This window comes from Tachypleus tridentatus, chromosome 4 (assembly GCF_004210375.1).
Source record: "Tachypleus tridentatus isolate NWPU-2018 chromosome 4, ASM421037v1, whole genome shotgun sequence".
NCBI classification, from domain to species: Eukaryota; Metazoa; Arthropoda; class Merostomata; order Xiphosura; family Limulidae; genus Tachypleus; species Tachypleus tridentatus.
This window is the reverse complement of record NC_134828.1, coordinates 52,324,190-52,460,518: the sequence shown is the minus strand read 5'-3', so window position 1 is coordinate 52,460,518 and position 136,329 is coordinate 52,324,190. Positions and strand designations below refer to the sequence as shown.

The 136,329-nt window shown below is 33.0% G+C and overlaps 1 protein-coding gene across 1 annotated transcript; it reads right to left on the bottom strand.

Annotated features, from left to right (window-relative positions):
• Positions 1-22,743: 22,743 nt before the first annotated feature.
• LOC143248126 (BDNF/NT-3 growth factors receptor-like) lies at positions 22,744-87,005 on the bottom strand. The gene is made up of 14 exons (XM_076496558.1): positions 86,698-87,005; positions 66,929-67,003; positions 59,912-59,983; positions 59,451-59,525; positions 58,357-58,529; positions 54,929-55,243; positions 54,021-54,194; positions 51,375-51,485; positions 50,474-50,574; positions 44,541-44,799; positions 42,855-43,161; positions 42,521-42,758; positions 35,686-35,844; positions 22,744-23,394 (listed from the first exon to the last, which is right to left on the bottom strand). Exons 1-14 carry the CDS (start codon positions 86,892-86,894, stop codon positions 23,209-23,211), a joined length of 2,442 nt encoding a protein of 813 aa, XP_076352673.1. The 5' UTR covers positions 86,895-87,005; the 3' UTR covers positions 22,744-23,208.
• Positions 87,006-136,329: the final 49,324 nt, after the last annotated feature.

The window sequence follows — 136,329 nt, the reverse complement described above, 5'->3', positions numbered from 1 at the left end:
CATATATATGGGTTACGTGGCCATTTGCCCATTTTTATTAAAACTTTTTTAATGGGCAGGAGATTCTGAGTTGGTGTGGGTTCGACACTTTCCTGTTCTTTTGTACAGGAACTTGGAGTCCCTCAGGGCTGTGTTTTGAGTGTCACACTTGTCAGTATAAAAATTAATGCCATCACTAAACAACTCCTCACTGTTGCAAACGGGCTCTATGTCGACAACTTTCACATCTCATGTCAGTTGTCGAATATGAGGTATTTTGAGCGGCAGCTTCAGACTGCCCTCAATCGTTTACTGAAGTGGACTACAACAAACGGCTTTATCTTCTTTCTCTAAAACCGTTTGCATTCACTTTTGCCACCAACGGGGTATTCACCCTGATCCTGAACTCCGTATCGGTGAAGTTGTGCTGCCTGTGGTCTCTGAGACTAAGTTCTTGGAGTTTATCTTTGACCATAAGCTGACCTTTATAGCACACATCAAGCAGCTACAGGTCAAATGTACAACAGCACTAAACATCCTCTTTGCCCTCTCTTCCCCCACTTGGAGAGCAGATCGACATTCTATGCTAAAGATATAAGGTGCTCTTATTTGATCGAAACTCTACTATGGATCACTGGTCTATGGCTCTGCTAGACCTTATTCATCATCAAGGACTTTGGCTGTGCATTGGAGCTTTCTGCACTTCCCCAGTTAAGAGCTTATACATAGTTACATGAACCTTCTTTGCACCTCTGCCATTTGCAACTGTCTTTACTCTATGCTTCGAAACTTCGTTCCTCACCAAAGCATCCCACCTGGGGTTGTGTTTTCCTTCCTCGATGGGCTATGTTTTTTCAGACCAGATGGGGTGCCATTGCTCTTTTTGGCCTTCGGATCCAGGCACAGTTTGATTAATTGGGTCTCTTCTTGGATAACACTGCTGTATCCACTGGTCAGTCCATCCCACCATGACTTATTGCAATCGCCAAATGTGACTTATCTTTAAGTAATCTGAGAAAAGCTGACATTCGCGATTGGAAATACTGTGTTATTTGCTGAACATCTTTTGAACCTTCCTTCCATTCCTATTTATACAGATGGTTCAAAATCAGGTGACTGTGTGGGCTCTGCCATGGTTTGTTGTTGCCCTGGAATCGCTTCACTTTGGTTCACACTCTGTTCTCGCCGATATTTAAAACCGACTGGCCCATCTCTCTTTAACATCTACTTCTATCCAGTTTTTCTGGATACTGGGCCACGTTGGTATTCACTGGAACGAGCTCCCCGACACTGCAGCTAAGTCTATCTGCTCTGGCACTATCGCTGCTTTGCCTGTCCCATACATGAACTATGGTCCTACATTCAAGGCTCGGCTGCGTGCCAGCTAGCAGTCGACTTGGAGTGAGCAACGCGAATATAAGCTTTTCCAAAGAAAACCCTCTATTGGACTTTGCCGTCTTGTTCCCGTAAGTATCAGAAAGAGGAAGTTGTTCTAACTAGACTACGCATTGGTCACAGTTTTTTAACTAATCGTTTTCTTTTTCTGGAACTGATGCACCAGTGTGTAGTTTGTGAAACACTCAGATCATAGTCAACCACATTTTACTTTCTTGTCATCGTTACGATTCACATCGACGGCACTATTTTCACCATATTCTGTCCGAAGGTATGTCCATAACGTTACGCAGTGTTATTGATGGTGACACTATTCATCTTGGTAATGTTTTTAGTTTTTTAAAGGTCATTGATCTTTATAATGCCATTTAATTTTTTTAATTTATACATTAGACCTTTTTAATGTGGCTCCCTTTTAAAAATCACAGTTCATCTAGTTCGATTTGAAATTAGAAAATGGCCGTAACATTAAATAACTCGAAATCAGGGCTGGATAGGCCAACTTCAGGTAACTGACGGTAGTTTTTGTACTTATTAGTTAGTCTTCCTGGTGAGTTATGATTATTACAGCCACGCTACATAAAGTTCTTTGTAACTTGAATTACTGTATTTTTTCTCTTGACGTTGTAGGCTAGACGTAAACATTGGTTTTATGCTGTGTATAATTTTGTAAACATTGTTTTATCTTAATAATCCTCTTATGAATTTTACTGAATTTACTTTTAACTTTTTCTCCAACGTTTGGCGCAGATAGCCTGGATGCTTTGTGCAATAAAACGCTAAATCAATCAACCAAATTTGCATGAAAATTTGTAAGCAAATATGTTGAGCAGAAGTTATAGTGTAGTAGAAAGCATAATGAACATTTAGAACAAAAAGGATAAGGAATGAATTTAAGTGTAAAATATTAAATTAAAAAAAAAGTTAAGATTATAAATGAACAAAAATAAATATATCAATGAAATGTTTTCAGTTACGATACACAAATTGTTGTGACGAAAACCAAAATAACAGTTTGAAGATTTAAACCATTTTAGAGTTATAAGATACAATATTTTATTTTTTTATGTATTTACGGTAATAAGTTACCGTAGCTAACTCGGATAGTGTAATTTATTGCTTTTTTTGCAATATGTATTTAAGGAAGCCCCTGGTGATAGGTTAAGGCATTAAATATTTTATATTTCCGTTTATTAGTAAGTGAGAGTTTGTAAACTTTTTATGGATTATAAGAATTCCGTGAAATAAACTTTTATCTTAGCACGAATTGTCTATGAATTAAATTAGTTAGATCAACTGTAAACCTCTTGAAAACTAAAATGTTTCACTAGTTTTGCGATTTATCCTTTTGGTGTTTCTTTTGTTCTTACATGTATGCTCTTTGTAAGTTAACAAAAGAACATTTGAAAAATAAAAAGTATTAATATTAATAATGTTTTTTTTTATCCTAGGCTTACTAGATACTTCTTATAAGGAGTTCCATTATAAGTGAAATATTTCTATTACCAGCAAAATTGAGTTACCTTACTTAACATAAAAGGAAACCATTGGGTAAATGATGAAGTACGTATATAAATGAGTTTGACAGAAAATTAATTACATTTGCTTTGAAATGTGCACATTCTTTTCCAAATTTTAAATGGATGAGAGTTTCTGTTGATTAATTTTTTATTCACATTACCTGTTTAAGGATTTTACACATTCTGGGGTTTCATGGAGTTGGAGTTTTTCAATTTCTAGTTCGGGCAATTTTTGGGAAAACGGCTTAAGTAACTGTAAGAAAAATTCTGTAATTTCTCAAATGATGGTTTAAAGAGTACTGATGAAATGAAAGTTTTGTTGACTTTATTCTCAGTTTAAAATGTCGTTAGCACATAATATATATATATATAAATTAAAGACGGTATTAAGGTCGTTTATTTGCAGTTACGCGTTTTATGTTTCACTGATCACACTGCATTATAAAATGGCGGGAAAATACAGAACGTTACAATGTTCGAATGTTGATGAGAACGTCATCAGAGTCACGTGATTTGTAAAGTTTTCATTCATAAAATTATTCATACCACTATTTTAGAGGAATTTCATTTAATTCCGGCTTATATTTATGGATAAAATGTTTCTCCATAGTTTTTCTGGTTTGCTCACAGTCTTTTCAACCTTATAGAATGGTATTACACTGAATTTCGGGTGTTTTTTCTTCGCACATTGGTCTAAATGTTTACTCAGTCCGATTTGTCGCAATTTTGGGTGATTTATCTGTTGTCTGTGGATAGTCATTCTGTTCTTTAATTGGTCCCCGGTCTACCAAATATAATCCAATCCACAACCTGCACATTTTATACAATATATTAGATTTTTTTTTATGTACAGTCTATCTCTGTGTTGAAATGAAAAATTTCTCCTGAACTTCTGAATTTTAAGTCTTTGCTTTCCTGAATGAGTTTAAATGTTTTGCAACGTGTATATATACATATATACTGACTAATAAATATTAATTAATATTGCGTCAATCAATCAAATCATCTTCATAATGACTAATAAATATTGATGAGAAGTTGAGCATTTTGGCATTCTGGGTTCACTTAATTAAAGTGTATGAATTTTCGTAGCAAATTTTGTTCAATAGCTCAAGAAATAACCTCTTGCTTGAATAAAGGCTTCAATTACTTAACCATTCGATCTTTACTAGGTTTATTGAGCAATGGGTCAGTTACAGTTATTGGTTTTCTATCATGTACCTGTCATGCACAAAGTCAAATGCAAGTATTGCTCCAAAAGGTGATAGTATATATATTCAAGATTTATTATAATGAAACTAAATACAATCAAATGATGTCCAGAGAAGAATCTACAGCAATATCAAAAGTATTGTTTTTATGAACTATTCTCTTTACCCTACGTAACTGATTTATCGACATTTCGTAGTAGAGGAAAGTAAATACCAAATACATTACACAATGATATTTAAAAAGCTGTAGAAGTGCATTTAGGAATTTCTAAAGTAAATGCAATACGCAAGTTGTACGTTGAACAACCTGATTTTATTCTTCACGTAAACATCGCCTTCCATTGCGACTTGTCACAGTATAAATCAGACTGGTGTCGAAATTTCACAGATGCTCCTGGAGTACAAATACAAACGTTTGTAACATATATGATTTATGTATCTAACTAAAAGCGTGCCACATTTCTTGTAGATATAGTCAGTGAATTTTGAATTATAGTCAACATTCTTTTTCCAATACGGATGGGGTCCAACGGACTAAGCCCGTACATATTCGGTTTAACCCCATCACAACGCATTACGGGTCAAAGGCCGTGTCAACGCGTTTGTTGACTTGCATTCAAAAGTTTATTGAACTACTATTTTACGAATTTATGCTAGTAAATTTGGAGTCAAATTATATATTATAATTCAAACATTAATATTATATGTAGTTAATTTCTTAATTTAAAAGTAAACATTAAAAGAACATATCTAAATATAGATTGTAGTGAGTCATGTGGTATGTTGAATGCAGCACTTTTTAAAATTAGACGTTTATGATATGAGAATACTGAGGTTATAGTTTTGTGCGAGTTAGGAACTCCACTTTCTAATATTATCAATCTATAGTATCGATTAAGAACCTCATATCTTTTTATTTTGCTGAGACATGGCTTATGTACTGAATAAAACACCTCTTTCTAATTTTGCAAACAGTCCCTTATGTACACTTACTTCAATATATGATATGTGAATAAGCACTTACCAGCTTAAAGTGTCCACAAAATGGTTTTCTCAGTCATTTTAATTTGTAAAAAGATTACTACGTTCTTTCAAACCCGGTATGGCCGGGTGGTTAAGGCACTCGCCTTCTAATCCGAGGGTCGTGGGTGCGAATCTCCGTCACACCCAGCATGCTTTTTCTTTCAGCTGTAGGGGCGAAAAAAGGTAATGGTTAATCCCACTATTCGTTGGTGAAAGAGTAGCCCAAGAGTTGGTGGTGGGCGATTATGACTAGCTGCCTTCCCTCCAAACCGTTTGTAGTTATTATTCTTAAAATTATTATACTCTAGCGAGCGTACAACAAAGAAAAATGCATCAAAACCTAAACCTTTTGTACAATACTAAATAAAGTACTGCGAAAGTCATAGAGGTATTAATATGACGATTTTTTCTATATTTTAGATAAACTAAATATCAATATAATTCTTGTGTAAACCAGTTTATCATTACCCTTTGAAGACCGTAGATCTTGACAAGAGCCTGCAGTCATTACGTTGTCATGTCCAAAGCACATTACTTTTCTCTGTAGGTTTCCATAAACCAACTGGTACACCACAATGATGGTTTTTCCAGTACACGTTTAACTATTCCAATCATATAGACATTTATAGAAGACTAGAGACTTGAATGGTATGTCTTCATGTCGACTAGGTGATTAGTTAGAGTTAATGAGTAACTACTGACGTAGTAACAGAGAAGGTAACATATGATCAGACAAACATTTACGAGTTGTTATTCTACTCTGTACAAGTTATTTTGAGCATCTGTTCGTCAAACACACATAAGGTGATGTATAAAAGGATGTGCTTGGGTATAGTCGTTTTCGAAATACATCAATGCTTTGTTCAGACAACTTTTTTGTATTCAGTGTAAAATACTGATTCATCACAGACTAGAAGTTATAGGGCGTTAAACTGCTTAACTGTTCAGAAATGATATAAAAGACATAGACATTTTCAGTACAATAAGGAATACATAATCTTGAAACATCACCCGACTACAAGAAACGTTGTTCCAGAAAAGTCTACTGGTAGTCGCCAAAAAAAACACACCTATTGCTCGAGATTACCGTGTTTTGATCAGGTTAACATGTCAAGATCGAAAGAAGTATTGCAACACTATATAATAGAAATCGTATGAACATATTCATTCCAGACTATCCAGAAAAACAGTAAACAGGAGACTGCCCAAATAAGGATATTTTGTAAGAAAGGTTATCTTTAAGCTGATATTAGTTACAATGCACCACTGTCGCCATGCCAGCTTACAGTTAGGACAGTGGCGACATGTCTTTTTTAATTTTTTTAGAGGAGTCTTGTTTCCAACTTGTTAAACGTGTTTGTCGTTTATCTGGAGAACATATGAAGGAAGACTGTCTTTAGCAGACGGAACACACAGGAGGTGGCGCAGTACGTGTATAGACATCTATTCATCATGATGGAAAATCTGCTCTGTATATCATCAATGGCGCCTCCTTCAAGCATTACATGGAAACAATATTTCTGCCACATTCTTTAATTCTGAAACATGTTCAATATCATATTACTACATGGTGTCTTACAATGTATTCTGGTTAACTCTATTCTAATTAGATTTTAAAATACAGCTCATTACCTTTCAAACACTAGTGAAGTGGGCTACGTTTTCACCCTATGACTTGGTGAGCTATTGAGACTTTGAGGTATGGTTCGTTCTTAATACTGGCACGTTTAAGATTAAATTTGCCTTTCTTATAACTTTCAACTTCGTATAATCAATATCTCATTTGGAAGATTATGGAATAAGGGCGGATCACAGTGGTAATTAGAACTCAGTAAGCAACTTTCTGTTATGAGTATATAAAAGTGTGTGGGCGGTGCTTGTTACATTGGATTTCTGAACCTTTAGAGAAATCAGAAATCAGCCTTGTGAAGTAATACTTAAGGAATTTCTGAAATTTTTGAAACGAAACTAACTTCAAAATGATCTTGAAAATGTGAAAGAAAAGTGACAACACTGGAATACTAGTAAAAAGGGAAAAAAACACTGAAAAGATAGACTTAACCTTTACAGGTTGATAATAAGTGCATTTAATTATTGCAGTGTAAAATTCCTTGCTATTTTAAATACTTTTCGAGTATGTGTCTAGGAAATGTTTGAAGTTCTGAATACGTTAGCATACTTACACTGTGCATTGCTTAGAAAGATCGTTTTATATGTACATAAGCGTTTTATAGTGCTTAAAAAGTTCAAATCTTTGTTCAAATAATTTGCGTTTTGTTTCTAAATCTGTGCAAGCCATGCAAATATTAAGTTTTTATTTTACTTAAATTACTGGTATAAAAATTACAGAATACAACAATAAAGTACAACGTCTAATATTTAGCCGTAAGAAATTCAATTAATTTGTAATATTCACTTTGATACAATTCTTGTATAAACCACAGGCCAAGCTATGATAAATGGTTTGATACGTAATTGTTTAATATTTTGTATTTTACAAGGCTAGGATTACAATTACGCATTTGTGATTTATTTTAGTGTTATTAATAAAATAATATATCTTGATTTTCTTGAAAATGTGTTGGAAAACACTAGGTTGAAAAACCACAGGACAAATAATGTTTCAGCACTGGAAAAATTGAATAGTATTTGCAAAAATAAAATGTTTTTCTTTAGTTTTCGAAGCTACTCGAGGGCTATCTGCGCTAGCCGTCCCTAATTTTGTAGCGTAAGACTAGAGGGAAGGCAGCTAGTCATCACCACCCACCGCCAACTCTTGGGCTACTCTTTTACCAACGAATAGTGGGATCAAGCGTCACATACGTCCCCACGGCTGAAAGGGCGAGCATGTTCGGTGCGACAGGGATTCGAACCTGTTCGACCCTTACATTACGAGTCGATTACCTTAACCATCTGGCCATACCGGGCCCTAGTTAGCAACAGAATGTCGTTAGATATTTGGGAATAATCAGTCCTTCAAGACTTACTTAGTGTCACTGTTGAACAGCTGAAATTACATTATGTGAATAAGAGACTTTGTATATATGTAGAAAACAGCTTTCGTATCGTTAGACACTATCTACAGTTAATGATTGTTTTTTACAAAAACGGTTCTTTCTCTTATTTTTTAATACCAAAATAAACATGGTTGTTTTGTTTAGAAGGAACTGGATTGGTGCTTAATCCGTAAGTTCCCATATTCTTTCTTAAGCACTGTGTGATTTCCATATTTATGTACTTTATAAACAAATGTGTTATTATTTTACGAAACTGAAAGGCTTTTCGTGAGATCTGTCTGCATACGAGTATTTGAAAATATCGATAAAACTAAATGAAACTTAAATGAAACATGAAACTTCATCACCTACAATGATATTTTTAATTTACGCCTTTTTTGAATATTTTAGATATTTAAAAAGTTTGTTACTTACTTGTATGTCAGTGTAACGTATTTACCGTTATATATTTATTTTAATTTTCAATTTAAATCCATATAACATATGTTGTTACACTCTTGTGCAAATTAATTGAAACAAGATGGAAAATTACGATTTTTTTCACTTTTTTGCGTTTTATTTCTGAGAATCCAAAATTACTCGCAAATTAATACATGATATGACCGCCTTTATTTTTCAGAAGATCATTAATCCGCTTTGGTATTGAGTCCACGAGTTGACTGCAAACTTTATTAATTTTTGGATCGTGGTACCACACCTCAATTATGGCCTCAATTAGCTTATCTTTCGTAGTACAGTCTTTTCCCCAAAGTCTTTTTTTTACAAATCGCCCAAAGATTTTCAATAGGATTTAAGTCCGGAGAGTTTCCAGGCCAGTCCAGCATCTTTATTTTCGTTGTAGTAATAAAATTCTTCACAAGTTTCGATGTGTGGCATGGAGCCAGATCTTGCTGAAATCCATCTGGAAATCTCTTTTTCAATTCTGGAACGACTCTTTTTTGCAAAACTTCGATGTACTGTGGTCGTCGCATTATACCTTCTACGATATGTGAGTTTCCGACGCCATAGTAGCTGAAAAAGCCCCAAAACATCTTCAAGGGATTTTTACGAACTGATTGATGTAAGATTCTTGAAGTTTTTCACCTGGAGATCTGCGAACATGCAGACTTCTTTGACCCTGTACGAAGAAATGAGTCTCGTCACTGAATAACACCTTTCTCCATTGTTCTTGCGTCCAGTTCTTGTATTTCAGACCCCAGTGATACGGTTTTTTCTTCATTGAGTTGGTGAGAAGTTGTTTTTTGACTGGTTTCCTTGCCCTTCTAACGCAATTTCGAATGACATAATATTCCTCAAAATTTCGTCATATATCCCAAAAATAGATTGACTGTACTGCAAAACACAGGTAATGACGCCGTCTGTATGAAAAAATGACTATTAAAGGAAATCAGCGGGTCCACCGAGTCTACACCGGTCGCCATGTTGAAAATATTGTAAAATGACTATTTGTTTCAATTAATTTGCACAAGGGTGTAAATGTGTATTACGCAAGTTCCGCCTGTCATCTAAATTTTTAGATCCTCGAGTGTAAGAATCAATAATATATGTTTAGCGAAAGCACTAGCTTGTCTTCGAATATTGTTGCCAAGTGAAGTTTCGAGAATCTCGACTAATGTGTATAAAATACAGCTGTCGCAGGACATGGGGTGTTAGTTCTAGAATATTGTTTGGTCACTACAGTCAGTATACTATAAGTCTTGGAAGCTATAATTGTGACAGACGCTTATTAATAGGAAAACTAGAGATATTTGACCAGAAACGTTTACAAAATTCAGTGAATTAACTTCGAACATTGGTATTTCTACGAGGACATTAATTATTTTTGTATGGATAATCTCAACTGTGAATAATAGGGCTAGTTAGCATTCCCGTCAATTGAGGTGTATCTGTATATTTACATAAAAGTAATTTGCTTCTCGAGACCGTTGCTAAAGTATTCAGTTTCATAGAATACTTATTACTGTTTGTAACTCTGTTAACCTTTTGCATATAAATTAGAATTAATTCGCTCTTTGTGAACCGATAAAATATTCAGTTCCAGACCAGAGAGAAGTCTCAGTATTGCTTGTAAATTTGTAAAACTTTTGAATATGAATCATTATTTATAATAACTATTTGTAATAACCGTTATTATGAATTGTATTGCTGTTTGTATATTAAAATATATTTGTGCTAAGAAGAAAAGTGCATGTATCACTCATATTGGCAACTAGCGTAAATTTTATACACACTGATATTCCATTAACTTTCATTGAAATTTCAATTTACGGTTATTTGAAATCGTAATACATAGCGTATGTAACACAATAAATCGGAGACTCGTCCGAGATCTGTTTGTTTTTTAATTTCGCGCAAAGCTACACGAGAGCTATCTGCGCTAACCGTCCCTAATTTAGCACCACTAACTCTTGGGCTACTCTTTTACCAACGAATAGTGGGATCGAGCGTCACATTAAACGCTTCCATGACTGAAAGGACGAGCAGGTTTGGTGTTACGGGGATTCGAATTCGCGACCCTGAGATTGCGAGTCGAGAGCCGTAACCACCTAGCCATGCAGGGCTCATCGTCCGAGATAAATTCTACTAAGTAACACAATAAATTGGGGGCTCGCTTTTGAGATCTGAATGACAGTGAAAATTCGAAATAATTTGAAATTAAATCATAATTCAATTTATATTTTTCAGTGCCAATTTTATCTTGTTTTAGTATCAAGGTTTTCTTGAATCACCCTCCCTGGAACTACTAGATAAATACAACAAAAGTGAGTCGCTCGAAATTGACAAAATTTTAGAATTAAAAGTTGAGAAATCAACGAAAAAAATGAACAAAAAAGCATATAATTGAAATAAGTCGATGATTATTTGTTATCTAAGGAAGCAATAGTGGAATACCAGCCAACTAGAGTTAATTGATAAAATTGAGTTTCAAAATCAATTAAAACTCAAATAAATCGATCTTGAACAAGACCACATCGAAGCTGAGAAAGAAATTAGGCTAAAATAATTGGAAATTAGACACAATTCCGATTGAACAAGGTAAAATGACAACTTTGAACTCAATCTGTATATTAAGGTACCATCATTTAATAAATATGAAGTTGATAAATATTTCCAATATTTTGAGAAAGTTGCCAAAAGCATGGAATGAGCCACTGGAAAATGGTTGTTATTATTACATAGTGTTTTAACTGGTAAAGCACAAAACACTTATGTTACTTTCTCTTTAGGTGACTGTACAGATAAGGTTAAAGCAGCTATTCTCAAAGCATACAAGTTAGTACCAGAGCATTATCGTCAAACATCTCGAGGTTATTACAAGCAAGTTAATTAAACTTTTATAGAATTCGCCCACAAAAAAGGTTTATTTTAAGCAACGGTGTATCCTATTCATATGGTAACAGTTTCAACAAAGTAAGACATTTATGTCTAATTGAGGAATTTAAACGTGTAAAAGTGATTACCTCAAAATTTACTTAGATGAAATGAAAGTTGAAACATTACAGAAAGCAGCTGATTATTCTTTAAGACATAACACCATTTTTCATACAAATAAATCGTTTCCATCTCAGCAAAACCCTGTATCTGTTCAATCCATTAACGTTGAGGATTGTTTAAAAAAATCCAGCTCCTCTCGTTCCTAATCTTTAGACCGTAAGGAGAAAATTTCATTAAACTGCCAAGGCCTGTCTGTCATTTTTGTAAAAACCTGGTCATATTATATCCGATTGTTGGTGTTTGACAAAAAAAGAAAGGGCAACACTCAGTGTGATCGTGTCCATGTATAGTCATAGTTTCACTAGATTACCCACTGTTGTTGGTTTGGCCACTGATAAAAAAGCTCGCATGGTTAGAAACTAATTTAGACATTTTGTGTCCGTTGATTCTGTATCTTTGACAAATGACACAACTAATCCTATATCTACACGTATTTTACGTGATAGTGGGGAAACTCAGTCGTTGTTGTTAGAAGGTTTATTGCCTTTAGATACAAGTTCCGCCAATGGTGAGTTTGTTATTGTTCAAGGTACTGAAGGTGGCTTTGCTAATGTACCTCTTCATAAAATTTATTAACATCAGGCCTAGTTTCAGGACCACCTGTGGTTGGAGTAAGATCTACTCTGTCAATTAAGTGTGTATTAATATTATTGGAAAACAATTTGGCTGGGGTAAAAGTTGTTGCCGAGCTAAAAATGATTATTGAGCCAGTTACTGTTTTATCTAAGGATGATGTTGAGGAGAATGCAAATTCCTTTCCCTCGTGTGTCGTGACTCGAGCTCAGACGAAGAAATTAAGCGAAAAACAAATGATAGACACTTGTTCAGAGGACGATATTATATATTTGTCTTAGATAATTTTTAGGATCCGAAGGAAATTTTGTGAATAATTGTCCTTCTAACAAATTCTTGGAAAGTGACAATGATGAACGTGAGGGATATGGGTCACCTGGTGAAATTTTGTTTGCTAGAAGCAAACTGATCGATGAGCAAGAAAAGGATCTGCAGATATCTTTAGTATTTAAATATGCACTCTCAAAAAATGAACTGTATTGCGTAAATCCCGTTTGTTCTCTAAACTTGTAGAATATTCTTGATGGAAGAATCAACACTAGTGTGTCTTTGAATATTGTTGCCAAGTGAATTTTCTAAAATCTCGTCTATCAGTGTATAAATCGATGCGTCAAGAGACAGTAAAAGAATATTGTTGGCCAGCTTTAGTCAGTATACTATAAACTTCGGAGGCTTTAATTGTGACAAACGCTTATTGCGAGGAAAACTACAAATATTTGATCAGGAATGTTTATAGGTTTCGAACATTACTAAATTCAGAGAAATAACTTCAAACATTAGGTTTTCTACGAGAATATTAAATATTTTCATAGGGATAAACCTTATGTGTGAAGAATAGAGCTAGCAAGAACTCCCGTGAAGTGACGTGTATCTGTGTATCAAGATAAAAGTAATTTGCTCCTCGTGACCATCGATAAAGTATTCAGTTCCAGATCGGATAGAGGATTTATTAGTGATTGTAAGTTCTTTAACCTTCTGCACAGAAATTATAATTAATTCCTCTACGTGGACCTTCGATAAAATATTCAGTTCTAGACCAGAAAGAAGACTCAGTACAGTTTGTATGTTTGTAAAACTTTAGTATATAAATCATTACACCATGAAAAAAATTACTTTTTCTTGTTCCTAGGCAGAAAGAGTTATTTCCCAATTGCTTATGCCTACAGTAAATGAAAAAGTTTTCAAATTTACCCATTTTCTAGAACATTCCAGGTAGATTCAATGCTGAGTAGCTGATAGAGAATTTTTTCGAACTTACAGAATTTTTAAGAACTTTCTAGAATGTTGTAGAACTTAAAAGAATTTTCTAGAATGTTGTTCTGCTCCATAACGGGAATAAGTATCCGTCTCTTCCCCTGGCTCATTCGGTGCATCTCAAACAGGAATAGAACAGCGTCAAGACCTTGCTAGAAGCCTTGAAGTATGATGAGTATGGCTGGAATGTTATAGGAGACTTCAAAATGGTGGCATTCCTGATGGGTCTCCAAGGAAGCTTTTCCAAGTTTTCCTGTTATCTTTACCTTTGGGACAGCAGGTACACTGCAATGCACTACAACAGGAAGCACTAATCACAACGGACCAAGTTCTCTGTGGGGAAGCATAATGTCAAGTCTGAGCCACTAGTGGACCTCCAGAAGGTGGTGTTTTCACCATTGCACATAAAATTGGATCTTATGAAACAATTTGTCACAGCTATTTATAAGGAGTCTGCAGCCTTCAAGTACCTTCGAGACTTCTTCCCTAAGTTGTCTGAGGCAAAGGTCAAAGCTGGTGTTTTCGTTGGACTACAAATAAAGAAGATCCTGGAGTGCACAGAATTTTCCAAAAAGCTCAGTAGAAAGGAAAAAAAAATCTTGGGGCAGCTTTGTCGCAGTGGTTCGGGGCTTATTGGGCAATCACAAGGCTGAAAATTATGTGGAACTGGTTGAGGCTCTGGTGAACAACTACGGCATAATAGGCTGCAGGATGTCCCTGAAAGTCCATATCTTTGATACATTCAAGGAGAACATGGGAGCATACTCAGAGGAGCAAGGCGAGCGTTTCCACCAAGATATACTGGATTCTGAACGCCGCTACCAAGGAGCGTATAAGGAAAGTATGATGGGAAATTATATTTGGACGCTGATACGTGAAAGTGATTTACATTACAGTCGTAAATCTCGTAAAACTACTCACTTTTAAACGTTTTTGTTAACTTTTTATAACTTTAGTATAAATACATGTAAAATCTTGATTCATATGTTGTTTTATTCAGACTTTATGTAAATGAAAATGTGCAAATTTGCCCGTTTTTACATAGAAAATAGGTTAATTTCTAAATTTCATTATCCAGGTCACAAAAGCGAAGTTTTAGGGGAATAATGACCATTTTCTGTACTTTTACAACATAAGCAATTAAGAAATAACACATACTATCCAGGAACAAAATTTGTGTTATATAGTGTTATGTGTAATAACTGTTATTATAAATTGTATTGTTGTTTGTATATTAAAACGTATTTGTATTAAGAAAGAAAATTTGAGTATAGTTCTTGTGAAAATTATAATAAATTTATTACATATTGCCATTCAATTAACTTCCAAATTCAAATTAAATCGGAGACTCGTCCGCAATAAATTATAATACGTAACAGTCAGATATTTTTCAGAAATTATACGTATTTATGTCAAAGCTAGCGTTTATATTTACGCTAATCCAAACGGTTGTAATTAATGAAATTTACTAGTAAACGATTTTATAAATTGGTGAAATAAATTAAGATTATAATAACTAATTTCAGAGCTGTTTTTGGTATTGAGTTTTTTCAAACTAAATCTTTTCATTGCATGAAATATATCTAAAAAAATCTAATATTATCAGGTATTGATGATGCTCCTTTATTTTGTGCTATATTCTATCAGGAAAAGGTAGTCCGGTTTTTTTCATTAACATCACGTTTAAATAGAAAAAGTTTTGAAATTATGTGCTTGAAATTTAACAATAAAACGGATCATCACAAAAATGTCCTTTTTAAAACTTGCAATTCATATATTAAAGGCTGTTATGAATCGAGCAATTTTCTTTTGTCAACCTTTATACTTCTAGTGTTTCGACTTTACTTATAAATAATGATTTAATAAGAATAACATTATGTATGGAATCCTATATCTAAAAGTAAATTTTTATTCGGTTCACGAACCTTGAGATTATTTTGTTTTAATTTTACAAGTTGTTTACTGTGGGTGTTGAAAGGAAATCTAGTGAAGGTTTTGTCATCGTGTACTTTTCAAGTGCTTATGGATTATTGTACAAAGAACTTTGTAGTATTCTAATTTTTTATGGAAAAATACTTTCATGATTAGTTGAATAAACAAAAATCTAGTAAGCTGGCGACATATAATTCTTCAATTTGTCTAAGATCGACATCCATTAGGAAAAAATGATTTATATATTAAAAACAACTATGCACCAACCTTCATAGAGTGTATAATTGCGATACACGTTTAAAGGTTATTGTTGATCGCAGCATTTATCCGGATATCAAGTCTTATTTTTGTATTGAAAATATCAAATTTAGTTTATCAATTTACATTTTTCTTGATAGAAAGCAGTGAGAGTGAGTTAACGAACAAGCAGATTTAAGCATGCAAGTTAATTAAGTGTATTGGAGTATACAACATGTAGGGAAGTGTGACACAATCATTAATATCTTAACAAGGGCTAGTGATGACCATTGGTCTCACTATAAAAGAGAGCTTACTCATTCATAGACTTAAACTAAACTTCAACTTAAAAACTGTCTCTAATCTTCTAGGTAATTCTTCTGACAAGTGTTTAATGATCTATGACTCAGCCGTTTTACAGGTAAATGTTTAAACAATAAAGCTCAACTGACTCATTGAAGACAGGTAAAGCAGAATCATAAACAGTAAGTTATTCTTTATTCACAAATAAACATGTACATATGAAATGTATACTAGCAAACAGTAATACGGTAGGGTAGACGTAGAGAACTTGGTAAAACTGAGACTGGGCTGCAGTTCTAGTGGAAGATAATAAATATAATTTTGAATATCAAGAAATTTGTTTGTTCAATTATCTAGTGGCCAAGTGACTATAATGTTTTCCTAGCACTTAAAGTTAACTTAGTTTGAAGAGCACCGTGCTACCTGATTCTTTAAGCCATGCACTTTGTTCCATCAATTAAAAAATGAAGTTAAAGTCAAAAGTATGCCTTTGTTCCATATAATCATAAAACTTACATAGTCATTTTGTGACAAAAGACAGTAATTACGAGTACCTTTTATTTTTGACGTGGAAACCAGCTTCACGCAAAACAAATAAAAATAAACATGTATATATATATATATATATATATATATATATATACACACACAATGTAATCTTGTTTTTATTACGTATGGGTACACAGAAACTATTATACATGGCTACAGGTGTGATAGTTTAAACATTGTCATTGCATGGAATTAACGATGGGTTATTAATTTAAATAAAAATATAAATAAGTTTTGAATTTTCAATAATTAAAATGTTACACCGCCAAAAAGTACACACTTGACAAGAGCACTAACTTTTTTATAAATACAGTAGAGTTTGATGCGGTAAAATATATGCTAGTTATGCCATGCAATAATGTTTTGAATAAGTATGTATCGTGAAAAAAACCTTAACACCAAAAATTGTGTGTTTTTCTTATAGCAAAGCCACAAAGGGTTATCTACTCAGCCCACCGAGGGGAATCGAACCCCTGAATTTAGCGTTGTAAATGCGGAGACATACCGCTGTACTAGCGTGGGGCATGAAAAATTGAGATTTAAGAGTTAATATACTTAACACCCAAAATCAACTAAAAATAGTGTTAATAAAACGATTTTATAAAACAATAATAATAAAGTATATCTCAAAAGTAATGTTTTTAAAATATAAAACAAAAACATTATACGAAGTCTAATATGAGTATTATAAATTTTGAAAAAAAAGCACATTAAAATCATAAAAAGATGTACTGTTATTAATAATATCCTTGTCATACGCCAGTCTCTAATTTATACAAAAATGTAAGCTATTATCTGAGATTGGTATTCACTATAATTATTTGATAAAACTGTTTTGTATAGGTACACCTTTCTTGGAATTAGCTTCCTCATTAAAATATTTCATGACAGCGAGCAATTTAATTTGCATTTTAATTATACCATGATTAATAAAGCTTGATTATGTTTTACATTTTCCACTGAAAATATAAACATGTTTATTGTATATAACATCTTCGTCTTATATCAAGTTGATCATTATCATATATATACGTCATCATCTTTATGGTTCATGACAATACATCAATCATACGTAAGATTGTACACTGTAGCTTTAAAACATAATATTTATGAAACTAATACAGTGGAATAAATACACAATCTACGCAAACATATGCAAAAGTCATGCACATGTGAGTCATGAATACTACTTTGTAGATTTTTGTCAGTAACACATATTTCACACTTATAATGTGACTAACATTTATGCGGTAACTTTATACATAAATAATTTTTAGTACAAAGTAAATACAGGAACATATTAAGATTTTGAGCAAAAACTTTAATTCACTTCATAGGATAAGTTAAATACCTTTGTTTTCATATTTGATATTAATAGTAGAAATAGATTTTTATGGCCATTTTAATGTGTTCTTTTTAAATGAAATACTAATCTTTACTTTTACTGTGTTTTATCATTTTTAATATGAAGAACTTTCCTTAGTCAAACAAAAATATTATTCCTCTTTTTAAACATATACATTACAACTATAGATACATCTCTATGTTTTACGTTTGTTTGTTTTGGAATTTCGCACATAGCTACTCGAGGGCTATCTGTACTAGCCGTCCCTAATTTAGCAGTGTAAGACTAGAGGGAAGGCAGCTAGTCATCACCACCCACCGCCAACTCTTGGGCTACTCTTTTACCAACGAATAGTGGGATTGACCGTAACATTATACACCCCCCACCACTGGGAGGGCAAGCATGTTTAGCGCGACGCGGGCGCGAACCCGCGACCCTCGGATTATGAGTCGCACGCCTTACGCGCTTGGCCATGCCAGGCCTCATTTGTTTTACGACTGTATCTACTGTGTAAATTGTAATAAATACATACACATATATATGTATATACATACAAAACGAAACAACATTAACAGAATACCCCCGTGAAGTTAGAACCCGTTAGCAACATAGAAAGCATCGCAAAGTTTGAAATTCATTAATAAATGTAGCTCTTAATGGTTATACCTTCGTTTACACTGCACAACAAAGTTTTTGCTTCTTGAACACTGTTGGGTGTTCCTTATAGATTTTTGTCTGCTGATCACGAAAATCACATCCACATTTGCCCATCACGTACTGTTTCATCGAAATCTTCAGTTTCACCAGGACATTGCTACAATGGAAAAACGATATCAGGGCAACTGGAATCCGTCAATGCTTGCTGACTACTGTTGAACACTGCAACGTGATGCACCGGACATTGAATACGAGCGAAAATCAGGAGCAAAACACTTTTAATTATGTTGAACTTAACAGCATATTAGAAACATAAACGCAATTAAATACGTTATTGCCGGTAAACAGTTAACTCTCTATTTCTCAGAGTTCTTACGTGATGAAGCAAAATCAAAACTATATTTGTGCATACCCATCAGGTGCCTGTCACAATCAGCAAAAACTTTTCAGAAAGCAAAACTTTAGAAAAAAAATTGTTGTGCAGTTATTTATTATGATATGTTTGATCCGGCTATTTTACCACCAATTATCTGCATTGTAGTTATAGTGGTGATTCAAATCGCCACTGACAAGTAAAGAACTTGTTTAACATCTCTGACACCACACTTGTGTAGCAAGACGCTTAAGCTTGTTTTAGCTTCTCAACAAGATGACTTAACGGTATAAGTTTAGTGGTTTAGAATTCAAAATTCGGGGTTAGACACAGGTGGTTGATACTTACTGTGTAGTGTTTTGCTAGAACAGAAACATAAACGTCCTGAACAAATACCCGTACTTATACTTAGCTGTTTATGCGTGTGTGTTTTGTTACAGCAAAACCACATCGAGCTATTCGCTGTGCTCACCGAAGGAAATCGAGCTCTTGTTTTTAATATTGTAAATCTGAAGACTTACCAACGGGATACAACGTTAACGGTTGAAGAAACTTTCTAGTTGTTTGTATCTTGTATTATTTTCACTGAACTCGAAGTAGCTCATTAACAAACAAGTTTTTACTTTGTATTTATAACAAAAGTACTTAAGGCTGTCTGTCTCAGTTCCAAATTTTCAACTAATGACTAGAAGGAAGGCAGCCATTCTGCAACACTCTACCATCCAACATCGACATTCAATATTTTGCTATTACTCTTATAATAACAACCAGACTTTAAATTGCCAGGAATGTTTTATGTCGCACAGATTGCAGCCAGGATTACCAGTTCCAAAATGCTAAGCTTTACCACAGGACCTTAACAAATGAAAACTAATTGAATATTACTGCCTATATCTTTAAAAGATTAGACGTGCTACAACTTATTAACGATCTTCAAACCAAACATGAGTCTTTAACAGTTTAATTAGTTTATCGATTATCTAATGAGGTACATGATATAGTATATTATCATTTGAGGATATATTGCAGCTGTCACATTTACTTCATTGTATTCTAATCTATAGTTTGTAATAACACCATCCGCGGTAGCATTCGGTTATGTTTATTAAGCATGAGGGTTAACACTTTCTGATTTATCATTAAATGGGTATGTCTTGCAGCAATCTACAAACACCGATTGTCAAGAGTTTAAAAATGTTTAAATCTTTCACATTTTAAACTGTTTGTTACAAATGTGTACTTTATTGGCATTAACTTGTAATTTTAAGGTTTGGTCTCTGATAACTTTTTTTATCTCTTAGATACATTAAGAATCGATGTCATATTTCCAAATAAAACCTTTTATAAGAACAACCTTGTCGTAGTGATAACTTTCTTGTCTCTCTTCTTTAAGTATTCTCGCTTTCTATTGATGAAAGGTGAAAACAATACCATAATCAAAGTTTAAAAATCTATAAAATCACTCTGTAGAACGAATGGCCAGTTTTTAAATTTCATTTTCCTTATCAATTACTTAGTATTTTTAATTTTCGTCTATAGATAATATAAAGTACTTTTTAATAAAAATTTCAGTAATCTTTTTAAAGCATAGATTTTTAATCTTAATCTTGATGTACAACGTCAATAATTTGTATAGAAATTTGAAGTATTTTTTCTTTTTAATTCCGCGCAAAGCTACTCAAAGGCTATCTGCGCTAGCCGTCCCTAATTGAGCAGTGTAAGACTAAGGGGAAGGCAGCTAGTCATCACCATCCACCGCCAACTCTTGGGCTACTCTTTTATCAACGAATAATGGGATTGACCGTCACATTATAACGCCTCCACGGCTGAGAGGGCGAGCATGTTTGGTGCGACCGGGACTCGAACCCACGACCCTCGGATTACGAGTCGAACGCCTTAAAACACTTGGCCATGTCGGTCCGAAAATATGAAGTAAGTAGCTTTTTAAGTCACTTTTTCGCGCATGTTGAAATAGCCGTATATAAATATCTATTGCTTTAATCCCAATATTAAATTAAGATATACCTTTTCACCTGAAACGTCGTAATTTACCTAATTCTTAAGTAAATAAGCCATTCTGTGTGCTGTTGTTTCGTAGGATAATAATAACGATGGAAAAAGAATCTCAACATCAGTGGTCAATGAAAAAAATGGATTTTTTTAAAAACTTCAGGTCAATGAGGATAAAAACAAAACAAAATGGCGAACGTTTAAATTTTTTTTTCTTGAGATAGAACTTATCTGTCCAAAAGATTTTTATGTAAGCAAATGAGAGTATTATAATACGTTACTTTATCATGTTTGACTGCTGTAATCTATGAGAAAAATTCACGTACATTTTGATTCGATTTTGAGTTGACTTTTTATGCTGTTATTTCTGAAATAAACAGGTATCTGCTACTTAAAGAGTATAAACAACCAGTTTCCCTCATTTTTTATCATACTGCAAATCTACAGTTTTAAATGCTAGTTTTTAACACAAGAGCAACTCAGTAAAGTACTCAACGAAATATCTTAATATTTAATCAATACAAGCTGATGTGAAGTTCAAATACGAGGGCTAAAGGCGAAGAAACTTCTGTGATTATGATAAGACAAAACGATATAATTCTGCGAATACAATATAAAAGATGAATTTAGTCTATTTGAGAAGTGTTTTTGTACCTGGCCTTGTTCTTTTCTTGTTACGTTTAATATAATAAATGACGTAAAATTCATTTTCTCTTAAGATACCATTAGAACCATAAATGTCATTCTGAATTACCACTTTGTTATCACGTTTCACTTGATCTTTTTTGATTATTGTTAGTATTGTGTTTTTAACTCATGATTTTACTTAATGTAAAACACTTTTATCTTTTGACTTTACTTATGCCAAAAATACAAAAAATCTATATATTAATATTATATGTGTAAAAACAACAAACTAAATAATTATTTACTTTAAAAATGAAAACTATAGATAAATAAATGAAAAAATAAAACAGGATAAGCAAGGTAATAAAGCAGAGAGGTCGCTAAGTATATAAGAGAATCGGGCTGGGATCCATAGGTGGGAAAATTCTCGACGTTTCAGTAGGGTACCAATCATGCTTTGCTATTCTGATATTTGAAGACACTAGCTGGGAATTCGAGGCACTGCCAAATAGAATCGGGGACATTAGCTTTCTCTGTCAGTGTCTAGCGACGCCACTTTAATAAAGTGGCTTCAAATATATTCCGGCCTGGCCTGGCCTGGCCAAGCGCGTAAGGCGTGCGGCTCGTAATCCGAGGGTCGCGGGTTCGCGCCCGCGTCGCGCTAAACATGCTCGCCCTCCCAGCCGTGGGGGTGTATAATGTGACGGTCAATCCCACTAGTCGTTGGTAAAAGAGTAACCCAAGAGTTGGCGGTGGGTGGTGATGACTAGCTGCCTTCCCTCTAGTCTTACACTGCTAAATTAGGGACGGCTAGCACAGATAGCCCTCGAGTAGCTATGTGCGAAATTCCAAAACAAACAAACAATCAAATATATTCCCATACAAAATTAAATTCAGTTCATGCACAAATGAGCAGTATATAAGACGTGAATTTGGAATATTTAAGGTCATATTCACAGCAATATATTGTTTTTCTTCATTATGCTCACATAGATTTTTTAAACTTTTACCCTTAACGACCTGTACTGCTTATATATTGTGATACGACTAGGTTTCGTCTCTGTAAAAAACTGGTTCGAAACCTAAGACTGTGGATTTAGTATTATACCACATGATAAAATTCCTCCACCTTTTAAAAGATTTGTTTCGGAGGAAGATTCTTTTCAGAAGAAGATAGTGGAAAAAGATCAAAATATTCAATTACAATCATAATATACATATAAAATACTTCATAGTTGGAATGACCAAATACAACTAAAATGTCTTTTTTTTGTCAATCGCTAATACACATAACAATACAATCGCAAGACAAAATGTCTTCCATTTTATTTCTCATGACCTCTTTTGACACAGAACTGGTGTCGAAAAATTCCATTTTTTCTATGAATTTCATTAAGTTACTACGCAAATTATGCTATTTACTGGTGGTCAGTGATCTTGCAAGTTTTCCTGTGGCGTTTTATAAAGTTTACAGGAAAAAAATACTCGTTTAATCACTGATAATATCAACTGTTCTCACACAGAAACGAGCTATTGTGTAGTCTTTTCTTTTTATATAAGTACCTCAGTGACAACTTATTCAATGTGTTGACATTTTCTTCTTTATCTAATCAATTATATACATATATATGAACTCCACTTAAAATCATATGCAGAAATTATGCCTACCAGTTTATTTGAGTGTGGGGAAAGTCATGTTTATATGATTCTATTCGATAACTTCCAAGTATTCAGGTTCATTTTTCAACATAACAGTAAGATGTTTGTGAATTGTTTTCATCAAGATTCGATCTTCCGGTTCATGAGTCCAACACCTCTGCATAAGATGGTAGATATCTTGAGGACAGGCATCAGGTTTAGCAAGTTGACGTCCGTAGGTTACGTGCTGAATAACCTGGATGAAATAATATCATCACTTATAATCAGTTACTAGTATTTGTATTTAAGGTTAATTTATAAATCATTCTTTTAACTGACTTACACTGGTGTAATGGATATGTTACGTCTTCGTACAGTATCTTCCAGCAAATTTATATAAATGTATTCTGAGCATAGCTCTCTTTGATTTTGAACTGATAGACAAAAAAGAAGAATGCTAGTCAATATCACCGCTATAGTTCTTTTATCTGAGTGATTAGTGTAACTTCATCGTTATACTTATTGCCCATTCACGACCCCAAAGTGCATAATGCACTTTTTTACGGCAAAGGGTAAGCTTACCATGAACTATCTGATTCACAGACCGGATACACTAGTTACATGGACACATGGTGCCGAGAAAGTTTTAAGACAGTATTTATTCCATATTAGTTTGACTTGATATTTAAGAGAAAGTGAACAATTCGCTTAAGTTACTAAAAAAAAAATAATATCGTAAAATTTGTCGTTTAATGGTCAATAGAAAGTGAAGGATAGTTTTTTTTTCTCAGTTTTTGAAATGTGTATAGTTCAAGAAAGAAACACCTGGTAATTCGTAAACCACTATTTTGGTTAAAGTGATAAAATGAAAAATATTAATTTATTTTTGTTTATTATAATATAAATAAAAAATTGAAAGGACTTTATATTTGCTAAAAATGAGTAATTTTGAATAACCATAAGATATCAGAATACCTCAAGTACTTTTAATGGACCAATATTAGTTCTTATCGAAATTTAGGAATACGTTTTAAGCTCTTTATTTACTTGTAAAAGTAATTCATGATAATGAACTATATGCATAAGTATATCACCCATGTATCACGTACAACGCATCAAACAAGATTATAAAAGCAGGGTTATAGACGAATCTACTTGAAAATTAATCGAATGTTTTTTTTTATTTGTTTGTTGTTAAGAAAAAACTATACAAAGAGCCACCTACTGTGTGTCTACAATGGATATAGAAACAGGATTTTTAGCAACATCGACTGATTCTGGAACACGATTTTACAGATATTAAAGGTAAAGTGTCTTCTTCAACTATATTACGTAGCTCAAAGAAAGAAGTAAAAATTCAGAAATGTAGTATGTTGTATAAGCACATGATATTCGCACGTATATTAATAGTTTTCATAGAAAGGCTAACTGATATTAGACACATCAATTTATTTATTATTTATTGATGAATAGGTTGTATTACTACCGAAGTAGACAAAAGATTAGAACTCGCGAATAAGAATTAAATAAAATGCACAAAACTATAAATGTTTAGTATAATCAATATGAATGTAATAAACAAAGGCCACAGGCTCTACATAGATCGTAACTGAGGCAGTGCTTCTACGTTTACATCAGTGGGAAACTACACGTTCCAGTTATGAAGTTATTTGTTTTTTAATAATGTTGTTTTCTCACTTCTAGATCGTAAAAGACTGTTGATGAAGATTATTGGTTGAGCTTTTGATGCGCGAATATGACAGATTTAGACATGAATTTACATTTTTTTTAGGTTTTTTCACGTTTCTAGTACAATTCTATGGGAAAGACTTAGGAAGTGAGTATCTTTGTTCATGCGCGGCACCTAAGAATTGGAAGTTGTAAGGTTGCAAAAAAAAAGCTGATTTTCTTTATTACGTTATTACTTCCCAATGTAAATTAAATACAGTTGATTTAAGTGAAAATTTCAAGAGACAAATATATCTAGCTCCTCTGAAAATGTAAAAAGACAGTATTTATGATTGTTTGGCTTCGTTTTTCCACGTGTAGACAAATACACGCCGTTGGTTACGTGACATTACTCGTGTATGAAATCATAACTATATAGATGACTTGTTTCTAACCTTACTGTTTACCTCATTTGTGGCATGACACAGCCACCTTCTCTTTAACAGCGTCCAAGCAACTTATAGCAGTAAGAGATCTAGTTGAAATGTTATTTTATCTTTTACTCAAAGCATAATAGGGTAGTATAGGATAATGTGTTGTAAATAAGGCTTCTCCGTTATCTCCCAGGCTGTGTGCTTGTTTCCTGAATAAATTTGAAACTGATGCTTTACAGAATGCTGAACTTAAACCAGAAATATGTGTTAGGTACGTCAATAAAATTTCCGTGATGTAGCGACACGGTAAATAAAACTTGCTAGTCTTTGTTAATTACTTAAATTGTATTGAACCTGCTATTCAATTTATTTGTAAAATGGAATAAAATAATAGTTTACCGTTTTTGGATGTATTAAGTAAGAACAACAAAAATAAGTTAGAAACTACGGTTTATCTTAAACCTTTTTTTCTGTTATTACGTCATAAAACTAAGAATAATATCATAGAAAGTTGCAAAAAATGTCAGCTTTCTACTCTAATGTCTAAAGACATTTAAAGCTACCTTATAATCAAGAATAATTACAAATAACTGTTATTAATCAAATATGTAGCATTAGATAGAGGTTTCTTATCCCATATTGTTGATATAGCTGTGAGAAATTTATCAAAATAACAAATGATGATTAAAAAGTAAACTAAAATTAACATTTGACAAAATAGATAAAAGAGAAATGTTGATTCTGCCACGTTTCGTAAATTAAAAAAACAACAACAACCAAAATATCTTTCCCATTTATATACCATTGAATAAAATTTGTTAAATATTAAGTTTGTTTATTTGAATTTCACGCAAAGCTACAAGAGCCATCCCTAATTTAGGAGTGTAATATTAGAGGAAAGGCAGCTAGTCGTCAGCGCCCACCGCCAACGCATGGACTACTCTTTTTACAAACGAATAATGGGGTTGATTGTAGCATAATAACTACATTACGGCTAAAGCGTGAACATATTTGGTGTGATTGGGATTCGAATTCTCGATCTGCAGATTGGGAAGAGAGCGCCCTAGTCACCTGGCCATGCCGGGCCTCAAATATTAAGTAAATACTGAAAATGAAATCAATCTAATGGGGAAAATAGGTATATATAAAAGTAACTGTGAATATGGTGGCATATACATTAGTCAAATTAGAATAAACAAAAAACTTAGAGAAATTGAACATAAGAGAAGTGTTAAAAACAAAAATTAAACTTTGTACTACCTGAACAAGCAAATTATGCTGGCCATGTCATCCAGTGGAAAAAGAAATGTTATTTTGGCTCAACCGAATAATATGACAGCTAGAAATATTAGAGAAATAATAGAAATAATGAAACATAGTTTTATTTCATGAAATAATTTCATCTAAAATCAGAATTAACGGTTAGGTAATCAGAAAGTACGTAAATGACGTGATATATTTTCAAATATGCAAATTAGTAGTCATATGACCATAGCTTTTTTATATTTATATGTTGCACAGGATTTGTTTTTCATGCTTCTGAGGATGATGTGAAAGATCTGAAGTCATGCAGAGTGACTTTTTCACGACTGTTGACCAGTTTTTAATATCATTTTAATCGTGTATTATATAATGTTGATCGTTAAGTATTTTTATGTATTTTAAATATTTATATAAGTTTATTGACTTTTATCCAGGGTTCAAGAAAACAGTCACCTTTTGTTTAGCAGTATTCAAGGCATGATACAGCTACTTTATATTTAACAGAGCCTAAATCAAGAGCCACTTTCTGTTTAACACTATTCATGTGTATGACGCAATCACCATCTGTTTAACAGCGTCCAAGACAACAGTTACCAATAGAGAGGGCGATTTATCATCCGGTTGAAAATATGTGGATGCTCCTTAAGCATGAATTAGTGTATAAAAGAGATATATTACATTAATTATTCTTCAGAAACAGCATGTAGTGTCCACGACATCTATAATGGTTTCATTATAAATAGGAACTGTTAATCCATATATTCTCTGTTTGTGAAATACACCTGTACTGATCCACTACTTTTATCTTCCGTCTAAAACACTATTCTAATACTCTAGTATTAGTTGGCAGCTGATGCGTCTCTTGAATACTCTGAAGCCATAACCCTGTAACTCATCCTTTATTATTCTAACGCTCTCGTGTTCCTTAGAAGCCATACTGTTTATGAAATATAATAACTTACTACCTCTGCAGCGATCGACCATGTAGGATCTTACTGTGATACTCGTGTACATCTTGTGTAATGCGTAGGCTATCTAGCGGAAATTAATGTAGCATTAGTAATAAGTAATTTATGGTTACTCTAAACTATTTTAATACAATGACTTCAACTTTAGTCATTTTATTGTCTATAATAATAAGTATGGCAAACATTGTTATTATACCCCAAGTATTGAATCTTAATAAGTCGTTGAATAAGTAGAGGATGCCTACCACAATATGAGATGTAATTTTTTCATAAAAGTAGAAGTAATTAATGTTTTTGATCCATCGTAGTATACTGCCCTATTGGTTTTTCTGCTATGTTTCCACAAGACGTTATGCTCATTACCACAGGTTGTTAGTGGAAATGCACCTTTTATATCAGTCAACCTCAATAAATCAAGTATAATAATGTACAGCACCTCATAAGTAGTAAAGCGATATTTATTAGATTGCCGTACAGTAATACGGTATTATGATTCGCAAGTTCAGGTGACATTGGTTATAGAAATATCAGATAGCCTTACATTCCAACCTACTCGGTATACGTCTGGGAAGAGGCTTTTCAAATATTAAATGAACCCAGCCATCGCAACTATCGTGTTGTTCCGTAATTTTCTATTACATTATTTCTTCTGAGTCGGACAGTCCTATTAATTGAAAATATTGCAAGAATTAGTTATTTTAACATTGGAAATTGTGACTTAAAGTAACATCTTTACTTATCAATTGGTTTACTAATGTGTAGTTCTTATTATTTTTTATCTATATGCTATACACTTTATATTGGAGAAACTATTATGTTATCCTGAAGTTTCTACAATTTTAATGTCAACGCATTATACACTCTTTATAAAAGATGGTGTTATATCAACTTATAGTGTTACTATTATTATCTATACATTATATTCTCTTTACAGGAGAGACCACAATATTAAAATTTGTAATGCCTGTTGTTCTGGTGTATGTCTTATACTCCTTTCGTAAAGGAAACTATTATGTCAACCTGTAATTCTCACTATTCTTATCTATATATTATATCTTCTGTGTAAGAGAAACTGTTATATCATCTTATTATTCTAATATTTACTTATTATACATTCTGTATTGGAGGGAATGCTCTATCAACCCGTAGTTCCTACTATTTTAATATCATCCACATACCATATCATCTGTATATTTTTATATCAGTCTGTATTTTTTACTATTCTAATGTTTCTATATCCTTACTTTTGTCTAGAAGAAATTGTGATATCAACCTAAGCTTGTTATTATGCTATTATAATCTATATTTTTCTTTTTATCCAGAATAATCTGCTATATCAATCAATAGTTATTAATTTCCTTTTATCTGTCACTGTCCATGATGATGGTAATTGCGTTACCGAAAACTAATTGATTGATATATCTAATAAACAATGTGCCTGAAAAGAAACCATGATAGTTCATACTTCTACAATCTATCTATTCAACCTTCTGTCTAGAAGAAACTGTTGTTTTAATATGGTTTCCATCATAGCTAGGTTTTATTAGTCAAATAATGCATCTTATACAGTATGTCTTTGACTGCTAACGTAACAAACTACAGTTCTTGGTGTAAATATTTTCTGATCGCGACAGTATATAACAATAATAAGGGCTTCAACTGTACAGCTAAACTTTCGTCTGATAAAAAGGAAGATTATTGATAACTTATTTTTAACCAGTTCTTCTGAAGAACAAATAATTCCGATATTCTAGGATCCTAATGCGGTAACTCTTTTGAGAACCTAATTCATTTCCCAGAAGATAAGGTATTATTTTATTTTGGAATTTATCTTCATGATATTTCATAATTTGCATAATACTAATCACATTAACTCGGAATATTGTCAATAAACCTTTTGACTTGAACAGATCTTTCTAATATTGCAAAATTTAAACATGGTCAGGTGGGTTAAGGCATGCGATTCGTAATCTGAGGGTCGCGGGTTCGCATTCCCGTCGCGCCAAACATGCTCGCCCTCCCAGCCGTGGGGGCGTTATAATGTGCAGTCAATCCCAGCATTCGTTGGTAAAAGAGTAGCCCAAGAGTTGGTGGTGGGTGGTGATGACTAGCTGCCTTCCCTCTAGTCTTACACTGCTAAATAGGGACGGCTAGCGCAGATAGCCCTTGAGTAGCTTTGCGTGAAATTCAAAAACAAACAAACAAACAAACAAACAAAATTTCAACACAGTCGTATTTTGTATATAAATAAAAAAAAATTAATGACCAATATTCCCATTTCAATTACTATATCAATGTCTAGCATAAACCGTTAAATTCTGAGCCCTGCTACATGAATATGTGTACCTCCAAAATAAATTTTATTATCCGAAATACTTGCAATACTTCCATGTCCATAATATACATAACTCTACCGAACACGAACAATTTTGAACAAGGAAAAAGTGAATCTATGAGATATTAGTGGGTCTGTTTATGTTACGTTTTGTGCTTGTGTTTCATTGTTGATTGGTGTCATCAACGTCAACTCTATAGCAAGAGTATTCGTTTTATTACGTTAGGATAGTGCAGTTCAGTATTGCACCGTCGGCGTCGTATATGCAGACAATAGTTTTACTAAACCACTGTATTCTAATATCATACTTTTTCTCAGCTGCCAGTTTCTGTATAGTATAAGCTCCTCTCACATAAAAGTATGAGACACTGGCCACATTCTGTCTAGAATACGCTTTTTGAATATTACAGTATTTCGTTGTTTTCTCTTTCTGTTTACAGTAATTATTATGTAAACCTAGATATACAGGCAGTGATTACTGACTTGAGCATCTTACATTTAAGACAAACTTCTTCATCAAAGTTAAAATTCTCTAATAGCTACTTTGTTTAAGGATAAGTTACACAGGCCTGCGAATGAAAACTTCATAAAGTTGTTTTGGTTCTAATAATAATGTTCTTTTATCACGTAAATATTTTTTTTTAAATCGGAAAAAACGCACTTTCGTCAAAATATTATTTTGTTTATCACAATGAACATTTTTTTTATTGTTATGTTTGGGTTCAAGAACGATCCATAAGACTTTCACGTTGTGACTGGACTAGGGAAATTTATAGTCAGTGATTGGCAAAACTTTCTGATGCTCTGAATTTACTAATATAAGACTAGAAGGAATGCAGGTGGTCGCCTCCAACCTCTGCCAACTCTTGGGCTACTTTTTTACAAAATAATAGCGGAAGTAACCGTCACATATAATAGCTCCACGATAGAAAAGGTCAGTCGTTTAGTATTACAGGGATTCAAACCCACGACCTACAGATTGCGAGTTGCGCGCCCTATTCGCCTGGACATGCCGAGTTATCAACATTGCAAGCATAACCAAATGTAAGCCGATTTCGATGAAAATGTCTCGCATGTGTAGAAAAACGTATGGAGTTTTGTGAAACATCTGTACGTGATGGAGAAAAATGTATATCGTTTTCTGATTCAGCGTAAATGAATTGTTGTAGAATACGTACTAATTTCGAGGCAATAAAACCATCGCAGGCCTGTGTTACTACAACATGTTATACATACTTCATAGACATTCCGTTATTACGAATTGTAACTCTACTAACCCTATCCTTCTGTCTATATAAAACTCATTTAGTAATCTAAGATTTCGCATTTTACTTTAGGATATTAATGAAATTTGCCTTCATCTGGGATAAACTTATTGAATATAGCGATCCTCCATTGTACATTGTATAGGTCAAAATAACACAATATCACATACATGAACATCAATATCTTAATTTTCTAAAGGTCTATTTTACTTCAACGAGCTCCTCAGTGGCACAGCGGAGTGTCTGCGGATTCCCACCGCTAGAATCCGGGTTTCGATAGAGATAGCTTATTGTGTAGCTTTGTGCTTAATTACAAACAAACAAATACTTCAAAGAATTCCGTGGTTTTCAGATGAAACATTCTAATAGTTGAAATATGTCATCTTAGCAGCAACAGCGTCTTGGATGTCGACAATAAATGATTTGAAAGGTCGGAGGTTGGTAATGTCCTTGAGCCGGTTAATATAGCTCAAGAAAGAAAAGGTAAGATTTACGTCGTTTAGTATTAGTATCCGCCAAATAGGCGAAGCCATCGGTTAAGATCTAACCTTCCGCAGTTTTCATTTCTTAGATTAATTTTAAATATTATCTGAATATGTCACTTTGAAACGCTTGTCTAGAAACAGATATATTTCTAATTTAGCCATTTTCTTTTTATGCTATATTATTCTAACAAATCAGAAGCTCACATAGATACCAATAATATACCTGGCAATAAACTTTTCTATTAATTACAATATTTACGATGTCACCCTATATTAAAAGTAATGTTTATGCTTATAACAAACTATCACAGTAACCCAAGTTTCATCACTGTTACAAGGAGTTTTAACATGCATTTCATTGAATCAGGAAGAGCTGGTGTCTTGATATATTTTGAAAATAATCATCAATACATTATAACTGAAGTCTGAAATTAGAGTGTTGGTTTTACATACGAATATTTAAATAATATTAAAATGTTAACTTAAAACAATATCACGTTTTATAACTTTCTTTGGCTTCTGCTAGTTAGGAAAACAATAAGATATTTAAAAAGGAATATTTCACAGGAGAACAATCTCAAATCATTTCTACTTTCAGGAACATTTTGTACTTTAACACATCTAACTTTACATACTCTCAATTTTTTTATGAAAAGTACATAACTAATCCACATCCAAACTAGGAAATTACATTTTGATACCCAGTGTTTGAGCCCACTATGAACATTTTTATTAAACTATATTAGCATAATGTAGGAAAAAAACATGTACGAAAGGTATTTTTATCAAATGTAGCCTTAACAAAAACCAGGATGGGAGTTCATGCTTGAAACTGATACTGAAGAAACAGAATTTCCAACAGTACAGCGGAATCAAATACGATGAGCTGAATACGATACTCAAGCGACTCAAATGAAGAAAAGGAAAAAAGAACGGAGGCTTTAAAAATATAATCCGTAAAGTTCTTTCATGTACATTACAAACGTAGCTTGTTGCTTTGTAATTTTTTCGCATTAGAGTTATATCGAGTTATGAATCTTTGAACAAAACTTTTGTCAAAAATAATTTATTAGTAATTCGTCGAATTTCAACTTGCTAGCAGTTAAAAATTATGCACGTGACAAACACATTTGTTACTTCTATCAAATACTTATCTTATCACGTATATATTTGTATAGTAATTTAAGCTTAACCTGTACTCTAAGAGAAATATCTGTCAACGCCTAAGGACTTAGAAAATATTGATGTAAACTTACAAACATAAAATTCAATTATTTTCGCAGAAACTTTTTCATATTTCTAATTGAGCCATTAGTCTAATGTTGCGTGATTTTACAACTATAAGGACATAACTGAGTTGATAGTTAGGTTGTACGTGTTTTGAATAGCTATAAAATATTTGTTTTTGTCTTGTTTTACTTAAAACGATGTACTTTTCACTGGTACGCTGGTAGATAATTCAATAACTAGAAACGGTATGTTGAGTCACTTTAAATTGGTTGATGATTACAAATATAAACATTTTTTGTGAAATGGTAGAGGAGTAAATGAGTGAAGATGACGAGCTTTGTATCCGTGGAAATGTGTTAATAGGTTAAGTTGGTAGATTAGCATCTTTAGAAGAAATGTGTTAATAGGTTAAGTTGGTAGATTAGCATCTTTAGAAGACATTTTGTTAAATCGTAATTTGATAGTCGAGTCAACACCTAAGAAATGTTTTTAACATTTATTTATTATGTATTGGTTGAAGAATTATTAGCTGAAAATGATATTTTACTTGTATTTTAATTTGTAGAGAAGTTAGCAGTTATAGATTGTGTTATTTTTTTAATTATAAATTGCTTATGAGTTCAAGATGTGATATGTTTTCCCTGTAATTTTGTATAATAACCAAAAAATGTTTTTCTTTGGGAGTTGCAAGTTGTTTGTACAGTCTAAAACAGTGTTTTTCACTTTCAAAACTCACAGATGCTTTGTTAAGACTACTTTTGGCCCAGCATAGCCAGGTGGTTACGGCGCTCGACTCGTAATTTGAAGAATAGCGGGTTCGAATCCCCGTCGCACCAAACATGCTCGCCCTATCAGCCCTGGGGGCGTTATAATGTAACGGTAACATCCCACTATTCGTTAGTTAAAGAAGAGTAGCCCAAGAGTTGACGATGGGTGGTGATGACTTCCTGCCTTCCCTTTATTCTTACACTGTTAAATTAGGGATGGCTAGCGTAAATAGCCCTCGTGCAGTTTTGAGCGAAATTCAAAACACACCAAACCAAGACTACTTTTAACTTTGATAGGTGAATCAGTACTTAAAACACATAATTTTAATTTGATATAGATGATATAGTAGAATACATTAGTAATGTGTTTTCTCCGATTTATACTTGTATCCCAACAGCGTCACAACGGGACGTATGCGGACTTAGATGGGAGCATGTTCGGTGACAGAGATTTGAACCTATAATCTCTAGATTACGAGTCGATCGCCGTACCAATGGCTACTAGATGAAAATGCTTCGATTTTAATTTGCATTCTCAATAAATGCATTAGTAGGTTAAGACTGTGACTCTCTTTTTTGATCAGTTTTTAAGTTCTTAGGGTGGTCATTTACTGATTATTATGATTTCATATGTTATCGGTACAAGAATCAATATCCAAGTTATGTGTATTTTTACTTGATAGATTGAGGCCTAACAGAAGTAATTAAAATAAGCTTATCAGTAGATTGTTCTTCTCGCATCAACACTCAAGTATGGTTTAAATTACTTTTGTAAGTCCTAAAAAGTTATTGAAGTATCATCAATATTTAACTGGTTCCTTTTAAATTATGTTAACTGTAGAAGTTATCATAGCCTTATACGAGAGGAAAAATATTAGTTGAACCTGTGCCAGGCTGAGCAATGAGAATAATGTGAGATTACTCTGTAACAGATTTACTGTTATACGTTTATTATAATATCTATATTTGTTTCAGTTTAATATGTATTTACGAATGCGTGTAACGTATATTGTTAAATGTGTATTGCGAAAGTTCAGCATGTTCTCTTTGTTGAAAATTTCGAGCGTAAGAATTAACAACGTGTTAGATGTGTATGTAATACTAGTGATTGCCAGTATTGTTACCAACTGAACTTTCGAGACCGTCGCCTTAAAGTTCTTAAATCAACACGCGAGAGACATTTTAGTATGGTTGGTTTGGTTTGTTACAGTTAGTATATCATAATCTTATATTTGTGATAAATGCTTATTAATCGAAAAGCTAAAGATATTTGACCAGTAATGTTTATAAATTTCAAATATTGCAAACTTCAGTGAATTAACTTCAGACGTTAATAATCCTATTAGGATATTAGATATTTTAGTCGAAAAAAACTCACGTGTGACTAAGCTAGCCTCTTTCCAGTCAAGAGAAGTGTACCTGTGTATCATCATAAAATTAATTTGCTTTTCGTGAACCACCAATAAAATATTCAGTTCCAGATAGGATAGAACACCCAATATTGTTTGTAAGTTTGTAAAACTGTCGTATATAACTAATTATTTCTAATAACAGTTTTTATAAATTGTATTGTTGTTTCTATATTAAAATGTATATGTATTAAGAAAGAAAATTGTGTGTATCAATCTTGTTGGCAGATATATAATAAATTTAATACATATTGACATTCAATTAACTTCTAAATTCAAATTACAGTTTCCGGTTATTTGAAATCGCAATAACGTACGTAGCATAATTAATCGAAGACTTGTGAGAGATAAATTATAATACGTAACGTAATAAACTGGAGGCTAGTCCGGGATCTGAATCAGAGACAAAATTCGAATTAAATAAATATTAAAATTTTAATTAAATTTATATTTATCAGCGCCAACAAGATTTGATCATGTCTGATTAACAAAGTTCTCCTGAATTACCCTTCCTTAACAAACTAGAAAAAATATAATAATAGTGAATTGCTCGAAATTGCCAAAACTGTAGAATTAGAGATTAAAAATCGATTAAAAATGAAATAAATGAATTCTAATAAAATATTTGGGTGAACTAAACATTACGTAATCCGACTTTGCCAAACTCTTTGACCAAAAATAATAAGTAGTTAAAACTCATTGGTTTCAAAGGAACACACTAACCTCTATGTTTGAGGATTCATACCAAGGTTGTCGTCCGTAAGTGAATACTTCCCAGAGAAGTACTCCAAAACTCCAGATGTCCGATTCAGCTGTGAATTTACGGTGTAGAATACTTTCTGGAGGCATCCAGCGGATGGGCAACATGGTGTTTTTGCCAACCTGGTGATATAAAAATAGAATGAAACATGGTAACATCCAAATAGTTACATATAAAATGCTAGATGTTTTTTCAGAAAACAACAAAATTGCTAAAAACAACAAAAAAGCGAATATTATTAAAAAAACTGAAAATTTCTAACAATGCTGAAACATTAATAAACACACGAAATTAGAGAAATGTGTAGTAAGTTAAATAAGAAATAACGATAAACTAATAAATTTTTCGAATATTATATCTCCCCTGATAGGTCGTGATAAATTTACGGACTCACAATGCTAAAATATGGAGTTTGATTTCCTATGGTGGACACAGCAGATAGGCCCAATGTAGTGTTTTCCTAAGACAAACTAGCTTATTTTATATTTCTTTTATACCTAGATAGAAGTTTAATCAAAGGGACAATAAATTTTACGTTAAAAGTAATTGAATTAAAGCTTAACAACCAAACGAAACATTTAATAAAAAAAACAACATAATTGTTGGAGGATTCTCAGTAGCCGCGGCTATAAAAGTTTGCTAGACAGGATTAGAATAAATTAATCTATGAGACCCTGGGTGTGGTCAAATACATCATTAAAATTTGATCTTCTGTGTCCAAAACTGTTATTAGATCTCAACTCTGCGAAGGGATGATGGAGCTCTGAGCTACAAGTTTGTACTTAAAAAGAGAAAAATACTAAGAGCCGTTTTATGAGCCCTTGTACCACTACTAAAACTTACTTACAAGGCTTCTAGTATGGTGAATAGGTACGATATATTAAATTGATTTTAGATCTTCACTAAGTAACAAATCACGTCTATTTGTACTCTATCTGACTCTGACGACCGCGCATCTTGACAACTGATCTGCAGTGTAGGTTCCATTCAAAAAAGTGCTTTATTTAAATTGTAATTATGTTTTGAAAATTTTGGTCAGTATAAGCATACTTTCATTGATCCCTCTCTTTCAGTTAAATTGAGAAAATCCTTACTTGTTATATACTAGCAATGATACTACCCTACCAATAAATAAATACATATCAATTTCAGAAGGAATGTCGCTTACACATTAACATTAGAAAACCTGCAATATAAGCCTTTGGTATTGGACAAAACTGATGGCAATGACGTAACACACTAGAAATTGTCTGTTTAAGATGTTTTTGCATGCAGCATTTGATGGTAGATCCAATAGGGCTCATATATGAAGAATAGCCTGACCATGAGACAGTAGTTATGTCTTGATCAGGAAACTATCGTTTTTCAAGTTATTGTGAATAAGTAGGGGTCCTATTTTCCATGAAGAACCTCCCACGACTGGTAAGCTGGTCATTGATGTAGAAAGGTAGAAAGTCTTAGAGAAATGTCTTGTAATGAACTACAGTAATCATCTTTTGCATAACACCAGCTGTCATCATTCATCTGTCCAAATGGCACCCGTCATAATAGGAATCCGGTCATATCTTGTAGTGACTTGAAACGCTAGAAATCGAGTTTTGATACTCATGATAGGTAGAGCACATATAGTCCTTTATGCAACTTTGCGCTTAACTACAAACAAACAGTGTATTAAATTAATTGCTAAGGAGAGAAATGGTAAAATATATGTAAGAAGTAAATTGTACTCTAAATAGATATATATACAGCTTTATTATAATTCATTTTTCAGATATATTAAAGTAATTTCTCAATACAGGATGACTAGAATTTCTATATAAGCTGTTTTATATGGATAATACTAGCAGCAACAAATATTCGAAAATTTTCAGGATGTACGAACGGAAAATGATCAGAAGCTAGAGAGCACTTGGAATGGGAGGAATTGTGGTTTACGAATTACAGCTGACGGAAAAGCATATAATATCATATCGATATAAAATTTTATAAATTGAAAATAATTAATAATTTTTTTCTAATGTGTTTTACCATTATGATATATATTTATATATATATGATGATGATGATTATATATAAAATGATGTTCTTAAAATAACTGAGGCAGCGTTTTGTATTTTGTATTCATGTCAAAGCTAATAAAGCACATCCTATCACGAACTTATGACCGGGAGTAAGGCATAAAGGCAGAACAACATCCTGTCCCTACCATTCATCTTAACGGATTGACTGTCACTCTTACGATGTATTAGCTAAAAGTACCTGAAAATTTTATGCTGTCGCATGTATCGAATCCGGTTGGTCAGTTTCTAAACACAAAACTCTACTACAGGCCCAACCCATACTCAGCCAGTTATTAAGTACTTTTCACGGAATCAGGGAAACTTGAAATAAATTTCATGTTGCAATCGGAGACAATTCAAGATTCTGTATCGAAGTTAGTTGAATTCATTACAAAACATCCTGATGAAAACATCTAGCAAGAAAATATTCGTAACAAAAAACAGTAATTAAAGTTTATAAGAGTTGAGCTGATTCTATATCGTGTAATAAATGGTTTTAAGTAAAAAGTACGATTTAGAATAAGGCATATTTTACATTTTGACTTAAAATATCTAATGGATAGATATATGTTGTATCATCAGTCTTAACTAATATTAGTACTTCACAAGTGTTGAGTTCACATGACTTTATTAAATTAATTGTATTTCTTTAGTCAACTTAATAGATGTAAACGGGTATTTTGCATCTTACTAAAGTCAGCTCAAGAAATCTAGAAGCAAAATGGCGTATTCATCAACTTCATTTTGATATATATATATATATAACTACTGTATTTATCAGTTCCAACATACTTTGTACAAATAAAGTACATTTATTTCTTCAGTTTCAGGTTAGCACATCAAAACGGCTTTTTGTACTTCATCAGTCTCAGCTTAACATGTCAATATGGATTACTTTTATTTCATCAGTGTTAACTTCATTTACTAATGGATCATTTGTAGTTCAACCTTAACTCGTAGGCATGGATAGCTTTTTCTTAGCGATCCTACTCAGGTGTAGTATATGAATTTCACGTGACAGTGACTGATGTTAGATGTTACTTCTGGTTTAATAAAATGCACACGAAAGCATCAGTTGTGGAGGATGAGATGTAGGGTTCTTCTAATATTGTCGACAGTTCAATTGTACATCTTCAAAGTGTCTCATTTAAAACACACACAAAAACCTAATTCTTTCTTGCAAAGAACCAGAGTTACTGCGATGTCTAGCATAAACAAAATTGCGTTTGTCACTCTTAAGTTTTTATTTTTGATCTGTTTAAAGAAATTCTATGTATTTTTGAATTTTGTGGGTATATACCACGATAAGGTTTCTTTGTGTAGTAAATGGGTCAAACGTTTAGTTGCTACGTCATATCATACCTATTTTATATACTCTTTGGGTATGCCATGTAGCTCGTGTATATATATACATCTATTGAAGGTTTTAGATGATAAAAATAAATTATTTTATTAAACTATAAAGACGTACTTTGACCAACTATTGATCTATAATTCAACCAAAATGTTATGTATAACCATATATAACTCGTTGGGTAACTGTTCAGTGGTTGGCTTGTTTGTTTGTTGTATACACTTTCTAAGATTTGTGTTTCAAGCTGTTGTTATTTCTGACAATGCCATATTTGGATTTTGCTCAGTATTTGATAACAATGCTGTTGTTCTTCTTCATGTTTAAAATTTGGTCAGGGTTGATAATCTTCTTAGAATAGAATAATATTATAAATCATTCTTCTGACTTCGATGTGACAAGCGCGAAGACTAATAAAGTTAAAATCCGGAGATTTACCCACAAGACAAAACACGTAGTTTTGTGGTTAATAAAACAAATAATTCTGACATCAAAAATGTTGTGTGCCTTGCGTAAAACATGGTAGTTGACATTTGGAAACTTGAAAAACATGTTATTAAAAAAAATAACTGTAAAATGATTTACTCGTCGAAAAAAAAATTTCTAACGTCTGTACAGTTCACGTAGCTAGTACTAGACGCGCTCTATCGGTATAGTCGAGGCAAATGACTAATTTTAGTTGTGTCGGATCGGTAATGTTGAGAGTTAAGTGGCTACTTTTAGCTTCGTTGGATTGCTAACATAAAGGATTAAGTGACTAGGACTTATATTGGTTCTAACAACTTCTGCCTTGTGTCCAACATCACTCGTTAACTAAAATGCAATGTCTGTATGAGTTAGAGAAAGAGAGCGACCCTCATATAGTTGGATAGGAGATTACTTGAGTGCAGTACGTAAACAACAGACAGAGTTTATCTGTTTGTTTTGAATTTTGCGCAAAGCAACACGAAGGCTATCTGCTATAGCTGTCCATTGTTTAGCAGTGTAAGACTAGAGGGAAGGCAGCTAGTCATCACTACCCACAGCCAACTCTTGGGCTACTTTTTTATCAATGAATACTGGGATTGACCGTCACTTTATAACACCCTCTCGGCTGAAAGGACGAGCATGCTTGGTGTCACGGAGATTTGTATCCGGGACCCTCAAATTACACAACAGACAGAGAAATGTGTTTTAACAAATCTTCTTGTGTGTGTGTTTAATCACGGCTTAATAGCTCTGAACACAACTCTAGCATTATTATCCAAGTATTCAACTTCAACAAATACGTTTGATAAAGATTTTTTTCTTTTCCAACAAAATCGACCATAAAATAGCCTAAACAGAAGATGGTGTATGTAAACAACTGTTTTATTTTAATTAATAGAGATGGGTTGATCGTGTATTTAAATCATCGTTTTATTCAAGGGTAATAAATACGTTGACACCATGTTAACAGAGACGGAGTATGGTGTATGCAAGGCGTTGTTTTATTTAGTTGTGTTTACTGTGTATTTTTATAGTGAAAATAGTTTTTCGTATATGTTTTCTGATTTTGCAAAAAAATAATTGTTTTATCTTTAGAGAAAAATATACTCTTCAAAAAAAAGAAACGCAAAAGGCAAAATATGAGACAAATTCTTAACAAGTTTATTCCGGGTAGTTCTGTATGACATGTGTGAAACTTTGCACATTCACTGCTGAACATCCAAAGTCTGCAAAGGCGAAGTCCACGCTCACTAGGTGAAGTTTAACGTCAGTCAACGTCAATAACGAGTATGCCCCCCGTGAGCATCAATAACTGCTTGGCATCTCGTGCCCATGGAAGCGATGAGATGACGAATTACATCTTGTAGAATGGCTGTCCACTCAGCCTGCAAAGCTGTTGCAAGCTGAGGTAGAGTGTGCGGTTGAGGTTGTCGCCGTCGCAGATGTCGGTCCAACTCGTCCCAAAGATGTTCGATGGGGTTTAACATCTGGTGATCTGGAGAGCCAGGGAAGAACGTTAATGTTGTGGTGTCTCAAGAAGACAGTGGTGAGTCGGGCTGTGTGAGAACGGGCGTTGTCATGTTGAAAAACGTCGTTGACGTTCACCATGATGAGTTGCACATGGGGCCTAAGGATCTCGTAGACGGTTGCGTACGGTCTGATCGGAAAGCCTACGCAGCCCTGGTATGGTTGAGGCAGTAGACGTCGCAGTGGTGGTCCTATCCCGAAGGTGACGTAACCGAATGTTGCGATCTTGTGTGGGCGTGGTCACACGAGGTCTGCCAGATCGTGGACGGTCACGAGTTGATCCATGTTGTTGGTGACGATTCCATAGCCTTGTGATGGTGCTTGGGTGGACATTCACAGCTCTGGCGACATGTGATCGAGATTTGCCTGCTTCCAAGCGACCAATGGCGTTGTTGCGTTGTGCTTCTGTCAGTCTTGGCGTAACTGTATTGCGTGTCGGTGGCTTAACACTGAGCTATGGAAACCGAAAACCCGTCACTTTTATAGGGATTTTGCACATGTTGCACTTGCAGAACATGCAGATCTCTCAAACAAATTTATTGGACACGCATGCATTTTGCCGAAAAATCAGATGCTTTCCTCCGTTTTCAAAGTGCACAACTTTTATTGTCATTTTGGTCTGACAATCAGTACCTTAACACGTGTAACATCACATACTCTGAGTTTGTAACGTTATTACATATATTTCTCTTTAAAGTAACAAAAATATCCCTTTTGCGTTTTTTGTTTTGAAGAGTATATTTATACATCAATAACCAAATAATATCTAACTGCACTTTCCTAAGCACGTGTTAACAATATAATGTTCGAAAATATATTGCACTTACACTTGTGAGTGCTTTGAACTAATTTAAGAATACTCAGGTTGAGTTAAACCAGTCTAACCCTAATAATGTATTCGCTCGGTGGACACAGCAGATAGCCCGATATGGCTTTGCTGTAACAAACACACATATACACACACACACCCTAGTGATGTAAGTTCAATTTTAAAATATTTACAAAGTACTTCCAAAGGAGCCGTAAAACGAAATATCGAGTAAATTTAGCCTTTTTCTTAAAGTGTTTTGCTGTTCTTCATATAAAATCTTCCTTAGTTCAGTCAGCAGTACGTAAATAAACATGAAAGAGGTAGATACGGGAAGAGCAACAAATACTAGTGAACCTTAAAGACATATTTTGAAGTTTTTCTTTTCATATGTAGTAAAAAGTAGACTATATGTTGTTGGTTATTAGTTTATATCTAAATGTGAAACTTTTAGAAATTCTAAAATTGTAGTTTTTGTTTTCACTTTGGGCTTTACACGGTTGCAACACCCCAAAAACTGAAAGAAAGAAACGGTTAAAATATAAAATGTATTCTTAACGAAGAAAACAAATATTTATACATACTCTGTAGTAATCCGTACTGTACACATCACGTGACATGCCAAAGTCTCCTATCTTTACCACCAGGGGACCTCCAACAAGGCAATTTCTGGTTGCCAAGTCCCTGTGAACAAAATGTTGAGATGCTAGATATTCCATTCCACAAGCCACTTGAACAGAAATATGAAGGAGTTGAGAGCAAGACAAAATCTCGAAGGGCTTTCCATTGGAGTCATACACCACTAGATCGGGACTTCTATTTCTAGAGAAAGAAACAGACGTAAGAAGAAAGTTGGATTTTAAACAAACAACAACAGAAAACCTTTTAACGGATAACACATTTCGAAATCTTTATTACCTCAAGAAGTTGTTCAGATCCCCAAGTTCCATGTATTCAAATACCATCATTGGAGGATCACTGTCTATTGACACACCATAGAAACGAACTATGTTATCATGGCTTAGGTTGGCTAAAAGTTGAACTTCTCTGGTGAAGTTATGCCAAGCTTCGTCGTGGTCAATATCTTTCAGAGTTTTCACAGCTACCATAGTGGTGGGCTCTTCACGTGTTAAGTAGTCTACTGTACCCAGGTACACACGTCCGAACGCCCCTTCACCGAGGATTTGGATGAAGCTGATCTTCTCCTGAGCTATGTAGCGAATTTCTATATAACCAAGTAATAAGAGAAGTAATATGGCCAGGCTGTTAATTGAGTCGGGAATTGTGGTATACAATTCAAAAATAAAAACCATAATGTGCACGATGTTAACTTAATGAGATAAAACTATGATATAAAAGAACGTTAAAAAAGATCATAAATTAAGATTTGTTAAAAAAGGTAAACTTAAAAATATTGTGTACATTCCTCTTTGATTTTTTTCACCCGAGTAGTTTGATTTTATCTTGTAACAAAGAGAAATATTATAGATTCAATACACTAAAAACTGTTGTTGTTTTTTTTCTCTCGAATGAATTATCCAACAGTATCTACAGATAGTTAAAGATTATAAAATAGAACATCTCACAGTACTATTTTTGTACATTTGCATAAACAAGAAATTAACACATGCGGTGCAGTGTCATCGAAGTGTTTTACACTCTTGTTTTGTTTTCCCTGTCTCATTACATAATGTCTGAAATATAATATAAAAACGTCCCTAAGAAAAGGCAGAACTTTCCACATTTTAATTTTTTTGTTATGTGATTAGGAATAAGTTCACATTTCTTAAAACTACATTAAAAACTAACATTTGCAACAGACATATTGAAAATGCCCTTATTTAATAAGAAATTTTTACACTATAGTACTCTGAGACTAAAAAAAAATATATATAGTTTATATGTCTATTTATGAATACTTTAGACAGCTAAAAGTAGAAAGATGAAGAAAGAGAGGTAAAGCAATACCAACAACTTTAAATTTCGGTTAAGCAAAATCGTTTTGAAGATTTCATCACTTATAGGAATTTTATTCTATATTATAATTTATATAATTGTGATTTTCATATAAGATTACTTCCACTAATTTTTCAAGTTATTTATGTTACTGAAAATTTTAATTCTCTTACCTTAGACGTTAAATATGTCATTTTGAACATCATTAGTATTTTAATATGTATACACTATTTATTTTACAAATAGAAGTTAAGAGGTTAACGGGAAGTATTTGAAGGTAGCTAAGAATCTAGAAGGTGCTTCAAAATCGAATAAAATCAAAATAAAACAGACGACGCGGTTTCATTACCTCGATTGGATCTTTTCCATAGTCATTTAAACTTTTACTGCTTAGTCAGTCTTTTACATACGAAACTCCTGACCTGAAGACTGGTGATGACGACAAAGTTGAATATAAAATTTACAAATTATCAGTTGATCTTTTCATTTTGGAAATGTTATTTATAGAAGAATGTGTTTCTTTTCAGTACTAATAAAGTGATAAAACTGAAAATAACTGAGAAATAAAATAGAGTAAGTAAATACATTTAACCTTGACTTATACAGCTTGTACTAGCAGTGCTCACTAATTTTATTCTGTACATATACCTTTGGATGTGACACCGTCGGCTTTACTGCAGTAGTTTGGATTGATAACCATTTTGCGAGAGTTTACTGGCATCCCTTGTCGAAGTGCAATATCTTTGTCGATATTTTGCTCTCTAGGTTGAGAACAGCACAAACACAGAACACACAGACTTGAACAACGATCCTTTCTATGCCGTTTTGTCCGACGTTGAATGAAACAAATGGCCCCTCCTAACATCAGAATAATTGAAACTATAGTGACGGTGAGACTGAGCGGAAGCTGTGAAAAAAGCCAACAATCTATCAGACATTTTTGGAACTGTCTCTCTCCAAATGCTAATATACTTAGTGATAAAGCCGTAGCTTTAAAAGCTCCAAGAGCTTTACTCTCCAACTTTTTGTTCCTCTTAAGCATTAAATTATTACATTTATTCTATTACAAAGAAGTTTAAGAACTAATGAGTTCCTATAACTGAAACATTATAATATACTGCTCAAAAAATTAAAGGAACAAGTACATATTTCAGTATATCTTTGTCATAACTAAATTTATGTATGAAAAACATATCCGTTCGTCTACAAGTGTATTTTTTAAGCTTGCAAGTGAAGTTTGAAGCAACTAAAACGAAACTCACCTCACTCAAGGAGAATACAATTCAAGGTGACCTATATAAGGCTGTTACGTGAAATTATGCATTCCTCATTAATTCTCTAAACGAACACCAACACGGATCTTTTGCGGCTGGTTTCGTCAGTGTGTACTTTACTCTCGTGTAACCAAGCAGTCAGGTGCCATCTGACCGAGAACGAAGTGGCCAGGGCTGTACAGATGCTGGAAGATGGCCAGACCAGAAGGAGGGTGGCTCAGCGCGTCGGTGTGTCACTGAGCGTCATCAATCGACATTGGCGACGCCACCAGCAGACGAACTCTTATGGCAGGATACCAGGACAAGGCCGTCACAACAGCCAGAGAGGACCGATACATCATGATTACTGCTCTGTGAGACAGGTTAGCTACGGCTCGGTCACTGTGAAATGACCTTCAGCATTCCACTGGAACCCGCGTGTCAACCCAAATAGTTCGCAGGACGCCTTAGAGCCAGACGGCCTGCAAGAGGCGTTATTCTTACAGCGCGCCCGTCCACCAGGTTGTAATTTGCTCGTCAGCAACTGAACTGGAAATTTCGTTAATGGGCCACTGTGCTGTGGACATACGATGACAAATTCACCGTGTCTAGTGATGATGGACATGTGAGAGTATGGAGACGCCGAGAAGAGCGATTTTCCACCTGTAACATTCTGCAAGTCGACGCTTTTGAAGGAGGTTTTGTAATGGTCTGGGCAGGCGTATGCTTGGGTGGCCGCACGGACTTACTCACCCTCGACAGAGGTGCTCTGAACGCACGACGATATAGATATAAATCCTGGAACCCATTGTAAGGTCTTTTGCCGATGCTGTCGGCGATGGGTACATTTTCGTGCAGGTTAACGTGCGAGCCCCCGTCGCCAGACTGTGTATGGACTTCCTTGATGAGGAAGGAATAGAGACTTTTGAATGGTTCGCCAGATCTCCAGATTTAAATCCGATTGAACATTGTTAGGACATGTTGACAAGGCGTGTTAGTGAACACCAGCACCCTCCTCAGAATGTACAGGAACTCCGACAAGCACTGGTAGACGAGTGGGCTGCCATACCTCAAGCTTACATCGATAGACTGATTTGAAATATGCCAAATCGGTGTCAGGAGTGTGTCACAGCTCGTGGAGGTCACATTAGGTATTGAATGTTTCAAACATTTCTTGAATAAACGCATGTAAACTGCTTAAAGTATTGTTTCATATGGGATAACAGTTTTGGTGATACTGGTCATTTTTAAAAATTCTATTTCTCCATGTTTTACCGTTCATTACATATTAAAAAATAAATACAGATGGAACTAAAATGAAACAAATTACCTAAGAAAATAAAAATATTTTCACATTTGAAACACTGAGATAAATTATATAAGACAACGTACTTGTTCCTTTAATTCTTTTTTAGCAGTTTAGTTAAGCTCAAATATCACATGTAGCAAATAAACTGTGTTCAGTTTTTTGGAATTATTCACCTCGCCTAACAAAACTCAGCTTCAACCTATCGCCTTAAAGTCGGTATTAGCTGTGTGCTGAATGTCCTTAAGTCGATTATTGTCACATTATACCAGAAATTACTTTGAACATTTTAAATCAATCTCATTATCAGTTTCTCATTTTTAACGATTTAAAAATAACTTGTAGCATCGACAAAGACAAACGTAATATTTTAAAAATCCGTAACCCATTGATGTCGTGCAATTTATAATAATATAGCGTAATCAGTAAACTCCACTGAACAGCTTAGACTTATTGCCAAGTGTTTTCATTTCTCTAGAACTTATTTTATTCGCATACAATGACTATTTTTAGCTTTTCAGGGGAAGCTGTAAATTCTAATTGATCACCACAAGTTTGTAACACAAATTCGTAAAACTGACATTCTCAGTTAAATCTAAGAACGGGAATTACCCTTATGCTCTTATAAAACCAGTAAAATTATATTTTACTTTAAAAGTTTGGGAATATTACAGGTAAATAAAATACTATGACGAGCAATATATGTATGCAAAATTACGATTGGAATTTCCAACCTGAATAAGGCCCGGCATGGCCTAGCGCGTAAGGCGTGCGACTCGTAATCCGAGGGTCGCGGGTTCGCGCCCGCGTCGCGCTAAACATACTCGCCCTCCCAGCCGTGGGGGTGTATAATGTGACGGTCAATCCCACTATTCGTTGGTAAAAGAGTAGCCCAAGAGTTGGCGGTGGGTGGTGATGACTAGCTGCCTTCCCTCTAGTCTTACACTGCTAAATTAGGGACGGCTAGCACAGATAGCCCTCGAGTAGCTTTGTGCGAAATTCCCAAACAAACAAACCAACCTGAATGACACCTTATGCTGTACCTGGGCTAAACGATCGAGTCAGAGAACTTTAAAATCCATGTACAGCTGTCTCTAATTCTGAATTGTTGAACAAAAGAAGGGAGGTCTGCCATCAATATCCGCCGCCACAAGAGAGTTGAACCGAGTAACGGAATTGGTTTACCACTTTTAAACTACATTCACAACTTAAAGTGTTTGTGTGTTCAGGGACACACACTTATCGAACTTTAGATGTTAATACATTCACAACTTAAAGTGTTTGTGTGTTCAGGGTCATACACTTATCGAACTTTAGATGTTAATACATTCACAACTTAAAGCGTTTTTATGTTCATGGACACACTTATTGAACTTTAGATGTTAATACATTCACAACTTAAAGTGTTTGTGTGTTCAGGGACATACACTTATCGAACTTTAGATGTTAATACATTCACAAATTAAAGTGTTTGTGTGTTCAGGGACATACACTTATCGAACTTTAGATGTTAATACATTCACAACTTAAAGTGTTTGTGTGTTCAGGGACACACACTTATCGAACGTTAGATGTTAATACATTCACAACTTAAAGTGTTTGTGTGTTCAGGGACATACACTTATCGAACTTTAGATGTTAATACATTCACAAATTAAAGTGTTTGTGTGTTCAGGGACATACACTTATCGAACTTTAGATGTTAATACATTCACAACTTAAAGTGTTTGTGTGTTCAGGGACACACACTTATCGAACGTTAGATGTTAATACATTCACAACTTAAAGTGTTTGTGTGTTCAGGGACATACACTTATCGAACTTTAGATGTTAAGATCTGTTGCTCGACTTATTAATAATTAGACTTCGTCTTGTCCGTATTAGTGGATTATGCCATGAAAAACAGGAAAGATTTATAATAAAGGGTTTGAAAGACTGTTGTTGTTTTTGTGTATTACTTTTTACTTCTTTAGATTGTCATATTGACGATAAATTGTTCATTTCCAAGTGCGTGATTGCATGGCAAAAGTTGTATCATCAAATTCTGAAACAAATTTTGAAATAACCACTCTATGCATTAAAGAAAGATCAAGCATATTTCTATATTTATGTTTATTAATTAAAATTACAAGAATCTAGAGCAAACTATATGTTTTGATTTTCATGTTATATATAATTTATATCGAGTTACAGTTATAGTACGATTGCGACAGCTAAATTTAATCGTTCTCGTTTTGTTAACTTTTCAATGGTACATATAAAGTTGGAAAATAACTCCGATATTGCTATAATTTTATTACCCCAGTTACGAACTACAACAAATATCATTTCTGAAATGCAGAATAGTTCACTTTCTCTTCCTGTATTAACCTATAAAAAAGGGTGCATACAAAAGAGAAAAAAAAAGGTATAAAAAAGTGTTCCTCAAATCTAAAGACTTACAAGTTTCATTTCGAAAATTTTCTCAATCATCGATCAAAATGTGTTGATGGCAATTTCTTGTCTGATTATTTTCAAATGTGTTTTGTATTTAAGTAAAATTATTGCCTTTTAGCTAAAGGTTTACAGATATCCCGATATTTCAGTTACAAGCCTAAGGGCTTAAAATGACAAAATTTGATGTCTGATCCTTGCGGTTGATGCAGCGCAGATAGCTCATTGAGCAGCTTTGCGTTTAAACAAGCATAAGTTTATATTCTATCCCCTGATTAATTTTAAAACTTGTATTTAATCACTAATGAAATATCTAACCTACATAAAAGCCACAGTGTGTTACTTAATACTCGATGTCTCGAAATCGGAGAAGTCATAAAAGGTAAAATTTACTGATCTAGATAGGATAGTTTTTTACTCTCTACCATTAATGATTTTAATGACAGGGGTGCAATGTGGCCATGATGGAAGGGAGCTGTGAAATCTTATAAGTGTAGTAAGTGTTGGTATAATAAGACTAAAATAAAGACATGGTATGGAAATACCTACCCTAGATCCAAGAGCATAAAATTTGTCATGCATGTTAAAATATCAACTCAGTTTAAACGAAAATAGTTTTTGAATTAAGATATTGTCTGCTATAATATCAACGATTCCAGGAAATAGTAAAACTGTTTAATCAACAGACGCTTACAGATTAAGAAATCAACCAATAATGTTCTGCTGTCTATTTATTTCATTTTATTCTTTAAGTACAGAGACTAAGTACAATATTAGGTTACACTTTTTAGTGATGACGAGAAAACCCACTTGTAGAGAAAAATATATATGTAAAAACGGCTGGTTTGGGTTGAGAAAAATTTTTTGTCCAGAAGAGCGAACAACGTTTCGACCACAAAGAACCTGACGATGATCGAAGAAGGTCGAAACGTTGTTCGCTCTTCTGGATAAAAACATTTTCTCAACCCAAACCAGCCGTTTTTACATATATAGGTTGTACTTTTGGTGCTAACCGATATAACATAAAAGCTCTTGTTGGAATTTAGTGTTATCAAAATGCACTGGCTTTTTTATACATTAGAAGTTGTTAATCTAACTGATTTTTACCAATAATTAATCTATAACTACGCCACAAATTCATTTCTTGTATTGTCTTAATTTTGATTGGCTCACAAAGGAATTTACCAATATTTGACTGTCTCGACTATACTTTTGTGCCTCTTTGTTAGTCAAAGGATTTCGCAACATTTATTTATTTCAGTTAGGTATGAAATGTGTATTTAGGGTGTACTATGGGGTAGTATTTGGTCCGTAGCTTTTTACGAGCTATACGCCAGTTTATATAGAAACTGCGTATTAATACTAAATGATAGCTCTAGAGGCCTTCGTTATATACTTGACCATGCACAAATCAATAGTGACTCATGAGTCACATACACGTTCTTCGTAAAAAAACGAGTTCTCACTGACCCTATTTTATCACTGATGAAATAAAAAAGCTAAGCAGTCACCATGGATTAAAAGTGTATATTGTCAAACCAGAACTGTCAAAGAAAATCCATTTCATTAGTATTATGAATTCTTCTTACCACAAACGGATACAGACTCCTTGCTTTGGATCCTAGTTGAGCGTTAACTGTTGTTGATAAGATAGGTGGAAAAATGTTTTGGTGGTTGATTAAGTCAAAATCTGAAACAAATCAACGTCAGATCCCAAGTGAAAATAGCATTGCAAAGTAAAGCTATTTTCCTTTATTGATAAATAAAGTTGTTAAACAAGCAGGAAACGCATTTTGATATAGCTTTATTACTGACTTGGAGGTGACGTCTAGTGTTTAAATTTAAACAGTCCTGATTGATTAATAGTTCTGATATATTAAGCTAAATGTTCTTTCGATAATATAACCATGTAAGTGTGTTAATACCTTACATATATAAAATGATAAATAATGATTATAATAAATAAGAAATAAATTATACTTATGGTACCAAAATCCTTCTGAAATGAGGTATAACTAATTTTGAAAGTGAAGTTTATAAAATAAAACAGTTATAGTTTCACTTTAATCATTTTTGTTTTACTAAGATCTTGTTATTTTTCTCCAGCGGTAAGTGTACCCGACATCTAATTTGTATACTTTTTCACTCGATATTTATTACAATCTCATATTCTACATTACTTGAATATGGAAGCACATTAAGCTAATGTAATAACTAGTTGGAAAACAACGACTTATGAGCATAATAATGTAATATTACATGTTTCTCCAAAAATGAATCACGTTATTATGCTTACAAGCCATTGTATGCCATCTATTATGATACTCAACGTTGAAAATATATGTGTAGATAGATTAGTTATTTTATGCGGAAGTGTTTACCCTTGTCAAATACGAAACCCAATGGTTTTGTGTAGCATTAACTTGTTATAAAAACTTGTTTTGTGCAACTGGAGATAGACGGGAAAGATGATCAATGTTAAACACATACCTTTGTGGAAACGTACTTCAATAGATCTGCTACTCTGTCCCAAAACATTTACAATTAATAAAGTATATACACCTTCATGAGCTTGAGTTGCTCGCAGGAACTCCAGATAACCTGAAAAAATAAATAAACTCACGACTATGAAAGTTATATATAACTTTTGCAGTAAAAGCATCTGCTTAAAGTTTAAAATACTTTGTATTTTGTAGCTGAAATATTTAAAACTATTTCTTTATAAATATTCACTTCATACCTTTATCTCATTGGGTTTTATTGTCTATTTGAACACAAGAGTGGCTTTTTCTTTTCTATTGGAAAGTTTCGTAAATACCCTTTCAACATTTAAGACACTGTAGTTACGTTAGGCTAGCTTTATTAAATTATTGTGATTCATTTATAATTTTTATATTTACAGTGAATAATGGAAATTTGGTAAAAAGGACTTCTATATGTACACTTGATTTATTATGTTAACTAGGCCAGCAAGTTTTGCCAATATTTATAAGATAATAAAGTTAATATGGTTGTTTGTAATGACGTTTCTAGTTTCAATGTATATACATCGATGTTTAAAATACAAATACTGTTTGAAAACATTAACAAGTCTAAAATAATTAAACAGTCGTGACTATAAATTCATTATATTATAAACTGGTAGAGACAGCTGTATCTCACTATTTTAACTTTGATCACTTCAGACGGAAACAGAATAATGGAAGATAAAATGTCCTTTTTACTAAGGTGTCTCTATGATCTGATGTGTTGCTTTGTTCTTTTACCCAAGTCAATTGATAAAAACAGTGAATCATGTCATCTGAACGGAGTCTTCACAAAATATATACTAACAATGCTACGATAGGGCTTCATAGTCTGGGGAAAGAGAGGAGCCGGTACTACACGTCTTTAGCTTGTAGATTAAAATCAAATCACTAATAGAGCATGTGAAATGTGCATTTTGTTCATGTGCCATTCTTACATACTGTTATGTACAAGGAAACGTCAATTGTTTCTCGTAATCAAGAAATATAAAGCATGAAGCTCAGAGGATCTTTTATGTGCTAATACAGCTACCCTCCCTCAAATTGTTTGTTTGTTTGTTTTTGAATTTCGCACAAAGCAACTGGAGGGCTATCTGTGCTAGCCGTCCCTAATTTAGCAGTGTAAGACTAGAGGGAAGGCAGCTAGTCATCACTACCCACCGCCGACTCTTGGGCTACTCTTTCACCAACGAATTGTTGGATTGACCATCACATTATAACGCCCCCACGGCTGAAAGGGCGAGCATGTTTGGCGCGACGGGGATGCGAACCCGCGACCCTCAGATTACGAGTCGCACGCCTTAACACGCTTGGCCATGCCGGGCCTCCTCCCTCAAATGTTTCTAAAATGACGCTACACGTTATACAGCAGGTGTTTATAAATATAAATCAGGTAGCTAATTTCCGAGACCCAATTGTATGTAAATCTGTCATTTTCTTTATATCTGAATTAAAGTATATTTTGTAACCAAATCTATCATCAAAATAACTGGAAAGTATTTTATACGTATGAGTTTATCGACAAAATAACAACAGTTCAGTGCCACGGCAGCACGTCTGAAGTCTTTTAACGTAAAAAATGAGCTTTTGATACCATACGTATTTCTGAGCCACCAGAAGACTTGGAAACTGATACATGATACAAATCACGTGACCATTAAAGATAGCATATTTCATGCGATGAAAATAGACAAAGTGACAGATCTTAAGTTTTCATCTAGAACTTATTTTCCAATACCTTAAGTTAAAGAAAAAGGTTTTTTAACGAATTGATTATTTCATGAAAGAAATTTCTATTTACAAATCGTATATTAAATGTCTCTTGACTCATGAAGACAGATGGATTCTCATTTTTATCTGACTTTTTAGTCTTTAATCAGTGCAAACTCTAAACGCAAACTATCGTGGCAGGGGTATACTTTAAAGAGAGAGAAATTTGAATACTTCTCTCTCCAACTGGGGTGATCAGGAACGTTGTGGTTCCTCTTCGTCCCCTTTCGTGAACGATTATTGAAATTAGCAGGGGGGTTTTGCCTTTATTTTATTTTGACTCTTTTTAAAGTGAAGAAGTGAGGTTGGTCATAATATTGATGAGTGAGACAAAGGTAGCACCGAAGAAACCAACCAGACCAGATTCCGAAAAGCAGATGTAGAAGTAAATATGAACATGAACATAAACGCAAACGCGAAACGACCCGTGTAGTTGTGAGCGAGCTTTTATCAATGAAGCGAATCAAATCAGAGAGACAATCATGCAATGACGTCATTGTTTCGATTTGTTCTCGTTCTTAGGAAGACTTTTCTGTGTTTCAATAGAATGTGATAAACTGTGTTATACGAAAGTATTGCAAAATTTATAACATGGTGGGAACGTTTGTGTGTAGGATGTGTTTATTGCCCTGGAAAAGAGTGAAATCAAATATTTTAAGCTAAATAGACTAGAACTAATATTCAAATCTGAAATGATTAACGGCACCTAAGCCTTTATACAGGTAAGAGCAATTTAAGTGAAAGAAACTTTAATCAAATACTCAATAAAGAACCAACATATAAAGATAATTAAGGTATTAAGAAAGCCGTCAAGTAAAGAAGCAAAGAAAATAAATATTACCTGTTTTCCTGTAATGGTCTGAAAAAGTCACTGTTTCCTCGATGCTATCGGAAAGTTCCAAAGATTGATTGTTGAAGATCCACGACCTAGTTGGCTGCGGTGAGCCACTGATTTGAAAGTCAATTCTCCAGTAAAACCCACGATCTATCTTCAAAAGGTTTATTTTCGGACGTGCTATACCGAACAAGAACATATATATCTAAGTATAACATAACGGATGCATGTATAGAGGTTTGATAAGAAGTAAGGAAGTAAGAAACGTGTAATAAAATACCTCTATTTGGATTTTATAAGAAGATGTTTTCTCTCATAAGTCAGTTATTTTTTCTAGTGGGCCAATCTATTGGGTGATTCAAGAGGGAAATTAACGCTGAAAATTTACTAATAAGTACAAATGTGTAACCAACTTCGCGTTTTCGAATAAACCTGCTTCTATTATTCTATATCATATGTCTCACATCCGTCTGTATATGTTTTTATTAAACATTGTCAACGACGTTTCTATCAATGCTAATAAAAATTACAACAATAACACAATATAATCCACAGAAACATTTTAGTAATTGATTGTTTCTTTCATTGTGAATGTCTGTATAAGACGTACATAAACATATAACTCTCATCTTCTTTGTTAGGTTTCCTGTTAAACATGCAAGGAGTTAGAAAATATGAACTTTTTTCTGCCTATAACCGTTTAGTACGTTTGTTTTACTGGGTCATTGCATCATATTCGCAGAAGTAAAAGCATGATCGAAGATAGATTTGTCACATGTGATATAACATATGGTTATAGAAAGAAAATAAGCACACAGAAATCAGTTGGCGACTGCCCTGTGTATGACATCATAGCTACACTACTTAAAGCTAATGTTTAGGAAATGGAAACTTATCACTATTACAATACTTACAGTTAATATTTAGGAAAACTAAACCAGTTTGTCTCCCGACAACATTTTCCGCTGTACATATAATGTGACCATTGTCTTCTGGATCGAGTTCCAGGAGGTTTAGAACGACAGCAACACTTTGTGTTGTAAACGTAAGGTTAGAATCTAAGTCAGTCATGTTCTCTTGCCAAAACTCAACAGAATGGTTCGAATACAAATGGCTGGTGTTCCAGTAAACTTTAGGCTCAGGACTACCCATTGCTTCGCAAGTGATGGAAATGGTTTCATTTTCATAAACATTTACATTGTTTGGGTATATATGTAAAACAGGAAGGTCTACGGGGAAATAAAAACAATGTCATGAATTATGAAAAAGAACAAGTATATATATATACATATTTACTTAACCCAGAATATTCACGTTGTTTGGATGCATATTTAGAAGAGGAAGGTCTACGGGGAAATATAAACAATGTCATGAATTGCAAGAAAGAACAAGTATACATATATACATGCATATATTTACTCAGCCTAGCATTTTATTGTTGAAACAATTCCAACTAATATTCGATACAGTTTTTATTTAAAGTAAAATAGGGTGACTAACTATCACAAATTTGTTAGCAAACCCAGAAACTTTAAGAAAAGTTATGAGCAGAAACCTAATTATTCTAATTAGAGGATTTTCTTAATGTTGAGTTAAGCAGAGATAAGCTCCAATATTTATTTATTTTTATCTGTGTTTGTGTATAATTACAACATATAATATTTCAAAAATACAAAAGAGATCTGAATAGCAGTAAGAAAATATGATCAAAATATTTTGGGGTTAACTTCCCGATTAAAATTGTTCTTTCTATAGATCTTAAGTGTTTGCCTTCCCATTGGTTCAATGATAAGCTTGAAGGCTTTTAACGGTAAAATTCGGGTTTCGATTTCCCCAGTGAGGACAGCTCATATAGCCCAGTGTTTTTAACTACCAATCAATGAGCATAAAACCTCTTTGTTTTCTGTTAACAACTAGATGATTAGAAATATCTTCTGTTGTCAGTACCTTTGGCATCTTACACACATTTATATCTTCTTATTGGTTTTCCACTAAAGAAGTTGTCATTCCACCATTATCATAATACTATAAACTTCATTGCGTCTCACATCAGTGGCAATGCATATCAATCGCCTTATGAACAGTGCATGCTACATGCAGTTAATCTTTCATTCTTGGATTAAATACTAGCAAAGTAAAACAAAAGATAAGAAGGTCGAAGGTGCTTAATTTGATAGTAGTTCAACGTGTTTTTAAAATAACTAACTGAAATATGACACTTTTAACCAGCATAAAAATTACTGACACCAGTTTATACGCGGTTTTTTGTTATGATACTCCTATAACTGGTTAATTATTTCTATATTAGTTTATACACCATTCCAACTTTATGATACTTCTAACCTATGTGAAAATTACACGTATCCGTTTACATTACATCACATCATCATTATACATTTCACAGATCTTAGAATTATTCACATCAGTTTACACAGTATCCCTTCTTTGTGGAACTCTTAACCAGTCTGAAAACTATTAACATCAGTTACACTCAATTCCTTCTCTACGATACTTTCAACCAGTGTGAAAGTTATTCACATTGGGTGAAATGAATTTTCCTCACTTGAATGCTGTTCTTTATTTAGTAACAAGGTTGCATAGTGAGATTAAAATTAGTTTAAAAAGAGCAAACTCTAAAAAGAAAAAAACAAAATTTTATGTAATTGATTACAGTTTAATATTTTAACTTGAAAGCGTATTTGATGAAGCACTGAAATACTACTAATCAATTAATACGTTATATATGGTGCAGAGCCTAAAAATATAATTTTATAAACAAATAAGTATGAGTGCATGAGGAATCTGATTTGTTGGACCAATAAAAGGAAAATTTCGAAATGAAAAATCTTGAAGTTTCCTATATATGTTGTAACACAGAGGGTTGTACGCGTTATATTATAACAAACATTTTTAACATGCAAAGTAATATGTTACACAACAACCGCAGCTGCTATAGAGTAGCGGTGTAATGGTATATATCTTAAATAAATTTTGATATTGTTAAGCGTTTCGGAAATAGTGCGATATCACCAAATATTGACCGTCTTCTGGTGCGTATGTAACATCCTATTCAGAAAGCAAATACTCATATAATAAATATGTGGTCAGATTGGTCATTTACAATTTTCAAGACGGGAATATTCCTTGCACTTAATAACATAGGAAAACCTAGAAATATGAATCAAATTGGGGTACTAAGAGCATGTAGAAATAGTGTTTTAACATGTTGTATCTTAGGCATATATAGTGGGTAGCGTTTTGTAGCAGTTCAGAGTTTGGAAACACAAAGATCAGCGGCAAAAGTCGTCTACGTCCCCCAGCATCAGCACGCAAAACATTAAAGCGCGATCTTCATTTGGAAACTAAGCTATAAGGGTATGGGTTCACCAAGATAAGAATTTCAGCCACACTTCCCGATCAACCGTCATATACTCATACAACCAGGGACTCAAACGCTTTTATTCATATTATTTCATACGAAGACATACAAATCAAATCACCGGACTTATGGATTATCCCCCATAGATTTATGTGCGTTGGATTCCTTATTAATATAAAGTCTATTAATTAGTGGTTCTTTAGTTAATTAACATAGCTGCAGAAACTTAATATAACTGATAGGACTTTATACGAATAAGGAAGGTAAATAAGCTTGAACTTTTCTTAATGTGTTTTTGTCACACAGTAGTGTGTGACACTAAAGCTCTACAGCTAATCAAATAGCTCGCATTTTCAGAATTATTTTGATTTGTAAGCTACAAATGTGAAAATATATTAAGTTCACGTTGGTAAATTAATCACATACCTTAACCACTGACAACTAAAGCCAAATCTCTGGTAGATAAAGATCACCAGTACGGCTTTATACATACAAGATCAAAAAGAAGTTAATACATAATGTATTTCATTTCGTTTTCTCATCTATTTATTAAACTCAAGGCAACTAAACAATTTTAAAACCTGAGAAACTTTTTTCTAAAATAGAAAGAAAAATTATTATTCTACATTTTACTCGTACAGTTAATTTAAACAGTTCTAGCCCTCAATATAACTTATCTTTACGGGCTGTTTGCTAGTATGGAAATAGTTTAAAACTTCCGATTATTTTATATAAATGTAAATATAATCTGCTATAATAAAAATGTAAATACAATCTATGCTACCATAAATTATTAATTGTGATTTTGATTTTCTAGGATTTTTTACCCATAAAAGATTTTCTGACTTAAAATTATGAAAATTACAATGTTTTGAGATTTTAAACATGTTATTCAAAAATTAATAAACGTTTATGGCCAACAATTAATCTACCAAACAGTATTACATGGCAAAGAGTTCTTACCACAACCAGGAATTGAAGTATTAGCCAAAGAGCGTCTGTTCTGCAGATTGTTTTGTTCTTTTACACAAGTTATTTGATCCCATAGGGGTCCTAATAGATTAGATGATCGAAACATCTGGAGCTGAATCCACTTAGCGCTGCAGTTACAGGCAATGGGATTTCCTTCAATGCTTCTAATAAAATAGTTACAAGTATATGACTAGAATTATTTCGGTAACTCTTCACTTTATATTGCATAATATAATACAGTTATTTGTCCTCTATCGAGGTAAACAGAAAATGCAAAGGGAACTGAAAAACGTATGTGGAGGCAGTCCAAAAGAAAGAGTAGACAACTACAAAACCAGCCATGCATATGGAACGATAAATCATATTATATCAAACAGAATGCAAGTCAGCTAGCCATAAACAAATACTCTGCCGCACAAAAATTTACAGCCACTGTTTGTGAGAGTGGAGGCATCTCTCCTGTTTGTTTTATAAAAAATGGGTTGCTGATTACACGATGTATATTACAACATAAATATGCTCAATAGAAATTACAACCATTGATTAACATGCTAAAAAGTATCTTAATTAAAATTAGCTTATCGTGAAAATATAACTGTCTAATTGAGGCTATAAACGCATGAAGTTCAAACGTTAATAATATTAACTGATAACTAAAATAATATTTTACAAAATAGTTGGCGTGCCCGTACCTTGGATGGAAGTTATGTAAATTTTTGTTTTATGAAAGGTATTTCTTAGGCATGAAAATTGCTTCTCTTATGCGTAATTGTTAAAAAAATGCCTATAAAAAACTGCTAAATATAAAATGTGAAACAGTAATTTTTTTATGTGTCTCTGCATGGACCCAACAAACCTTCTTACCAAATTTGGTAAAGATCCATTGATATGGCAAAAAGCTGCAAAACGCAAGAAACAAATTGAAAGTTTGTATGTGCACCCACCCGTAGGGACTTAATGAACCTTCGTATCAATTAATTGCATTAATTGGATGTGTCAGATTTTTTCCGGAAAGTACGCGGAATACTTGGCTGGAGAGAACTAAACGAAAGGTAAAAGTGATGATAAATACTTCTTACACTTACATTTCCGAAATCGACAATTCCTCTTCTAAGAACAACTCCCATGGAAGAAAGGATATGTTATTATTTCGAAAGATTCTGCAGGAAAAAATAATCGAAGTAAACAAGTTCGTAGTTAAAGTAAAGAACTCTTCGTTCTTGTTAAACATGAAAAAAGGGATTTAAATTGGCATATTTAAATAAAAAAAGAAAGGTTCAGTAAGACTAAAGTATTAAAACGTACTACTAGTGTTAACTTTTGTTTCTTATGCGGACCAAAGGAAAAGATAACCTGATGAAGAAAGTTCAGCTTGTTTCAACCACTAACAGTGCAATTCAAATCATTAAATTCTGGTTCGTGATCAGGTTCTATAATTCTAAAGATTCACAACATCACGTGTTATTACGCTTCGTAACTTCATTATACATGTACGCAAAAACTGAGGTTTTGAAATATAAGATTTTTGTTAAATGTGCATACTTACACTTCCTTCAGTTTTTTTGAATAATTAAAGGTTCGGGGAAGGAGATGGCGGAGGCTTGTATTTTGAACAGTTCTGTAAATATAAAAGAATTACAATTACTTGCTAAAAATACCCTTTTAGAAAACACCAACAACTTGTTTTTTCTGTGTTCATCAGGTGTTTGGTCAAACCTTTTGCCGTTACGTCACTGAATAGCAATTTTTCCTCCATTTAATAATGAAATTTTAAAATTCGTATAATGCTGAAAACTGCATCAATAGAAAGCACTGCTAACCACTAACTATTCCTTAGTATTATTTTTATCTAATTTTACTGTTTTATTTTAAAGAAAAAATAATGATTTTTCTAACTTAACTGACAGTAAATAAATTGTAACAATAATTCCATCTGATAAAATAAGCTGTTTACCGTCACGACGTCGATTAATTTTGGGGTTTATTGGTTTGGTTAACGGGCTCTACATGGTGATTTGCAGGAGAATAAGCAAAACATAATTTTTATTGATATTTTAACTTAATGTTAAACATGCAAATGAGGTAAACTAGAAATTAATGTAAGCTATTTTTTGTGTATTGTCTGTCTCCAGTCACTTTACGTGATATGAAACAGTTTAATTTGCGTCCACTTAACAAAATGTCACTGCCATTTTCGCACGATCTCCTAATATTTGGGGCGGCTGTGGCCAATTGTTAAGGCAATCGAGTTGCACACGACAGTTCAGTTTTCGAAACATGACGTGCGAGCGTAGACTGGTGATTAATGCACTTGACTGTATATTTGAGGCTCTGTTTTTGCCTTCCATTACAGACAGAAAATCATACTCTGCACTTTGGGGCAGGGTCTTTTTATAAGTGACGGTGAGATCTCACTATCGGATCTGACAAAAGTAGCCCAAGAGTTGGCAGGGTGGGAGAAGGATTGTTGACTATCTCTCTTATCACTCACTACTCTAGCACTTCTAAGCTACGAATGGCTAGCGGAAAAAAATTACTCTCACGTGTACATGTGACAACCTTAATGACTGACCTAGTTTAATGAGTAACTAGGATGAGAATACCTTAATGGCGTTATTGTCGACATTCTATATTAACAACGAAGTACTCAAAATGCACAGGAGATTTTAAGACTTTTAGGCATCCACTTACGGTAATAGTTTCTCTTTCACAAATAATACTTTTATTAAATTAAAATTTTGAAATTAATGGTTTTGATGTTATAAAAAATTATTAAATTTTCTTTATTTGTTTATAGTTGATACCATTATTTTTCTAATTAGGTTTATACATGACTTCCATTGTTTATTTGGCCCGGCATGGCCAAGCGTGTTAAAGCGTGCGACTCGTAATCTGAGGGTCGCCGGTTCGCATCCCCGTCGCACGAAACATGCTCGCCCTCCCAGCCGTGGGGGCGTTATAATGTGACGGCCAATCCCACTATTCGTTGATAAAAGAGTAGCCCAAGAGTTGGCGGTGGGTGGTAATGACTAGCTGCCTTCCCTCTAGTCTTACACTACTAAATTAGGGACAGCTAGCACAGATAGCCCTCGAGTAGCTTTGTGCAAAATTCAACAAACAAATAAGCAAACCATTGTTTATTCAATTAGATTTATTTGCGATTTCTGTTAAATGTTTTACTCCTCAATGCAAAAATGCTTTAGAAAATTAACATTTAGTTTTCGCACAAATGATAGGGTCTGGAAAGACTAGCTTCTAGTGAGAATGGCCAGGTGGGTAAAGAACTCGACTCGTAATCCGGGGGTCAAAGTTTCGAATCCCCGTCACACCAAACATTCTCGACCTTTAAGCCATGGGATTGTTATAATGTGACGATCAATCCCACTATTCGTTGGTAAAAGAGCAGCCCAAGAGGTGGCGGTGAAGGTAATGACTACCTGCTTTTGTCTTATACTGCAAAAATAGGGACGACCAGATAACCCTGGTGTAGCTTTGCGCGAAATTCAAACCAAAGTTAACGAATGTATAGTGATAAAAATAATTATATTTATTTCATTTTTATTATATTTATCATTAAAATTGATTATTATCTGGAAAATTGAAAATCTCTTTCAATCGCAATTTAAAGATAAACAATTATTATACGTTTAGAGGAGCTAAACGGTAAACTTTTGTTAACTTTCTGTATGAAAATTCGGAAAATAGCTTGGTATAGCTATATAAACTATATCAAGACATCTTCAATACCTAAAGACGCTTATAACTGTATTTGAGAACATATATTATTCTCTACCTACTTGAGATGAATTATTGGTTGAAATTACAGTTCAGTACTGCATCTGATGTAGATTATGTAATTAATACGTTTTCACTTTATAATCATTTTAAATTTTCTTAGAGTGTCCAAAATCTCTTTTCTCAACAATTATAGTTCTTGCTAAATCTGTTTGTTTTTAAAATTCTCTACGTGTTTCTTAGAAATTTAAAACATAAAACTTTTAACAGTAAAAAATATCTGATTCACAATTGACAAAGAATTGCGGAAAATTAATAAATTGCAAACAAAAAGTTATCTATGGTCAACAATAACACGTAAAAGGAAAAATATAGAAAATAGCTAGTGTGGCTAACCCTGTAATTGTCTACAGGTAAAACAAATTTTGACTTCAGATGGAAAATGCACGTGCTCTAGGAAGAATTGAGGTTCACGCTCGAAAATAGCTTCATTATTTGGAACAGTTGAAGCAAAACAGTTTGAGTTGATTTAAAAAGGTTCAAATAAATCATACAATAACATTATATTGTATCACAATACTTGATTCAAGGTATTTTTAAGTGTAATAATTTTGCAATCAATCATTCATAAATGTTTCATGTTACCTTGGAAACTTACTGGTGCAATTTTAACCTCGAAAATGTCTGACACAATCTGAGCTTACTCATTTCCAGTAAACGATGCTTTTCCAAAAGGTAAACGTATAGTGACATAGTTATTACAACCAGTTTTAAGAAAATGTTTTCCTGACTTTCTATTCGCAAGTTCAAGTTATTTTAAACAACTATATTTCACATTTAAATATCTCTTACCTCTGAATTTTAGACAAACTAATGTCGTGATCAGCAGTAAATGAAAACTGTTTATCTACATAAAACAGAGGAGGTAAAGATTATGTAGTGTTGGATATTCTTCCTTGTTCAGGATTTGAACCGATGTGGATTAAACAAAAATTTTAATTTTAAGATATTTAGAGCTATTATGAAATTTTAAGCTATGTTCATGTTGGAGCTATTGAAACAGTTGATTAACTACTATCAGATAAAAAACAAGATTTAATCTGTTCAACCAATAGGAAGTTGATTTAACGAGTGAAATGAAGCTAAGTGAATCTTAACAAACATATATCTAAAAACACAAGAAATCGTTAAATTTGATTAAAATACACGGCAGTAAATCTAGACATAAACTTCTTTTTTCTTTGCTCTTCAATGACTCGAAGTAAAATACTGCATTTTTAACGTTGTTTCCAGAATTTAAAACTGCTTTTGTAATTCTGAAACTTCATTTTTTTAATGAATCAAGCAGACCAGTATCAGGCTGAGTGACAACTTTTTTCAGAGTAGAATTCACCTTAAACAAATGAGGATGAATGTATAAATTCTGATACTGGAGGATATATCTCAGTGTTCATTTAAAACTATTTAATGTTTGAATACGTCACGTTGTTGAGATATTTTTACGTCTTTAAAATTAAAAAAATCATTTAACATTGACTAAACGTTTTCTACAAAATCTCATGAATTACAGATTTTTCGCTAACTACCTAAGCTAGGATTCTCAATGAAATTTTAATGTGTAGCTGTATTATTTAACCTGTTTAACCAGGATTAAGCAGGTTCTTGTCCAATAAAGTTTAAAACACTTTAGGAAACAAGCAGCATTTCAAACAAATACATTTGTTTGGAGCACGGATTAAGTTCAGATCTAATGAATTACTGCACTCAGAAATATCCCCTCTCTACATAGAATCACATAAATGTACTAAGATAAATTCTTATTTTGTACCAACCTCGACAAAACCTTTAAAAAATTAATAAAATCTAAATTTCTATAATTTTTTAGTATAATGTGGAAGTGGGAAAATATTTCAAGTAAACACTTTTTAACTTTGCTTCTTGTTAACTCTGTCAGGGATCTCATTTACTAATAGATAGTTAATCCGATTTCTCGTAGAGAAGAAGGTATGTGATTACCAGGAATATAAAACTGTCTTTTTTTAACAGTGAATGTTTGTTTAAATTTTGTTTGAACTTTGGGTTTATTTTCATTGCGTAGTATCATTTACTTAGACGTTTTGGGCGGGGGCTGGCACACACCGAACTGATGAGAGAGAGCTGACTGACGTTTCACTTCCTCTCCCTATCTTACCAGTCCAAAAAAACTACAACTGACATACTTGCCCTTGTTTTATTTGTGATTGTGTTTCTGCTATCTGTTAAAAGACTTTTCTTGTGCCTTTCCGCAACTCTACTCTTTTTCCTTTTCCTCATGAGAGCTAGAGAGTGGAACGATAAGTATACATTCTGTAAAACAGGTATCCTTAGAATGTCCAGTTAGTGAGCCCTAACTGAATAATTTGAGGGGAATACGCAAGAAGGAGAATACCAAAGAGGATAAGTTTTTTCTTATGGCCAAACCAAGGCTTAACTGTTTTCGATTTGTGTATGTTAGATAACAAAATATTTGACAAGAGAACTCGAGTTTTCCTAAAAACGTCCGAAAAAATTCGGCTTCTCTTTAGCAACTGAAAAAAATTTCTTACGACGACTTCTCTTTATCATTTCGAAATAAACGGAAGTTTTTTTTCAGAAGATTGATAGGGAAAGTCATCGTCCATGAAAAGTTCAGAGTAAAACCATTACGTTTAATTTGTACGAGTCATTAACGAGCAGGTTTTGGCCTGTTAACAGGAAATATGAAAAGGAACTTCTTTAATACGATATTATTTTTTATCTGGAAGATAGCAACAACAAAAAGCAGACAGAACTTTACCATTATGAATTACCCAACAAAAGCTTAGCATTAGGTTTGCACTGTCAAGCCACAATTAACGAATTCAACTATGGCATCAGATTCACAAACTTTATTCTATAATGTGTGATTTCTGCAAGGTTCGTGTAGCATTTAGATTTTAATGACCTTTCATCCACCGTTGAAAATGCTTCACAGACAAATTAAGTGCTGAGAAACACTTTTTCAGTGTCTCGAGTGGAACCATACTACTGTAACAGTATTTACGGATATTAAAAAATATTTCAAGTCGTTGTGTCGTTTTATATTTTACACTATATTATACCACAGTAGCAATTTCGCTATTACTAAAATGCTTTGTAATACAGTAGCTATTTTCTATTATTTTTATAGCAACAGCGACACTTTAAAGTTTTTTTTTTCTATTGTAGTAAATCTAGAGTAACACTTGTAGGAAGTATGTAATGATACAGTTGCGTTTTTAATGTAGCAAATTCATAACATTAGACCGGTGCGGTTAGTTGAAAAACTTTCTCTAAATGAGCTAAGTTTGGTTTATGCTTTAAAAACAAATAAATGTGTTTGAAGTATCACATTTTGTTTACAATGTGTTGCCACAAATTAAATCACTTTTGTGTATTTCTTCATTTGCAAAAATCTACATAATTGGGCTATCTGTTCTGTGCCACGTGCACCATAGTTATTGAAACTATTTTTAATGCGACCCGGCATGGCCAGGTGGGTTAAGGCGTGCGACTCGTAATCTGAGGGTCGCGGATTCACATCCCCGTCGCGCCAAACATGCTCGCCCTTTCAGCCGTGAGGGCATTATAACGTTACGATCAATCCCACTATTCATTGGTAAAAGAGTAGCCAAAGAGTTGGCGGTGGGTGGTGATGCCTTCCCTCTAGAGTTACACTGCAAAATTAGGGACGGCTAGCACAGATAGCCCTCGAGTAGCTTTGAGCGAAATTCAAAAATCAAAACAAACTATTTTTAATGTTTTGAGTCATCACACTTGCTGATTAGCCGCTGGGATGCAATTAAATAATTAAATAAAATAAATTAGTTTACTTTTTACAAGAAATTATTTTACCCATATGTTTTCATTATTTACATTGTTTGTATGTTTTTTGAAAAACAGTAACGACTGATAATAAAATAACTTATTCAAAAAACACAAATCTTCAACATTTATGTTTGATGATTTATAGTGATGTAATACAGGCTTTCCCTTATATTTGTGTTATTTCATAAAAAGATAAGATCCATATTAAATTCAATTTTAACCAAAAACGTTAAACAGTGTCACTGTTCTTTTCTAAAGGCTGGAGTATTTGTGAGAACCATAGCATGATAAATTATGATTTGGGAAACACTGGAGATGGAATAATGACACCTTGCTATTAATAATCACGTGTATTATTGAATCAGGTTAAAATTAAATCATGTAATTAGTAAAACATTCAATATAAATTTAAAACTCACTGAATGCATGAAATGTATAATGCCAAACTCAAGTTGTAGAGAAAATGAATTTGAAATATGTAACATGATGTTTGACTTTTGTACCTTTATAGCAGAAATTTGGTGAGATTTGACAATAATATCACTTATCTTTAAATTATCACCGTTTGGAAAATTCGTTAACATAAATAAGGTTTTGGAAAAGAAATTTAAACTTTCGAGAATAAGTTTTTATATTTACATTAAGCGTTGTAATATTTAAATGTTTGAAGTGTTCTTATCTTTTTAAGATTTGGATAAAATATTTACTCATGTAATATATTATATAACTGGTTACTTTTAAATCATAAATTAGAAACTCACTAAAACTCAAATTCTTATAATCTCAAGTTTAGAGAACGAATATCGCTTCACAATATAACTGTGTTTGTGTACATTTCGACTAATCAAAATCTCATTATATATTATATTAAGCAATTAAAATTGTTTTAATTTTTACAACTTATGAAGACATATACTATGAAACAAAGTGGTTGCCTTAATAACTTTATACTATTTCTACTTACAGTTTCTCTAAATCTGGATACAGCTTCAGTTCCTCGGGTGATATTCTTGTTAATCTCGGTTGGTTTTCGACTTTTCTGTAAAATATAAAATTATACTACATTGAAAATACATAATGGTTTGGACTTCTTTGTTTTCTGTAGTTTTAATGCTTAGTAGACAGCACCTCTTAATGAAGGTATAACCATTTTTTATGTAATTTAATATCATTGATTGACAAACACTTATTTACTACAGTGTTATCGTGTAGTACATGCTAAAGGATTGAGTTTGAGCACATTATATGTAAATGATTTTGGATATTCAGGTCAGTAACTCTTGATGCAACCACGGTCGATATAAAGTGGTGGTAAACGAAATACATCCAAAGTACATTTTGATATTGCTTGGCGTTATGTAAGTAGAGTGATGCCACCGAAAATCAATCGCTGTTAGAGAGGATATACAACAGTTAGTTCCGACACAAAGTTTTCATACACTGAAATCAAGAAGCTTTGTAGTTTGTAGCACAGTAAAACAAAATAATAAGGATCAACTTAGAAAAAACGACCCAAAAAGGTACCTGTAAAAATTATGTCCTAGTCATGGTAAGCAAAGGATGATGTATTTTAACAAGTGAGAATTAACAATCACAAAGATCAGTGGCGGAAGCACTATGCAACATCCGCCTGGAATCGTTGACAGCGAGGATGTTCAACTGAAGAAGTAAATATATTTAATGAGCTGTTCTTTACTGAGTTGATTTTTGGTTTTATGTAAGTATGTAACTTGCTTTCTTTGAAAATTAATATTAATTCCAGTCAAGAAAAGACGTACTGGTCAAATCGTTATAGGTAGTACCAATAGAATTCTGTGCGATCAAACTGTTGAAAAAGATCGCTGGAACACCAAAGTTTTCTTACAGTAGGTAGATTATTGAAAATAAACAAGGAGATGTGTGTGTGATTCTGATATGAGAGACTTACGACAGAATCTTTAGCAATAAAAACCACACTCTAGGTCAGAATGACCAAGACCGTACATGGCGACATGGACTAGAACGACGTGGAATATAGCCACGTTAAACTTTTGTATTCTTCTATAGTTTAGAACCTTATTTTGTGAGAATCATTTCTGTTTAACTTTATCAGCATAACTTCTGCCATATTGTATGATATGTTATAAATAGTCAAGTCAGAGTAATATGTTTTTATATACACTTAATTTTGTTATACATATTTAATTACTCTCTTTATCGTATTATATGTATTTATATCAATATCTTAGTGAAACTAAATACATTTTAATGAAGTTAAGTAAGCAAAATCACAAGGAAGGACTACAGCAAATCTAAACCTCGGACTAATTATGTTAGATTGTTATAACTTAAAAAAACAATCCGAAATAAAAATAAATTAAACAAAAAACGCTGCAATAATTGAAAAGATCCCAGAGTACAAACTGTAATGTGGGATTATAAGATGTACCCTTGGAACTTTTCAATTAGTGTAGCGTTTTGGTTTTAATTACTTTTATTTCGGCTTGGTTTTTAAGTTATAAGAAACTAATATTTATATCAATATATATATATATATGTATATGCTTGCTACTTTCCAAAAGTCAGTTCCTCAATTAAATTATATTAAAAGAGATTAGTAGCTTAAATTTTTTACTAGAATTTCGAAGAACTCAAGTAGCCTTTCGTTAAAACTGTATATTTCAAAATATTTTCTTCAGTGACGTGATTTGAAAGTAAAAATTCAATAATATTACAGTTTGTGTTATCACTAAATCTCAACGAAGAGATCACAAACAAAAATTCCCGTTTCATTAAAGTAAAACTACATCGATTATTTCTTCTAATGTATGTTTGTAGTAAAGTGCAAAGCTACACATTGGGCTATCTGTGTTCTGTCAACCACGGGTATTGAAATACGGTTTTAATATTCTAAGTCGGCAGATCACTGGGGAATGTTTTTAAGGACTCGGGAAAGTCGCTCTAGGAAATATAAACTATTTCTCCAGTAAATAAACTCTTTTAACCAAAATATTATTTTAAATTAATTTCGTATTTACATATGCTATCAGGGCATTCGCCTCGCAATTTTCGGGTCGGGAGTTCGAATTATGTTACCGAATTTGTTCACCCTTTCAACAGTTACAGCATAATAATGAGAAAGTAAATCTCAACATCCGTTTGTAAATATTAGCACAATAGTTTAGGATGGATGTTATAGACTAAGCTATCACTTCAAGATTAATGTAGTATTGGTTCCTTCTTACATTCAAAATAAATAAAAGTCTTAATAGAAATACATAAAATAAAGTTCAATATTTCAGTTTGTTATTGCCAACCGCACAACGGCTTATGTTCTTCATGTTAGTAATTACTGTACTCATGTTGAGATATTTCGTATTCGTGTTATTTTGATGTTTTGGATCAATGCATACCTAGAAAATTGGAATTTTGAAATTCAACGGCACCGTATTCTTTCTTGCGCTATACGACCAAATTAGAAATATTACATCTCAGGTACAAAAGTCTTTAATTTTGGCTATGTTTACAAAAATGTATTATATATGCATTATATATATATTAAATAGTTGATTGTAACAGTGATTTATTCTTCACTGGTTAACCGTACGAAGTTAATTTTCTCCAGTTGGCCAACGGTAACTTTATGGACTTATAATGCTAAAATTTGTCATTCGATTCTCTTTGGAGGACAGAACGTAGATAATTTATTGTGTATGTCTGCGTTAAAACAACAAACTGTTGTCATTGTTTACAAGGAGGTGTAAGATAAATAAATTAACAATATAAAACGGACATTTTTATGTAGTCTGACAATTGTCTGTGAGAAGTAAACATTACACTATTATTATATTAAAACAAATTTGATTACATAAAATTAATAATAAATATGAACAACACATGGCTAAATACATAAAAGTGACAAGCTCTTTTTACAGTAGAAAAATGAAAGCCGAAGGATTGGAGAGAATAGGTGATTCTATGTTGCTGAAAAATAATATTATTACAAATCTGTACATGTATCAAATATTTTATCTTAACTCGAACAAACCCATTAAACTTGCATTAAATACCAACGTAAAGCCACATATTTTACGCTACCTAACCTGTATAACAATTAATACATAACATTCATTATAAGAAATTTGGCCGGGTGTGGCCTTGTAGTTCATCTGCTGGATTTGGGTCGGAACATCCAAGATTAGAACTCTAGAAGCTCTTTATATGTGGCTTTTATGATGTTTAACACTTGCAGCGTAGGCGGTAAATGCTTTTGACTGTTTACTCTTCTTTTTTCTGGATGGCTATGACTGAACTTTTAGTGTCTCTGGTCTGACAAATTAGATCATAAAGTGCCATTGAAACCACTAATATTAACATCAAGTATGTATACAAAAAAATACTAAATACAAGAGGTTAGGTGCTCACGTGTTCGTGTGGGCACATTATTAAATTCTGTTATTCACGAAGAAACCTCGAATGTGAATAAAGAGACCACAGATAGAACCTTTTACAAAAGTTATTTGTACTAGAAGTCTCAAGAAGTGAACACGACATTTTGAAGTTTTAGTATTCAACGACAGACGTTTCCAATTTCATTCCTTGCATATTTGTCTTACAAACAAGGAGATGATAGATCTGTACTAAATATATTTGTCGTAAAAGCCCTAGCTACACGTTTCAAACTTTAAATGATAGGCTACGATTTTGTCATTTGTATTCTTAAAATTAGAAACATTTGTAAGATTATTAGAGCTTGTTGTTTTCAAATACAAATGTAATGACATATAACCTTTACAAGAACAAGTCATTTTTTACACCGAAGACAGTATTATCTGTATTGTTACATTAAAATTTTACTTTGGGTAGGTTTAGTATTTGCATAGTAAACGAACTTGGCGTATCTCTCGAACATATTGTTTATGGTTTTGTGTGTGTTTTTCTTATAACAAAGCCACATCGGGCTATCTGCTGAGCCAACCGGGGTGAATCGAACCTCTGATGTTAGCGTTGTATATCCGGAGACTTGTGTTGTGTTGAGGTAAACCCTGAAGATGACCTTGTAGGGTCGAAACGTTGTTCTCTGCTTATCAATAAAAAAGCGTTAATACCCTTACTAGACGTTCTGAAATAGATTTTTATTTCAACTGGGTTTCTCGTGATCAAGAATTAATCACATTTTGGAAAAGAACTTAATAAAGGTAAATAATATAATGAAATATTTCATATAAAATTAATTTGTCAAGTAAATTTCGTTTTCAATTTATTATAAAATAAAACTTGAACTTTTAGCTTTTCACTTATTTGACATTATTTAACGTTAAATCTGTAAACAGATCATAAAATAGTATAATTAATTGAAAATGATGTGGTATTGATGAATGATTGATTAACATTTTATATAACCTACAATTGCATATGCAACACGTGGGGATAAACCTTTTTTAAAGATACAGATAACCTCAGCTAGAAAACAGATGGGGAATAAAATTGACATTCTGCTTTTCTACATCCAAAATTTTAGTCACTATACTGAATTACATTACGTATCGTATATTTTGTTTTCTTCTCGGTACAAGTAAATGTTCTGGTTACTTGCATGAAAGCAAAATGTATGACAGTTATTGGGAGGATTTGTTTGGCTGTTCGCGCAAAGTTTCACAATGTTGGTTGTCCCTAATTTTGAACAGACTAGAGAAAAGGGAGTTATTCAACGACATTCACTACTGACCTCTGATTGAAAGAGTAGTGAAGTTAGCATGTTATTCTTTTAACGCACCCACGTCCACACGATGCCAGTCGCGATTTGGAAACAATGGACCACAGTAACATGAAATATCGGATGCACAGTTCGAGCACGGGTCATATCAGGTCCAAAAACATGTGGTAAAGAGGGCTCGTTGTAGCTATGAGATGATTTTTGGTAACGTTGAGCTAAATCTAACATGTTAAATTATTTATCGTTGGATTTAAAATGCATAATTAATTCACTAAAGCAGGTTATATAACGAAAGACATTTCTAGCACAATCATTTCACATCAAAAGTTAGCCATTATAATTATTCTTGTTATAATTCTACTTTTAAGATTGAACAAAAGTTCTTTACAAGATTCTAGTTAGTGTAGTAAGGTATAAGCATAGCTTAGATAAACTATAAATACAAGTTACGTATTATTAAACAATACATTATAAGTCATTAATTCAACCGGGAAGGCGTAGCAAAGTAGTTAGACTATTTTTACTCGCAATCTGCGTATTGGTTCACACATATCAATCTTGTACTTCATCAATATGTTTTTACATCATCTATATGAACCTCACCGAACTCGTTTTGTTTAAGATATGATGCACTGCAGCAGGTTTAACAGTTAGATTGTCAGATATTAATGGGCCACAGAACTTCGTCCTTATTCATTGCATGTCTGTTCTCACCATTTTCGGCATTTATTTTAAAACACCATCATGCTCGTATAATTCTTATTTTGTTTACATGAGATACATTTCAGTTTTGCTTTCTTTTCTTTTTTGTATTATTGTGATATTGATATTAACCAAATATAGCACAACTAAAAATGTACGTATGTACTTCTCATCGGATCACAAAATAAAATTTAATAAATTAGAAAACATGTGTCCAAGCTTTTCTCAAAAACCAAAATGGAATATTTCAAAGGATACAAAAAATAATAAAACATAGTCTTTATTTACCTGTTTTGCAATTTTTCAGGTTACTTCTCAAAAATAAAATTACATGTTTCTATATTTATGTATGTATAACACATAGTCGATTTAAGTTGAAAACTCTAAAAATAAATACACATATAAAATACAATTAAAATAAAAATACTAATTGTTAATAAATTTAGAATGTTACTCTACCTTAATTCCAGATAAACATTCCAAGACGCCAATACTTGGGTTTGTTTTCCAAACTTGATGATAGAAACGTCCTTAGTTTCATTTAGGACAAACAGGTTGTAAGTTAACAGTACAGCTATGAGATCATCCTCCCTCACAAGTACGTGAATATTAGTGAGCAAAGTCACATAAAATATGGTTTTTCTAACACTAGTCATATAATGGGAATCGAAACAAAATCGTAGAAAAATTAAATAAATTTCACCTTAACGCATTTAAAAACTTTTTAACCGACATTTTGGTGTCTTGCTACACTTACGTCACTCGAATATCACGTAACACCTGCATTTGTACTACTCTACTCTCTTATAGGTTTCTGTTTTTTTTTATATTAATGACAACGAAATACTGAACTTTGTACTAGTGTTTGATTTTAATCATATCCAAATTTATCTATTTTTTATTTTACTTTTAGTATATTCAATCCCAATGTTTCCTTCTAAAATATAATTCGTGTTTCTGCAAGCAACTTCGAATGCATGACAAATAGAATTGTTTGATATTAAGTAACAGAGCAAACTCTCAATTTTCTGCCCATTGCAAGTATTGAAAACTGTTTTAAAGCGTTATAAGTATAGACTTATTGTAGTGCCACAAGGAAGGAAGCGTGACTTTTAAAAGAGTTATGCATTATTCAGTGAGGTCTCTGCTCAAAGATAAAATATATTAAAAAGAAACAACTTCCAATGAATTTAGATTGAATGAAATTTTGATTTGCAAAAGAGAGTAAATGTTGTTTATTGTGCCTCTAGTAACGACTCTAAGTGGAGTATGATACAATGACAAACTCAGATGTTCTCTTATAGACAGAAATGGAAGATGTGTAACAAATACAGTAAAAAAAAACTACAAAAAAGCGAACACATCTCAAAAAGTTTAGCAGTTAAACACAAATATCAATTGAAAGAAATATGAGCTACTTCTGTTAAAGAAAAAACTCATGAACACGGAGATGAAAAGTTGCAGTCAAGAGCATTGTCAATAATGACTTTGTTGTCATATTTTTGTGATTACTAAATAATTCAAAGTCTTAAGCATTATTTGTGAGCCCGGCATGGCAATGTGGTTAAGGCACTCGACTCGTAATCTGAGGGTCACGGGTTTGAATCTCCCTCACACCAAACATGCTCGCCCTCCCAGCCGTGGGGGCGTTATAATTTACGGTCAATCCCACTATTCGTTGGTAAAAGATTAGCCCAAGAGTTGGCGGTGGGTAGTGATAGCTAGCTGCTTTCTCTTTACTCTTACACTGCTAAAGTAGGGACGGCTAGCGCAGATATCCTTCGAGTAGCTCTGCGCGAAATTTAAACGAAACCAAACCAAACCATTATTTGTGTAAAATGTACAAAAGCAAGAGCTACTGAAAAACCCAAATCATGTTATACACAAGCGAAAAAAATCATAATTTTGTGGAATATATCGAAGTAATAAGGAAAGATAAGTAATAAGTGATTTCTTAATGTGTCAAAGCGCAAAAGGAGAATATTTCGAACACGGAATGAAGGTAGAGTTGTATCCTAAATTTATTGACAATCTTATTTTACGTTTTCCTAAAAGCAGTAGAAAAAAGAAAAGTTTACGAAGAGAGACTAGTAAGACTGTCAGTCACATATATTAGTTTAAGAAATTACCGATAACAGAAGTGAAAGTTTATTTAGAAACATATGAGAAAAGCGATATATATTAGATTTCTTATACTTCATCAAGATTTTTAATCAAATTGTATTTTATTGTTTTTGTTATGTTTTTTTTCTAGCTTTTTTTAACAGTTACCGAAAAAAATGTATATCTACACCACCGGTGAAAACAGACAAAAGCCAGTTCGGAGTGAATTTGTTTCATTATTCTCAAAGATGAAACTGTAAGAAAACAAGACATAAATTCAGCCACAATGATGAAAGTTTGATAGTTACATTAGGTACAAATCAAATCTATGTTAGTACCTTCTGAAAGTGGTTCATGGTATGCAGTGATGTTATATCGTAAATTATATCTTTTACTGAGGGATTAAATGATTTTTTATGAAACATTCAACTATTGTTTTATATTACAAGAAGCAAGCGAAACATAAGAAACTGTTACTTGAACCAAACCTTTAGCTAACTATTGAAACTATTAATCAAATAGCAACACAGTAGATCATAGCAAGTAGCCTTCCTTTAAATTTGGTAAACCGTAACTTTGAAAAATAGTGGTGTTGAAAACGAATTTAGGTTTTAAATTGAACACTCGAGAATTTAATACTGACCTGGTTGAAAACAACAAGCTGGAATATTCGAACATGAATTACTTTATTTTCATTACCAGTATTATAAGGAATAATATTAGACTTACTTTCGGTTGCTTTTAAAACAATATAATTTTAATACAACTTAATGATAACCTACATTGTAGCTTTATTAGAGTTGGAAACATTTTTTTGATATTCGGAAAAACTTTTGTGAGTCCTACAACAAAACTGTCTCAAAAAAGTTATATATATGGTAAACTAACTACCCTAATTTATTTATATTCATTGGAATTCATACTAAAGCCCTGCACTTAAATTAGTTGTTATTAAGAATATTTTACGTAATATGAAATATATTTGTATAGAAATAGAAAAGTTAGATAAAGAAGTTCAATTAATTAAAATTTGTTTCACACATGTTAGTGACTATTCTGAACACATGATAAATAAAACTATTTTGAATCGTTTAACTACGAGTTTGTATCCCAACAAAAATTATGATTAAACTGTGACTAAGAAAATCTAAAATAAGATTATCAATAACTTTAGGATATCAAAACTACTTAAGTTCTTGATAGCAATAGGTGGTAAACCATTCACATTAATTTCTGATAAATATTCCCAAACAAGGGGAAGAAGGTCTTTTCTGTTCCTTTTTCTGTAACAGATTTACTTTGTATATTTATTTTAGTGCATAGGCTTGTTTCATTATAGTTTACTGTTTTGCATGTGACGTATATTTTTGACTGTGTATTGCACAAGCTCAGCCTGTTCTCGAAATTTGTAGAACGTTCGTGTACGTAAAAATCAACAATGTACTAAATGATTGACAGATGCGAGCTATGATGAATGTTCTAGAGACTCGCGTGTTGATATATACAAACCGACGCGCCGAAAAAAGAAAAGTATTATTATTGGACATTTACAGCCAGTTTTCTGTAGGCCTAGGTGCTATAATTGTAATTAACGTATTTTAATCGGAAAACTACAGAAATGGACCAAGAGCGTGTATAGATTTCGAACATTACAAACCGCTCGACTTCAGTGAATAACTTCAGACGTTAGTATTTCTACGAAGACAGTAAATACCTTCGATGGAAAGAGTCAGCTTGTAAGCGGTGTGAGGCCAATCAGGCTTGGTTAGCTTAAGGGAAGTGCAGTAATACCAACTCGGAATTAATTTGCTCGTCGTGGGCCTGGAGCATCAAATAAAATATTCACTTCTGGGCCGGATATAAGATTAAGTATCGTTAGTAAGTTTATAAAACTTTGATATAAACTATTATTTGTAATAACTATTAGTAATAACCATTATTATAAATTGCATTTTAGGTTTGTATATTCAAATATATTTGTGTTAAAAAAGGGAATTGTACGTATCAACCTTGTTGGCAAATAACATAAATTTAATCCATATTTGCATTTAATTAACTATTAAATTCACATTTCCGGTCATTTCAAATAGTAATACGTTAATATACGTAACATAATAAATCGGAGTCTCGTTCGAAATAAATTATAATACGTAACACTTCCTTCACATGTATTTAAACGTGTACGATATGAGCGACATAAGATATATAGGTTTTCAAAACGATACGTAGAGAACTAAGAGAGATTCACAGAAAAAATATAAGACGCTTACGTATTTCACACTAACAGAAAACCCGTTATACTTACGTTACTCGAATATTTCATGATTTTAACTTGTAAGTATCTATTAAATGTAGTGATTTACTCTCTAATATTTTTAAGGTTTATGCTTTATCCTTATGTTGAAGATATGTACAAAAAAAGCTCGAATTTCCAGGGATAATGCAAATACCATCCTTAGTATCTTGTTATCTTATAGTTACTTAACTTTTTAAGAAGATTTTTCTTTACTTGTAAATCTCTGGTTTAATGCAGCATGCCAGTTGATGGTCCAGGTTCATTTTTTGTTTCTGTAATTTATGTAGTTCTTTGTATTTCGTGTTCAACATGGTTTTAAGTAGTTTTTTTTTTGTAAATTTTGGATTATGTTTGTGCATTTATTAACATTTTATGATAGTCTTACCTTTACAAAGTTACAGGACTAGTTGTTCCTTTCGACATTGTTGAATGAAATAGATGTCATTTCTTCTGTTGATAATTTTTTGGTTTAAGTTTCTTAGTTTCTTTACGATAGTATGATTGTGTACTGTTAACAGTGTTGTAACGTATGTTAGTTCAGACATAATGGTTACATAGATAAGTACAAATACATAAAGAAAACACAAAGACTTACACTTCTCATACAATCCCCGTGATGAAATAATAATCCGCGATGACGAGAAAACCCACTTGTAGAGAAAAATAAATATGTAAAAAACGGCTCGTATGGGTAGAGAAAGCACCAGTAGAGGAGCGAACAACATTTCGACCTCCTTCGGTCATCGTCAGGTTCACAAAGAAAGAAAGAAGTAACTGACTGATAGCTGACTACATGTTTGAAGGTGGTTGTGTGACTGAGTGTAGGAATGTAGAGGGCGTGTTTAGATGTTGGATTATATTTATTAATATAGGTATAAAGGTGTTCCAACATTCTTACACGCATTACGCCTTCAAACATGTGTGGTCAGCTATCGGGAAATGTAATATGTAATACCGTCTGAAAATTTACCCTTTTGATATACAAAATTACGTTAAACGAGCCAACCAACTCTTGACGATGGACACATAATTGATCAGCTTTATAATAAAGTTTTCGTGAAGGACGATACCTTCTTTTCGAAATTGCACAATTACCTGTTTGAAGGAAAAAAGTTTTAAGATTAATGAAAATTATGTACATGCCTTTGACGTATTGAAACTGTGGGACATAATATTGACGTATATTTCTGCACAGATATTTAATTTAATCTGTTCGTGTTAAACACAATATACATCTCTTGATGACGTGAAACCTACTTGAAATAAAATCGTACCTCAGAACGGCTGGTATGGGTATTAATACTTTTATTGATAACCAGAGAACAACGTTTCGACGTTCCTAGGTCATCTTCAGGTAAACAAAGAGAGTTTGCAACTGACCGTTACTAGACACACAGCCTTAGAACTTTATATCGAAGACCGCAATTCATTGATACACATCCCCAGCAAACAATTAATAACACTTATAGAATTCACAGCCCCCAAAACTAATTTTACGTTAAATAACCAAAACTATCTACAAAAAAATGCCCTAAGTATGGTGAATCTAATTTCACCAGTCCTATCTAACGTTCTTATGACATATACTGAATCTCAAGCGATCAATTCAGCCTTACACTCACCACTATACTGGTACAGGTGTGCTGATGATACAACTGCTGGATTCACATCTACAGAATATACACTTAGATTTTTAAATCACGTTAACTCAATACACCCCAACATTGAGTTCATCTGTGAACATGAAAAACTAATCAAGTAGCATTTTTTAAACTCTAGATTACTAGAACTGATACACAATTCAAAATAGAAATCCACAGAAAAATCACCTATACTGGATTATACATCTCCTAGGACTCAGGACATGAAACAAAACAAAAACATATTAAGAAACTAAATAAACACACCCACAAAACCGATGCTCACCCGATAAAATTAACGATGAAATCAACAAAATAAAACAAAACTTCATCAACATCAACAAATTTTCTCCAAAAACCGTGGAAAAAATTATACGCACACATCTGGGCTAACAACAATAAATCCCAAGATACAACAAACTATAAAACCTTACATTGTTGCATACCATATGTTCCCGACATCAGAGAAGCAAACAGCCAACATTCGAAAAAAAACACAAGATTCCAGTAAACGCCAAACATATTCAAAAACCAGGCACAAAACTGAGGTCTATACTATGTAAAAACTACACTGGCAAACATAACACCAACATTATTTATAAAATACAATCAACAACTGCCACGACTTCCATATTGGAGAAACAAGCAGAAAAACAGAAACTAGATTCAAAGAACACACAAAAAACAAAAACACTTTCACACGTTTTTGAGCACTGCAAATCAAATAAACACAACATAACCATACAAAACTCCCAGATACTAAATAGGAAAACAAATATAAACAAACGCAAAATCAAAGAAGCCCTACTTATACAGCAACTGAAAACAAAATTAAATCAATACAAAGAAACACATTTATACCTATACCAATTAATAATCTAACATTTAACTTCAACGCTACCTACAATCCCGTATACATTTACACTCTCATCCTTAAGACATATGCCCGACAACGGTCAGTTGCAAGCTCTCTCTTTATTAACCTGATGATTACCTGAGAAGGTCGAAACGTTTTTCTTTACTGTTTTTTAATAAAAGTTTTAATAGTCTTACCAGCCGTTCTGAGAAACAATGTGTATCTCTTTGCCTGTCATTCACTAATGCCATACTTATAACTGAAGTAGTTTGGTTTCCTGTCATTTAAAAGCAGGTAGTCTATGACTGAACGAAAATTAAAGATATAATTGGTCTAAAATATACAAAAAAATTGTGTTATGTATTATAATTTATTGTTATTAATACAACATAATGTATGGTACGTATTAATAATAATAATACAACATATTGTTGGTTTTTGAAAAAGAAAAAGAAAAGGAGGCAAAACCCTATGCGTTTGTGTCCATATGTGGACACAAACAATAAGATATAGCAAGGACAGTTTTTTATTAAGGACGTATTATTAATACAACATAATGTTGGTTTTTGAAAAAGAAAAAGAAAAGGACACAAACGCATAGGGTTTTGCCTCCTTTTCTTTTTCTTTTTCAAAAACCAACAATAAGATATAGCAAGGACAGTTTTTACGAAAATGTTAGACATGCCTTGATGCCTTTAATGAAGTTTTATCCTGGCTGTCAGAAGTTTTCGAACTAGAGAAGCTGGATTTTTTTAGTGGATTGAACAGATACAGGTTTTTGCTGAAATTGTAATAACTTATTTTTATGAAAAATTGTGTTATGTGTTAAAGTATAATCATCAGTAAGAGCAGCTGCTTCCTGTAATGTTTTAACTTTCTTTTTATCATACTAATTTTTTGAGGTCGTCACTTACTCAACGCTTACATTCCTGAATTTGACATAATTGTATTAGTTTGTTGAAGCTGTTGCCAATATGCATAAAATTACACCACAGATTAAAATAAACTTCCTTTTCTGTGTGTGAGCTTCGTATAAGTTTGGTTTTCTCGCTTGTAATAACCTTAAACGTGTGGCGATAAGCCTCTGGTACTAGCTCGTATGTAATGAGAATAGCTGTTTTAAACTTATCTATACAATCTTTTAAAGAGAGATCAGCATAAGCTTCTTGTGCTTTACCAGCTCTGTGTAACAGTAATGACCATTTTTTGGTTGGCATTTTCATGTTTTGTACAATGTTCTTAAAATGTTAGAAATAGATATCAAGAGTAAATTCTTTATAACTGCGACGTTACGAAAATAAAAAGTTATGTTTTATGACTATGATTTACAACTTTAGTCTGTATTCAACAAGAATTTAACTCTTGTTTCAATACTATAAATTTAAGTATATCTACAGTTTTAGTTATTTTAGTCATAAAGTGTTGACGAAACTATGCCACACGTGCTAACGTCTGAAACGTAACATTGAGTTAATTATTCTTTTCTGGGAAATCGACAGACAAACGCACACATGCGTGTATACGCATACGCGCGAGCGCATCTTTTCATGAGTCAAGCTAGTTATAAAAAAGAAGTTGGTGTGTTTTAGTGACAGTGCATTCTAATAATGGTTTTTATATCATTTTGTTTAGCTATAAAAACGTAACGTAATATTGTTGTTAAGAGTCTACGTGTTGAAGTTATGAAATAAAATGTATAAAGTACAATATTCAGAAACAATTAACAATTTAGAAGCTTCGTAAATTATAGAGGTGTGTTCTTATTATTTGTTATTGCTGAAAGTTAGAGGGAAGTTCACCTTTATAAAACTATGTCATATTCCGTAAAGAAGCAACAAGAGTGTATAGGTTTTATACTAAAATAGGTTCAGAATACCCACACTGACATAGTGTTTTGGAATAAATCAACCTAATAACCCGAGCGAAGTCGGACACTTTTGCTAGTTTATAATACATATCACTTCCTATGTTAGCATATCGAAGCCAGTATTCTTGTTTTTTCACTAAAGTTTTAAAGAGAGATAATCGTTCATTACTCTCTCCATAAATAAACTTAATATCCATATTCAAAGAGTCTGAAATACCAGATAACCAAATACCTCATTTGGTTTATTAACCACAACATGTACAAGCTTAAAAAAAGAAATACTAAGAACTTTCTCAAATCTAAAATTATTAGGTAAATATTTGGTATGAAAGAAAAACAAAAGCAACAGAATATTAATAGGATAAGGAGATTTTGAAAGCCAAACAGTACACCTTATCTTATTAATATTCTGTTGCTTTTGTTTTTCATTCTTACCAAATATTTACCTAATAATTTAGCTGTTTACAACAAAATATACAGTTTAGAAAGACTGTTCTGGTTGAATCGGTAGTTTGTTATATGTTTTGTTTGTAGTTAAGCACAAAGATACACAACGGTTTATCTGCCCATCACGGGTATCGAAACCCGGTTTCCAGTGATGTAAGTTCTCAGACATATAGCACTGCCACTGGGCAATTTTATTAAATGGTACGAATATGACGTTACGGGGAAAATGTGAGCACATAATATCCGCAAAGAAAATGATTATTTCAAAATCCTTTCCTTATTTTAAAGGAAATTATAAAATAAAGTTGCGTAGTATATGATCTGATTGATAGATTTCAGCATTAAGATAAAAAAAAAACATTTTCATGAAAAGAATATTTTTTCTTGCAGGAATAACCGTAACTTTCATAGTATGAAAAGATACGTATTATAAAACTACATTATATTTAATATTGTCCATTTGTTATGTGTTCATGTACTGATTTCTTGATATTTTGGACCGAGTGTGGCCCGGCAATAAGCATGTCAAGCTGTGAACTTGAAGGTTCAGTAATGGCATCTAACTGCCTCAAAACTGTAGCTCGCACTTTATATGCATTATAAGAGTGACTGTCAAATTTGATATTCTATTTTAATACCTTAAAAGTTGGTGATGGGTACTACTGACCAGCTGTTTTCCGTCAGGTGAGTGTATTGGTTCACTATCACGAACGAATAGTGCAGATAGCTCTTGTATAGCTTTGCAAAAATATCCGTGACAAACTGCTGGCTTTTTTTGATGACGAGAAACTTATTTTAAATAAAAATATATCTTAGAACGGCTGGTATGGGTATTAACACTTAAGAAGATCGAAACGTTGTTCTCTCCTTATCAATAAATGTTAATACTCATACCAGCCGTACTGAGATACAAACTGTCGGTTTTTTACATCAGATTCTCTTGTTCAAATGTTTTGGGGTAGGCATGGTCTGGGATTAGTATTCTAGCGTCAGAGCCAAAAGTTCTTTATTTCATGCGTGTTGCCTCTGAACATGCTACACACGTTCAGTTGATGTGTTATGAAAATGGCAGTCATTCACGTTATTCAATTTAAAGAACTGAACAAAGTCCTTATGGCAGCTGATTCTGCTGATTCCCTAATTTACTTGTGGTCAGTAGCATAAAAATGTCTATACGTAATTAAACACAAAGGTACGGTTTCGACTATCTGTGATGTGCCCAGCGCAAGTGTCGAAACTCGATTTTTAGTGTTATACGTCCGTATACTTACTGTTGTGCTACTGGGAGCACTGGGAGCAATCCAACGTTAAGAACAACTAATATACCTGAATTCTGGGGTCTCTCATCTGGACGTTTATCGACATGTGCATAAGAACCTTTTCAGATCGTAAGTTCAAACTCTGGTTCATAAAAATATTACTTATGATTAATTTAAAACATATTTACCTTCCTTCATGTTCGTGAAAAAAAATCAAAATTTAAATTTGTTTCTATAGAAAATGGCATGTACCATAAATGTACCATGATTATTTTTCGTAATACACTTATTAATGTGTTTGTTAACAGAAAATTGGCTATTATTTGCATTTCTGACATGAGATTTGTGTAAATTTATTCTCATACATAAATGTTATGTTTCTCCAAGAGAAAGTTGCTTACAACAAATTCAAGATAATATAAAAACATTATGTGAATTACAACTAATTCTAGAGTATATAACAAATATTTTCTCCACAGTAGAGTCTGTAATATATTTGGTGGATGTAATATAACCTTTCCCACAAATATAACTACTTGGTTTATTGCAAAAAAAATACCTTCTTCAGATTTCCTTACTTTATTTTTCTGATTTAAGATAGCATAAATATTCAGGTTGCTTTGTCATAATATGATTTGCTTATTTCGAGACGTAGCTTTTGTGTCTTATCCGAAATTCTTTTAAATTAACATTAATAAATAACGAGTTTTAAAAATATGTTAGTTATTTTTATTGGTTTGAATTTTGCGTAAAGCTACACGAGAACTATCTGCGCTAGCTGTCCCTAATTTAGCAGTGTAAGACTAGAGGGACGGTAGCTAGTCATCACCACTAACTCTTTTAGCAACGAATAATGGGATTGACCGTCACATTATAACGCCCTCACGGCTTAAAGGGCGAGGATGCTTGGTGCAAGGGGATTCGAACACGTGCTCCTGGGATTAGGAGTCGAGTACCTTAACCACCTGGCCATGCGTCATTTTTATAGTGTTTCTTTTGTATTAATCACTTCCCTCGGCAAAATATAGTTGTTTTCTTGTGTATATATATATGTACTCTGCAGTGTCAATTTATAAATGGGTGCAAAGTATTTTTCAAACGTTTCTATAATTAAACTGACTAACATAAATTAACATATACTGCAAGATTATAAGAGGCTAGAAACATGTTTGCATATTTGTAAGAAACCGTACGAAAACTTGTGTCACTAGCGTACTCCAAAGTTCACCTTCGTGACCCTGACGATGACCGAAGAAGGTCGAAACGTTGTTCGCTCCCCTATTAGTGTTTTCTCTATCCATACCAGCCTTTTTTAAATATATAATTTTCTCTACAAGTGGGTTTCTCGTCAGCACGGATTATTTTAATTTATATAGATTCCTCCAAACACCTGTATACACATGTACAATTAATAGTCTCTTAAATAGAAGTTAAAATAAGTTCCTTAACCTTTGAGTGATTAATAGAGTACTCACGTTATAGGTTTTCGTATTCACTAGCGACCAGACAGTAATCTAACATAGGAATTTTTCACAATATTGGAATTTCTGTACACTTTGTTCATTTGTTCACAAATGTGGTCAGCACAGTTCATCTGCTTTAACAAGTAATACGTGTACGATTCATGTTCAGTAAAAGTAAATACATATATGTTGTATATAAGTTTGGCGTGGACTTCAAGCTGTATGAAGACTTAAAAAAATCACAGAATAAAAGAAAACAATTGTCAAATTAAAACAACTTTCACAGTTCAAGCTGCTGTCTGGCAATGCCTCTTCTGTATGTTTCTAATTAACTGGTTGTATATTTTGATTTTCGCGCAAAGCTACACGAGGACAATTTGCACTAGTTGTCCCTAATTTAGAGAGAAGGTAGCAAGCAAACCATCACCACCCACTGTCATGTCAAGGGCTATGCTGTTACCAAAGAATAATGGGATTGACCGTCACGTTATAACGCCCTCAATGCTGAAAGGGTGAGCATGTTTTATGTGACGAAGATTCGAGCCAGCGACCTTCAGATTACAAACAAACATTGTTCAGGTCTCTTTGCATTTATTAATCAAATATTTTTTTTAGGTTTTACATTCTAATTAAGTCACAAAATAGCTAATAAGCTGCCTCAGTGTCTATGTATCTATAATGTTATTAATGACACTTTATTTCGATCTCCCATATACTCTTTAATATCTTTAGGATTCATATTTATTGCCTGTTCATGACATCACTTAATTGGGGACAGGTTCACCGACTTCTCTAAACATATCTCGATACGTATATATATACATTTGATTTTGCCATTGTAAATTGTATTATCAATAGTATTAAGACATTAAAATATAACACTTTAAATTCTATTAACTTTATTATGCATTGGTTTCAAAGATTGTCAATGAACAATTTATCCCTGTATAATTATTATTTTTTTAATTTTATCATAGACAAACAAAAATGATTTTTTTGCGTTTAGTACACTGTTTTTTTTTTATTCCTGGCTCACTGGATTAAATTTAAAAAGATGAAGTATGTCAAATAACATAGCCGCTTGACAACAAGCTGTTCAGTAAACGTGAGAAGTTGACATAAGTTACAGATAAGGATTCAGGTAATTAATGCTTCACTGTGTAAAGAAAAAATCGCTTATGGTGAAAAATAACAGAGAAATTGACATAATTTATGTTTACAAGCTTCGAACACATCGCTAAACACATACTCACTTTCTTCAGGGAAAGAAGTAACGAAGAAAAGATGAAGTGAATTAAAGTAGAGAATACACGAAGAAACAAACGCTCTCTTCGAGTTGTGAAACGTGAAGAAAGGTCGACGTAGATTAAATGCTTAAGTGCTGTGTTTGTTTTCCCCATAGCAATGTCATGAGCTATCTGCTGTGTCCAACAAGGGGAAACGAATTCCATATTTTACCGTTGTAAATCCATGGAATGATCTCATGTTCTAAACAGATTACTTGATAAATAACTCTATAAATCGTGATGAGAATTGCTTTCGATTTTGCTTTATTTAGAGAGAGAATTACGAAAGCTGATATTTCAATAGACGAAGCTTACGTTGATCTGACGCGTTCAACATATTTTCAACTTACATAAAAATAGCATTTTTTCAGATTCCAAATATCCTCAGATTTATTTACTATTGCTAATTTAAGTGTGTAAAGTGTAAAAATGTATAACATTACTCTTGTTAAAATTATACAGCAGATTTGAAACTAAATCAGTTTTACTTAAACTTTTAAATAATTGAACAAACTTATCTAAAGTAAAGGTGGGATAAAATTTCATCATCTTACACTTGCAACATATATAAAGCTATTGTAAATTTTATAGTTTGCTTTTTTCTGCATCGCTAATTTCAAAAACACAAAGTACTGTAAAAGAAAAGCAAATTAGGTTTTAAGTTACTCAACCAAAATATAAAGATGTTCTCATTCTGAAATTTATAAAATGTTGTATAAGTGACAAAGTAACTATTCTCTTTAAAATACACTCTTGTTCAAAGTAAAATGGCCCCCGCTAGTACAGCTATGTGTCTCCGGATTTGCAACGCTAAAATCAGGAGTTCAATTCCTCTCGGTAGGCTGAGCAGATAGCCCGATGTGGCTTTGCTATAAGAAAACCACACACACTCAAAGTACAAATTAATTAATTAACTTAATTTAATTTTCTTTCTTACATTTATGGAAAATAGTATCAACATGACACTGCATGAAAAGTTTCCTGCTCTTAAAACACTTTTCTAAGGAACAATTGACGAAGTTGTTTGTAATGTACGAGGAACGTACGCATTTCCAGCGTCACAAACTTCATTTGATTAATGCAAGAAATAAATGAAAAAAAACAAAACATTTTACTTACATTTGCTTAACTAATTTAGCCGCTTCAGGAGACAGACGAGGAAATGTCTGTAGTTGGTCGTGTCTTTGACAGTCTAAAATCTTGGGAAGTTTTTTGCACCAACATACTTTACAAATATCACTTAAAGCAACATGCTTTTCAAAAAGTAAAAACGATAGTAACGTCATCACTTTACAGACAGATATTAAGTGTTCCATTCTCACTATAAAAATTAAGTACAGTATATTTTCCCTTATCTAAAACTTAGTTAGAAAATAAAAATAAATTTGATACAGGTTAAAATAAGTTAAGGACAGTTATTAAGTACATTTGGTATAGTAGCAACAGAATTAGTTTCTTAACTGAAAGTGAGATATTTTCACGTTTCCTTTTCAATGGCTTATAATACAATAATGCTAACCCAGAAAGTGTACTGTCAGCAGTTTAGTAACCACAAAACATCTGAGAACTGATCGTATTCTCAGCATGAATCTTCGGAACAAAGTTCCAGCTTAGACAAATCGTTACATCCTAAATGCCTACAGATGCGCCCCCGAGTGGTCGCATATTAATACTAACATCACTACATAGATGTCAAATCCGGTGGCAGGGACAGTTTCCATAACAACAAACTAAAAGAAGAGCGAGACATCATATATGGTTTCCTTTAAAAATGGCTGATTTCATGGAAATTAAACAAACCTTCTTTTCAACAAATCTGTAAGATCTATAAAATGGCAATTCTTCGTAAGTTTACTTGTAAACCTAATTCATGTTACTGGTTTGTAACGACATATACGTTTGCGTTGAGATAAATATAGTAAACTAGAAAATAAATATTTATATTTAGAAAACATGTATAATTTCATAACACAAAAAATTTAATTACATCCACATAAACTTTACGCGGTGTACAAAACTTTCACGTGAGCATTCCAAGGGTGATAATTTCAAAGTAAATATTTAGGTTATTTCTCCACTTAAATGTTGTGAGTTAAGGTATACTTCTACTGAAAAGGTTGGAAACAATTCCTATAATGGTGTGTAACTGGGCTCCCGATTCTCTTTCTCATTGATTTACATCTACATTCATTGACGTACTTTTAGAATGTAGTTCCCACAAATTGTGCCTTTATAAATAGTTTTCATGGTTGGTTTGGTTTCGAAACTAAAACCCAAGTTCTGTTACACTAAAATGGTTTCATAATATAATAACCAAATGATAATTATATGTATTAGTTATTAGCGAATTTTTTTTCGTTCATCAAAGCAAATGTTATAACTATTTACGAATGTAGGCCAAAGACGGAATTTACATGGATATTATACTAAGGAAATTGATGTTTTATTGCCCTTTGTTTATATGAAAAAAGGCATGTTTTATTAATAAAGCTTTAATTTGATCTTCATAAATAGTTTTTGTGCTTTGTTTTTTTGTAAAAAGTCTTTTCATAATTTAATTTCTATGTTGACGGTTTACTTAGGTTCGTCAACCCATTACTGTTCACATATATTCAGATATAGACTCACGAAACAGAAGCACCCTATGCATTATTCATAGATTTAATGTTCTTTGATTTGTATTAAAAGTTCGTCGAAACAACAGATTAGATGGTCTTGTTACGTTTACTGTGAATACATAATTTTTTATTTTTATTGCTAACTTACAGCTATTGTTATTTTTACTTAAGTTTATGAATTAAAATTAAAAGTAAAATAAATTCTCAAATACATTAATATAAAATATTCATCTGGATCTACGAGCAAGCTATGTAATAGCTCTTTGTTCAACATAAAATAATGCAGTATCTTCAGGAAGTTTTTCCAATGTTTCATAAAAGCAATCCATGTTTTACACATACACGTTTTATTAATTGATTGTACATTGCAAAACTTTTATTTTACTTCACAACGTTTGAACTATTTACAATCGATATGTTAATTTTAAAACATAGTTTCTTCTAACATTTAACCCATTTTTAGCTTTTTTATGAAACATTTATATAATTACAAGTTTGTTATTGTTGTTTTCATAAATTGGCATTTCAAACGACTATAAAATAGTTTTTAACTTAACAAACCGATTGATGAACCAAATACTCTGATCAGCATTTAATAGAATCTAAAATTCTCTTATTGGAGTTGACAGGTGTACTTAATAACCAGTAAAAATAATTTCGGAGTTTTGATACCGGATAGGTTTTACCTTAGGTCGCCGAAGCAGAGAATGTCTTGCTTATTGCTGATCTGAAAGGCATTTAAAGCTAATTTAAGTCAAAAACAATATTGATGAATTGGTGTTAAAAGTAAATAAATAAATAATATCATCCTATCTATTCTTACTGTAATTTTAACGTGCAACTGGCTTAAATAAAATTTATAATAATAATAGCACTTCATTTGACTATTCTAGTTGTTTATGCGATTGGTGATATAAATAACACCTAAACAATATGCTTATTGTATCCCAACGGCCTAAAATCCCTGACGATAAGCAAACTGCTTCGTTGGTACTAGATGTGACAGATAAAATATAGTTGATATATATCATACATTAGTCTTTCTTTTCACTAGTAAGTTTTTACAAATGGACGTACTATAGATTATTACGAATTGTTGTTATATAACTTTTACAATAATCATAAAGATACTCTACTTATGTTATATGGATTCCTCAGCTAGTTCTTTATTTATAGTAAACTTAGATTTACGAAAGCAGTATTTAGTTATTTTATAAGGATTATTAAAATAGTTCTATACTTATGGCTGGTATAGAAAAACTCCTCACTATTGGCCAGGTCCTTCATGTTAGTGTACCTATTTTTATTATATTATCTAGGGGCACTGGAGATCAATATTATACCAAGAGCCCCTGAAAGTTTCATGGCGATCAAAGATCAAGTTGTATACACTAAGGCAAATAAGCAAGGGAGAAATTAAATTAGCTGTAGAACTCATAAAAACAACACAGTAATAAAGTAATGAGTTTTAGAATCCATATTGAGTGCATTCAAGAACCCGTGATAAATTTTTGTTGTTGTTTTTTGCGTAGATACAATATTTTAGACTTACGTCAAGACATTGATTGTTTATCAAATACTTGTTTTGTAATTATGAATATATATCAGTCAGACAATAAACGTTGAACTATTTTTATATGAAATGTAAAATAATCATATATTAAAAACACATAATATTTAATCACGACCATAAACATACTACTAATTGGGAAATATATATGAATTATCCTGATGACCCCAAAAATAATACTGAGCAGATAATCTGTCTGATTGGGTGTTGTGTAAGGAAATAAGGTTAAAAAAAGAGTGTTTAGTTTATGAAATATTATTTTTGTTTATTTTAATGAATCTGGAAAATTAGTAAATAGACTTAAGGTGAAAATCAGTTTCTATTGCTGAAGATATTAATTACTTACTACTATTGTTGTTTGCAGATAATCTGGGTTTACTTTCGGAATCTGTTTTACATTACAAATAACATTAACATATTAGAAAAGAACTGTTGATTATAGGGTCTCAAAGTAAATGCAATACGACAAAAATTCAATGTCTGAAAACAAAGTTAAAGGAAAAGTTGTACCAGAGTTTATGAACAAAATCTATCCCAGTTTAAAAAGTTGTGAAAATAACTTCAAGTTTGAGTTTAAACCATATATATACAAACTCAGCTGAAGAGGCACATTTTTCTGGCAAAGAATAAAGAAACTTTTGTAAGTCTTATGTGAAAGTTGTACATAACTTATCAAATGTACATTTTCATCCTATACAAATATATATGACGAAACTTAAAACTATTAAAGTGTAATAATTAGTTATACTTATGGTGATGCGCTGCCAACAGGTAGGGAAATTAGTCGTAAATATTACCATTGTTTATGAGTTAATGCTAATTTATATTAGGATAAAGTTTTTAAACTTAGACTTAAAGGTATTCTCTGTACCCGTTATAGATATGATTTATAAACGAAATATACAATGCTTGTTCGTGTAAGTGCATAGCTGTAAGATATGTTGAGACTGGAAGCAGAAATTGGACGAATTAAATGAAATACTTTATTTTTAAAAATGGTTATGGACAGATGTATATAGAACGACATATAAAATTTACCGTTGATGATGTTTTGTAGAATACTCTAAAAAATAAACAGTTTTCGTAAAGACTTCAAGGTGATGCAGAAAACCTCATATAAAAAAACGTGCTTTTACTTTACTTTGGTACATTAAATCTGTCTGGAATAGATTACTTCAGTTCTAACAGTTTCTGAAGTACCAATGTCAGAAAGATATGCTTTGTTAGACTTCTATCTGGGGAAAATCCCTTCCTTTCTCGGTATATTGTTAGCATGTTTCTTCCAATTTATTTTAAAGTTTCAACTATAGTATAGGGGTTTTGCAGGTGCTACTAAGTGCAAACCGAATAATTTTGCTATTTAAATGTAAAATAAAACTATCTTAGGGGTCAGAACGATTATCTCTAAAAGCTAAACCGAAAAGAATATATGGACAACGAATACTTTTTAAAAGTAGTAAACATAAGTAGGAAAACCTTCAATGCTCAACGTCACAAGCAACAATCACACAACTACATGAAATAAGTGCGACTAACTTTCCATAAAAGTGAGGAAGCCTTAAATGTAACCAGGAAATTTTTTGTTATACCAGTTCCAATATAAAGATATGTTATACGAGTTTTTGTTCTCCAATGAAAACATCGAACCCTACATTCTTCACAATGTTGCGTTTTGAACTCTAGATTATGTAACACTTTTGATATTTTTCTTTTTCGCTTATATCCTCCAGACACTGCGCTATCTAACTGGTGGAGCAATTGATTATAAATCACTGTATGTAGATCTTGATCATTTTGCTAGTGGTATCACAACTCTCACACCTAGCGACACACCACTGTATTAGCAGTGATATTAGTAAGTAAAATGCGATTATTCTTCTGCAGAGGAATTGATGAAATTACAAAAGAATGATTTGGTGGGCAATTCCATATGTTATATACGAAGTTCATGGATAACAAAGCATATTATTTAATAATTATCCAGATTAGATTCTAAAACGTTGCTTTAATATACGATATTATTTTGCTTATAAGTATACAGATTATATGTGTATATATATTTAAATGAGATAATCTAAAGTATTTGAATTTACAAAGTTGTCCCTTTATATGCATACAGTCTTCTTGATTTTCAGTCTTGAACGTACAGTTGTTGATCATGTGCAGTAGTTTAATGCTTTTCTATATCCAGATTCAATTACATATAAGTTTGAATTGTTTTTACTTGGATAAATTATGTGGTCTTTCAACACTAAATACATAGCAGTCTTTTCAGGTTTTTCACATTTAAGTACATTTTTAAAGGTTTCGCCTACGTAGAATAGACCAGAAGATTTACAATTAGTCTATCATAATTTTGTTTTATTCACTCATATCTTTAAAATAAAGTTACATATGGCCAGCGAATCCGTGCACTAAGTTTACCATATCCATATGAGAGCAGAAACTTTTAAGCCACAGGCTGAACTCTAGGTGAATACACTGTTTTGTTTTTTCAGTGTTAACATGGCTTGCCATACGAGTAAGTTACTAGGAGCTCAATTAGAGTAGCATTTATCTTATATCGATTCAATCGTACAGTTAATGCTAAAACACAGATAGTACACTTGCTTTTACGAAAAATCACTCACAAAATAGTTGTAATCCGTTGCAAGAAATGACATATAAACGCTTCTACTTACCGTAACACATAAATACACAAATAACTAATATTCGTAGACGCTATCTAGTTTTATGTTTGATTTCGGATCATATCTAATATATGAAATGTCCATAATGCTTCTATGTGCTATAACCACAGACATTTTCGTTTAATTATTATATAATAAACACTGACAAGTACTGACAATGGACAAGTTTCATAGTTTTTAGGTTAAAATCTAACTTACATCTCGGTTTTGGTTCCGCATCCTAGTTTCTATCACTATTATATAGTGCTGATTTGATTGCTTATATACAACTGATATAATTTATATTATTAAAACTATTTACTTACTTATTTACGTACCACAAATTTAAATGTTATCATAATGTAAAAAAAAAAATAACCGCTATAACGTAATATTTAAGATGGCAAAATTCCTCCTCCTGTGTGAAAGCAGTAAGTTCTCGGATTTGACAGTACTAAAATAAGAGGTTCAATTCCTCTCGATAGACACAGCAGCTAGTTAGATGTGGCTTTACTATAAGAAAACAAACACACACACAGATACAATTCATGTTTATAAAACCTAGTATTCTCATATCTATTGCTGCTAGATATATATATATATATACTAATCTTTTATTATCATGATTTCTACTACAATAATAAGCACGTTCAAATGATACGTTATCAACGTAGAAATAAATACAAGGTGCCTATATACAGATATGTATACCATTACACCATGAGATCTGTTTTTAACTACATAATATATTTGTTTCTACTAAATGCAACCAGTAATATATTTAATTCATAAAACATAGTTTACAGAGGTGGATTGGCCCACTAGAATACTGAGAAAGTGCTAGGTAGTCCAATGTATTTGACGCGATCATAGAAATTGATTTTCAATTTTAATTGTTACCAAGTATGAAGCACATGAAATTACCTGGGCTGGTCCTTTAATGTCAATTCGCTCCTGAAAGTAAATACACTAAACAATTAAACAGTTATTGACTAGTTATGAAGGGGATTGTTGCCCGAAGAAATCAGTAAATAATTCTTTTATCTTACCCCACCCTCTTCTGTCTTCTGTTGTACTAAAATCTGATTACCAAAATAAAGCAGAAAACAATGCATTCTGCGGATTCAAAACAATGTTTTACTGAACATGCTCGACTTTTAAATCGTGGGGAAATTATAATGTTGCGGTCAATCTCACTATTCGTTAGTAAAAGAGTAGCCCAAGAGTTGGTTGTAAAAGGTTATGACGTGTTGCCTTCCCTCAAGCCTTTCACTGCTAGATTAGAAATTGCTAGCGCAGATAGCTGTCGTTGGGCCTGTATCATAGAAAAACTATGAACAGAAGTGAAGAAAATAAATACAAATGTAGGTTATTATGCTTCCTTCATGACAAATTGTGTTTCTATATACCTTATAAAAACGATGAGTTTGGTGTAAGCTTGTGTTAGTTGAAGCATTACGTTCATTGGAACAATAAGTCAATTGAAGTCGCCAGATTGTTTAAACGCAGGCCTATCCATATTTCATGTTATTAAAAATATCAATAATTTTTTTTAGTACCCTGGTCTACAATGGATACGTTGCATACGTAAACGGGATCCCATTGTATTACTATGAAAAAAATTATATAGATAAATAGAGAACTCATATCTGCCTCGGTTTATTGTTAAGAGAAGGAAAAAGTACAATATTCTAGCAGTTTTTTACAATTTCAAATAGCAAGGATCCTCGAGTTAGTTGTGTTTTTTTCAGCATATTCTACCAGCCTGTATTATTTTACACCTATATTTAGAATATGGGTATGAGTTTCTATAGTAGTTACCGAAAGTCTTCACTATTGATCATAGTCGTCTCATTTGTTACCAGTTACGTTGTCACTTTGTGTTTGGTACAAATAAAGGCTGTATCTTTGATATAGATAGAGAAGCGACTTTTTCTATTATCTTATGTTCAGCATCCCAAGGTTTCCCTAATTTATAACACAATTAACCGATAAAACCTAATAATTACAGAAAACTGTGTCATAACTCAGTAGAGAGAAATGTGCACCGAGAAATATAATGTCTTATTCTTCCATTATATTAAAGAATATTTTGACACGAGTTAATAAAGACTTGGAACTAATACCAAACTAATTATCAGAAATAAGAAGTAATTTTTATGATTCTGGCTGAAAATCAAGAATACGTAATTCAAGCCATCAGTTGATTATGCTAATATTATTTATACTTTTTATACAAAACTTTAAAAAATTCCTACTTCTCAAGACGGCCAATATGGGTACTAAAACTTTATTTTAATTAATGTTTTAATACCCATACCAGCCGTATTGAGAATACATTTTTATTTCAATTGAGTTTCTCGTCATCGCGAACTCTTACTTCTTTTTCATTGTTAATTAAGCCGAACAATAATACACCGCAATATCTTGTTAAGACCAATCTAAAAGTATATTACTTTTTTTTTTTCCACAAATATATCTCTTATCTTACTACCTCCCTACAAAGCTGAACTACAAGCTCTTACAATTCTGTTGAAAACTCTGCCCACCACGGGTATTGAAAACCGATTTCTAGCTGTGGAATTCCGGGAACATGCTGCTGTGCCACTGGGAGGGCACGACAAAGGTATTGACATTTTCATTATGAAAAAAATGCTTATATTAATAAAATAAACCACCAGCTCAGTGAACTTTGTAAATTTAATAAACTCGATACAGACTTATTATTTCTAACATCTAAGAGAAAAGATCCTACATTTTCACAAAATCCTTAAAAGTCAAAATATTATCTTTGAAACGACTATTTAACAAATTGCCCAATGTAGCAGTAACTCCAATATTCTTTTTAGCGTGCTCAAAGTGCACAAAACCGGATACCCTTTCCGCGTTCTAGCCCTCTTCTTTCAACTGTAGGTATCTGAAGTAGGTATTACAACCTCTCAAAATTTATTGTTCATATCCTTAAACCCCTCACCTAGAAGGAATTTACGATTACTGATCCTTTTACCGTTGCTTCTAAAATCTCTGAAATTCTTTCTGAGGATCAGTAGACCAGTCTTGATATTAAATCTCTTTATACTAATATTATTCTTCGTGAAACTTTAAATTTAATTGTTCACCTTTTCTTTCGTACTGGCACCAGGCAGTATCTTGGTTTCACCGATAAACATTTCTTGGAATTTCTTGATCTATTCACAGGGTTAAACCATTTCCTCTTTAATGATGTTATATATGATCGAATAGATGAAATCACCATGTGATTCCACTGGATCTAGCCATAGTCAATAGTTTTATATGCCACCATGAACACTAGCAGCTAGAAACGTGCTGACGTAAATTCAAACCTGTCCATTACAAACATTGTATTGATGACAATTTTTGTTATTTCGACAGTCAAGTCATGTTTATAAGTTCCTGTCTTACCTTATTCCCAACAACCTAATATCATGTTCGCATCTGAATTCGAGGTAAATGATTCATTACCGTTACTAGACGTCAAGATTAATAGAAAAGGCAAAACAAACTCTGCGGCTGTTTGTTATGAAAGTACTTTTACTGGCTTTTAAACCGATTTTAATAGCTTTATTTCTAACTACTCAAAACTTAATCTAGTCATCCGATTGTAAAGAGAATTTTTAATCGTTCCTCGAATTATTATATTTTACACGAAAAAAAATCACCTTTCTACACAAACACGTGTTAAATAATGGCTATCCGATTGATTTTCTCATGTAGTTTGCACATAATTTTCTAAACAACAAAACCAAACCACTAGTCAATGTTCACATTGTCCTCTCATTATCTTTTCTTTTTCTTTTATGGGTTTACAATCCTTACAAATAAAAAAATATCGTTCTTGATTAAAAACAACAACTTTTACACTCAAATTCAGATCAGACTAATATACTAAGTCTCCACACTGAAACTTATTTTAATATAAAGATCAACTATCTAAACTTTCTACGTTCATGTTTGTGTATATATGTAATGACTATAAGGTCACGTACTTTGATAAAACAAGACTTGAAAACTAGTGTCCGTGAACATTCAAGAGCCTCTAACTGAACCAACTATCTCCACGTAAATCCAGCCATTCGTCCTTTCTTTCATACAATGAAACCAACCGCGAATCACAATTATTTAACAATTTCTGTCATTAATACAGGATATTCGGGCCTTATCTCCACATTATAGAAAGTCTACTCATAGCTAAAAACTGCTCTAAAACTAAAAGTATTCTAATTTACAAACTTAAAACTTAACTGTCTCGCAGTATATCTGTAATATTTTTTTTTACACTTTCGTTCACCACTTTACTTAATAACTAAGTTAACTAGTGGTTAATGACACTAAAATTTTAGTTAATAAAATATCTTTGTAACGCTATTTTCAGAGGATGGAATAAGTGTATTCTGAAACATTCGCATATTGTAAATAAAATGTTTTGACATTTGTCGACCGTCTTGACCTTCACCATTAAACAGTAGGCTTTTCGAGGTTGTGTCAATATCAAAAATTAAATGGCAACAAGAGCTATATGCAATATTTTAAAACGCGACCCAAAACTCGAGTGCTTTCAAACAGTTGACTATTCTTCTTCAGGAAAATAAAGGGTTATGTTTAATGAGTGTGGTGTCGATGTCACGTAAACAGGATGTTCAATACGAGTTGGCCTTGTGTCAAAGGTGTGCGTAAGGTTCATAATAGTTATAAGAATTATTAACTAATTTCTATAAAGATAAAATCAAAATAAACAATAGAAATAAAATTACGGCAAAAGGCTGTGGGAAGTAAAGAAATAATAATGTAGCTTAATATATAGAAAATCAAACCAATATATGTTTAGAGATTTTTAAGGAAGAATAGTACTAATAATCTAACGAGGGTTCACCAAACTTTTTTCACAGGGGGGCCAGATTACTGGGGAAATGAGAAGTGCGGGCCACGTTATCATTATGTTCAATACTCATGAGCTAGAACGAAAGCTCTCTGTAAAAGACTTTAACACTAAGTTTAGGATGCCACATTAGCCACGTGGGAGTAGCATGCAATACACACATATAATAAAAAACAAACAGAAATACAACCAACATTTTTATTTACCAAAAGGTTATCAAAGAAGGTGACATTAGCAAAAACAATTGTCATATCGCACATAGTGACAACATATCTGAACGTCACTAAGCCGCAAAAAAGTTAGTGAGATTTATGAAACTGGCGTTTGGCTTTCAAAATATCTTCAACGTTTGGTTTTGAATTGCTGCATCTAATCATTAGAATTGCTTTCAAATGTTCATTAGTCAACCTTGATCGATGTACCGGCTTCAGATACTTTATTTTTGAAAATGCTTGTTCACAGACATAAGTTGTTCCGAACACTGATGCCATACCAGATGCGAACTGCTTCAGCTTTGGAAAATCATCTTGAGGTATGCAGCTGTAAAATTCAATAAGTCGTCTCTCTCTGTGTTTTGTTTTCAATATGTCATTTCCTTGCAAATCGATGACCTCCAGCTGAAGTTCCACTGGCACGTCATCAATGACACAATCAAAAGGATTCTGAAAAAGGAGAATGTCACTTTTGATTCTGTCGAGATCCAAAAATCTCTTAAAAAATGCTTATCTTTTTCTGAAACTTCAGGTTGACATCTTTTGTGATTCCAGCATGAAACTCATTGAAACACTAAAAATGAGAGAGGTTTCCTCCTTCCAAATGTGCTTCAAACAATGACAGCTTTCTCCAAAATTCTTTAGTGATTCTATAGAGATCGCAGACAAGGTTATTCTTCCCCTGAAGTTTCAAGTTCAATTCATTCATGTGGGATGTGATGTCAACCAAACATGACAACTTTGACAACCAGGTTGGATCCGACAGAAGTGGATCGGCTCTCTATTTTTCGATAAGAAATATATCTATTTATCTTTTCAGCTTATAAAAATGAGACAAGACTTTACCGCAGCTGAGCCACCTCACCGCTGTGTGATAAGTCACAGAAACCCGAATCAATTTCTTCAAGAAACGCCTTAAACTGGCGATGATTAAGTGCATGACCCTGAATGAATTCACTGCAGAAATGACTGGTTTCAGTAAAGAAATATCTAAATCTTTTCCACAGAGTGCTCGCTGATGTATGATGCAGTATATGAACAGAGCGCTTGGGAGTTGAAGATCTTTCAACTGTTTCCTGATCAGCCCCACCAGACCCTTCTTTACTCCAGCCATGTTTTTTCTTTATCAACTGTTACACCTCTAAGCTGATTCCACTGAAGGTTATAGTCTTGCAAAGTTTTATTCACTTCCATGAAAATGTTTTCTCCAGTTGTTCTTCCGTGCATGCTGCAAACTGATGCCAACTCTTCCGTGATCTGAAAGTCCAAATTAACTTCACGAATGAACACGAGAAGTTGTGACGTACTCGAGAAATCAGTAGACTCATCCAGTGCCAGAGAATTCCATAGGAGGTTTCTAGCTTTTTGGCATATCTGTAATGCGATGTTCTCTCCAAGTTCTTCTGCTCTCCATACAACTGAAGTTGCTGAAAGGCTGATAATTTCAAAGAAATTGTCTTTTTCAGGACACAGTTTATTTGCTGCTTCCATCATACACTCTTTGATGAAGTTGCCGTCAGTAAAAGGTTTTCCTCGCTCTGCCATCCTTTGCACTATTTTGTAACTTGTACGAGTGGCAGATTCATTTTCAGTAAACGTTTTCGTGAAGAGATTCTTTTGAGATTCAAAAACACCTTTGATGGACGAAACTTTCCTGAAAATTTCAAATATGTTGATAGATGTTTTGTTTCATAGTGACGCCGAAGATTGTACTCTTTCAAAACGGCAACACTTTCGGTGCATATCACACAAGTAGCTTTCTGTTTGTTTGTTTTTCCACAAAGAAGTACTTTTCTCCCCATTCTTCACGACACTCAGAGTCTACTTTTCTTCTTTTAAAAGCAGCCATAACGATGGGTTAAAAAAACATGATCTGAAAATGAAAAACACAGAACGCTGTGAGAATAGTATTGTACTGGTCCAAGAACGCACAAACAAAATATATTGAAACGTACGTTTTCCACGACACTTACCTAAGAACGAGTTGCGAAAAGCGCATAACCCAACTACTAAGAGAAATGAGCTTGCCGAAGCGGTAACCCTAGGCCGTTGAACTTACAAGACGAGTCGATAGGACGAGGGTTAAGTCTGTACTTGTTTTTGAAATCCTAACGCTTTCATAGATACGTGCCTCGATATGGATAAATGGGCAGCAAGGACAAAAGGAAAATTTTCCTACTGGTTAAAAATACGCGTGACAGCCTTGTTTCTTTTTATCATAACGTCTTGTGTTTACCAGCTTAAAGCGACCATCGGTGTGATTTATTTTGTTATGACAGTCGGACATTTGATGTGATGTCACTTTTTATTTCCAAGCGGCTAGCTGCTAGCGGGCCGGACAAAATGACCTCGAGGGCAGTATCCGGCCAGCGGGCCGTAGTTTTGTGACCCCTGATCTAACGTGAGGTTAATCATGAATTTAGTTTTGGAAATATTTTCAGAGATTCACGAAGGTCATTAACCCCAGGATCTAGATTGATGCCATTTGGTGTTACAGTATTTTAACAGTGGTATCCAATAAGCTTTTTTAATTTCCCTGTTTCTGTTAGACATAAAATTTATTTCTATACCTATAAGTTTAATGTCTTCAAGAGAGTGCCCAGGCGTGTTAAAGTGTTTTGTGACCGGAAGTTCTCTGTTTGTATGTATATTGTTGATTTATGGTTCTTAAAACATTCCCGTATAATTGTTTTCGTTTGGTCTACATATTGAAAAGTGTATTTTCGACATTGGACTAAGTAAGTAATATTTTTTTGTAAAACAGTTTATGTGATTAGTGATTTTGAAGTGCTTTTAGTTATCTTTATCGGAAAAATTATCAGTTTCCTGCATAAACTTACAGGTTTGACATCGATTGCTATTGCAAGATTGACTGTCACCTAGTGTCAGCTTAGAACTTACTTAAGCGTGAAATAAATGTGAATACAAAGTAGTTTTATTATTTCTGAAAGAAACGACAGGAACTACCAAAAAAATATATTTTAATCGATCGTTAAGTTGAAGGAAGTAAAATCGTTTCTTTAGTATTCGGAGTAGGTTTTTTAGTTTTGGATGATATGTAACAACTAGTGAAACACGAGATGAATTGGTTTAGACGATTGTTTGGATGATAGTGTTTTGTTTATAACCTCTTTGAATCATATCCTGTTTCAAAGAAGTAATGTGACGGTCGTAGTTCTTATTATCAGAGAATATCTTCAATTAAAGTGCTTGATTGAATGTGATATTGCGTTTGGTGTGCGGAGATTGACAGCTTTGATTATGTTAGTATTGAGGTTTATATGTTGGTTTCCGGTACAAATAAGTTTGTAGAATACCATCTTTTAATGCTAGGGTTACATCTAAGAAACTTATTTGAGTACTAGAGTAGTCCAAAGAAAAAGTTAATAGAATTGCGGAAGGTATTAGCACATTTCTTACATTAACAACTAACATACATTGTATTTTAACTAAATCAACTAGTGGAGCCACCATACTTGACCTTTTAGACACTATAACTTTATTACCACAGTCTATAAAATACCTAATTCTTTACGTCTGAACTAACGACTTAAAACGACATGGTTTGTTTGTTTGTTTTTGAATTTCGCGCAAAGCTACTTGAGGGCTAGCCGTCTCTAATTTAGCAGTGTAAGACTAGAGGGAAGGCAGTTAATCATCACCACCAACCGCCAACTCTTGTGCTACTCTTTTACAAACGAATAGTGGGATTGATCGTCACATTATAACGCCCCCACGGCTGAAAAGGTGAACATGTTTGGTGCGACGGGAATGCGAACTCGCGACCCTCAGATTACGAGTCGCACGCCTTAATCCACCTGGCCATGCCTGGCCAAAACAACATGGGACGACGACTTCTGACGCTGTACTGACCTTCGTGTTTGTCGCTCAAGCGTCGTCTATTGTGATGTCAATAGACACATTGATTCATCTCTAAGACAACAAACCAGTACTACTGACTCTTGAAACCAGAAAACTGATAAATTTAACGCTCTCCCACATGACCTCTATAACCCACGCCTATCCTTCCTTTACAACACCAACTTTAAACTTGAAGACAGGACACACTACTTGGCAAAGGATGGTTTACACCTCTCCTTCAAAGGAATCGCTTCCCTATCCAGTAATTTACGATCCTTTATCACTAACTTTATTTTCCCTCGCCTTCAGACAATTAATGAACAATCGAACAATCCATTCAACTATTTTAGTGATACATACCTACTTTATTTCCCATATGCGATCTACAAAGCCTCTTCAGACCATAAAACAGGTGTCATCAAACTGCAGTTCGCGATCTACATGCGACTTTTTGACATATAATATGCGGCTCACAAAAATATGTTGGATGAGCTCCCTTTTGCATCACAATTAATATAATTTTTTTTTCAAGCTTAATAATTATTTACCGGGTATAAATTGAGAATCCACTGGATTAAAACGTAAGTTTAATGTTCATGGTGAATAAATATACTTAATATTTTAAATCCTGATTTTAATGCTAGATTTGAATCAGGGATTAAAGAAATTTTAGACCAGCAAGAATTACAGAGGAGCTGTGCTGAAGAATCAGTAATCGTACAAGCTGGTGCTGACAATGTTAGTTTTAGTGGGCGTTGCTTGCTATCGCGTGATTGTGGCGTGTGTGACTGTGTTGCAGACAGTTAAATTAGCGGAGTGTTAATGTGATACTGGGCACTGTAAAGTTTGGTTGCGTTGCGCGTGTTGGAGCTTATTGTTTCTTTTCATTTTAATTTTTTAGAAATGTATGTGAAAATTGTGTAAAGGAAGATGGCATCATCAAATTGTAAGAAGCGAAAGTATGAAGATGAAAACAGAAATTTTAAGCCAGAATGGGAGGAAGATTTTGCATTCACCGTTATAGGAGGTAAACCTTTGTGTCTTATCTGCAATGTGTTACTCAGTCATTACAAAGCCAGTAATATGAAACGCCATTATAAAACAAATCACAAAAAAGTTTCGTCTGATTATCTACCTAAATCAGAATCATGAAAAACAAGTTGACTGTGTTAAAATCATCACTAACTAGCCAGAAGACACTGTTGACAACGTTCAGTGAGGAAGTTATACAACGACTAAAGCTAGTTTTGTTATATCATGGAATATTGCTCTTGCTAAACGCCCGTATTCTGATGGTAAATTTGTTAAGAAGAATATATCTGAAGTTGTTCCAGTGTTAGATCCAAATAACACAAAGCTTCGGCCACTAACAGCACAAACACCAGCTTCACGCCACACTACAGAAAGACGCATCTTCCAGATCAGTGCTGATGTTGCAGGCAAAATGCAAAATGATTTAAAGAATTCCCTTGCATTCAGCTTGAATTCCCTTGACGAATCTACAGACATACAAGACAACCCACAACTGGTGGTATTTATTCATCATGTTTCCTCTGATGTAACTGTGAAAGAAGAGATGTTGGACTTAGTGGCAATAAAAGAAACAATTGGTGGTGTTGACATTAAAAATGCGCTAGACAGAGCCTTAACAAGTGCTGATATTCCACTGAATAAACTCGTCAGTGTTGCAACAGATGGAGCACCTGCAATGGTGGGGAAAAATGCAGGATTAATTGCACTTATGAAAAGTGATTCCAGTTTTCCAGAGTTTCTCCCTGTTCATTACCTTATTTATCGTGAACACCTGACAGCCAGATACTTCAAGTAAGAAGATGATGTGAAATTATTCTTGAAATTATCAATTTCATACGCTTAAATATGAATACCCGCCGACAGTTCAAGTATTTTATTGAAGAACTGGAGCTTGAAGATAAATTCAGTGATGTTTCTTTCTACTGTATTGTGGAGTGGCTGTCAACCAGCAATGTCTTAAATAGGTTTGTGGATCTATTGGAGCCTATTATTGCTTTTCTTGAAGAAAAGAAAAAAATTCTCTCCTCAACTTGGAAATGATAAATGGATGCAAGAACTTATGTTTGTCTAATGGTTGTCCAATTCTCGAATCTCTAGTTACAGAATCATCTGCTGTGGAAATGGAACTTATAGAACTACAGAAAAATCTAGATCTAAATATTATCCGTAAATCCTATTCTACAATTGAGTTCTGGAAGTAAGTTCCAGAAATAAAATACCCTAAACTGAAGAAAACCAGTGTACTCATCTCAATTTTTAGCACAACATACTGCTGTGAATCATTGTACTCTGTAATGAAGTTTGTGAAGTCGAAGCTTCGTGCAATCCTTACAAACCAACAACTGACGGAGCTAATTCGTACATCTTTGAAAACATACCAGCCAAAATTTCAATGATTCACAAACAAGATGAAAACTCACAGTAAATAGCTTACTAATTATATCAATGTCTGTTTGTCTCAGAAAAATATTATGATAAGACTAAAATTTTGTAAGGTGGTATTTAATTAAAGTATCTCTAATTTTATTGTTTTACATAATTTCCTCCATAATAGCCTAGCGCGTTAAGGCGTGCGCTTCGTAATCTGAGGGTCGCGGGTTCGCGCCCCAGTCGCGCCAAACATGCTCGCCCTCCCAGCCGTGGGGGCGTTATAATGTGACGGTAAATCCCACTATTCGTTGGTAAAAGAGTAGCCCAAGAGTTGGCGGTGGGTGGTGATGACTAGCTGCCTTCCCTCTAGTCTTACACTGCTAAATTAGGGACGGCTAGCACAGATAGCCCTCGAGTAGCTTTGTGCGAAATTCCAAAAACCAAACCAAACCATTATTTTCCTGTTCCCTCAGTGCACGTGATATTACATTAACGACACCACTTGAAGATCTCATCAGGATTCTCAAGGGATGAACATTAAGAGCTATATGGTTCGCTTTTTATCAAATGGCGCCTCTTTGGCATGAAATACGAGACTTCAAGTATCTCAAAGGTTCAACTCGTATTATTTGGAAACTTATCTCTAACATTATGATGCGGTTTATGAGGTTATGATTTTTACTATTATTGGTCAATCATACAAGTGCATTCTTCTGTGCCTCACTTTCTACTCTTTACGAATTAAAACACCCAATTTAGGCTACTGGTAATTCAAACATGAAATGACTATCTGTCCACTCAGCTCCTGCCTCTGCGGTCACTTCTTTCCTGTCTGAATCATTCATTACTATGACTAATTTTGGTCTCTTCTTGCATCTCATAACTTTGACTGTGTTCACTATTCATGATTATTTTCCTCCATATCTTACCGCTAATATTCATTACATTTAAATAAATATCATCTACCTAGACTTACTCAATACTTTTAATGTTTTCTAATGTACATACATTTCATTTATCCTCTTTAGCCTGACCCATGAATTGGCCATTTATAGTGTTTGTATTTTTGCTTCGTATGCCATGCCTCTCAAATGCTTATATAACAAGTGAGACGTGGTTGGTTTTTCTCTCAGTAACACTTGGCTTACTTTTGCCTTGTAACAAGATTACTCAAACCAAGTCAAGAGTTTATGACTAATAGGATGTTGGGTTGCCTGATAATTTTGCTATCCTCGTTTAACTTCGTTATTGCTGACTTTAATACGTGGACTCCATGCTCCATTCTAGTCGTGACTATTGCTTTCATCAGATTGACAGTACTCTTTTGCTGCACTTTTTGGGATACAATATATCTGATAAGGGTGAAACTCTTCACTTATTATCCTCTCAGGTGATCATAATGTGCAAAATTTGTCATTCTGTGGTCCATCACAAAACCTAGAAAAGTGGCATAATTCTATGTTGAACTCTTCTGTTTGCAAATGTGAGCACCAAAAGAGAGTCGTGTGAATAAACTATGGTATCTTACATCCATCAGGCTTTATGTAGTTGTATACACATTTTGTTATCTAGGTCTTTGAAAAAGGTTTTACTGGTTTCTTGCAGACTCTCCCTCACCAATCCTATTAATGTGTGTGAGATGGTTTCAACAACTACATCGCAAATATATGTATATGATGTTACTACAAAGTTTTGCAATGTATTTATCAGTGCGTAAATATTGGATAGAATAAGCAGGAATTCCTGTGACAAGCCAGAGCTAATTAAAAAAAAATAGATCTGCATTTGACACATTTCAGCAGACAGAGCTTGGTGCACAAAATAACCAATTTTCATCATATGAGACCATCTGAGTATACCAGAACCTTTAGAGTCATTGTCTACAAGGTAATATTCATTTGCTTATTCACGTATTCAAAGTCAAATAGCACAACATACCAGTGCTGTTATGTCTGCATACACTACTAGATATCTTGTGTTTGTCTTCCTTAACATTTGAAATTGTAGATCTTTTTGGCCTTGCCTATCTTGGCAGGCACACAATTATCACTTTCCACTTTAAGGTATTTTTTAAGTCTATTTGCTTCTATGTTTTCTATTAGTTTTGACATACATTTGACAAAGTACTCATTCTGTATGCCTTTTGTACACAATAACTTTTGAAATTTTTGTGCCACACTGCTACTGAACATTTTCTGAGTTTTTCTCTTCATAATTAACAAATATATTTTTCAGCTGTGAGATCTCTTTCATAGAAATCCTTTTGATATCATAACATTTAATACCACCTAAAATCCCTCTTTTGTGTTTGTAAAATTATATCTGATTTATTCCATACCACTAACTTTTCAACTACTTGTTAAATTTTCATTTACTTACTGACATGTCCATTTCACAGAGGTCTGTCCATTTTCTTGTAGTAACTCATACACCACAAACAAGGTGTCATTACATTTTTCTAAGTCAGTTCTAAGACATTCATAATCTGATCCTTTTGTCTTGTGAGCCTACTACAAATCTTCTTCATACTCTTCATAGTTTTAGCCAGTTTATACATGTTTTTCATATATACTAAGGTCTGCTCGATTACACTTGTTATATAATTGTTACACAATGCTTTCTAACCTTTTGCTGTAATTCTGAAATAGCTTTTTTAAGCTTTGTTCTCTTCTGGTGGGCATTTCTTTCTCCTTCATTGTATCTTCTGTTATCTACAATTTGGGTTTATTATGAGCAGGTTTACAGCTTTTCTCTTTAAATCGGCCTATCACAAACGCTACAGTAATTGAATATTAGTTGTTATAAGTCTGTATATTGCGTTTTTACAGCAGTTAATACATTACTATTTTTGTAAATACATTACCCACGAACAACTAATACGGTGCTCTTATTAAATATCAGATAGCCAGAAAACGGCTTGTTTCAGAAAGGTTGTTGATAACTTACCCAGTACATATGAAAGAGGTTACAAAACCACTGGTTTGATTCTTATTACTTTTTGATTTCTCAGTAAACCAATTATGAATTTGAAAGTTGATGGTTTTGGCGCTTCGTTTTTTGCAAACAACGCTCTCCCACATTGGGAATGCAGATGTCCTATAAGAATGACGATTAAATCCTATTTATTATTCATTCAGACAAGTGTAAACCAAGAGTTAGGGGTGGGTACTTTCAACTAGGTGTTTTCTTCAAGCCTACCAATACGAAATTAAGGATGGCTTGTGTCCGCGTCACAAATCAAACAAACAAAACAAATATCTTCATATAAAGCTTTTATAATTTTCAGTGGACTTTTCAACCTTTCATACATTTAGTCCGTAAAGCAGTTGAAAAGCTCCTCCTTAGCCAATGGTTTTGATTTGTTTGTTTACTTGTTCTACTGATATTCGCGCTAGCTGTCTTGATGTTAAAGCTAGTCAACACCACCCATCGCCAACTTTTGGACTAGTCTAAATGAAGAGCAGGTTTTGATTGTAACTCATGTAAAGCATCCACAGCCCAGAAGCGTGATAATTTTATTTTGTATTTTTTAACAGCTACATAGCGTGAACAATAAAACCTCAAATTTATATTACGGCAAGCTAATCCTTGGGCCACGCACTGCTTCACCAGTTTTGGAGAACATGTTTTGAAGAAAAATAAAGTTTATTCTTGATTATTTATTGAGCCAATGAAACATTGCGCATTGTCAATATCATTAGAGACACAAAAGTGCATCCAAAGAACATTAAATATCAAATATCATGCAGAATTATGAATAGATAGTTTTTCAATTTATGAAACTGTCAGTCACATTTTTAGTTAATCATATAACCCAGCTTAAGTTCATCTTATAAATTCTATATTACTCGGAGCTTTATGCTTGTAAATTTGTCTGTTTGTCAACTTTTCCTGCTGTTTTGGTTTAGTTTGGCTTGTTTTGAATTTCGAGTCCCTAATTTGACATTGATAGACTAAAAGGAATGCAGTTAGTCAACACCACCTACTGCCAACTATTGAACTACTCTTTTACTAACGAATAGTTGGATTGATCATTATGTTATAATGCTCACATGGCTGAAAGGGCGAGAATTTTTAGTACCCTAACTACCAGACCATGCCAGCACACACAGGTTTGAAATTAACAAAACCAACCTTTGCATGCAGACTTTTGGCACCTAGAGTCTTCCTCATATGTATATAGCATATCCACCTTTCCTGTTTTATTTAGGATACCAAGGGGGTCTAGAACTTCCCCGAAAGGTCAGCCAGATATGATGTACGTCTAAGACTAGATTTTTAGTGTCGTTAATTTCTAATATGATACCATAATTTATGTTCCTGGCCAGACTCAGGATCTCAGAATGGTATTTTTGGGAGTTTGTTTATATTCTTACTCATATGTTAGTGAAATTAAACTTAGCACATGTGGTCAGATTCAAACGAGGTGTTTCAATAGGTTTTATTTTGAAGTGCAAACGTTTCTTCGGGAAGCTTAACAAATATTTTAGGATATTTTAATTTTGTCGGTAGAAATGGATCACTCTGAAACACGAAAGGGCCATTAACCTCCACAACGAAGAACGGGTATTTTATAAAAGTACGTGTAAATGATGTATCTAATCAAAAACACCTTAGGTATGAGAAAAGGTGTACCCAAATGGTGCAGCTATACTTATAGCATTCATAAACATTCTAAAGCAAGTATTTATTCATTAGTTAGCTTGTTTGTTTGTTTTTTAATTTCGCGCAAAGCTATTCGAGGGGTATCTGCGCTAGCCGCCCCTAATTTATTCGTCCAACGAATAGTAGGATTGACCGTCAAATTATAACGTCCCCATGGCTAAAATGGCGAGCATGTTTGTTGTGCCGGGCCATTAATTAGTTAGGCCTCATTTTTTGTTCAATTTGGAGTATGATGGTGGGTAAAACAAAATGTAGGGCCTAACTAATTACACTGGGGAACACTTTTTCAGTAACTTTGAGTTGCATTGGATATTTTAACTGATTCTGAAGGAGTGTTAGGCGCTGATTTCAAATCTGAAATTAGTTTTTCTCTACAAGCTCTAGTTTGGATGCAATTTGAGGTTAATGAAATTGTACAAATGTTAACTTGCGTAAACCATGTATAAGCATTTTCACGTCCATTTTTTGAACAGCCACCTTGATAAGTTCCCTGACAACCTGGGGGCTGTGAGTGACGAACAAGGAGAACGATTCCACCAAGACCTAAAGGTCATAGAAGAACGCTACCAAGGGCGCTGGGACAAAAGTATGATGGCTGACTGCTGCTGGAGCATTAAACGAGATTGTCCAGATGAAGTGTACAAACGCAAAAGTTACAAACGCAAATTCCTACCTGAATAAAATACACAAACAAATTGATAAGCTATTCCTATAATTTCCTATAAAAACAAAACATTAAAAAATAAATAAAATGTCAAATTGCATAAAATCTGTAGCTTGCAGACAAAAACCGACTTCAGATTTGAAATCAACACACTCAAATTGACTATAGAAAGGTCTTTTTTTAAATGCAACAAAATGAGTGTTCCCCAGTGTAATTCAATGTATATTTGTTATAAAATTATTATCAATGCTTTAAGTGTAGCTACCAGTTTAGCCGCCAATTTTGATTTTATTCCTTTAAGTCACATGCTCAATGTTTTTTGTCTGTTTTTAAACGTATGTATATGTCCTTTCGTCCTATGGTTCTGCTGCTTTAACTCAGCCGCTATTAACCTGAACGACAAAAATCTAAAAGGCCCACTTCTACTCTCAGTCGAAACTGTAGTAAAAATATATTTGAGTGATAGCTTACGTGTCATTTTAAGTAAGCGTGCCTAAATATTTTGGTAAAAATTGATATTTTTTGTTGTTTAACATGTGGTTTATATTTAGATCAAATTTGACATCTAATTATAAGTTTTAAAGATCTATCAGTGTACAAAATTTGAATATTGTTTTTTCTTAGAATTTCGCCCAAAGCTACTCGAGGGCTATTTGCGCTAGCCGTTCCTAATTTAGCAGTGTAAGAATAGAAGGAAGGCAGCTATTTCATCATTACTTACCGCCAACTCTTGGGCTAATCTTTTTCCAACGAATAGTGGGATTGACCATCACATTATAACGCCCCCACGGCTGGGAGGGCGAGCATGTTTGGTGTGAGGGAGATTCAAACCCGTGACCCTCAGATTACGAGTCGAGTGCCTTAACCACCTCGCCATGCCGGGCTCACAAATAATGCTTAAGACTTTGAATTATTTAGTAATCACAAAAATATGACAACAAAGTCATTATTGACAATGCTCTTGACTGCAACTTTTCATCTCCGTGTTCATAGGTTTTTTCTTTGACAGAAGTAGCGCATATTTCTTTCAATTGATATTTGTGTTTAACTGCTAAACTTTTCGAGAGGTGTTCGCTTTTTTGTAGTTTTTTTTTACTATATTTGTTACACATCTTCCATTTCTGTCTATAAGAGAACATCTGAGTTTGTCATCGTATCATACGCCACTTGGACTTCTCTTTTACCAACGATTAGTGGGATTGACCGTAACATTATAACGTCCCCTCGGCTGAAAGGGCGAGCGTGTTTGGTGCGACGGGGATTCGAATCCGCGACCCTCAAATTTGAAGAAGACTTACAAAAATGAAGTATATTTTATATCAAATAATGTTCCGCACTTTTCGTGCGAATAAAAGAGAAAGAAAGTGAATCAAAATTGGTGATTTTATATCTCACGTGTTTCTTAATGGATTACCTTGAAATTTAGTTTGTGAAATAAGAGATTAGTAGAACGCATGCAGTGAAAATATGTGACAGTTTGGATTATCATACTCCGAGATACAGAAAGTAAAATATTTCTAAGCTATCACTTCTGTTAATAACATGCGGTGTGTTCTACAAATTGTGACTTTATCTACAATGTACACATACACATATACAAGGAATTCTTGTAGCGTACATGAGCAACGAGAGTTAAAAAGGAGAATTCTTCCATATATTTTTGAAGAGTGAAAACTCAAGACCCGGTTCGAACTGGTAGCATGGTTAAAAATGTACCATAAATTCGTACTTTGTCTCTCATAGTTACTTATAAACTTCATTTTATTTTCTTTCAAATTGTAACACTCTACAAGGATGAACGTGTTAAGTGGATACATTTTCAGGCACGTTTCATACACAAACAAGCATTTATCTATGTAATTTATAAAGGCATTACTTGGTTAAAACTGTGTTTATTTTTCTCTTAGGTCTGAAAGAATTGATGCCACAATCACAAACATAATAAGTTGTTTTCGTACAGCAGCTCAAGGACTGTTTTTTTTTCAGCACAAATAACCTTGTTGATTTGGTTTAACAGGAAAAGGACACAGTAATGTGCTTGTATTTTCTTCTCAAAAGGAAAGGAAAAGTAGATAAATCAGGAGCCTTATGTAATACATACTCTGAAATTATTTGCTGTATTTGATATTGTTAGCTTTGTGTTGTTATATTCAATAATAGAATTTAAACCACATAAAAGTACAAATAAAAAAAAAAGCCTTCTACAGCCATCTAACGGTTAACACATTTAGTTTGTATAACACATGATTCAGCAAAACCTTGAAACTACTCTTGAAAATATTCAAATAGTTAATTGGTTCAAGTCGAGTGAATAATGTATCTGACATCCATCAATAAAATATGCCGGCTCAGTGATAACCACTGCCAACAGTCATTCTCTGTACTTATATGAAGACTAAAAGAGATTGATTAGTAGCAACAACAACGATTGCTATCCTCCGATTGCTTTGATGTAATAAACTTGTTAAATTACTTAAAAATAATAATGTTATCAAGAAAAAGAGAAAAATTTATTATCTTGATTTAAAATAACTATGCTATATCTAACCTGTCGGATTATCTTAGTTACTTTCCTATTCTAACTTTTACAATAACCGAGAAAAATGGTTTTATATTTAGAGTTTAAACACACTTATTTGTTTGTTTTGTTTTTCTTAATCATAAAAACTGGTTTGGGTGTTCAGAATCTGTCTAAACTTATGTTGATAAACGCACTGTCTCTTCAGTGAGATGATATTTCGCTATAATTATTTTTATTCATTAATTACTTGTTTTCACGCCGTGTGGCAATAGTATATTTTTCTGCACAGGTGTAACTTAAATGTAGAACACGCCGACCGTGAAAGCCACAAAGAAAGAAAATATTGGTAATAAACTCACCCAACTACATTTTCGGGCTTCTTGTTAGTATCAATAGGAAATCAACGTACAATCAACTTAATAAGTTGTTAGTATCAATAGGAAATCAACGTACAATCAACTTAATAAGTTGTTAGTATCAATAATAGGAAATCAACGTAAAATATACTCAATAAAATTTTACATGAACAGGAAATAAACATCCAATCTACTTAAGTCATTATTATTAATGTGGAATCAGTGTACAATCTAATCATTAAGGTGTTTACATCAACGGAAAATTAACGTATAATCAGCTTAATAAGTAACTATTATTAAGATGAAATCAACATATGATCTACTCAATAAGGTGGTTTGATCAACAGGTTTGTTTTGAATTGCGCGCAAAGCTACACTAGGTTTATCTGCGCCAGCCGTCCCCAATTTAGCAGTGTAAGACTAGAGGAAAGGCAGCTCGTCACCACTACCCACCGCCAACCCTTGGACTACTCTTTTATCAGGTAATAGTGAGATTGACCGAAATATTATAACGCCTCCACGGCTGAAAGTGTGAGCATGATTGGTGGGACGGGATTCAAATTCACCACCCTCAGATTGCGAGTCGAGTGTCCTAATCACCAGGCCATACCGGCTCTCTTTGGAATGAGAAAACAGTAATTGCATATACGACCCCTACTGATGAAAAAAATTCTCACTTCTAATAGTTGTAATAAACATCAGAATTAATCTGTTGTTCTGTCAGGATTTCAACGAGTTAAACGGTGTGCTTACTCTCTCACAAAGTTGCTCATGGCTTCATCTAACTGCTTCTTTTTCGAGCAATTTCTTGTGTTTCTGTATTTCGAATTTATTCCTGGCTTCTTCTCACTGGATTTTGTCTCATAACTTGGTAAGCAAGCCTATCTCTTTTTTGCTCTCTCTTTCTGCAAATTTCATCCTGACTTTTCATTTTCCTTCTCAAAGTTTCAGGCTTTCTCCATGACAAGTTACTTTTTTTGGCAATCATCATGATTTTCAACATTTTTATAACTTTGTACTTATACTGAGGTAAAATACACATGTGTAACTTACGAAGATCGAGCTGCTACAAAATTCCAGCAAATTTATATGCAACGAACCAAGTGCAACAGACTTGCGATTCAGTTGATAAATTACGCTTGGAATCTCCAGCTGAAAAAGCCACTTTTCTGCTAAAACATCACAATGATTCTTCATTGCGAAGGATCACATTGAAATTCTACATTAAACTCGCTTTATCACAGTTTTAGAACTTTTATTAAGAAATATTTCGTTTATGGTAATTAATGTACATTATTTAAAACATAAGAATTATCATTTCTTTATTTGAGAAGAGATTTAAAAATATTATAAAATAAGGTCCTATTATTTTTCATTTTAACTAGTCTATTTTATAACATTTTTCATTTTGGTGCGAAATGAAGATATCACTGACTTATTTCTTTAAAAACAATGGATTTGTACATTAAACGAACTTTGTTATGAGACACAATTGTTACGAAATTTTATTAGGAAATTTCTTTTATGATGCTGATAAATCGTACAAAGTTTCATCGAAATTTCACTTAAACTGTGAGAAGAGTCTTATGGACAGGCAGACATCATGAAATTAATATGAACTTCTAATTGGAGCAACTATGTACTTAGATCCAGACTAAAAATCAAACTAGTAATCAGTATATCTAATTAAATATAGTTTTATTACATTTCTATCTTTAAAAAAATATAATGGAATTTTCCATCAGCTGGGTAAAACCTCAATGTTAACGATATTTTTGACAGTAACTTAAATAATATCTCGCGCAATTCGACCAGCTAAGGAAAGTTAGGTTAGTCCTAGATATACACTGCTGGCCAAAAATCTTAAGGCCAATAAACATAAAGAAAAAATATGCATTTTGCGTTGTTAAACTCAACCACTTATTTGAGTAGAGCTTCAAAAGATGAAAATAAGAAAAGGGAAAATAAAATAAACCTTTTTAGCATTTAATAGAGAAAATGTGAACACTATGAAAGTAGCCTAAATACTAGCTGGTCAAAAGTTTAAGACTATACTGAAACGAAGCGTTAATCGGTGAACACGTAACGAAATTTAGTCATTTATGTTCAAGCATTAGCGTTGTCAACATCTCCCACTGACATGTCCTGTGTTACTTTGGGTAAAAGCATGGCAAAGTTGACAGAGTTTGAACGTGAAAGAATTGTCGAGCTGCAAATGCAAGGTCTCTCTCAACGTGCCATCGCTGGTGAGATTGGGCGTAGTAAAACTGTTGTTGCAAATTTCTTAAAAGACCCTGAGGGATACAGAACGAGAATTTCGAGGGGTCAGCCAAAGAAAATTTCTCTGGCGTTAAGCGGGAGGATTTAACGGGTTGTTCGGCAAGACACCAGCCGTTTGTCGAACCAAATTAAGGCACTTACGGACACAGAATGCAGCTCAAGAACAATAAGACGGCATCTACGAGAGAAAGTCTCTCAGAAAAACTTGGTTTTACTGAAATGTTGTGCTTTGTTATAAGTTTTTCCAGATCTTGATTATTTTGTCACTAATGTCGGGAACGTATGATATGCAATGGTATAAGGTTTTGTAGTTTGTTGTATGTTGAGATTTATTGTTTTTGTTTGTTGTTGGTCTAGGTGTGTGCGTATAATTATTTCCACCATTTTTTGAAGAAATTTGTTGATGCTGATGAAGTGTTGTTTTATTTTATCGGGTGAGCATAGTTTTGGGGCTGTGTTTATTTGATTTAATAATATGTTGAGTTTTTGTTTTGCTTCATGTGCTGAGACCCATAGAATGTATAATCCAGTGTGGGTGATTTTTCTGTGGATTTCTGTTTTGAATTACGTATCAGTTATAGTGATTTTGAGGTTAAGAAATGCTATTTGGTTGGTTTTTTTGTTCACAGGTGAACTTAATGTTGGGGTGTATCGAGTTAACGTGATTGAAAAAACTAAGTGTATGTTCTGTAGATGTGAATTCAACAATTGTATCATCAACATAACTGTACCAGTATAATGGTGGTTGTAAGGCTGAATTGATTGCTTGAGACTCAATCTGTGTCATAAAAATGTTGACTAAACTAGTGACGCGGGATTCCCCATAATTAGGCCATTTATTTGTAAGTAGCTTTGGTTATTAAACATAAAGTTAGTTTTGGTAATACTGGATTCTATGATGGTTGCTAATTGGTTGTTAAGATTTTGGATATAATTTTCTAAGGCTATCTTACAGGCTTGAGTTATGTGACGAACTTATCGCCCGTACTCTTACTTTCTTTGTTAACCTGAAGATGACCTAAGAAGGTCGAAACGTTGTTCTCTGCTTATCAATAAAAGTGATACCCATACCAGCCGTTCTGGGATAAAAGGAAACTTTTGATTTATTCAGACTGTCCTACTCAATTGATTAAAATAAATACTAAAAGCATGAAGCCAGCCCTCATAATTCAAATATACTCAATTAAATTAACTGCATTTATTACATCTAAAAGCAAACCATTCCAAAAGTCAACTACACTATTAGAAAAATAAAGCTGCCTCACCTGAAGATGACTTTTAAGTTGTCAAAATTAATATTTGTGCCCCCTAGTTTTACCATTTAATTTAATTTTATCTTTTCCAATAATTTAATTTATTTTTTAAAACTGAAAACAATACTCCATATGTGCCCTACTCAATGACTTACAACTGAAGGTATAACCTCTTTAGACTTATATTCAGTATTTCTGTAGATACAACCTGAAATCTTATTTATCAAGAGAACATTGCATGTATGCCTTAAGAGTCTGTTGAACCAGAACACCGAGATCTTTTTCTTCTGTGACACTTTTAAGGTTAATTCCATAGAAGTTATATTCGTAATCCAAAGTGTGATATCCCACAGGTATTACCTTGTATTTATTATAATTAAAAGTTATGTGCTATTTATTTGTCCAACTCAACAAATAATCTAAGCCCTTTGGTAAAGCAGTAGCATTCTTCTCACAGACAGCAACATTAAAAACCTCAATGTTATCAGCAAATTTACATTGACTATTCCTTCATCTACGTTATTGATGTAAATCAGAAAAGATCAAGTTCCTAACACTGAGCTCTGAGGTACCTCACTCATGACATTATTCCAGTTTGACTGCACTCGAACTCCATTAAAAACAGCCATCTGCTCTCTTATTTCTAATGAGTTTCTTATCCAATGAGCCAACTTATCACCAATACCCAGAGAAATAACTTTTTAACAAGCGTTTTAAGTGACTCCTTGTAAAATGCTTATTGAAAATCCAAATATACCAAACTCACACCCATACCATCATAGACACAAGTCTCTCAAAATACAATACTATACAAAAGTATCAAGACAAGAGAACATTTTTGTCATTCTTTCCATTTTACGGCGTGTAAAGGATTTACCGTTATAAGTTTATTGAATATCTACGTTTGTTTCAGTATAGTTTTCTTTTTTGCACAAGACTTATATTTTTGACTGTATTTTGCGCAAGTCCCGCTTGTTCTCGAAATTTGTAAATTATTGAGAGTAAGAATCAACAATATTTGTTTTACGAAAACAGTAGAGTGCTTGAACATTGTTGAAATTTCTAGAAACTCGTGTAATTGATATATGGACACCTACGTGTAGAGAAATAACTAATAATGTTATTAGACAGCTACAGTTAGTGTGCTAGAGGCCTTGGAAGCTATAATTGTGATTAGAGTATACTAATAAAAAAACTACAGAATTTGACCAGGAACTTTTAAAGATTTCGAACATTACAAACCGTTTAACTTCAGTGTATTAACTTCGAACGTTAGTATTTCTATGAGGATGTTAAATATTGCTTAGCTAGCTGTCCAAAAAGTTTAAAAGTGTATCAAAAAAAGAATTAATTTGCTCTCTGTGAGAAAATATTCAGTTCCAGACCAGGTACAGGTCTCAGTATTGTTTGTAAGTTTGTAAATCTTTCGCATATAATCCATAATTTGTAATAACTATTCGTAATAACCATTATTATAAAGTGATTTTTATATATTAAAATATATATGTTAAAATTGTGTGTATCAATCTTGTTGGCAAATATAAGAAGTTTGATACACATTAACATTTAAGTAACTTCTAGATTCAAATGTTTGGCCACTTTAAATAGTAATACGCAATGTAAATAACATAATAAATCGAAGACTTCGAAATAAATTATAATACGTTAAAAGGGCTAATTATTTCATGTCATAACAGAATGTAAATTTCAACACTATGGTAATGCTTCACTGATACCTGTTGACATTTAAATGAACCAAGGTGAAAGTACATATCATTCTTTAGAATTTTCATATACTTATACCAAGAACATGTCACAAGTATTGTTTCTGAATGAACATAGTGATCAAATTTAGGGTTTGAAATACTTTTATGGGACCCCACGCAATGTCTTAACTATGTAGAAAGAAGGTTGCAAGGAGCTGGAATATGGTACAGGTATATGCTAGAAGAAATCAATTTAATAGCACTTCACAAATATGCCTTGAGAAAGACAATGTTTAACAATATATATTGAGTTTTGTTGTCATACCATGGCTCAAAAAGTGTTAGAAATTGTCTATAGAGCAGACAGTTTGCATACAAGCTTTACGTGATGCTGGTTGGACTCTCCGACAAATTGCTGCAGACTTGAAATGCTCCCCAAACATCGTCAAGTACACACTTGATCATGAAATCGAGACAAGTAAATTTGAAAATATGAAAGAAAGAAGCAGAACACCTAAACTCAGTTACAATGCTGTTAAGTATCTTCGTTTATACAGCCTTCGGGACAGAAGGAAGACTTCCACTGATCTCAAGCCTGAGATAATAAACCATGTACCAAATGATGGAAAAATGTCCAGATCTACAGTATGAAAGAGAATCAACTAGAATGAAATATTTGGTCGCGTAGCAGTTAAAAAACCTTAATTCGATCTCAAAATATTGTCAAGGTACTGAAATTTGCTAAAAAGTACAAAAAACTAAACCGTGACGATTAGAAAAGGGTGCTATGGAAGGATGAGTTCAAGTTTTGAATATTTGGCTCAAAGCGTTGGTTGCACGTTCGGCGGAAGAAAGATGAAATATACTTACCTCAGTGCATAGCGTCTGCAAAGGAGCATGGGGGAGGCAGTGAGAGAGTTTTTGGGATGTTTTTATGCAGAGAAGACAGACGACATTTGTAAAATATAAGGAATAATGGATTAGCGCAAATACCATCACATACTTATCCATTATGGTTTACCCAATGGTTTGCATATTATTGGTGAAGGATTTTACTGTAAAGAAAATAATGATACCAAATACTCATCAAATCTGCAGACAATATTTAACCAAGAAAACTGCTGGAATCATTCAAATTATGAATAGTCCCCAAAAAGCACCGATCTCAACCCAATTTTGCGGGTTTGGCATTTGATAGATCAAAAACGTGAGAAATTAAAAGTTATTTTAAAATGCATTTTAATGGAGAATATCAGAGACATTTGGAATAAAATCACAAAAGATACTTTCATTAAATAGTTACAATAATAACTGAAAGACTGCAGTTATTAAAGCAAAAGGGTGACACACAACATCTTAAGTGTCTGCTGAATTAAAACACTTCCACTGTTACACTAAATACGAAATTAAAAAAAAATTGATATTTACCTTCCACTGTTTTTCGAAGGTAACCTGAAATCTAATTTTTAACATTGTCTTAACACTTTTGCACATTACTGTATGTCAAAAAATTAATAAAGCAAGATTTTCAAAGCATTTTTATAAACTTTTTGAAAACTTTTTCCACCACTGATGTAGGACTACTAGGCCTACAATTACTAGGGCGGTTGTTATCACCTCTGTTGAAAACATGAGTTAACTTCTAATCTTCTGACACCTGCCGTTGAAAAATGTATACGCACACATCTAGATGAACATTACAATTAACAACAAACAAACCATAATAAATTCCAAGATACAACAAACTACAAAACCTTACATTGCTGGGTATCATAATTCTTGACATTAGCAAAAAAACAACAACCACTTGGAAAAAACTTATAACAAGACACAACATTCCAGTAAACACTAAATTTATTCAAAATCCAGGTACAGATCCATACCAGGTAAAAACTACACTAACAAACACAACGCCAACATAATTTACAAAATACGATGCAACAACTGCCACGACTTCTATATTGGAGAAACAAGCAGCAAAATGGACGCTAGATTCAAAGAACACAAAAAAAAACACCTTCACACGTTTTCGAACACTACAACTCAAATAAACATAACATAACCATAGAGAACACCCAAATACTAAGTAGGGAAACAAACATAAAAAAATGCAAAATCAAAGAAGCCCTACTTATACAGCAACTAAAACAAAAATTAAACCAATATGAAGGAACACCTTAATATCTATACTAACTTGGCCAGATGGTTGAGGCACTCGTCTCGTAATCTGAGGGTCGCGATTTGGAATCTCTGCACACCAAACATGCTCGTCCTTTCAGCCATGGGGAGTTATTATGTGACGGTGAATTCCACTATTCGTTGGTAAAAATGTAGCCCAAGAGTTGGCGGTGGGTGGTGATGACTAGCTGCCTTCTCTCTGGTATTACACTGCCCTCGTGTAACTTTGAGCGAAATTCAAAACAAACAAACAAACTATACTAATTAATAGCCTCACCTCTGCCTGCAAAGCCTCCTACAATCCCTTACCTGTTTACACTCACTTCCCTAAGACGGTCAGTTGCAAACTCTCTCTTTGTTAATCTGAAGATGACTTAAGAAGGTGTAAACGTTGTTCTGCACTTTATTTTAATAAAAGCGTTAATACCCATACCAGCCATTTTGAGAATACACTTTTACTTTAAGTGGGTTTCGCGTCATCACGATAGTTTAAATTCGCAGACCTGTGTTATTGAAGCAGTTACCCGAAAAATGCTAATGCTGTAAGCACTTTTACACTTTAGAAGATCTTTCAGAAAACATAAAGATATTTGCATTGATCGCGCAGAACTATTGTCTCACAATTAACTTAAAATAAACCAGAGTCATACATATAAAATGTTTTATACATTAATGGAGTAAAAAAGACTAAAGTTCATAAAACATGTACAAGACTAATGTGGCACCGCAAAATCAAATATGATACATTAGGTTATAGACTGAATATGGTAGATAATGTAATAGAAAATTTTATTACGTCACAACTGATACCACGTCTCAAAATATGGGAAACTGATTATATACAATAAATAAACTAATATAAGGATTGGCTATAAAGTTTTATGAAAGTGATATGATAAGAGATATTTGTGAGTATTTGTGCTTTAGAAAAAATAAAGTCGCAGTTAACTGTAATTTGGGCACTAAGGGTGTTTGTGATGGTAAACAATTATAATAGTTATTTTCCACAACATTGCGGTTAAGCAAACAAAATAACATGTTTTACTAGTGAAAAAAAATCAAATATTTAGGTTAGGTAACTAAATTTTTTTCGAGAACGTCAAAATAAATAAATATATCAGAGGAGAGTTGTTTACATAGTTAATACTGATACATTTGTTCCGTTTCTTAAAAGAGAAAGATAACAGATAATCAGATTTTATGCGTATTTCAATGGCAACATAGAAATAAAAATAGAAATTGTTTTCTGAGACTAGAGATTTCTTGAGTTCACTCATTCACAATGTTACAAACATGTGTTTTCCAAATGGAAAAATAAGATTAAACACAGAAAACAAAATCAGGTGATTTACTACAGGAATAATCGTAATAGAAAAAAATAGGCAAGACCTACTTGCCATGATTAGAGAATTCATGATATTTCACATTTATGTGTTTTTCTTATGGCAAAGCTACATCGAGTTGTCTGTGTGTTCTTCTTTCACACACAAAATGTACATTTAAAATAATATAAAACCTAATGGTCAAATATTTGAGTTAGGAATCAGGAGCACAATGTACTGAATAATGCCTCTTATTTTATCTCATGTTTTGCCCTATTCTGCCATTAACAGTCTCCTACTAAATGTTTCTCTGTTTATAATTCAGCATTTAAAATATCATATTTACTTGTATTTATATATTTTCATTTATCTTCCAAACATTATCATTTTTTCATTCTTACTTGATATTTTAATTTAATTTTAAAATGTTTTAGATGAAATAGTTCTGATAAAGTAGTTTGCACACACGATTACATACAAAAGGTGTAATATATCCCCCTCCAAAAAGACCTAAAATTCAAGCGCGTTTCAAATGTGACTTTTCTTCTTCAGGAGAATATTGAACTATTTTTGATTTTTGGAATCTTTTATTGATAAAACGGTTTTAGTTGTTATTGATAAACTTCATTATATTTTGAACTTTGTATTCTTTGTATTGCTTACTCTGGAACGTTCTTGGCTGACTTTCATTACAAGGTACTTGAACATATGCATACTTTCAAATGAGAAGAAGATATAATTTGAATATTAATCTTCAGTGTATTTATTGGTTATATGAATTACTTTATTACACTTTACAGCTTTTACAGTAAACAAGTATATTTTTAAAAGAATTATGACGTTTCCATTAGTGATATGATCATTCTTAAGTACCCAAGTTTTAACATTGTTTTTTGAATGCTGATTTAGGCAATAAAATCTTCTTTGTTGTTAAACCTTGGCTACTGGCGACTAATCGCAGCAATGGTCAATACGTGGTATCCATCTTACAACTATACTTCCCTAGTGTAAAAGCTGTAGCTTGTAATATACTAAATATTAATCGTGTTACACGATTATTACCCCTTTCACGATTAGCTTAAATCATTAATGTTCCTTCTTCACGCATTTCATAATTAATACATATGATTAAGAGAAGCTAAGCACTTTTCACGAAATGTTGCTTAGTATATCATAGTATATTCTAATTTCAGGTTTTTTTACATTTTTACACTCGGCATCGGCTTATTGGTACTCCATCACCTCATCACTTACGTAGTCTTCGTATGACGTTCTATACTCAGGATTTATGATGTCCTATTTCACCTTTTTCTCACTCGAAACTAGCCTAATGAAACCTTGTCCTTGTGTTTCTCACTCTTGATTTCACTTTTACTGATAATGGAGCCTCATGTCTCACGTAAATGTTTTTAATTCATAAATTTGATCTGTGTTGCGTAATATAATTTATCTTTTCACTTGCTTTGAATATTTTTTGTTCAACTGATGCAATAAAACCAGTTTCTCAGCCAATCTGATATTGCTCTGGATTTACATGTAACAAGCTCCGTTTATGTTTTTTAGCCAGATGTTTTGATGTTGTCAAATAGACATTACTGGAGTCAATAATATATTACGTTCTATGTTTCACTAGTGTTTTAGTCTTTCTGAATCGAGTATTACTAGATACTTAAAAAAATTAATCCGTTACGCTGTTTGTTACCAAAGATTGGCGAAACAATGGAACCAATAAGTCTATATTTTGTGATAAAAGTCACAGAAAGCTAGGAGTGTTTTTACATGTGTTTATTATTAACATGTCAATTAATACAATCTGTAATGAATCCTCTGAAAGGATGTGAATGAAAAAGTCTACAAACATAAATTATTTTTATCATTTTTTTTGTTTTATAAATGTTACAGTTGCCCTCCAACAACCTGCTGGAAAAGGTTCTGTAATATTGGTGTTTGAGTACTTGATGTCGTGCTTGTCTTTCTCCTTTTTATCTTGTTTTGTTTTATTTTTGTCTGTTGTCTTCATTATATCTACTGGTTATTAATTTGTTATTTAGCGTTTTAAAATTATTACTTTTTATATTTTTATTGTCTTTTAAGAGTCCAATTCAGATTTACGAAAAACATTCGTAAAGTCATTATCGAAAGGAATGTTGATGACATTACATTATTTAATTAACTAAATTTTCTATATTTCACTGCTTTAACTATAACTTTAATTATACTCACAGGCTAATTCATACATTCTCTAAGTTTTCGATAGTATTTTTATTTTAATCCTTTGTTTCCAGTTCAATTATAAATGCATATGAGACAGTAAAATAATAATTGATAATGTATGAAAGGCAGTAACACATTGTTTCTATAGTCTTATTTTTGGTTTCAGCCTCTACTATATATAAAACATCTGTCTCTCTCAAATTTGTTTTACCTAAAAATGATTCTCATAATACTAGAGTATTATATTTATGTTGTACAAGCTTTTATTTTGTCATTGTTTTATTTTACCTGTCATACAAACTCAACTTTTCAAACTTACTATTTTTAAAAATAATAGCGTTTTTTTAAAAAGAAAAAGGACAAATAACTACAAATCTGCCATTAATTACTCATGCTCTAGAGAGCTTGGTCTATTGAGCAAAACATATATATTTAGCTAAGAGCAAAGGAAACAACATTAATCTAACGTACCATAATCTTTTAAATCCTATTACAACTACTGAGAAAGTAATTTAGCGAATGTAACAGTTACAGCTTACCAAAGCTATCAATGTGCTTAGAACTAACTCACCACGAATGGTCTACGTGCCTACTCCGAAAAGAAACAGAGAGTTAGTTTTATTTGCGTTACAGAACAAAAAAAAATGTTTAGTAGAAAAATTGCAATAGAGTAACAACAAAATCACATTATCATTGCTGAATGGATAAGCTTTACTTAGTTGGTAACAAACTTTCAGAAACATTCTTGTTTCATTAACCAGCAGATGAATCCACTATTCATATGAAAGAGGTCATAGTAAAACTGGTATAATACATATTCCTTTCAGAACAAGCTTCGAAAATATAAAATAAAGTTTAAATTCACTATTAACGAACAACAAAGAATGTTTATAGATACAAGATTCGATCCATTCACATGTCGTCTCAGTCCAACAGTGTATACAAATTTTAGTTGAGGCTACTTACATGGTATTACGTATTTATCCACTAGTCCCACTCCCACCCATAGTGGTTCAGCAGTAAATCTGATTGCCATATCGCTAAAAACCTGATTTTCAATACTCATGATAAGCACAAAGTATAGATAACTCACTGTGTAGCTTTGTGCTGACTAACAAACAAAATTTATCTATTTTTAGAAGCCCAAATAAGTTTTATTTCAAGACTGAACTTACTTTTTTATGATTTTTTCTTAACATCCATTTTAATTACAACTTAAATTTTAGGACCTTTTCTACTTTTTTTACCCGGTATGTCTGCGAATTTGCAATGCTAGAAATAATACCGGTAGTAGGCAAAGCACATATAACCCATTGTGTAGCCCTGTGTTTAACTTCAAACAAACAATATACCTTCTTACTTCGAGTTCAAGATTGAACATAAATTCTACGAGTGAGCTTTTCCAAAGTTACTGCTTCTAATTAAAGATTGGACATAAATTCTATCATGTTTTCCTACTGTATTTCTCCAATTACTGAATTACTGTATTACTCTAATTCAAGAATAAACATAAATTCTCTGAATGTTTTGAAATTTCAACTTCAACTTCATAACTGGGTATAAATTTTTTATCTTTTTTTCTCCTTTTTCTTTTACTTCGAACTCAAGATTGAATATATAAATCTTATGATATTTCTTCCTGACGGTTACTGCAAATTGAAGATTTATAATAAATTAATTAATGTTTTCCTTCTTTTTTTTTTACTTCAAACTCAAGACTGAACTTAATATCCATGTTATTATTTTAAACATAAAATAGAGCATAACAGCCAAATAAAAAAATTAGCGTTTACTACTTGTAATTTCAAGCATGTAGCGTTCTCTTTCTGTAAACCTGAAAAGAAACATTTAATGCAGAAAGAGCAAGAATGATGCACTTAGATTATCTCTTGTTCTTAAATGAATTCCTATTTAACCACCTTTTATAACTTTCTGTAGGCAAGTAAATGCTATCACCTACAACTAATCACATGGTGGCACAGTTTTATTCACAGGCTAACAATATGGTCTCGATTCAATTACTCTCCAGTGTTGCATCAACCAAAATATCTATAAAACATTAAGGGTACATTGATGTAACTAAGGAACTAAATCTGTGAAATCGAAATGAATCTTTGTATTTAAGAATGACAAGAAAGTTGAAAATAGCTATCATAGTGAAGAATGTGTATGTAAGTTTTTATATCAAATATAAATTAAGAATGTAGAGAACACTGTAAACATTAAGAAACTTATAATAAACACAATATCGTTATCTAATATCGCTTGTGTAGTCCTATTCAATAATTTTCTAAGATTATAGGAAGCAATCTTGCATCAGAAAGTAAATTATGTATTTGTTTTTCTTGTTCGCAATGTCTACTTTAAAGAACTAATGCAGTAAACAAAACATTTTTCAAACAGTATGTTAGTTGTAAAAACATACCAAAAATGACTGGCGAGTACACCGGAAGAAAAAGAAAAAAAGAGTATAAAACAATATTTCTTGTCACCAGCACGAATTGAAGGTTTAGTTTGATGTGGCTCGTGACAGGTTTTTACTGTACTGAGCAAACAAAGTACCACGATGCACCGTCTTGTGATAAAGTTTCAAGTGTTCGAAGATGACAGATGTTAGCGACGCTTGAGGATTAGACAATACAAAAATAGAAATAAATATTAAAATAGAGAACGAAGAAGTAAAAGACAACGTATATTTTTATGAACTAACTGTTTATTCTTTAAAATATTTATAAGCATACAATTTGTGTAAAAGGAATTAAAATAATTTACTTTCATTTCTTAGTGTAGGATTCCGGCTGACTAATTCGCAACTAAAGATTTCCAAATGTGTAGAACGAGTGTCTTAGAAAATTTATTAGGTATTATATTATTTCTATTTATCTGTGGTTAAGCTAATGTTCAGCATAAATCAAAGATGAGGACGAAAATAGTTAATGTATTGTTTCTTTTTTTTAATTTAACTAAGAAGATAAATTTTAAGCGTTTAATGTCAATAAATTTCTAGGACGAACTTTAAAAAAATCACTTATTTCGCAGCCGAATGTTGTTTGTGACTTATTTGATAACATTCGTAAGATCATTTATTAAAAAAATTTTCTACAATCCCATTCGAACAATGCAAGATAAATTATTTGAAAGAAAGTCTAATGAAAAGATTCCCTGTGGAGCTATACCATAAAGTCCACATCATACATGAACCATACAATGCAACATCACAGTAGAAAGCATCTTTAGCGTAATTAGCAGCAGTTAGTAGCGTCACATATAATGTATTCTTGTAGGTCTTATGTATTTTTTGTCAGTCTTTTTTGTAACACTATGATCATTCAAACAAATGTTTTAAAAACAGCTACCTTACGTTCTCGAACAATTAAAGTATGCGGAAGAACACGGTTTTTAATACACAGCTTTACCTCAGCTGTTATTTTCAATAAAGCATAAATTCAATTCACTTTTTTTCAAGTTTAACAAACTTGGTTACTGTTTCTTTTCATGTCTTGAAATAAAATTTCCAAGTTTGTTATACATTTTCAGATATTTGTACAACTTATTTATGAAAATATGTGACGTTTATTTGAAACAGATGTAACTTAGACTTTACTGTGTCAATTACATTAATTAGAGTAGCCTAACATGTATATATATATATGCCAGGCAAGGTATAAATCTGGCATATATTTTGCTTTGACTGTGCTTTCTGCTTTGTGGAGTAGCTACAATATTGTGCATCATTATGTTTTTTTGTTTTTTTATTACATTCTGATGTAGAAGTATAACATTGTACAACATCTCTCCTCATTTGATTTTCTATCGTGTTTTTACGAAATAGATATCCTTTTGTAAGAAAATTGTATGTATCAATTTTGTTGGTAAACATCATAAATTTGAAACATATTAACATGTAATTAATTTCTAAATTGAAATTCAGATTTCCAGTTATTTTAAATTGCAATACGTGATGTAAATCGGAGACTCTTTTGAGAGAAATTATAATACGTAAAATCTTCTATAAGAGATTTTGTTCTTTGTAACTTGGTATAGTGTCGTCTTGGATTTGATGCAATATTTTATCACATTATATTTTCTCTAATTAAATGTTGTAATATATCAAACTATAAATAACGTTGTATGAGGTTATGTTGTCTCTTATTATATACAGTATTTCCGTGGAGTAAATATAATGTTTTGAGAGATTTTTTTTTTTTTTAAATAAGTATTGGTTTTACATTCTTCTGTGTTGAATAAGTAGTGTGGTAAATGTTATTACGTATTCTACATGCCATTCTGCTGTATTTTAATTGATAGTATATTCACGATTACTAGATATAATTTGTATTGTAATTTATTATATATTATTTTATTCAACCCTATTACATTGTTTATGACTAGGTGTGGTGTTTCCTTGAAGAAAATGCTTATGAATGCACACTGTGTTCTGCATGGTTAGATATTGTTTTGTTAAGTTTTTGTTTTATTTTACCATATTCCAATGTTTGTAACTATGTATCGTGTTTTCTTATTTATTAATTCATATTTTGATATTGTGCTTTGTTTTTATAAATAGGACAACTGTAATAAATTAAATTTTCTCTTATTACATATTTTGTTCTTTTTTAATAATATTGATGTAAAATATTATAGTGTCCGTGCAAAGTACTATGTTTTTAGAGTCTTATTCCAACAACAACACAAGAACGAAGAATAATTTTGAAATATGTGTTACTGGCTTCTCTTAATACGATAAATGTAATCTTATGAATAAGTTATGTAAAAGAAGCGAAATAAAGTCAATAAAAGATAAGTCGACAGGAACATTAAGACATCAGAAAAAGTCCCTTCTACATTCCAAAGAAACGAATGTTTTGATTTCATTTCCCGAGTTTGCTATAGTCTATACAAGTGCATGTGTTTCTCGTTTGTGTGAAGATTTCTAAAATCTCTGATACAAAGAGTTTTCAGAAAAACAAAATCGTATTAAAATCATATCATTCAGTCTGCTTATCAGACGATTTTTAATGTTATATAATGTCTTTACTCTAATTGTTTTGTGTTTTGTGACAGAACAGTAAGCACACCCATTTTGGACTTGATGTTTAGGGCATTCGACTCACAATGTGCGGGTCGCCAAATTGAAACCCATCGCAGAAGACATTCGTCCTTTCAGCTGTGTTGATAGTTTAACATGACAGCAAATCCTACTGTTCTTAGTAAAGAGTTAACGATTAATGATGTTCAATAGATATCTTCCCTCTAGTTTATCACCGCCATATTAGGACAGCTAGTACAAATAGTCTTCAAGTAGCTTTCTGTGTGTCTCTAACTCTCTAGCCATATTTTTACATATTACAATCATTATGTCTCGCTAACTATTTTATACTATTATCGTCTACTTCATCTGTTTTAATAATGTATACAAAGTTTTATTTAATATTCGATTCCATTTAAGTTAACAAACCATGAATAACATATGTAGCAATATGAAATATACTGTAAGGCTGAAAAATCTAGTGTTGAAGCATCCTATATATTAGTGTATTGTATTACTCAGTAGTATACTGTATTTAAGTTAATAATACGTTGTATTTTTATTGCATGACTTTTAATGCATGTTCTACTCTACACTAGTTTTCCCCTCAGTAGACTCAGCAGATAGTCCAATGTGGCTTTGCTATAAGAAAACACACACCCACACACACACTAGTTTTAATAATATTCTCTGTTGTAATTTGTTGTGTCAGATAAATAATTTCTACTCTAAAGTGCTATATCTCAATACATACTATAAGTATCTTACTATGTTGAAGCTTTTTTTTTATCTATTTAGGCCCGGCATGGCCAGGTTCTTAAAGCACTCGACTCGTAATCAGAGGGACGCGGGTTCGAATCCCGTCACACTTAGCATGCTCGCCCTTTCAGCCGTGCGGGCGTTGTACTTTTACGGTCAATGCCACGATTCTTTGGTAAAAGAGTAGCCCAAGAGTTGGCGGTGGGTGGTGAAGACTAGCTGCCTTCCCTCTTGTCTTACACTGCTAAATTAGGGACGGCTAGCGCAGATAGCCTTCGTGTAGCTTTGCGAGAAATTCAAACCAAAAGCAAGACTTTTATCTATTTATATATTTTGTATGTATTGAAGCTTTTTATACCTGACAAGCTGCAATATCAGTGAATATAGTTGATCACATCTGAATAAAGAATACTCCATTTTGGTAAATGCATCTGATTATGTATTCTGTTCAGTTGTAAACAACTGCGTTGTCCAGTATGAGCTGGTAGGACTTAGAGCGTGTGACTTGCACCTCGTGTGATCGAAACCCATCAGGTGTGAAGGAAATACATATGTGACGGTCAATTCCACTATTCATTCATAAAAAGTATCTCAAGATTGTGTGGTGTGTGTTATTGGCTAGCGCTGCTTTCCTTTAAGCTATCATTTAAAAATCAGTAACGGTTATTGCAGATTGTTTTCGGATAACTTTGTGCTAAATTCAACAAAACAAACAAAATCAACTGTATCTCAATCAGTAAGTGAGTTCCTAATTTAAGATGGGTACTCAAATACACATAACTAAATATGCAATACTAAGTGTCTCCCATTGGGACAGCGATAATTTTTCGGATTTATAACGCTAAATCAAGGGTTCGATTCCCCTCGGTGGACACAACAGATAGTCTGATATGACTTTGCTATAAGAAAACACACACAACATAGTTTCATCTACTAATTTATACAGGCCTTCTGTGAATATTGCTTCATTTTTACTTATTTCGTTTTTTGTTTCTTTCAATAAGTAAAAATAATTAGCAAGCAATATGGTGAACCCTAAGTTGTTACTTTGCATAATTGTGCAAATGTGACTCCAAAATTGTTCTATCTAGATGAGGATTTTAGTATCCGATAAGTATTTGTTTTTATATTTAAATAAAAACATAAATGAAACATAAGACCATTCTCAATTAATACCACTGTGATTGGTTCAGCCGTTTCGTAATATGTCATCGTAATCGTCCCTTCTTAAGTTAGATTTTCGAAGTATATATAAATATATGATATAAGTCTATATGGTATTCGATTTAGTTAAAATAATATCTTAGTTTCATTTTCAGAATTTTACTAAACAATAGGTAAGACATTCTATAAACAACCGTCATTATGTAAACAATGTGTAAAACAGTAGAATATTTTTATTTATCTACCCATTAAGTGAAAAACGTCGTATTTAAATCTTCAGCTGGTTAACAAAATGCATTAATCCAATAACAACAATGATACGAATGTAAATTAATAAAAAACTATGAATATGAAGATTCAAGGTTCGAAATCCGTAAAAAGTTTCACCTTGCTTTGTTGCTGCAGTTTTTTTTAATTTTCGCACAAAGTAAGATAAAATTTACAAATTTTGAGTTGTAATGCAGTTGTAGGCGACTAGTCAATAATAACCACCGTCAACACTGTCACTCTAAAGCGCATCCACATCTCCAATTGCGTTTTGCAGTACGGGTTGCGAACGCTGTACCTTTAGATTCATAACACTATGTAACACAAATTTTGTTCCTGGATAGTATGTGTTATTTCTTAATTGCTTATGTTGTAAAAGTACAGAAAATTGTCATTATTCCCTTCAGACTTTGCTTTTGTGATCTGGATAATGAAATTTAAAAATTAACTTATTTTCTGTGTAAAAACGGGCAAACTTGCACATTTTTAAGTCATTGAGGTCTCTTTGGCTCGGGTAATATGGGTTTATTTCACCAGCTTCACATCTGAAATTGCAATCTGTATCTTCAACGTCTACGTCCTCTTCTGATTTGCTGCTCTCTTCTGAGAATGTCCGGATACATGATAGCAGATGCATTTTTGCCAGCTCGACGTTTGAAAGGGTCTACCATGCAGAAGTAGCAATTGCTTGAGTGGTCAGTGGGTTCACGCCAAATTCTTGGAATAGCGAACTTCATGGTTCTCTTTTCCCCTCTGTAACATCCTGCAAAAGAGCAAAATAAAATTGTTATTATGAAAAATAAATTTATTTTATCAACAACTAATGTGTGAAAGGTTCATGCAAAATAATTTATATGTGGTATTTTTTCTATACTCTTGGAAATTTAAAAAATTAAACTAAAAGATATTTAAGTTTTAAAAGATCTAAAATAATTAAAATCTTACTATTCAAACAAACAAAAATTGTCCATCTTACCTTCTAAAGTTTTTTGTTTTTTTTGCAGTGCTCGCAGGTAAAATGAAGTGCCCAGGGTTTGTCTTGATTCCCGAGAGGCATGCTGAAATATGCCTTGTAGGCTTCACACATTTTAGCAGATGTTGTCACAGAGTACTTTTACGCTCTTGTCTTGATAATTTGGCAGCATACGTAACAGAATGCGTCTGGAGAATGCTTGCAGCTTCTTGATACCATCCGATAAAATCAGATAGGTCTATGTGTTCACTGAGGAAGCTAGAACTAAACTAAAGTGGTGAGTCCCTGCATATATATTACTATGGAAAGTTCTAGAAAATTCTAAAAGGTTCTTGAAAACTCTCGTAAGTTCTACAACATTGTAGAAAATTCTTGTAAGTTCGAGAAAATTCTCTATCAGCTACTCAACACTGAATCTACCTGGAATGTTCTGGAAAATGGGTAAATTTCATTACCCAGATCACAAAAGCAAAGTTTGAAGATAAAAGTAGGTCTTTTCTATTTACTTTAGGCATAAGCAATTGGGAAATAATACCTTCTGCCAAGGAACAAAAAAGTACAAATTTTGTTATAAGTGTAATCCTAGAATGCGATAGGCTACACAAAGCTGTGGATGCAATGTAAAATTCACGGTGTTATGAAGCTTGGTGTAAAGTACATCGATCGGGTTTGAGAAAAAGGAGCCTGCTTCTGGCCACTATCTGAAGGATAAGGAGAATGCAGTTTTCTTAAGTTTTTAGAATATGATTGAAGTGAGAGGCCACCTTTTTAAGTTCAGCGGATGAAGAATATGAAGATTTTAGTATAGACAAAGCTGGAGTTATAGCTAACTTCTGTAAGCAGAAAGAATTGAAGTTGATATATGTGTGAAAGAACCATCCTCGTGCAGTTCATTTTATAAAAGCAATATGGATGGATTTTTCTCTATGCTTTTAAAAACAACTAGAAGAAGGGATTAGAAGATACAGAATATTATGAAAAAAAGACTACTTTTTGGATTACTTGGAAATGCGTTTACACCGTACAATAAGATTAGGAACGCAAATAAATTAAAGTATCATGCTGTGAAACTAACTATTTTAGAGACGTATGAATGAAGTCCTGAGATTTATCACAGTAAGTTCAGAATTAGAAGGAACTGTAGTTAATTCTTTTAATGAGTGTAGAACAAGACTGTGTGAATTGCTAGTTCAGTAGTTAAAAGTAATGTGGTTAAAATATATGAAGGCGGCAGCTATATGTGAGACAAGTACATTAGTAGATGAATATGTAGTTTTTTATAGTTAAACACAAAGATACACAATAGGCTATCTGTGCTATGCTCACCACGGGTATCGAAACGCGTATTCTAGAGACATGCTACTCTGCTACGAGTGGAGGTGAAATATTACGAGGAAACAATTAGTTTGGAAGTGGGCAAAATTCATATTAGTAAAATTACCTACCAAAAACAAATAAAACTAGATTAGTTCTTCCAGAAAATGTAAGAAAAAATCTTTTCGCAGAGTGATTTTGTAAATAAGAAGAAAAATTACAAACCTCTAGCAAAATATTTTATAGGTGGAAAACTTGGAGCTATAGCTAGTTTTTGTTAGCAGAAAAAGAAAAAATACGGAAATAAGAGAAACTATAGTGTGTCACATTAAAGACACAAAAATGTCAATGTAAATATTTAGAAATGATGGTAAATGTGCATGCCTTAAATGCATAAGGATGGATAATTAGGATACTGGTAGTTGAAAACTCCTGTTGAGAAAAGAGTTGATAAAAAATAACCAACTCATATATGATATATTAGACTTAAATGGGTTAAGCACTACAGCAGGATAATCTCTGTATACTGTAATGCTGCTCGAGGGCATATTAAAATGTTGAATTTCTAAAGGTAAAATAATCATAAAGGAAGTAAATAGTATCCGATCTTCGGCTTTTCTTGGCAACAAGATAGAAGTACCTGCTTGAAAATATACTTGTAAAAGTGGTAACACACAACCAAAGTAACCAGGTAACAAATGAAATTAGAGAAAACTGCAGCAAGAGTTGTAGTTGGCCATTGATACAAATAATGACAAATGTTTAACTGTTGTTAGAATTGGAAGCATGGATGGGGAGCAAATAATTAAATGTCACTTAGGAGATTTGAGGCGTAAGTATAATTCGAATGACACAATAGATGGTAAAAATCAAACAGCGTTCTCGAAGGAGTGTACACAGACAGTAACTGAATTAGGACATATAGATGTAGCTAAAATTAAAGATATGATCAGCAGAAACTACTACGCGTCCAAACACCTTTCAGTATGTTATATAGCTGGAAGGACAAACACAAAATTTAGGAGCCCAGTGCTTAACTTAGCTGTTATTAGTGAACCCTTTAGAGCTAGTTCCAGTTTTTATTGAACCACTTCCAGTAACAGAATGATGTTATACATATAGTCTGACAGTGTTTGATCTTGTCACTAGATATGTGGAAGCAGTTGCTCTAGAATTTATGAAAGCAGAGCTAATGGTGGAATTATATATATATAAAAACGGTTCGTTCTCAACCCAAACTTCTCTACAAGTGGGTTTTCTCAACACCACTGATTAATAGTGGAATTCTTACAGGCAGGCTTTTCTAAAGAGTTCTTAGATGATTTCAGCAAAAAATTTCAATCGAAAATAATGCAACAATTATGGAAGACGACAAAAATAAAATTGAAACACACACTAATCTTCATAGACCTAAGTAAATTGGGCGTGTGAAAGAGCAAATGGGACAATAAAGGCCATGCTAAGCGTAATGACACAAGAGAATCTTGTTGATTGAATATTATACTGCTATTTGTGCTATTTATATATCGCGAAACCTCCCAAGGTACAACAGATACCACATAGTAGAGATATTAAAGGCCCATAAGTCGTGTTAAAAATAAATTGGTCCAGAGACAAACTCCAGTCACAAACTGTATTAACATATATGATAAGATTGAGATAAGGGTTAGCAAAGGGGCAGAATTTACCAACTAAACTTCTCTAAAGAATAAGAATAAACCAAAGCATCGCTATGATACTAATGCTAGAAGACATGATGTTAAGGGGAATTGGTTATTTGCGATATTGGAGAAAGTGCTCGAAAACTTTTCAGCGGCAAGGTGCATAGGCTCTTTCCCTATAATTAAGTATGTAAGCAAAGTAAAATTTGAGATAGATGTAAGGGATGGAGAATCAGTGGGAGAAAAGCACCATATAAATATACTTAAGGCATGGTACACTAGAGTAACACCTGATTACGTATGTGATTACATGTTTGGAAGCTATTAATAATGATAATGTACATAAAACTATCCTAGGTCATTTATATTAAAAATATTTGAAGAATTAATTTCTAAGCAACAGGACGAAGTGCGTGAGATTGTGAGAGATTATGAGAATGTCTTTGACAAAAAGCTAGTGTAGACTTATTTAGTTAAGCACACGATGAAAGTAACTCTTATATCAGGATAAAGAAATAAAAAAGAGAGTCGTATGTTTGATGTGAGCTCTAAAAAAGAGGAGATAAAGAGAATGTTACAAAGAGGAAACCTCAGGGAATACCTGTATCGAAGACTGATGAGGTAAGATTATGTATTGATCTGAGGAGGATGAATAAAATTAATATTACTGATTCTTACCCCATACCTTACGTGGAGGACATGATAAAGGAAATTAGTAAAAAAAATTAAAACTTATTAATCTAAAACCTCTTTCCAAGTCTAGTTAGACGAATACGATAAAAATAAAATAGTGCTTACGTCTCTTATAGATTATTTGAGTTTAACTGTGGAGAAAAGAAATGCTCCACTAAAATTTGGATAAGATTTTTGGAGCTTGGGGAAGAAAATTACCGTTTAATTAGCCGACACTGGCAAACATATCAATAATTAACATTGTAATGTTTGAAGTTGTATGTATTTTTTTTCAGGATCCATTAAACGCCTTGTTATCAACATATCCTATAACAAGACTCCTAAGTACTTATCCTAAAAAAAAATCGTTATCAGTGGATGCTTGTAAGCTTCCCTATGAAATTGAAAAATATTTACACATTAGATTTTTAAATGAATATGTAGCTGTTTCCTTCTGAAACGCTTTAGAATGTGACCGAACGACTGGTGGGCTGATCTTGACTATTCTAGCATAGATGGAAACATGTTGTAGTAAAATTTTGAATCCTGGTTGATCATTTGACAAAATACAAAACGCATCTTTACTTCTTATGAGTCAGAGTTTTAACCTTACACCATTAGGCAACAACTTGTTCTTCTTGATTACGAGAAATCCGCTTGAAATAAAAATGTATCTCAGAACGGCTGGTATGGGTATTAACACTTTTACTAAAGACGCTGAGAACAACGTTTCGACCTTCCTAGATCATCTTGACCTGAAATTGGCCTAGGAAGGTCGAAACGTCAAAGCGTAAAGATTGTGAGACAAAGAAATAGGTTTATCATTAAAGTATACGTTTTTTTGAGAAAACAAAGAATGAAGTAATATGTTTACAGGTGCAGAAGTATCTTCGTTCTTTTTTTTATATTAGTACCATCAGGCTTCACAATTTCTTAACATAAAGATACGATTGGGCTGGACCTAGATATTCATCTCTTGATCCTGATATAGAAAGTTCGATAGACCCAATGGCAATCACTGAAGATAGTGGATAATATACAGTCCACTGACCTTATTCAATCACTGTTTGAGAGTAAGGGATGGAAAATAAATCTATTTAAGAATTTGTACTCTGACAAGACTTTTCTTGTGGTAGAAGAGTGATGAATACTTGTCGAGAAAGATTGGAGTAGATGTTATTCATTTCTTAGCTGTTGAATAACAGCTAAGTGATATAAATACAAGTTGCACGATGAGTAAAGTAGCGACACAATTTAGTTTTAAAAGTAGAGTTAAATCTTTCTACTGTAGACGCTTTTGTTTCGTTATGTGTAATAAAGAAATAAATGTCTTGTTCCTTGAAATATTGTTGAAAGAGACGGTTAGTTACTGCCCCAGTATCAGTTTGGAGTTCACAAGATTTTCGACCCTGTTTTAAAAGTTTGAAAGCTTTTAAAATTGTTGCACCTGTCTTATCTTTGAATGAGACAACCCATTCATATTTTAAAAAATACATCGATACACGTAAACAAATACTCAAACT

Bases quoted from the DNA above. Each gene is read 5' to 3' on its own strand.
- LOC143248126 (XM_076496558.1), bottom strand. From the start codon at position 86,894: ATGGAACACTTAATATCTGTCTGTAAAGTGATGACGTTACTATCGTTT. The intron at 59,526-59,911 runs GTAAGTATGCAC...TTTTTCCTGCAG, and splicing joins TCAAAAAAACTGAAGGAAGT to AATCTTTCGAAATAATAACA. The intron at 55,244-58,356 runs GTAAGAACTCTT...ATTTCCCCGTAG, and splicing joins TACTTCAATTCCTGGTTGTG to ACCTTCCTGTTTTACATATA.